General features: G+C 44.3%; 7 protein-coding genes across 12 annotated transcripts; 3 read left to right on the top strand and 4 right to left on the bottom strand.

The window, feature by feature from the left end:
• Nucleotides 1-17180: 17180 nt before the first annotated feature.
• On the bottom strand, nucleotides 17181-19139 carry avpr2b.1 (arginine vasopressin receptor 2b, tandem duplicate, 1). The gene is made up of 2 exons (XM_037448464.2): nucleotides 18247-19139; nucleotides 17181-17865 (listed from the first exon to the last, which is right to left on the bottom strand). Exons 1-2 carry the CDS (start codon nucleotides 19109-19111, stop codon nucleotides 17648-17650), a joined length of 1083 nt encoding a protein of 360 aa, XP_037304361.2. The 5' UTR covers nucleotides 19112-19139; the 3' UTR covers nucleotides 17181-17647.
• Nucleotides 19140-19276: 137 nt separating this feature from the next.
• On the bottom strand, nucleotides 19277-23624 carry trnt1 (tRNA nucleotidyl transferase, CCA-adding, 1). Its single transcript, XM_037448462.2, has 8 exons — nucleotides 23498-23624; nucleotides 23197-23326; nucleotides 22488-22681; nucleotides 22121-22259; nucleotides 21918-22044; nucleotides 21610-21803; nucleotides 20607-20860; nucleotides 19277-19969 (listed from the first exon to the last, which is right to left on the bottom strand). Exons 2-8 carry the CDS (start codon nucleotides 23324-23326, stop codon nucleotides 19724-19726), a joined length of 1284 nt encoding a protein of 427 aa, XP_037304359.2. The 5' UTR covers nucleotides 23498-23624; the 3' UTR covers nucleotides 19277-19723.
• A 94-nt stretch (nucleotides 23625-23718) lies between these two features.
• On the top strand, nucleotides 23719-27716 carry arl6ip5a (ADP-ribosylation factor-like 6 interacting protein 5a). The gene is made up of 3 exons (XM_037448465.2): nucleotides 23719-23920; nucleotides 25045-25262; nucleotides 25603-27716. The coding sequence occupies exons 1-3, from the start codon at nucleotides 23742-23744 to the stop codon at nucleotides 25776-25778; spliced, it is 573 nt and encodes a 190-aa protein (XP_037304362.2). The 5' UTR covers nucleotides 23719-23741; the 3' UTR covers nucleotides 25779-27716.
• Nucleotides 27717-30432: 2716 nt separating this feature from the next.
• frmd4ba (FERM domain containing 4Ba) lies at nucleotides 30433-68756 on the bottom strand. 6 transcript variants are annotated; one of them, XM_037448457.2, is made up of 24 exons: nucleotides 54135-54337; nucleotides 51459-51524; nucleotides 51199-51293; nucleotides 50898-50990; nucleotides 50510-50594; nucleotides 49207-49263; nucleotides 48811-48833; nucleotides 44661-44744; nucleotides 43394-43459; nucleotides 42839-42896; nucleotides 42261-42347; nucleotides 38058-38134; nucleotides 37467-37605; nucleotides 36177-36318; nucleotides 35961-36094; nucleotides 35749-35865; nucleotides 35155-35383; nucleotides 34914-34970; nucleotides 34679-34814; nucleotides 33989-34153; nucleotides 33091-33836; nucleotides 32862-33000; nucleotides 31876-32023; nucleotides 30433-31395 (listed from the first exon to the last, which is right to left on the bottom strand). In XM_037448457.2, the coding sequence occupies exons 1-24, from the start codon at nucleotides 54294-54296 to the stop codon at nucleotides 31339-31341; spliced, it is 3162 nt and encodes a 1053-aa protein (XP_037304354.2). In that variant the 5' UTR covers nucleotides 54297-54337; the 3' UTR covers nucleotides 30433-31338. The 6 variants fall into 6 exon arrangements, with proteins under 6 accessions (XP_037304354.2, XP_037304357.2, XP_037304353.2 ...); XM_037448458.2 differs by lacking the exon at nucleotides 31876-32023 and adding an exon at nucleotides 32334-32547 and having other exon boundaries at nucleotides 31261-31395; nucleotides 54135-54339; XM_062564126.1 differs by lacking the exon at nucleotides 30433-31395 and adding an exon at nucleotides 32334-32547 and having other exon boundaries at nucleotides 31890-32023; nucleotides 54135-54339.
• Nucleotides 68757-88968: 20212 nt separating this feature from the next.
• On the top strand, nucleotides 88969-92999 carry mitfa (melanocyte inducing transcription factor a). The gene is made up of 9 exons (XM_037448441.2): nucleotides 88969-89074; nucleotides 89487-89699; nucleotides 89782-89877; nucleotides 89969-90077; nucleotides 90420-90503; nucleotides 90734-90790; nucleotides 91021-91096; nucleotides 91267-91414; nucleotides 91845-92999. Exons 1-9 carry the CDS (start codon nucleotides 89042-89044, stop codon nucleotides 92235-92237), a joined length of 1209 nt encoding a protein of 402 aa, XP_037304338.2. The 5' UTR covers nucleotides 88969-89041; the 3' UTR covers nucleotides 92238-92999.
• Nucleotides 93000-93753: 754 nt separating this feature from the next.
• Nucleotides 93754-98716, bottom strand: eevs (2-epi-5-epi-valiolone synthase). Its single transcript, XM_037448440.2, has 5 exons — nucleotides 98512-98716; nucleotides 96387-97020; nucleotides 95619-95858; nucleotides 95184-95436; nucleotides 93754-94995 (listed from the first exon to the last, which is right to left on the bottom strand). The coding sequence occupies exons 1-5, from the start codon at nucleotides 98652-98654 to the stop codon at nucleotides 94907-94909; spliced, it is 1359 nt and encodes a 452-aa protein (XP_037304337.2). The 5' UTR covers nucleotides 98655-98716; the 3' UTR covers nucleotides 93754-94906.
• A 7385-nt stretch (nucleotides 98717-106101) lies between these two features.
• zgc:113054 (uncharacterized protein LOC541322 homolog) lies at nucleotides 106102-115007 on the top strand. Its single transcript, XM_037489693.2, has 11 exons — nucleotides 106102-106240; nucleotides 106642-106831; nucleotides 106916-107007; nucleotides 107107-107339; nucleotides 107588-107824; nucleotides 107898-107972; nucleotides 108155-108371; nucleotides 109565-109773; nucleotides 110725-110797; nucleotides 112812-112929; nucleotides 114310-115007. Exons 1-11 carry the CDS (start codon nucleotides 106228-106230, stop codon nucleotides 114503-114505), a joined length of 1653 nt encoding a protein of 550 aa, XP_037345590.2. The 5' UTR covers nucleotides 106102-106227; the 3' UTR covers nucleotides 114506-115007.
• The last annotated feature ends 6889 nt before the right edge of the window (nucleotides 115008-121896 follow it).

Below are 121896 nucleotides of genomic sequence, written 5' to 3'. Positions count from 1 at the left end.
GAAAAGACGCAAATAGAAAATCAAAAAGCTGCCAGACTAAAGTGTGTCTAGAGTTTTGAAATGTATAGAACCGTGGCTAATTTAGTGCTGGCATTTTGAATATACAGGACTGCCTTCCACCTATTGAGCAGTTGTTGATAGAAATGAGTGCAAAGGGAAAATACCCCATTCTAGCTTTTTGACATATCTCTCTCATAAGGGTCTATCTAGTAGTTGCCTTATTGTACTTGCATTTGTGCACCGAAAGGAAAAAGAGTCCTCAGTCATGTAGCAGGAGTCACGTGGTGCTGATGTTGTACTTAAATGCTAAGGTGTACTTAGCCTTGTTACAATACCATTCCACACACAGTACAGCTACTCATGATGGGAATGCGATTAGTTTTGCTCGCATTTAGTTACAAACAAGACAAAATATATTTGATAACCTGTACAACGTCGTCTTTGTTCTCCAATCATTCTTCACATGGACACGGGGTCTAGGAATGCAAGAGAAAACTCAACATCCATGCTGAAATGACATTTGATATATCGTTGCGCTTTGGTGTGGGTTCAATGAGTGATTCAATCTAAAATAGATGCTTTTTTCAGTTCACATTACTGTTTTTATGTTAATCTCCAAAGCTCAACGCCAACCTCTGACATCATGGAGTATCAAATAATCCTATCACATCATCGTCCTAACAAAATCCTAATAGACCTCATATCTAATCAGACACATTATGTATGTTACGAACATACATAATGTTTTCAAACCAATACATGGTTTAATTAGTTGCAGAATTAAAAACAAAGCTGTGATTTACTTATTCTTAATCTTAGTTTGGTTTAAAAAGCTGTCAGTGTCAGTCATCAAGTCTTAATATTAATGTTTCAACACAAAGTCATTGAAGTCATCTGCTAATTCATGCAAAGCAGAGGCAATAAAAGTCAGTGAGCCTGAACATATCGATACATATGCAAAACAAGTGGAGTCAGTGAACTGCTAATGGCTTCACTTCATCAGCTGTATTCAGACTACTACATGCCAGGGAGCTGCCAGGAATCGTCATGTATGCCATTAGAGAATCTCTTTTCTGATTCTCAGCTTCTGTCTTGGCTTTACAGCGAGATGATTCATCTTTGGAAGATACTGATGAGAGCAGAGACAGCACGTATCTGAAAATCTCCTTCCTAGTGGCTGGAAGGCTTCTCAAGCAGAGCAGGTGCTTGAATATCCCTTTTTGAATACACTGGGGCACTTTCAGAAAGCCAATAACATCAAGGGAAGAAAACTCTGTGGCTTTATGGATCTCAAATGAGTAACAATTTGACGGAGCACAATTCATGCTCACGAGCAATCAACATGTCCAGACGAGTCCTTTCTCACGTCAGTCGAGCTGTGTGAGGAAAAGGGAGGATGAAGATCTTTGAAAAAGGGAGCTAACAGATTTCTACCAAACAATCCACTGCCTCGAAACACGCCGCAATCCATACGCGCCTTTCAAGGGCCGCGGGTGACTATCGACAGGTTGAATCAAAGACTGTCATTTGTTATGTCAGATTTTAGCACAACATTTCAAACATCTCAGCACTGCTGCATGCATCAGCCGCATGCTCCTTTGCCGGAATGATTAAATAAAAGTGCAAATAATACTTTATGTTTAATTTTATCAAATTAATTCAGCAATTCAATTCAATTCATTTTATCTTCTACAGCATAAAAAATCACAAAATAAAAATTTGCCACAGAGGGCTTTAAAATATGTACACATGCAACATCTTCTTTGCAGTAACCCTCACATTTCATTTCAAAAATTGAAAAAACCCTTCAACGGGGAGAAAAACAGAATGAACAACGTGAAAGACGTACAATACGATCAATGCAAGTGACAGAAATGATCCAAGAAACCCATGAAGACACGCAGGTTTAACCTGGCGACTGTCACTCTGCTTTCTGCCCCCCTTGACCACAGAAAAGCAAAGGCACTGAGGATTTGGAAATGGGTGAAGCAATGAGTAATAGTCATCAGCATGTTGGTGCTGATGAGTTTGTATTGGCAGGTTGGGGCCTGCAGCAGATGTTCAGAGTCGCAAACAGGCCGTTGTTTCTCTTCGTTAGAGAGAGAGAGAGAGAGCAGCCGGAAAATGGACATGTTGTTTTCCAATTGTTTCATGCTCAATATATTCCAAAGTGAATCCAGACCTCTGAATGAACGCAGCCCTTCATCCAGTCGTCTGTGTGTGACCTCGGTCTAGAGACATGGGGAGCTAGGGAAAAACTGATGGTCCTATTGGTGGTAAAGCAGCTCCGCTGAGGGGCTTATGCCTCAGTGTGAGACCCTGAGAGGTGGGTACAGACACCTCAGCATGGGCAGGCATCAGCAAAGACTGAGACGTTTTGTGTGATGCTTCTTCTTATAGCTTTCATACGGTTTTATCACTGAAAGAATCTTTAGAATCCACAAAAAGTATCTACTCCAGGGACTGACTGGACATGAAAATACATTCCAGCCCTTCAGAGGTATTTTATGTCCTTCATAAACCAGACAACAAACGATTAAATCATTTTACACGCTCAGCAAGTCTCCAGAGTGATTAAGTGAAAGTTGCATTTGTGAATCCTAAAGTGTTAATATATGAACGGAGAGCCAACAAATTATCCATGGTGTCACTGCTGAATCATCAGCATCGCTCTTTGTAGAGAGTCTTTGGGTATCTAATACTAAGGTATCCGTATTGTTTCAGTGAAGAAGAACAAAAACAGCAGACCTGTAAGCATTTGTACAATAAGAGCTGATTTCCCTGCAGACATAGCAGCATATGTCACACATTAAACTCCATATATTCAAACAGTACTGGGCTGTAAACCTTTACCCCCAGCGTTCAGCTGTCATTCGTCAACACTTATGCTGCTTGACTTACAACACAACTATTACAAGTATTAGTCCAGGCTCAAGAACTTGGCTTAGTTACAAAAGACGTTTGATCAATGGATTTATGGCACATTGAGCATTGCATAGAAACATTCATTAAAACGACTTTTCAGTCTTTTTGTGAATGATCCTCTTTTCTTGCTTGGATGGGAATTTTCACCTTACATCCCTCTCACAATACATGAAAGTCGACAGTGAAACGATATCATTATTGTCTGCACTGCTTGGAAAATGTGTCAACGTAATAAATATCACAATGAGTGGGTGAATGGTGTGTCGCATATGATTTCCACACCCCATGCCTCATAACGTAGTTGACCCACCCATGTCGTTGTTGTGGCTGCAGTGATGTCACTGCCCATTCAGCTGGTGGCATGTAGGCTAAATGTAGTTTGAAAGGCAACAATGCTCGAAGCCAGAAGCATTTGATCTGTTACTCACCCTGCTGCCTCGTACATTATTGACGGTAGGCTGGAACATTCATCGGGACTTTCTTTTCCACGTTTGTCCGAGGAAATCCTGCAGCTATTGCAGCATTTTTTTGACCCTCAGATTTGCCATGGTGATTTTGGGGTCTGGAGGGACGGGTGGGGGGGAGGGGTTGTGTGCAAATTAGCTTCAAGTAACACACATTTTGTAAAGCTAATTTGTTTTCCGCCCCCACATTGATTGCCATTTGCTCCAAATCCAGCGCAAGGGCCCGTCTATCATCTGCATCATCAATATGCATGTCCCTCCCTCTTACCTTGAGAGGGCAAACAGACGAGACGAGAAGACAACAACTTCATGAGCGCATTTTAAGTTTGTTTCCTCGGGTTTAGGGTGACAGCTCTTCCCTTTGCGCGCACCAGCTGAACTCATTCACCAACTGCGTGGGGTTGCATCACCAGGGATGCTCAGCTAATGCGATTTAAGGCCGTGAGTTTAAGGAATTTCTAATGAGAGCGGCGTCTTCAGAGCTGCAGGCACATCAAAAAGGCCGCCAGAGTTGATGCAAACTGATAAATATTCTTTGTGGCTCTGACAAAGTCTAAAAAAGGACCGTTTCAAGTAAGTTGCGCCCGCAACGCGTCAACTTCAGAGCCGAGCATTTTCTTTATTTATAACCAAAGACGACAGGCGTTTGGGCCCGCTGCAACAGCTACTCACATCTTTTTGAGAAGCTTGTGGGAGATGTGCTCAGTTATTATTTGTTAATCATGTAATTTCTTAAGATTGCAACTTTGATCTGTCATTTCTCGGTTCTTTTAGTTTTCTTTATCCCTGTGTCTGCGTGGTAACAACATCAACCCATGTCATCTGACATTTAGTCCAGCGCAAGTAGTGTAGAATTTGGCTAGCTTTGCCCTCTGTTCTCAGTCTTTAGGCTAAGCTAAGCTATAGGCGTACCCACGCATCACGGGGTCGTGTCCCCCCCCCCAATATTGAGAAAATACCAATCTGTCCCCCCCAATATACAGCAGAAAATATGCAAAAAAATATGTTCTCCTGTTATGAACCCTGTCAGTAGATTGGTCTCTCGGCTCGTTGGTTCTCGCACACCGCTGTCGGCCATCTTTCTCTCCAACGTGTCACTGAGCAACAAACTGGACCAACTTCAGCTGCTGGTGAGGACAGACAGAGACTTTTCTACATCCTCCGTGTTGTGCCTCACGGAGACCTGGTTCTGTGGATCGATACTGGACTCCGCGCTAGCTGCTCAGACCGGACCGCGACACGGAGCTCTCCAGCAAGATGAAGGGCGGAGGAATCTGCTTCTACTTCAACAGCAGCTGGTGGAACATGTAACAGTGATCCTGCAACACTGTTCTCCTGATCTGGAATCCTTCATCATTAACTGTAAACCCTTCTACTCCCCCGTAAGTTCGCTTCATTCATCCTGGTCGGTGCACGCGCCACAGCAGACACTCGACCGGATACGGCGTGTGGAGCGGATCAACCCGGACTCCTTGGTTATTGTCCTTGGGGGCTTTAACAAAGGAAACCTCAGCCATGAACTTCCTAAGTTGAAACATTTTATTAAATGACCAACCAGAGAGGAGAACACAAATAAGATTACTGTTACACCACACCTGCCCACACCAGCCCAATAACTGCTGAAAAAAAAATGATGCGGAAGGGTATTCATTTGGACCCCCCCCAATGTCTGAACCATGGTTACACCCTTGAGCTAGGCTAACCACTCCTGCTACATATATGCTGTACCAATGTTGAAAGTGGTATCGAGCTCTCATGTACCTCTGTGTTCATAACCCCAAATGTGTTGTAAGCCCATCAACAAATTGTATATCTGAAAAAAGCACTGTCATGCCAAATTGTGCTTGAGCACACCTTCCCATTGCAGTGGTGCGATTTCGCTCCACTGCTGCAGAGTTTTATGTCGGCTTGCGAAGGTTTCGAGGTGAAGGTGTCTCCCTGGGGCCCGTGGACTCGATGAGCCGTCTCTCCCTGAGGGGAGGGGCGGGGCTACCTGCTCTCCATGTGACCGCGAGCATTGAACGGGTCAATGTGAACAGCAACTGTACATTATTGCTGAATAATGACTCACTCTCAACCAGTGAGAATGCTGGTTCAGTTAAACTGAAGACTTAAGAAACCATTAAAAGCTTTATAATAACAAAACCACTTCTCTTCGTTTTTAGTTGTAATATATGGTTAACTGTAGGACATCTGATGCTTCATGGCACAGCTCAGTGATCAAAAAAACATTTAGTCTTTGCGAAATAAAGTTAAAATCTTCTGTCAGCCAATCAGAGAGTGGCTGTGAAGTGAAGGACACAAATAAAGAGACCTCAGTATCTCAAAACCATTGCATTGCCTTTTTGTTTTGTCCCTTTTTTAAGTTTTTACTGGTATAAGCAACATCATTGTTTTCTTTTGGGAATCTGTAACTCCAACAAATGATCAGAATAAATAAAGTGGATAATAAGATCCAAAGCAGGATATGTGGTTCTGTGAGATGCACTAAGATGGTAGTTGGGCCGAGCTCTGGTTGCCTTCTACCATGGTCTCTGTCAGGTAAAGGTGGGAGTGTGAGCGCGCCTTGATGGTTAGCAGTATGCTTCTGTTATTGCAGCCAGCCCAAATGACATCCCACGGTGCAGGGGGACGGTAATCCGATAAGCTGTGGTCTTGAGGAGACATACATAACATGTTGTGCTCTGTCCCAAGACTTACCCTTTAGCCATCATCTTCATCAGGTGCCATTGCCCCTTATCTCCTTCCCTCCTTCCCTCTGCTCTGAAGAAGCCAAACCAATTTAACCACAGCCAACAATCCAATCGCTTGCTTGATGAATCGGTGTCAGCGCCAGAGACCGGGGAACCTTTTATCCAGTGATCTTTAAAGATCAATGATTCCCTCTGAGAAAACCAATTGAATAATATATATATGGTCAAACACCGGTGAAATGATCCCTCCATCACCTCCTTGGAACTAGAAATGAAGATTTAGTGTAAAGGCCCTTGAGGGGAACAGTTGTAGAGATTGCTATGATAGCTGCCTGAGGAACGCTGTAATAACAACCTTAAACCACAGGCCAGGAAGCACATTAATAATTGACACAATGGCCACATGTAATTGGGCTTGTCTGCTCAACGACCCGACACAAAGACTCATCCGAGGGGAACCCCACCTTCCTACGGACTACGGGCAGGATGAAGGGAGAAAAGCATCACTCTGCATGCAACACACATGCATTTCATTGGTGTGTTAAATGTTAGAGCATCAAGTAGCAGTAAATACAAATGAAAAATAAAATAGAAAGTTAAATGTCTTTAAATGTAACAGCTCATGCATACATACAGTGGATGCTTTGTCATGCTGCTCAGTACCAACAGGCGGTAGACACACTTAGAGAACAAAGTATTTAGCTGGAGATATTTTCCTCAGGAGGAGACAAAAAACCTAAAGAGAGCAAACATTCATCGAGGGGAGGAACATGGATCATTGATGCTGATCCTCTTTGCATTCTGTTGAAAACCCAGACTAGTCTGATCAGCTCAATGCAGCAATCCCTCGCCCCCCTCCAACCACGGCACATTACGTTCTGGAGTCGGTGGACCTCCTGGTGTCTCTTTGTGCGTCACTGAGACTTTGTGTTCCTCCCAGTCCTCGCTCACACCACTCTACCTATCCACGCTGTGACCTCACTCCGGTGCCTCCTGGCAAAAAGCCATCATGCGTGTTTTAGGTGGAGGTGCATCTCCACAAGGAGCCTTCATGTGGACTGACTCATGTATCATACGTATCAGCTGCTCTTCCAGGAACATAAAAAAGCCGTTTAATGGCCACAAAGAGCCGAACGAGTGTTGTTCTTTCAACTGCTCAAGTTGTCAGATCTTTTTCAAGTCGTTGTGCTGCTCGGAAACTGGTTGTGCTGCTGGTTCTGACTGTGTAATCTTGGTGTTCATCAATAGAGGAGCGACCCGCGCTGTGCCCAAGAGAAAAGATAATATCAATTATGAAAAGTGTCAATGGTTGTGTTTTTGATACCTTGGAAATGTTTGCACTGGTCGTCACTGGTGTTCATGTTACATCATCAGCGTCACGCAACTCAAGGTGAGTCGCAACAAAAGTAATACAAAAAAAGATTAGTTATTAAAGCTGCTGTCATATCTTTTTCATATCTCATTGTCTGTGCTCTGAGCAAATGGGACTCAATGAAGACAGAGTGTGATGCTGAACTCTTACTCCAAAATCATGGTACAGTTGTGAAGGATATTATTGAGGGAAGAACAATGGTTTAGTTTTCTTTTGACCTTTAATTATTGAAAGCTGCATCAAAGTTTCGTTTTTTAACCTGCTGACCAACTCGATTAGCAAACAGCGTCTATTCACACTGAGGCTCCTCCACCAGATGCTGCTGGTTCGACCTCTTCATCCGTACCCATTAAAGCCTCCCAATGTCCACAAAGTCCAGTAGTCTATGAAAATGACAGCTTATAAAAAGGTTGGTTTATCTTTTTTGCTGAAAGTAGCTGCGCTCTAAAAAAGGTTTGATGAGAGTCAATGTAAACAAACTTTTATCTAAATGGACCAAATATCATGTATTTATAAATCATATTCATATTTATATACTCAAAAAAGACTAACAAATCTGCACGTCGAATCAAACATCCCCGTGTCCAATAATTATGATCATTAAAAATCAATTCAGTCATAAATCAAATCAGGTTATCAGCTCATCATGTAATTGGCTGTCACATCAATAATCACAAATGACAGCCAGAGCCAATCTACCACGAAGCTAATATTGTCTCTATAACTAAAGGAGGGGGAAAAAGTTTATGCATTCACCACTTTGATCCTGGAGATGCTTGACATCTTCACCGGAGGAGAGCACATTTTCGTTATTTTGTATTTATTTTTAATCTGATCAGCTTTGTTGTGATAAATTCCCCAGTTATTGATGGCAGAGACGTGTTCTCTGTGGCAAATCCGTTTAGAAGGAGATGACGGATGGAGACGGAGGTTGCCGGGGAAAAGCAGCTCATCAGTCTTCCCTCTGCCGGGGTGATGGGGGCATGAAGCTGTCATTTTCATTCGCTCTGCCACTTGCTCTTCCCGTCTCTTTGCAACGTGCCTGCCTGCTCTGCTCCACTGCAATGCTGGATTTGCCTCCTGATCCGCTTTTTATAAATTCCCATGTATGGGACATCTGCACTGCAAACGTGTCTATGGACAGTTGCATGTGCCTATATGTCTGTATCATATTTATTTATGCTGTGAGACCGTTGCCATGGTTTTATGGTAAATGTGAACTTTCAGCCAGTTAGCAGTATACGTTTCCTATTTTGTCGATTCACAGAACCCCTCATTTCACAGTTAACGCTAACTACAGAGCTTTGCAACTAAATGTGTAGTGTTTGAGTCTCGTTAAGTGCTCAAGCCAATAACAAATATTTGTATTTAATTAACGTCTGCCCAACCTCCATCCTTACACCCTGGTGCTAACCCATCAGCGCCCCCCCCCCCCCCCCCCCGCACTCTCATTTGCCTTCCAGTGCTTTACAAGCTGCGTGCTGCTGGGGAAAAGTAAAGCTTAATGTGTTGATATTAAGCCGTTTGCCTTGATAAGTGCTTAATGCTTCTGGACCCATTTTTGGTTTGATGAGAGTCTCAGAAATGAGAGTTGCTGCAAACCTGCGTTGTCTGCATATGCTCTAGTTGTGCTATACGTGCCAGTTGGTGGACAGACATTTGTCTCAAGGATATAGGTGGAGGTGGTAAATAGAAGTTATAAGAACAGCTGGGAAACACCAAATCACCCAGATCATGAGGTGCATCTGCAGTCTGTTTGAATCGTACGTCCTCCACAAAGACATAAAGACGCAGAGACGTTGGATTTTAGATAATTAGCTACACGTTTGTGGCCCATTTGAGATCTCCAGAAAGGATTCCTGACAGACTGCCTGGGCTGGATAGTAAGCTTTTGTAAGCTTCTCTGGCTCTTAGTTTCCTTTCTCGTGTCTGTGGCTGACTGAATGCAGCCCTGTGAATAATCTGGATAAATAATGTAGTGCATTAAGTGGCTGCAGCAGAGCCTCCTTGGAGTATTCTGGACCTCGGTATCTTGGTACGCAGGTACGACGGGCATCTGAATATGCACCGATGGATAGAGACGTACTTCCCCTCAACAGAGCGCTGAATCATGTGTAGTGTTGACGATCTGGGCTCTGACCTTGGAAAGTGTCTACGGCTGCCTGATCGATGGCAGCGAGATGCCAAGCACAACAAAGACGGAGTGATCGATTTATCCGGGACTCACCGAGCATTGATCCCGGCCACAATGAACATTAGCACATCTTGCTGCACTGCTTTATTTGTGTGTTTTTACTTCACGATCCTGTGTTTTATTCTACTTTACTGGTAGTGATCACAGTTTGAACACTACGGGTTACAAATGACAAAGTAAAGCCTAACAGAAGGTTTTGAACTGAAGTTACTCAGTTGAGAACATGACAGATCGCTTTAGTCACCCCTTCAAATGAGCGTCGCTCCTCAGCGGCACTAAATGTCTGACAGCACTGACACCTCCTGGATGAAGACCAAACCTGCAGGAGCCAGCATCCAATGCCTGCTTAGCGAGTTATATATTTCATATCTGTACGCTTTCATGCAATCCGGATTAACAGGGTGATGAAAACTCTGTTCAGAATGTGACCCCTCCTTTAGCACTGAGTCTCTGATGAAACACACCAGTGAGCAGTTCATTTCACCTGGAGGGCACTCTATCTCCTCCTTAGCAGATGTCTCATTGTATTTAGCATTGGACACTTTAACAAGTGGCACCAAACTGGCCTCATTGATGGCTGCAGCTGAACCTGATGTAGAACTACATTTTACAGTGCAGTTATCTTTTGCTTGTTAAGGACCATGTTTTGTTGCATGCTTTGAAGATACGATGCTTTAGTCTAAGCTAAGATAGATGTTTTATAGATAGTTATAGAGTTCATCATGTTATCATAATTGAAAAGCAATTTATGTTTCATATAAAATGTCATAAATATGGAACCATCTAGAGAGTGTAATTTGTGTTAAGTGTCAAGAAGAAGCTTTTAGGTCATCATATACAGGTCCTTCTAAAAAAATTAGCATATTCTGATAAAAGTTCATTATTTTCCATAATGTAATGATAAAAATTAAACTTTCATATATTTTAGATTCATTGCACACTTGAAATTAGCATTTCATGAAAAGATTCTCTAAACAAGCTATTAACCTAATCATCTGAATCAACTAATTAACTCTAAACACCTGCAAAAGATTCCTGAGGCTTTTAAAAACTCCCAGCCTGGTTCATTACTCAAAACCGCAATCATAGGTTAGACTGCCGACCTGACTGATGGCCAGAAGTCCATCATTGACACCCTCAAGCGAGAGGGACACAGAAAGGAATTTCTGAACATCAAGGGCTTGACTGTTAGCTTGTAGCATTAGCATGTTAGCTTGTAGCATACAGCAGTATGAACCATTAGTTAACCATTTCTGTATTTTTGGTGACTAGATCAACTTCAATTCAATTCATTTTATTTTGTATAGCCAAAATCGCAAATTACAAATTTGCCTCAGAGGGCTTTACAGTCTGTACACATGCAACATCCTCTGTCCCGAAACCCTCACATCGGCACAGGAAAAACTCCCCAAAATATGAAAAAACCCTTCAATGGGGAAAAAAGGGCAGAAACCTTAGGGAGAAGGTCAGAGGAGGGATCCCTCTCCCGGGATGGACAGACTGCGATGGATGTCATGTGTACAGATAATGTAGTTGGCTGTAGTTTAATGATACACATTAAAGGTTTTAAGCAATTGTTTTTTAATAAACAGCAACAATAAATTATACAAATTAGGGCTTTTATAAAGAATATGTTACAAAAAAGAGAGCTCTTTTTTTTGTAATAAAAGTAAGTGTTATCTAAAACAAAGTACTTGACTGAAGAAAAATGTATGATGTGCAGTTTTTAAATTCAATTCATTCAGGTGTGATGGGATGTCAATCAAAGAGGTTCTAATCATATGACACATGTTTTAAACCTCAGGTTCAAAAGTCGGTCCATCTTGACAACTTTTCTAGACATGTTAATCTTTTGGGATTTTTGGATAACTGTTTGATAAACTATGCTGTGACTTTGTATGGTGCTAATAGTGGACCATCATTTAGAGAACCACTTCAGTCACCTAGGTAGGGAATGTGAATCACTTCTTTTGTTGCTAATTACAATTTCTGCTAATTAAAGCTGAAGCTTTTTTTTGTGAAAATGCTATTTTGAAGGGCTAAACAAATACAGATTTTACCAGTCTATGGTGGACCTTTGGACCCTGTCAGCAGCATAAGTTCGTAGCTCAGTGAAAGTGGGGTCTGATTCTCTGGGTGCTATGGCCCTGTGGTGGCGGGCGTGGTTTTGGCTCGGCTGCAGGGGGGGAAGAGAGGGGAAGAGATGGGGAGTGGCTCTGGGAACAGGGCCAGGTGGAGGCAATGAGCCTCAGCTGGGGGAAATAACGACTATTTGTGTCCCCATATATGAACCAGTGAGGCGGCGAGCGAGTGCTGGACGAGCGAGCGGGACGCCACACAAGTGTGAACCTGAAAATAATATATATATATATAATATAATATAATATATTCAACCCGCACTGAGTCACCTTTGCTGCCTTCTTCCGGAGCCCCTTACATTCACAGTGTGACAGGCCCCTTTTACTTATTTCATTGACCTCGTGCAGCTTAGGAAAAGCACATTCAAACTTGTTTTTACTTTTTTAATACGGATTGCAAAGAAAGAATCCCCATCTTATTCACTATTTAATGTTTCTCTACACCTGAATTATATTCATTCCAATGCATTATACGTGTGCATATATGGGTTCCAGGCCTGACACAGATTTGTAAAGTCGGCGTTGGACCTACATGCCCAAACTGCAGCCGTATAACGCGGAAGCTTTTTCCTCATTCAGAGCATAATGGGACTTTCTAAGGAGATTTTCTGGGACATCTTCCTTGAAGAAAGCCCTCTGAGAGCAGCTGCTTGATTTGAGCGGATGACTGTTTATAATGGGTGTTCTTGTTCTATCCATTCAAGGCAAAAAATATTCGCAATGATTTCCGTCCAGTGACTAAGTATGAGCTGTATTCACACGGCAATTTTGTGGTTGCAAATAAAACATATGTACACCAGAGAGGAGGTCTCGGAAGGCTCTCGTCTGCCCTCTTGAAACGAAAAGAACGTTTCAGTGACACAGCAGCAGCTGTGAAAACATTTTGGCAGTGGATAACTGCATTTTGGGAGGGGGTTTATCCTCAAAGGGGGCCCTGAAAGGTGGGTTAGAGAAACTGAATCAATGAAGCGTACAACCTAAAGCACCACAATGAATCTCCCAAAACAACACAATCAGGAGAGACCTCTGCCCCCAAAACAAATGCCATCAGGTCCACACAGAGAGTAAGAATAAGAGCCTGGGAGGGTAGGAAAGTGTTGGAGCCATTCTGAATACTGCAATGGGATGGCGCTGTTTTTGCCACCAGCCTATTTAACACCAGGGCTAATTAGTGCAGGTGTGGCGCACAGCGAGGCAGATAACTTTTGACCGTGAGGCACGGCGGATTGTGAACCGAATTGTTTGTTTTTCTTTTCGTTATATAAATAAATGGATTGACATATCCGACGTTAAGTTAAGAAGTTTGAAAGTAAGTTATTTTTAGTTTAAGACACAAACAGCACGCCGGAAACCACGAGTGCAAAACAACTTAAATGTGCGCCAACAGAAAGATTTGAATTGATTTTTGATTGGATGGAACATGTTCCTCGTGTAAACACAGACTGTTTTTGTCAGCACAAACTCAAGCTGTCAAAGTAGTGAGCGCCGACGACAGCAGCAGCAGAGGGTTAGGGTTAGACGACAGCAGCTTAGGTTTAGGTGACAGCAACAGAGGGTTAGACGACAGAAGCTTAGGGTTAGGGATAGGCGACAGCAGCTTGGGGTTAGGCGACAGCACCAGAGAGTTAGACGACAGCGGGTTAGGGTTAGGCGACAGCAGTTTAAGGTTAGGCGACAGCAGCAGAGGGTTAGACGACAGCGGGTTAGGGTTAGGCGACAGCAGCTTAGGGTTAGGCGACAGCAGCAGAGGGTTAGACGACAGCAGCTTAGGGTTAGGCGACAGCAGCAGAGGGTAAGGCGACACCAGCAGAGGGTAAGGCGACACCAGCTTAGGGTCAGGTGACAGCAGCAGAGAGACGACAGCAGCAGAGGGTTAGGCGACAGCAGCAGAGGGTTAGGGTTAGGCGACAACAGCAGAGGGTTAGACGACAGCAGCAGAGGAGCTGTACTGGGGCGCAAAAAAATAGATGCATGGACCAGACACAGGCCTTGGTAGAAAGAAGAAAAAAACACACGCTCCCACCTGCCTGGTCTCACTTTGTGTGCATCTCTGTGTGCAGGTGATTCGTGAGGACGCCTGGAATCTGACAATTGTGGCATCGAGAGAGTTTTCCACCTCTGCTTTCCATTTAAGGCCGAGATGGAGAGTCCCGGGCTGGCGGCCGGGAGGAGTGGTTTGGTACCGTGTGATGTTATGGCGCGTTTCCACCGAGCAGTACGGTGCGGTACGGGTCGGGTCGGTACGGGTCGGTACGGGTCGGGTCTGTTAACCATGATTTGGCGAGCGTTTCCACCGCCAACAGTACCCTTACTTGATAGGCGTGGTATTGGACGGAAAGTAGATTGACGTCATGCGATCGCGCAAAAACTGAAAGCTAACCGCAAACAACAATGGCGGACATACAGCCGATCCTGTTCTTGCATTTCGATATGTGGCTGTTAAAGTAAATGCTGCGCGGCGACATTGTTGCGACGATGTTCCTCCGTGTGTTGTCTTTCCCCTTGCGGCACGCGCAAATGACGACACTCTTTCAACCAATCATCGCTCTGCAGTGAGTCTAGCTCCACCCTTTAGTACCAAACAACTGTGCCAGGTACCCCAACGGAAGGGTACCCAAAAAGTGATACGGTACGGTGCGGATCTTTGGTACTTTTCTCAGTGGAGACACAAATAAAAGGGTACCGACCCGACCCGTACCGTACCGTACCGCTCGGTGGAAACGCACCATTAGAGGTAATGGCAAAAATAAATCATGTTTACGAAATGAGAAAACTGCATTATCTCTATAAATATCTGAACTATAGAATTGACACAAAGATGGACTTAGAGACTCTTCCTCCGCAAGGCTCTGGAAGAAGAGTTTTCATCAAAACATTGCCCTATCAAGTAATAAATCCTGATCACATGCCTACTGATGAAACCCAGACTGAAGGATAAATGAAAACAGGTCAATTTAAGTTAATAACGACGAATGTCCAACCCTGACATGAACAGGAACAGACATCAATATGAAAGCTCAGTGTTTGTAGCTTGTCTCTTTGATACACAAACCATTGGTGATGAATCAGAAAAGGGCCTTAAGCACGAGGGGCCGTTACGTCCAGGGGCAACATGGGTGGTCCAATCATTCAAAAAGTCTAAAGATCTCTCTTATTGGGTGTTAAGTCAAAATCAAGATCTTAGTATATATTCTGTTCGAGACACAGGCCCCGGCACTAAAGCTTAACAACTGTTTTTTCTTTGTCAAATTATATGTAGCTACAACAAATAAATTCTAAGTAAAACTAGCTAAAAGTCATTCACGAAGAGAAATTCAATGTTTTCACAAATTAAATCCACATCAACAGGTTTGGGCAAGTGAGGGGGCAGCCACACAAAAGCCAGTACACAAAAAGTAACACGAAAGTATTAATTTACAAAAAGCAACACAGGGATCAACAAGCACGGTCAGTGGCACCAAAGAAAAGAACATAAATAAATCCCCCAATTGACCGGTGCTTAGCACCCAAAACACAGTGGGTGGTGCTCACTCTAACCTAGGGTATTAACAACAGGTAAATCTACCTGTATGGAATATGTAAACCCCGGAGTATCTTACCTGTCCTCATTGACCCTGGGCGCACAACAAAAAGAAGTAACAAAGACAACACAAAAGTAGGCTGCTAACAAATGTGGTTATAACTCCCCACAAATCCATAACAAGCTGTCACTTGTTGTTTTCAAATAATGAAGAAACACCAGACGGGCGGGAGACATCTTGCAATGAACAGTTAAAATCAAAAGTATTTAATAAAGGAAAAGGTGTTGTGCTAAAAAGAACGTCCCTAGACCATGCCTTTGTCCTCAACCAGCGAACTCGAGAACAATGGCTGCCTACAAGTATTTATACCAATCAGTAAAGGTGTGAAAGTCGGTGGCCACGCCCCCTGGGAGTGGTCTCCTGGTGATTTCAATGTAGCTCGGCTGTTGAAGGCCTCAGTCTATATCAGTAGTGGCGTTATCAAGTATTACATGAATGCATTTCGGTAGATTACATTACATTGAATACAATCATAACTGTACATTGGTATTATTCTATTCGAGTACGGTTTCAAAATTACAGTAGTTTAACAACATTCCCCTAACTTTATTGAATACATTTTATTTATTTTTTTTGATCTATTTTACATGCACATCTAAACATGTGATCGCATGCAGAGGTGTTGTGAAAACACGGCCACACTTTCTGGTTCCTTTTGCTCTGAGTTCTTCTTCATTTAAATGCCAAGTGCCACCAGAAGATCTCTGCAAGAAGTATTCAGCATTCACTTTACTAACTTTACTTTATGCCAATATCATTTTCTTCGTATCAACACTTGAAATTGTTTAGAATTTGTTTGTAGGTTTGACACCTTCATCTGCATTAATGCACTTTTCCCCCAATGTTTAGGGGTAATAATAACAGCATTTGATATGCATATGAAGCCTCTGTAAATCTCAGTGATCCACTCACGATTCGGAATCATTTGGAATTAAACACGGATCATCTTGAAGCCTCAACGGCTTTGTGATCACACGTAAGCGCCTTCACATGATTAAACAGTGTGCATTATATTTTCCTCTGGTCATGATTGCAGATATGTATTTAATAAGAATTACTTATGTAAACAAAAGGTAACTTTATTGAAAACCCCTCCATGGGGAAAAAGGGGAAGAAACCTCAGTGAGAAACAGAGGACTCCTCCATCAGGGCGTCATGTGTCCACAATGAACAATGGTCCTGAACCATGATCGATGGATCCTGTGAGGCACCGATGATCGGGTCGGTGAGTTTCCACTTGTCTTGTCCGTGGACAGCAGCACTTGAAAAGCACAGGGACAGATGTGCCTTGTTATATTTTCCTACATTGACCTTTTTTGTGAAGTTGTGGTTCGCAACTGTTGCATCTGATTTTCAATTACTTGTATCATTTCTGTTAGAGGAATTGAATGTATTGTACATCTTTTACATTGTTCATTCTGTACAGATGACATCCATTGCAGACCTGAGGTTTCTTCCCTTTTACCCCATCAAAGGGTTTTTCATTTTTCGTGTGCCGATGTGAGGGTTTCGGGACAGAGGATGTTGCATGTCTACAGACTGTAAAGCCCTCTGAGGCAAATTTCTAAATTGCGATTTTGGGCTATAAAAAATAAAATGAATTGAATTGAAATTTGTTTGTTTGCAATTGAATTTCTTCGACTCAGATTTAAAGACTGAATAATCACAATCGAAGCACAAACATTTGAACTATAACATGGGAAACCACAATTACACTTTAAGTTACACGAACTAAAAAAAAAAAATACACAAAATTCCAACGCACACACGAGAGAATTGAGAACATTTGATTTGATTTAATGAAACAGCTTAATGACTTAATAGAATCATGAAATGGGTAGAACTTTAATAGAAGGCAAAGATACCCTGATTCACATTGTTGTGTGTTGAAAGCCGCTCTGGCAGCTCTGCAAAACCGGTGCTTTAAAACGAGTGCTAATAGTTAATTCAACATGCTATACAAGGTAACTTTTACGCTAATTACCTGTGTCTGTGCTAGCGTGCTAACATTGGCCAACTAGAGCTGAACCTGATCATGCTCTTGGGGTGTGGGGGTTAGAGGATAAACATTATCCTCTGGGGGAAAAGAAAGCGCGAGACATATTCCATGTAATCACATCCAATTGTCTACTTTTCCACAAACTTGTGGCAGTAGGATTCATCCTCCAATGAATGTTGTACATTTTATACCAAACCGTTGCACTGCATTGGACAGAGCGTCTGAGTAATAGAATATGCGTGCATATGATCATGCAGATGTTTCTGGAGAGATTGGGGTCGTCAAAGGAGTCCTTCGCTACAGTCAGACAGGCTCTTGGGGCTGATGTAAATGGAGCTGACCGTGGTGGCCTCCTCCTGGACGGACCTCCGATCGAGCTGACGCGCACACATCAGGGCCACCAGCAGCTGGGTCAGCCTGCCGCTGAACAGCAGGTAAATGCAGGGGTTTGCACAGCTGTTCAGACTGGCCAGCAGCATCAAGATGGTAAAGGTAGCAGCTGGAAACAGAAGATCGGTTAGGAAAATAACCTTTAACACTCATTTTGAGGGTTGCTATAGGACTTTTTACATCGATTTTCATGAGGAGGAACATTTAACTAATGCACTGTATATTATTTTTGAGTTCATGACACTTCCCTGCATGTTCTGCTAGCATCTTGTAGAAAAAGATTTATGTATCTAGTCATCAACTCCCAAAAATGTATCTACAATTACTATGTTTAATGAAAGAAATGCATTCATTTGATCAATACAGCTGATGTGCAGCTTTGTCATACCGTGCATTATAACCTCAGAATACGTTTGCGTTAAATAAAATAGTCCAAATAAGAATGGGTTCGTCTTTAAAGTGAGCTTCCGCATGGGGAACATGTTCTCACTCTGAGTGGGCGCCTCGGTGTCCCAGACGGACCACATCTGCACGGTGAAGAAAGGCGTCCAGCAGACCACGTAGGCGAGCACGATGACCACTGTCATCTTCACCGTCTTCACCCTCGCCTTGGACACCCCGGCCACGCTGCTGGCCCAGGAGGACGGCGGCTGACCCGCCGCCTCCTCCGAGCGCCGCATTTTCACGTGGAAGTTAGTGCGCACGGTGCGGCAGATGCGCACCTGGCACACGATCACCACCACGACGGGCACCACGAATATCACCAGAGTCGTCCACGTCACGTAGGCTCTCGGTCCCCACGGCTTAATGAACTGGGCCCAGCAGTCGTACACGCCGGGAGAGACCTCCACCCGAGAGAAGATGAAGATCTGCGGCAGGCTGCCGAGGAACGAGACGCACCAGGCGGCGCACAGCGGACCGTTCCAGCGCGCCCTGCGCCTCTGGAACGCCACCATGGGGCGGCAGACGGCTTGCTGTCGGTCTATAGTCATCGCTACGACCATGTAACTGGAGGCAAACATCCCGACCACCTGCAGGTACTTGACCACGCGACACAAGACGTCCGGACCCACGAAACGGTCGGTTATGTCCCACATGAGCTGAGGACAGATTTGGAAAAGTGTGACCACCAAATCGGCGACGCACAGGTGGAACACGAAGACGCGCATCCGGGAGAGTCGCTGCCTCCGCTTCCACAGCACCAACAAGAGCCCGACGTTCAGGATTCCTGCCGCGATGAAGATGATGGACAGAAGCGCGATTTCCACTCGAGCCAAGCGCTCGTCGCGCGCGTCACCCGCAGAACGCGCACTCCCCAAAGTGGTGTTACTGACGTTTACGAGGGATCCAGCCATGCTTTTCTAACCAATACAAAGAAGAGCTCAACACCGTTATGGTCTGTAGGTCATCCAGCTCAACTGAGAGATTTCAATTTAATATATATGCCTGGAATCACACATCTTCATCCAAAGCCAATTCTCAGGAGACAAGTGTCCAGTGAGCAGAGTCCAGGCAGAAAGAGCAGGGCAGCAGAGGCTTTATATCTCATCTCAGGAAGGAGGAGCAACCTCACCACAGAAAATATTTCTCACGCAGTCAAACATAGAACATATAAACATAGGGCTTTGTATTCTGCACAAGTCTGTTCACTAAAAGGAACATTTTTCTTTACAGAAAACACAGCATTATACACAACTGCAGTCAAACTGAGGAGGAAACCAAAATCAAAAGCAAAACTTCTTCTTTTTTCGACATGGGTTAAACATCTATGTGTTAGTGACAGAACAGCTGCTGAGCCAAAGCACCGGCCAGGCGCTCTGTAGTGGAATCAGCCGTCGTGACACACATCCGGTGGTGGCTGTGTGGATGAGAAGTGCCACCGGGCCTTCTTTAGAACTAAATGGATCCATCGGCTGCTGTGCGTGGGTCCCACTGTCTTCTCTCAACAATCTGTAGCGAGGAACAATTTAAGACTTGATGTGACCAAGAAGTTCATCTTTGTCCATCTGGTAACGGCTCTTCTTCCAGACGTCACGGAGCTCCTGTAAGGTGGCGCCTATGTCTTTGCCCGACGTGATGCCCAGCCTCCTCAGATCGTGACCGCTGACGGGGAAGCGGGGGACGGACCACCTGCTGAGCTCTGCCAGCAGCTTCTCCTCACCTTGGTACTTGAGCAGCTCACACACTTTGCTTTGGGTGTCCAGCTCCCGGCTCTGAAAGAAGGAAACACAGCAATTAAAGCCCCAGAAAACCTGAGACAATGATGAATCAATTGTTAAATGAAGGCATTGAGGATTTAGATTTAAAAAGCGCCATCGACACCGTGCGTCTGATCAGAACCGATTGACACACTGGAAAAATACCGATAACTTACCGGTTATCTGAATGCATTCAGTAAATGATTGGTGCTGATAAAAGCATTTGTTAAAGGGCGGATCCTTTGTGATTGGGCCACGTGAACCCTGGTTCGTGATGGCAAACATACTGAACCTCCTACTGGGCCATGCTAGTGAGGGAGCGGACATGTTGCAATCAGATGTGGAAGGTGAATGAGAAGAGACGAAGGCGCCGGTCCTGCACTTAAGGTCTTTGTTGACCAGAAGTGACACCTTCATATTGCTTATTTTGTTTGTTTTTTTATCATGAAAGAAAAGAAGCAAACATCCACGTGTGAGCTGCATCAGTATCATTTCTGTATCTTTCCTTGAAAGAATTGATTGGGGGTTAATCTTTGGTTTCAACTCTAGTTCAAATCCTGTTTTATTTAATCTGTAATTCCCTTTTTAAAAAAACAACAACAACAAAGACACAAATAAAAACCTCCGACCACATAACGAGGCAGAAACTCACGTCAAAGATGAAGTCAGTGAAGGGTTTCAGGCTGTCCGGCTCGTCTTGGCTCCTGCAGAGCTCCCGCCGGTACCTGACCAGGAACAGAGCCAGAGTCTTCTCCTCCCTGGACACCTTCAGCCGGAGGTCCATCTTGTCCACCTCCTCCGGGCAGCGGAAGAGAGCCGCCAGGACCGTCATGGGCTTAGGAGAGCGGTCTTTGGCGGTGTTCCACACTCGCTTCATCTCCTCAATGTTGCCATCTGGAGGTAGACCTGAGGAGGAGCCGGGACCGGTGGGATGAGAGGAGCGGACTCCAAATTGCAGGAACTGAGTGTGACAAAGAACCACTACTACACCGTACTATTGAAGACATGTGGGATGTAGAAGAGGCAAGAGAGACGGACCGCTCTCCGCTACAGATCATGGTGATCAGCGTGTGCTTTTATTGGTGAAACACCACAAAGCAAAGAGTTAGTAACGCTTGATTTGTTATATACCATCTTTAATCCTTGTCATTGTGTGCCCTCACAGATTTAGCGGCAATTTCCTGGAGAAGTCTGAGTCTGGACTTTGAGATCGGAACCAATGCCACAACGGCACGGTGTGTGTGTGTGTGTGTGTGTGTCAAGCAACCATTGATTGCAAAGCATTTTCGCAAAGTGGTGTTTTTGTCATGTCCACAAATGGACAGCTGGAAGTCGACACTTACAACCAAATACTGAGTGTGTGATTTCAAAATCATTGAGTTACACAATCAGGCAACATTTAGAAGGAAAAACAAATGTTTTCACCGTTGTATTGTCACAAGAAAATGAACACAATAACCAAAAGTTCTCCCTCTTGTTGTCTTCATGCTGAGGTGGGCCAAGTGTCTCAAAGTTCATTTTTGGAATATTCATATTTGGGAGACTGACCACATAAAGCAAATGTCCCCAGCTGAAATCTGCCTGAGGAGCATTTTTTTTCTTATCCCATGTTGCCCGTCCCCTTTCCTTAAACCTTTTCATGAACCGCCTCTCACCTATGTACTGGGCCAGGTCCAGCCGGTACAACAGCTCCAGCAGATGAGCGGCATGGTTACCGACAACCATCTTCTTCAGTTCCACCCAAATTCGTTCGCCTGATATGGCTGCAAGTCCCCGGCCGTTCTCCCGGATCGCAGCCAGCGTCTCGGGCTTGTGAGCGCCGGGCTCCAGGGCCACTCTGCCGTAGAACCTTGGAGGCAATTCAGAGGGTTCAGGTCAGAGCGCTTTTAGGTCAGACAAAAATAAACAGCGATTTTCTCCTTATGTTTTCATTTCAACAAAGTTTGAAGTGAGATAAGCCCACCTAAAATAGCGCAGTATCCTTAAGTAGTCCTCTTGGATTCTTTGTTCAGCGCTGCCGACAAACCGAACTTCGCGGTTCTGCAGATCCTCGTATCCTTTGAAATAGTCATATAATGTGCCATCGAGACCTATATTAAAAAGGGAGGACGTCAACAGGGCATGTGACATAAATGTAAGAAACATAATAAAACGAGTTAGTGGCACCTAAAAACATGGAATTGATGGTGAGGTCTCTTCGCTCGGCGTCTTTCTGCCAGTCAGTGGTGAACTCCACCTCTGCATGACGTCCATCGGTCTGAACGTCCACGCGCAACGTGGTCACCTCAAAGTTCTCATTGTGCAGCTACAAATAAATGGGGAAAAAACAACAACCAGTAAACCAAACACAGCATAAACTCCCATAATGCCTTTAGCGACGTGAACGTAGCCCCTCATTGTGAAGCTTCCTGTTGCTGGGCTGCTTATCTGTGGCGTGTTCTCCCATTATCCTCATTGCTGCCTTTTATTCCAACCAAAGACAAAAGGTAAACATGGGATACAGCTAGATTCGGCCTGCTGAGGCAGTCCTTACTCTTGCTGTGATGGTGCCATGTTTCTCTCCTTTGTTGTTGATCATCCTTATGCCAGCTTTTTGGAACATGCGCTTCATCTCCTCTGGAGTGGCCGTGGTCGCAAAGTCCACATCTTCAGGCCGCTTCCCGGAGAGCAGGTCCCGGACAGCACCGCCGGCTATCCTCAGCTCATGCTTGTGCTTCTCAAAAATCTCTGGAGAACAAACACACGTTGACACCAGCTGGATAACTTTACAGTCCGGAAACACGAACATCTCACTGGAAAAATCAAAGGAGACACTTTGCAAGGTAATCAACCACAAATTAATACAAAAACATACTAATCATTCTTTTTATGATTCTATAGACACTGGGGTGATAGACAAGATATTTCAAAAGTCTGTTCAATACACGTCAACCAATATTCAACAACAACAACAACACAGAACATGCCCTCAAGTATCTGATCAGAATCGTTCACATTAGTTCCCTAAAATCCCTCTGATCAAGATTTGAGTCGAATGGGACATTTTAAAGCAGAACATAGTGAAACAAGTCAGTGCTGTCTGGAGGACAAACTGTCACAGTGACAACGGTTCCTCCGTCACACCGCTGTGCTGTAAAACACACAACCTTCACTGCCAGGTCTGCAAGGAACGCGACCGGTTTACAAGAGCACAGCTGTAAGGGACAACGACTGTGAGGGGTCCAGTCATTGCTGCCTCTCACCTGCTAGTTCATTCAGTCCATCGGAGGACAGAGACTGGAACTCACTGGTCTTCAGCCTCATAGTGAAGAGACTCCTCCAATAGAAAGATGTTCTGCCTATCACACGAGGACGCAATATTCTGCTCCACATCTACAGACAAAATGCAAAACAACTACCCTGTAACACCAAAGTAGCTTGAGCATCGAGTTATAGCTAACGTGGTGTCATTGGTCCGCGTGCACGCGTCACAGTGTTTTGTCAGCTCACGTGCTACATCCACATATCAAAGTAAAAGCAACAAACATCAAAGACAGAACTAACCTGTTGCTTCAAAGTGAAATGTTATAACTTGACAACAGTATTGTCACTTCATAGTAACCTCTCCTCCTCTCCTGCTCCACCGAAGCTTACAGGAAGTGTTCTACATCACGTGCCGTCACTGACCAACAGCTTGGGGTTTCGTCAGGCAGTAGGCGGGGCTTATAACGAGATGGCAGTAGCTTCTCGCGAGACTTGTCGAAGGCTGCGGCTTTCCGGCTCTCAGGACCTGACTGACAGAAGGCCAATGGCTAAAGTGGAGCTGACGCCGCTTCGACCGTGGGACGACTTCTACCCCGGCTCGGAAAGGTTCGCCAAGCCGGACGGCAAAGATTTGGCGAAATGGAACAACAGAGTTGTCAACAACCTGCTTTATTATCAGACTAATTATCTGGCTCTGGGCATCGCCGTGTTCCTGGTTGTGGGGTAAGTTTACTCAACGTAACGCCGGATATCAGCACATCAGAAGTCCGGCTCTTGTCGGGTTGTTCTCGCCTAAATGTGTTGTTGTTTACGTTTTGGTGGATTTGGGTTGTTACCATTGCCCTGCTTATCAACTTGGATGTAGCTGCTTTAAAGGAATCAAAGATGAGGAAGACTGTGCTTGTGTGAACGGAGTCCCATTTGAATTCATAGAAATGAATTGCTGCGGCTATAATGTGATGATGACCTGTTACTGATCTGCACTGACTGAGAATGCTCATTGATCATTGATACAAAAGTGTGAAGTGGTGAATACAATGACGCGGGGCTCCTATGATGTACCTATATGGAAGCACATTAAAATGAACCCATGTTTTGCCCTGACTCATTTGGGAAAAGAATCAAAATGAAGATTGCCACAGGCCTGACGTACAAGTTTTGACCCCAGACCGAACCAGTCTATTATCTGGTAAAAGACACCAGGTAGACGTCATCAGGTCGGGAAACACACGGTTAAATCTTGGCTATAGTTGGCGCTTTGTTCCAACTTAATCCCACTTCACTAAAAATAGCGGTGCCCTGTTATGGTGTGTTTCCTGACCGCTCATGATGACATATTGTTGCTGTGGTTACCAAGGCCTGTGTGACATCCCCCGGTGTAATGGATCATTTCTCAAACTGTCAATAGGGCACTAGGCCAAAGGGAATGAACTTTGACACTTTAGTTTAGTTTGTTTTGACTGTTTCTGCTGTGTTGGCACATGATAAGCAGAGGAACAGAATAATGAGTAAGAAGAATCCCCACGTGGGCCACAGTGGGTCACGAGAACGGAGGCCGAGGTGGTTGTTGTGTTTTGAAATATGGTTAAAAAAGAACCCGGTTACAAGAGCATCTTTGATGATGTGAGGTCTCCATCAGAGAAAATGTAAATATACATTAGATATTACAATTGCATGGTAATATTATATTGGAGATGATTACAGTCTTTGACAGAGCGGGTGTTTCCAAAGAGAGCAACAACTTGCTGTTGGTGTCCAAACTACGGCTGACCACTAGAGGGAGCCGGTGACCACACGCACGCACACACACACACACACACTACCCCTCTGCTTCCGTGTGTGTGCAGGTTCCTGAACCCTGTGGGGATGCTCACAGCCGTAGTCGTGGTGTCGGCCGTCTTCGTGGCGTCGGTGTGGGCCGCAGAGAACAGATCTGTGATCAGCCACTTCAAGAGGAACAATCCCACGGTCTTCGTGGTCGCCGTCATGGTTACCAGCTACATGTTGATCTCCGTGCTGGGCAGCGTCATGGTGTTCATGTCGGCCATCACTTTACCTTTGGCTTGTGAGTTCACGTGACACTGCGGAAGGTCATTTTAAGCATTATTAATATAATATATACTTGCTGCCGCAATTGAAAAGAAAAAGAGTGAACAGACAAATCTGAAACTAATCAGCTCAATGAATATCTTTGAATGCAAAATAGGTATCTAGTTATGTTAGCGTTGTGAAATGAGGCGTAGGCTGCACAGTTCTTTCTAAATCAATAAAACATGTTTTGGACTGAAATCTTTCAGATCTTCAAAGACTTGAACTCACTTTGACTTTTGAACTAAAGTTTTATAGTTTTGTTTTTGCCAAGATTTTAAAACACTAACAGTGTCTTTCTGCGTCTGCTTTTTCAGTGATATTTGCACACGCTTCCTTTCGCCTCCGCAACATGAAGAATAAACTGGAGAACAAGATGGAGGGAGCCGGACTGAAGAGGTCCCCCATGGGCATTTTGCTGGAGGCCCTGGGTCAGCAGGAGGAGAACTTTCTAAAGATCCAGAGCGTCCTGGAGGGAAAACTGAAGGACTGAATGGACTTTGTTCTCTCGTGTGGTCTTCTTTTGGCCAAACAGCTCAACATCCAAAGTCTTCTCAAAGTTTCTATCATATACACTGTGTGTGTGTGTGTGTGTGTGTGTGTGTGTGTGTGTGTGTGTGTGTGTGTGTGTGTGTGTGTGTGTGTGTGTGTGTGTGTGTGTGTGTTTGAAAAGCAAGCATCTTCTCCCTCAGGGTGTCTGTCTTCCACTGAGAACCTGCCTGAGCACTTTGACAGACGTCTCAGCTACGCAGTGTGTGCGAGTGTTCATGTGGAACACAGCTGGATACACCAGCCCCCCACCCCCCCCCACCCCCCTCACCCGCCCAAGTGTTGCTTTGAAAGAAAGAATAAAAAAGCACACAGCTTCTGGACTGTGAAGGTTTTTAAACTAATAATATGGATTCTCTTCAATTCCTTCGGTGAGCATTGGGAATAAAAGAGAAGGCAGTGCTTTTGACACGAACATGTGACTCGGAGCGCTGATCCCCGTGTCTGTATTTAAATGAAGGTTCAAAGGAGTTCGAGGTCTTAACCCTTGGCCATCGGTATTCCTCCTGTCCCTCTGGACTGTTTAATCTTGACAGTGATGGATTGTCTAACTTTGCTTTGCTCTCCACTTGCCTTCAATGCTAATCAATGGGCCGCAGTAGATAATAGAGAGCTGCACAGTGACGGAGGGGATTCATCTGAACCCCAGATAGCTGCTGCGTCAGCGTCTTCCAGCTGCTTTTCTTATTGGATTCCATTTGAAATTAACTGCAGATAACGAGAATCCACGTGGAACACAAAGCCCTGTAATTTGCTGATGTGGCAGTGTGCAGATTGGGAGACCACATGATGAAAACGATTGGCAATAAAAAGAGTAATCACTGTTTTTTGCTTTCAAAAAGACACCTCAGGGCATCTCCATCCATATTGTGCAACTTGGAAGAAGCAATAAACTCAAGTCAAGTCTTGTCTCCAAGGACACAGTGGAGACCCTTGTTCAGATGCAGCTGCTGCCCCCCCCCCCCCCCCGCCCTCCCGACAGGTGCCCGATCTCTCCTGGACAGACTTGAATTGACTTGAATTCCAGGAGACGACGGCACAAACAAACACACAAAACACCACCGGAGTCGACACAACTTTGCCTCGTTGTCATTGTTTGCAAAGGTATCCAAGCAACCTGTCACCCAAAAAGCAGCCTGTGTACAGTCCTTCTGACTGATGCTATCTGTTCACTTTCCACCACAACGAGGCGTGGTGCAAGCAGTCATTGCGTCTAACGGTGCTCACGGCTCGCCGCCTCGGGGCCTGACCTCTTTTCGGGTCATGCTTCACCTTCAGTTTGCCTCTTCTGCAGCTGATCATGTGACACGTTGAGGTGTTGACTGACCTCCAATGCGGAGGGGGCCTTAAGACTTGCATTCTTTCTACTAACCAGCAGGGGGCAACTCCTTGTTGCAAAAGTGAGTCTGAAATAAATATAAATCTTTGAGAAAAGGACCCCCTTTTCTAGCTTGATTTATACGATTTATATTAAGTAAATATTTGAAATAGAGTTCATGGATCTAGTTTCAAGTCTTCCTCAATACGGCATGGTGTTAAGTTCTGCTCGGCGCCATATCCAGCGTCTCGGCATGGCGACGGTCTATCCGTGGTGCAGCCTCGTCCTCAAGTTCATTTAATATTTCCAGAGCAAGGACAACGACTCTGGATTGAGTTCATCTAGAATCTAATAAATCATACAGGGGCCGTTCATGTGTTCACACGGAGTCATTCACAACGTAAGTGTGTGCATCACGTGACGGACCTGGACACGAGCACCACACCTTCTGACCGCTGGCTCCATCTGGCTGCTCGTTGGCCCACGTGATCCGATAATCCCTCTGTGACCCGTCGGAGCTGCTCCTCCCTGGATGGAGGTGGGCGTGATGATCCTGGAGGAGGCACTTTCTTCCGGACCTGTTGTCCTATGAGCGGGGGGGGACGTGAGCCTGTGTGCTTTATGGGGGGAGTTTAACATACCTACAAATGTTAATTATGTTAAGACCTTACTTAATAAAACAGCGTAACAAAAACTTAAAAAAGGACCGGTGTGTCCGTTCTGCTGGAAGGTACCGGTAACATTTCAGAGGTACAGGGGCCCTCTGCAGTGCTGCAGTTTGGTTTGTCCCTCCAGGGCTGTGGCTCTGCCCCTTGAACCATCTGAATGCTGCAATCAGTTCCTTTAGGGAAGAACAAGCAGCTGTACAGTTAGAATTTGTTTTGTTAAATAGAAAGTTGATTTGACTGTGAAAGCAGCATTTAGTGTCGTTCTTTGTTCTGTTAGATGAGTAGAGAGGGGCCCATTGTCCATGTGCTCGAGTGTCAGCTGGAGCAGCCTCGCCTGATGTCTCACTGCAGCTGGTGTGAAGCAGCAGAGACAGCTGGAAACAAAGCGCGCGCACACACACACACACACACACACACACACACACACACACACACACACACACACACACACACACACACACACACACACACACACACACACAGGGTAAAGCCAAGGAGCTGGAAGTGGAAGACCTCCCGTGAGCGTCGCTCGAGAAGCAGAAACAGAGAGCAAGTCTAAGGCTGCTGATGGTGGCCTTCACAGAGGCAGGACACCATTAGGAAATGTGTGAGGTGAAGGGTTAATCTACAAGGTGTGTGTGTGTGGGGTGTGGGGGGGGGTTGGGGAATGGATGTGTACGGCAGGTTTTACAAGCCGATGCCTTCGGGGAGGGTTGGGTGTTCTGAGCACGAGCTTGTCCCTCTCAGGGAGCACAGAAGAACAGGTTTCCGCCCTCGATGGGTGCGACAGCTTTTTAAAGACTGGTTGGGTGGGTTTTTTCGGCTCAAGGACACGCGGGGGGGAGGGGGGGTCTCTTTATTCAGAATTAGCTCCTCACGACTGATCACCGTACAAGCACAAAAAAGTGAGACGGATCTGCCTCCTTGAATGTTCACATGTTCGTTTATCAAACCACCACAAGACACGTTCAATTCCCTATTTTAATGGATTTGGAGTTTAATCCTGTTTAAACTCCGATGGACCAGATTTAAAAGTTTCAAATTATATATATATATATATATATATACATATATATATATATATACATACATATATACACATATATATATACATACATATATATATACATATACATATATATATATATACACTCACCGGCCACTTTATTAGGTACACCTGTCCAACTGCTCGTTAACACTTAATTTCTAAGCAGCCAATCACATGGCGGCAACTCAGTGCATTTAGGCATGTAGACATTGTCAAAACAATCTCCTGCAGTTCAAACCGAGCATCAGTATGGGGAAGAAAGGTGATTTGAGTGACTTTGAACGTGGCATGATTGTTGGTGCCAGAAGGGCTGGTCTGAGTATTTCAGAAACTGCTAATCTACTGGGATTTTCACGCACAACCATCTCTAGGGTTTACAGAGAATGGTCCGAAAAAGAAAAAACATCCAGTGAGCGGCAGTTCTGTGGGCGGAAATGCCTTGTTGATGCCAGAGGTCAGAGGAGAATGGCCAGACTGGTTCGAGCTGATAGAAGGGCAACAGTGACTCAAATAACCACCCGTTACAACCAAGGTGGGCATAAGAGCATCACTGAACGCACAGTACGTCGAACTTTGAGGCAGATGGGCTACAGCAGCAGAAGACCACACCGGGTGCCACTCCTTTCAGCTAAGAACAGGAAACTGAGGCTACAATTTGCACAAGCTCATCGAAATTGGACAATAGAAGATTGGAAAAACGTTGCCTGGTCTGATGAGTCTCGATTTCTGCTGCGACATTCGGATGGTAGGGTCAGAATTTGGCGTCTACAACATGGACAGCATGGATCCATCCTGCCTTGTATCAACGGTTCAGGCTGGTGGTGGTGGTGTCATGGTGTGGGGAATATTTTCTTGGCACTCTTTGGGCCCCTTGGTACCAATTGAGCATCGTTGCAACGCCACAGCCTACCTGAGTATTGTTGCTGACCATGTCCATCCCTTTATGACCACAATGTACCCAACTTCTGATGGCTACTTTCAGCAGGATAATGCGCCATGTCATAAAGCTGGAATCATCTCAGACTGGTTTCTTGAACATGACAATGAGTTCGCTGTACTCAAATGGCCTCCACAATCACCAGATCTCAATCCAATAGAGCATCTTTGGGATGTGGTGGAACGGGAGATTCGCATCATGGATGTGCAGCCGACAAATCTGCGGCAACTGTGTGATGCCATCATGTCAATATGGACCAAACTCCCTGAGGAATGCTTCCAGCACCTTGTTGAATCTATGCCACGAAGAATTGAGGCAGTTCTGAAGGCAAAAGGGGGTCCAACCCGTTACTAGCATGGGGTACCTAATAAAGTGGCCGGTGAGTGTATATACATATATATATATACATACATATATATATATACATACATATATACACATATATATATACATACATATATATATACATACATATATATATACATATATATATATATACATACATACATACATACATACATACATACATACATACATACATACATACATACATACATACATACATATATATATATATATACACACACACACTGTTCTCATGAATAGTTATGAACCACAAACTGAAGATATGATTCAAAAGCTGATTTATTTTTTTATTCAAACAAATCTAAATTGTACAATTACTAAGACCCAGCTTAACATCAGTTGCTTACTATATATATTACATGCTTTTCAAATACATAAAATCGCTTTAAAAAAGACAGAACTAGTGTATTTACAATACCAACATTTACAAACTGAAACTGAGCACCACTCCATGATTTCCAGCATGGACAAAATAACCATGTTACAATAAAATATTCTTCCTGCAGTGACCGATCAGACGTGGCAGTGACATCAAAGTTTGTGACTTTAGGTAACACTCAAGCTTCTGGCTCAATTGTATTGAATTAAGTACTGAATACTTTGTAAAAGCCGAGTACTAGAGTACACTGATGTAGTTACTAGCTCTGCCATGATAAAACTGCATCGGCGGGACGTTCCAGGAAGTAGCCGTCATCCGGACTTTAATTCTTCATTGTTTGATAATGTCCTTACCAAAGCTTGCCCAATCCTTCATGGTTACAGTGTTCATACAAGCGTGTGGCTCACGATGCCTGGTTTGTGAAACCCTGAAGACCTTCGGTCCAAAGCCCCCTCAGCCTTATGCCACGCGCTCCACAGCAGGTCCTGGTCTAGTTCCAGTGGGCCATCACCACAAACACTGGGCAACGAGGACGCTCCCACGCTGCGTCCTGTTAGGGTCACACGGTGGAGGGTCACACGGTGGAGGGTCACACGGTGGAGGGTCGGTTTGCATTCAAGGGAATCTAAAACGAGAGGCCTGAAGGTCCTTCTTTCTGTGGATCCTCTTGTGTAAGTGCAGTAGAAGGCACAACGGTGAAGAACAAATACAGCCTGTTAACAGGCAGCTACACTATTGTTCCTGGTTTTGAGTCCTCGTGCCAGCAGATCTGCTCCTCGGGCTCCAGGTCAGTGTGCATTTGGTGGCTGATGTGCGAGTCCATGTGGCCAACGTCTATGTAGGATCTGTAAAAAGCACACCAGATAAAATCAGGTGAGACCAGAGGGAAGGCCGCGTGTGACTGGTTAACCGGGGGTTTAGCATGAATTAACTATGTCACATCAGCTTAGTAGTGCCGAGCTCAGGAAACCAAACGAAAGCAGACAGACAGGTGCTTAGTTACCTCATGTGTTTCAGGCACCTTAATATCAGTCTCAGTTTCACAATAAGGTACATCAAGGGTCACACATTCTCATCCAATGACAAAGCAGATGCACACTGACATCACAACAAACGTATAGCCTTCAAATGTGAAGATAGCCGGGGGTCACATTTTTTCCTCTCCCACCACCGCAAGACACCCAGAGTAATGAAGCACGGATCAGCCGGATCAATGGGAGCTGATTTGGAGCTTTCTGTTAGTCCCTGACACACATGTTTGTTTTTTTAAGACACACCATCACCATGTTAACCGTGTGGTAGAGTTTTACATTCTCATCTCTCACCCTTTCTTCTGCGCTGCGACTGTTAATTGGGGGGAGCGGGGTTAATTTTTCCTGGTCAGTAGCATAGGCAACAGCCCCACACCTCTCTAAAGGCTGCGCGGGGCGCGCCATCTTATCACGGCTCCGCCACTCAAACTCTGTGGGACATCTGTGCATGAGAGGAGGGCAAAGGTCATGGGTGAGTGGCAGCACACGGACAGCGAGCCGCAGCACGCGGGCACACAGCAGAGGCAGAGGAATGGCACCACTGGATGACATGACGCCGGTTGGAAGACGAAGTAGGGCAGGCGTGTTGATTTTTTTTTTTTATAGCCATGCAGTTACTACATTATACATGACAATGAAAGAAAGAGGAGCCAAACAGTTCACTTCAAAACATCAGCAAGCAGCCTGCGGAGTCACGTGGCAGACAGACTGACAGAAGCAAAGGCACAGGCTCCGGCTCGCTGTTTACTTACGATGAACTACCTTTAAGCAAAGGACACCTTATTGAGCCTGAGCCCTCTGGAGGATTGAGGCTGCGCGGGGCTGGAGGCCACCTGCCTCACCCGACAGCCGGGGGAGTAGGTGGGGGGGGGAGCTGAGGGGGGAGAACTAGCAGGGAAAATGGCACAGCGCCTCCGGCCGTCGGGGCTGTGCCAGGGGCTTGTAAAGGTCTCGGAGGCGCCATATCTATGAGAAAGCAGGGTCCATTGCACAGTTAAGGAGGAGAAGAACCAGTCTTAAACTGAACCTGCAGCTGAGCCACGCCGCCATGTTTAGCAGACTGATGTCTTCCTCATTTCGTGACTTACGGTTGAACGAAATGAGGGGGCCCACCGTATGGCCGTGTGTAAAGGGAATAACAAAACCTAATGGCAGCTTGCATTTTGTGTAGCCATCCATTCTAGGTAATTAAACAGTAGTGCTTAGGTTGGGATAAGTAGGATCAGGGAGGGGCTTAATGAATAAGTAGATGAGTTGAGGCACTGGCTTTGTTTTCTCACCTGTTGTGGGCGGAGTGGGTGTAGGGGGTTGTGCTGTAGGCGAAGGACTGCGGCGCGTGCACAGGCATGTTGTATTCCGACATACCGCCACCAACACTCATGGTGCCTCGCCAGTTCACACTGGACGTACCGGAGGACACTGGAGTAGAAGGAAAACGCGTCAGCAACTGAAACCAGGGCAAAGCACAAAAGGCACTGGAGCCTGTAGTACAGGGTGCAGTGGCCTCACCCGAGTAGGAGATGTTCCGGCTGTGCGGTGCGGCCATGGTCTGATAGCCCAGGCTCTGCTGGGAGCCCCTGTCGTAGTCGTAGGTGTACGCGGGCTGCTTGTGAGCGGCGTTGCGATGGTACCAGCCTCTCAAGTGCTCGGCCACCGCAGCCTTCTGGTTCTTGGCGACCTGCTCGTTGGCCTGGGGCGGCGGGCGGCTCCTGGGTGGCCTCAGCGTGGCGTACAGGTTGTGGGACATGCCGTCCAACTCGTCGGCGCCGTAGTGGCCGTGCACGTCGTGGCCGCGGTACGTAGTCGGCGCGTGCTGGTACGAGGGATGGACGCTGTAGTGTCCTTCCCTGTCATTGTGGTACATGTAGACTCGGTCGGAGTACGGCTCCGGCTCCGTGTAAGTGGGGTATCCCGTCACGTAGTAGGCCGTCGTGGTGGGTCTGGCCTGCGGCTGGTGGGCGTGGCAACGAGTGTCCGGCTGAGCCAGGTTGGGCATGCTGCCCGTGTTGGCGTACAGGTCTTTCCTGTGGCGTCCGCGAGCCATGCGGCGGAGCGCGTGGTTGCCGGCGACGCTGTGCTCGATGCTGGACTGGCTTGTGTGGGAGGAGCAGTCGTCGAGGACCTCGGTGCAGTTGCTGCGTCGGGCCGGGGCCACGGTGAACGTTGGCACGGGGGGCTCGGTCTCTATGGGGAGCTGAGACTGGGACTCCAGACTGCTGCTGAGCTGGCGGTAATGTTGCGGAGCATCCTCTAATCTATGGTGGAAAAAAACATTCATCCATCAAAACATAAACATGGAAAGATTTGATCACTCGGTTGACTTTATTAATTTAGCTATTAGCAGACGGATCTTGTTTAGATGTATCAAAACAGGCTCCAAGGTGTGTTGATATTTGAGAATAAAAACCTGAGGTGGTTGCTGCTGTAGGCGTTGCGGGTGAGGAGGGGCGTGGGGGGCATGCTGCGGGCGTCACGTGGCTGTCTGGAAGCCGGTTTGAGCGGGCTGCTGTGGCTCGATGGGGCATTGCAGAGACCGTAGTGGAGTGGTTCCTGAAGTTGGCCGTAATTTAACCTGAAACAAAGATTAGGAACAATGTTCTTTCGGTCAGAGCTTGTTATTCAGATGAACACCAGCAGTGCCTCTGTTTGCTTTGCTTGTATGCATCACTTTACTCATCACTTACACCTGAATGGCTATTACATAGTCCATTGGTCTTTTGTTTCATGCAACAGCAAGCTTTATGGCTGTTTAAAGTGAAATGAAATAACCTACATCATTTTGTACAGCCATGAAGGAGCTACATTACCAGGGCTACCTTCCTCATTTGCCCATTTCTTCTCGGCTCTCTGCTTGGAATGGTCTTCACAGGCAGTGAATCTATTCTAAATCTATTTTTAAAGGTGGTGTTGTGGGCTGATAAGAGAGGCAGGATAAGAAGGGAGGAGACTGGCAGGAATGTAGCTCTGGATTGACCCTACAGGTCTGTACTAGCTCTGTGCTTAGCGTGTCTGCAAAAACAACTGTCACACACACACACACACACGCTGAAAACTCATTTATAAACACATTTCACGGGTGTCAGTGTTGGCTGTGTACCTGCGGTCTGTATGCTGGTCGTTGGCAGAGCCCTGCCGGTCGTTGTTGTAGTGGATGTCCAGAGTATCAGCATGGTGAGGCCGCGGGGAATACTGAACCGATCTGGACCGCTGCCTCTGGGAAATGAGCTCATCATCTGAGAGATAAAATGGATTGTTTGGTTTAAATCGCATCTAAAATGCAGCCAATGGGGGAGCAAGCACATGCACACTGAGCTCGGTAATTGGGCTCTTACCATCATCCAGATTGAGGCTGTCGGATAGAGAGCTGAGGTCTGAAGGGTTCACATCGTCTGGGAACAGAAGAGAGGAAACCCTCAGAGACACATCGGATATTCCACTTTCATAGAAAGTGACAGACATTTTAATCCACTACCACTGATAAATAAAGCTCACTTCCTAAAGAGGAATAGCAAGCTTTAATCTGCAAGCAGAGCCTTTGCAGAGGTTTTGACTGCTGTTGTGGATGACATGTACCTGCTAAGATCAGTGAGGCTCTCTGGGTGGGTCCCTTTCCTTTCTTGATCCTGTAGGCGTTGATCTCATTCTCAATACTCTCTAGCTTCCTCATCGCATCCAGACAGTTGTTTCTCCTCTTTTTCTTCACCGTCTTACAGAGGTCGTCCTCGTTGGATAACTTTAAGGCCGCTTCCACGATCTTCTGCTGCAAGGCGAACATGCCCTCCAGATTCCTCAGATGTGGGTCCTGCAGGTGAACAACACGCGGTTAGCAGGGAATTGCCCGAAAACCGAGACAAATCCTGTCAGCTGCAACATTATGGCGCAGACTTCAAATAATTTATTCAACTCATTTTCAGTGCGCTGACAGATTCATATTTACATTTATAATTGTGATTCAAGTTCATTTTCCCAATCCATTCTATCCAACATGTTTCATGCAGAACATTATGCAACGTCAACCTCAAACTACATTCTAAGCCTCTTATTTCTCATTTCAAAAAGCCACATGATCCAGATGGTCTCCAGGTAAACAAATATAGTGTTGGAAGATCAGTGTTTTCCCAGAGTGCAACCTCCATGATTACATAACAGAGATTCAGCTATACTGACCTCGTCATAGGGGAAAAGGTCATCCAGCCTGAAGGCTGTCCCGACACGCCGTCGTACGTGAGGTGCCTTCTCCCCTGTGGCCAACGGATAGTCATCCGGCAACCTGCCCGTGAGCTCCTGCAAATGAGAACCACATAGGACAGTCAGCCTGGAAAAGTGGACATTTTTTTAAAACGCTGTCGCTAAGGAGCAGAACAAGAGGAATAACTCACGGCTTCTCTCATGCAGATCTTCTTCAGCTCTTCAATTTTCTGCGCCAGTGTGTCTTGAAGGTGTTTCCCTTTCTTTTTCAACTCTGCAACCTTCTCCTTCTTCTGCTCGTCGCTGACTTCAGAGTCAGCCGAACCTGCAATATGCACACATCTGATTAACCAAGAATTATAGCAATCAATCATCCCTCGTGATTCCGATGTGGACTCTCTGCTTACCGGCTGAGATGAGGCTGCCGTTGCTGGCCATGATGAGCCTGTCTCTGCTCTCAATAGTGGAAAGCTTGATGATCCGCGGGGCGCTGATCTCTGTGAGGTCCATGGCGATGTCTCCTGAACTCCTGGTTGTGGACACGTTTGACTGTAAAGAGAGAGGGGGGGGAGGGGGGGGGGGCAGGGATTGTGAGTGACCAGTTTCATGTTAGTAAATATTTTTGCAGAGCGGTCTTAAAGGTGCGGCGGATAAACGCCACAAAATATATTGTGTCGGTTGGAGGACTGGACGCACGGCAAGAGAAACACTTGGCTGGTGTTGGTAATTGTGTCAAGACGGACAACCGCATGTAATTGGCAGAGAATCTAGTCATTTTTCAAAATAAAATCTTTCACTACCGCCAAGTGGTCCGCGGACCGGTGTTTGGGAGCCCGGATTCAAATTATAGCAGCGGCTTCATTTGCACGCTCCGTACTGCGAGCGCGCCCTGCTCTCTCATCAATCAGTGCGCGCTCTATTCCTGGATGAACACTGACACACCATCTGCCTTTGAGGGAGACAGTGGCGAAATAACCTCATTTGACTGCAGCCACACGCTCATCCATCTCCACCACAAAGCGCACATCACACAACACTGTATAATAGCCCTGATGCTCAGCAAAAAGCACCATAAACACAGCAAGGGATATTCTGATGACTTTCTACACCGGGACAAGGACATGACATGGACATACCATTGTGCCTTTTCCTAATGACTATCAACAATGGGATGGGAAATTACACATCAATAACTCATTTAACTAATTTGATATGGCAATTTGCATTTTGCTCTGACCATGGTTATTCTTAAACCACAATGCAGAACTAGCCTACTATGAATGGGCAGAATGATGAAAATACTTTACTACAAGCTCTTGTGCGTTCTCAATTGAAGCCACGTAACCGGCTTCAACGGACAACACGAGGCACAAGACCTACTTAGATCACACCTGGTGGCATGTCACATCCCTTTATTTACACAAGTCACGGGCATGGATCAGGCAGTGCATCACATGATAAATTGTCACCATTACACCATGCTGTGACACTTGCACAATAGCCTTTTACACAGAAAGTCTGTCCATATTGGAACTGGAAGAGAAGAGAGTCCTTCTAAAGGCTCGTTCTGCAGCCTGCTGAAAACAGTTCAACGCTATGGCTCGGACTGAAGTCGGTTACATGAGCGCTGGAGAGTATGAAGCAGAGTTGGCATAGTGTGAAGGAAGTAGAGTGAATCTGTGAAGCGCGACACTCACTTTGCTTGTCTTCCTATCGAGGTAGAACTGGTGCTGACTGATAGCCATCACCCAGATGGTTTTAATCAGAGAGTGGCTGGCATACCATGTGTGAATAACCAGACCGGTCTGTCCGAATGTTCGCCTGGTCACAGTTCTCCTGGAGAGGATAAGACGTTCAGTGCTTATGTTCATCCAAGAAGCAACTCTGTTTGACAGCTGCATATACACACTAAACAGTTGCAGGTGGATTAAATTAAGATTAACAAAACAATACATTTCAAGATTTAAAAAGACAACAAACTCCATCTCCTTTTAGAAACAGAGAGAGTAAGATTTAACAGCAGCTTTGGGGTTCTTAAAGGGCCCCATTAAAGCTTGTGTGAGTGGCAGAGGTCTGATTGACACTATACAGTAAACACTCAGTTGACAGAAAAGCTACAGCTATTAACATGGTGTCCTAAGTGGCCCAATGGCTGCAGATCCCTTCAAACTGTGCATGGTGGAGCATCAGGACATTTAAAACAAGCGCTTTACAATAATATTTACCGGCAAAGTAAAAAGATCTGTTAAGATCAGTTGAGGTAAAATAATCAGTTTGCTTTCTCTGACCTGTGCGGGTCGTTCACTTCAACAGCAAATTTCTTCTCTCGGAAATACAAATTCTCCAACTGCTTCCACTGGTACAGCTGTGGAACGAGAACGAGACGGTGAGGCAGAGAGGGGGGAGGAGAGGAGTAGAAAAGCATGACACATCAGTGATTGCACAAGCAGACATTATCGATCAAAATGTGGATTTGCATTTCATCAAACAGAACAGATTCCATCAGATCTCTCAGAAAAAAATGTTTCTTTCTCGGAACACTAGCAGGTCGGACACAACAGCTGAAGCTGTGAGCGGGGCTCGGCGGGCCAGTAACACAGGTGCTGTCATAACGCTGCTGTGCCTGCATGGAGCAGGACTGCAGGGCAGTTTCTCATTGCATGGCGCTGTGAGGGGAGACACAGGCAGGACCTTTGTGTGTCCTACTGGGTGCACTGAGCAGATCTGGAACAATTTGCCCGTGAACAACTTTTCTCTGCGCTTGCTTCGAAGAGAAAAAAAAAAAGAAAAAAAGAAAGCTTTTGCTTGACTTAATGCAGGAGAAAATGTATAACCGTTGTCTTTCCTGGTACATTTCTATGAGGACACAACCTGACGAACGGATCAGGAACCCAGAAACAAACCATACCAACAGTGAGATGGCACACTGAACAGATCTCCACACCCACTTAGGACAAACATATTTATGGGGCAGATACTGTAATAAGCGAACCAACTCTAACACACAGCTTCCTTTACAACAGTGGGGCTCACACAGTGACAGAGCGCCCGTGTATCTACATCCCACAGAGCAGGTACAACATTAAGGAGCCAAAGTAAACATTAAACCCTATTGCCTATTTTAAACAGCTGAACAGGTAACAGTTGGACGCAATGAAAAGGCTTACCGTGAGGAGAATTTTAGTGCTTCTCAAATCCCTGATGAATTTCTCTCAGGTTTGTATTGAATCTCTTTGACTTTGACTTTCCCAAAGGACCAGAGCTTCCCCCGAACAAAACTGTCTGTTCCCAGGGAGCCAGATAGGTGTTGCAAGAGTTTCAGCTGAGCTGATCACGCCCCTTTCACCAGCCCCGCCTCCACCGACGGCACAGATATCTCATGCTGCCTTCGAGGCTCTGCGCTCTCCCCCCCTGCCTCCTACACAGCTCCCTTCCTTTTCAGTCGGACCAGATGAGCAGGTTGTCCACAAGTATTTGCAGGGCTAGGTTTTTGCCTCCTTTCATCTCTGCCCCACTTCCCGTCACTCGCAGATATGTCATCACTCACACACAGACGCGGAAAACTCCAATTCCATCTGGGGACATTGCGTGCTTTTCATATTGTAAACGCCACACAAAGCACTGCTGTGAGGCTGGATCTACTATGACAATCTCCCCCGCCAGGGCGATCTGTTACTGTCGTCTAATCATTAATAGCCGGGGTCTCGCTTTTCTTTCATGTGGCAAAGGGCAAGAAGAAAATAGTGTGCACTATGACAACAAGCAGGAGCCCTAATTGTTTAATCTTTCTATTCATTAAGGAAGCTTCCATTTGAGAAAGTGTAAATGTCAATTTTTCTTTTGCCCTGAAGATATCCCGCTATTATCCACGACAGAGACAAATGACTAGTATTAGTAGTAGTGAAGTTGGAATAACAACGTATATTCGATAAATGCGGGCATCACATGGTCAGGCCACAAGTAAAAAGCAAAACATGATACTGGATGAACAATGGGAACCATTCGGCCAGCAGGACCCTTTGGAGAAGCTCAGCCCTCTGCAGGCGGGACCACATGCCAGTTCACACACTCTAGTCCACTAGCATCATTTACATGGTAACAACAGATGTGCAACAAAGGCCTACTGGGACAGTAAACACTCTTTCACAGGACCTTGTGAGTGAAACTCCACACTGTGTGCCAGCACTTACATGGAACTGCGACAGGACTCGACTGTGACTTCTGGCCAAAATATGTCAAGGACGTGACACACCTCAGAGTCCACAATCTCAAGAAGTCTTATCAAAGAGCAGCTTCAATTCCTTCTGGGTTTTTTAAAGTTCCTGATCTCTTCAGCTGTGTTGAATGTACATTTACAACTTTGAGATTCATACTCATTATTGTTAAACCGGACCGAATGTTGGTTGTACAACATTCCGCACGTGTTACTATAGTATAGAGATGTATTTCTTCACTTTGGTTGTCAACCTGCAAGTGCAAACACTCAAGTAATCATTGTGCACACAAGCAAGTTGACTTACTGTGCAGCTATGTGTTGACTCATCAGTTTGACTCTTAAGCAGAGAAAACAAAAGCAGCCATTTTCTAAAAGCAGCCAACACAACAACCTAATACTGCACTCAAACTTTAGTATTTCGTATTTGATCTTCCTTGTTTTTGCCCAACATGTTGTTACGGGTGGTAGGAAGTTTGGTCTCAGATCACACCCACAACCAAAAAGCCCAGCGGGGCTGCAATATCTCGCATGAATGAAAATGTGTCAGGCGGCTCTGAGTTACTCCGCCACACCCTTTGATAACACGTCACCTCCATCCAGCAGAATGGTACGTTTCCTCAGCGTGACGCATTACCCACAGGCAGTTTTATTTTGCTTCAGCTGTCTCATCATACGTGCAGACCTGCATGAGGTCTCAGAGAGTAGGAGAGTGACACAGAAAAGGAGGGACACGAGAGTGTGCTGGTTCGATTCAGGAATAATTAAGTCTCAACCAGCAATCTGCTTCAGTTCCATCATACGTACCTGTTCCTCAAAATTAAATAGTTTTACTTATCCTCTCCATACAGAAAACTTCCACCTTTAATTCTTTTTCCTCTGCAGATCTTTGGAATACTTTGCCTATGCAGTTTGTCTACTTGCATACAGTGCATAATAAAATGTAATGGAAATAACAGAGTATTCATATTACTAGATTACTTTGACTACTTTTCTTTAACCCGGCAGACAGAGTGGGCTTTTGAGTGCCGGTCTATACTTTGAAGAGTGATAAAACTGGCATGAAAAGAAATTAAGAAAAGTTAAGCTAATGTAGTTACTGTCTAGAATTTTTCATTAATTAAAAATTACCCAACATTACATTTTCACAACTGATGACTTCCCGCTAGCTTCACCTCTACACCCGGCCCCCTACACAGAAAATGGTTTTGCATTGTTGCATCAATTGTGTCCCTTCAAGACACAGGGACACATGGATTAGCATAGTGAAGGCAGCATGCTGTGAAGGGATGGGGTGAATACAAGGGGCTGAGAGCTGAGGCAGGGAGGACAATACCCTCCACATACAGAGGACACCCTAAGAGGCAGACGGAAAGTAGCCGCACATTTCCAATTATCAGTGTGTAAGTATACAGTATAAGGAAACATGTTCTCCCTGTAACTCCACCAAACCCTGGTAGGTGTCCCCCAGCTCGCCCACCCACCTGGCTGGCACCGTACCAACGCCTAGTCCCAGAGGTCTGCTGCTTCCCACAGAGAACCATAATTACACGTTCCTCGGGTTGTGCCCATTAATGCCACGGTGTAACAGCACACCCTGCTTAGTCAAAAGGTCCGTAAAGTACAGTTTGGACAGTGGCGGGACATAATAGAAGTTTTTTAGTAACAAATCACTGCAGTATACAAAAGTACCTGCAATGACTGGTATTTTACGTTACTTTCATAGTGCACTACCCAACATTCGGTGGTGTCCACTTGTTTTGTAACGCGATAACCTTGCAATGTACTTTATTTGCTCCTTTACCTACAGCCTTGACAGCAAGTAGCATATACTGATACTCCAACACATTTTCCCATCCGTCTCCCTTGTTGTCCTGACTGACATGGGAACCAGGGTCCTCCTTACAACTATTTACAGTGTGGATGGATCATTAACCAGCTAACGAGAGACATGGCAAAGAAAGCTGTGCTCTCAATTAGCCAGTATATTTACAGTACGCAATCTGAAATACCCTCACAAGAAGTTAAAAGCCAATAGCTCTGAAAAAAAGCATTTTCATTTTAGTAAAAGATGTGATTGTAGGAAAAAAAAAAGTTGTTCTTTAGGTCCAAATCCCAAGTTAGTTCCAGAGGGCTTTGCCATTTGTACAATAAAGACAATCCTGTATCTTTAGAGTCTCGACATGCATGAGAAAAGACATTTTAAAAATAAAACAAAATACCTGTCAAGTGGGGAAGTTAAGCTTTTTAGAGCAGCTGTCAGAAGAAGTCAGCCTACCTTTCTTGGCTTCAGTTTATCCTGCAAATCGTACTGACCGATGCCCTTGTAGCTGACTCCCAGCCACCATGGCAGTCCTTGCTTATCCTGCAAGAAAGCACACAAATCAGACCACCACTCATTAGAGGCGGCTTTATGGTTGAGAGTTGAAAAAAGAAGGAGAAAAGGGGTGTGTTACCAAAGCAATTATCCCGTTAGGGTCAAAACAATAGCAACAAAAGAAGAGATTAAATACATTGAAGGTCTTTGGATCTCTGTGAGTCATTTTAACACCACAGTTTGATCTCCTCAGACACCTTGATTTAATAAGGCTTGGTTGAGAAAGTCAGAAGAAACAAGTAAAGGTGAGGTTTGGAGCAATCACTTATAACGTGCTAACTAAAAGGTGCTGCAGTGGTTTACTGGAATTTTTTTAATTGAAGGGAGAGGTGTCATATAAGCTTAACGAGTGTTAAACATGTCGCTGCATAACATTCAGATTGCTGGGCAAGATTTGATGCAAAATGAAATGAAGACGACATTGTTGACAGAAACTTGCTGAGGTTAAGCTACTTCATGACTGGGGGCACCGGTGTTACCTTCACTGGGTAATAATGGACTCCGTACGTCGGCAGGGACTCCACGAGGGCCAAATACCTTTAGAGAAGAAGGGAACAGGTTAACAAGATCTCCATTTACACTTCATCACTGTCAACCGGTGGCTGTTTAACAGCAGATGGAGTGGCCTTTAAGCGGCAGTCATTGAGCAGCCAAAGTCGTTTGCAGATCGATTTGTTGCGGGTCCCTGACAGAAGGATGGAGAGTTCATTGATCGGTTCAAGGGCACAAATCAACCCCACGGTAAATGACCCTTGCTTGCTCTGAGTTACAATACAAAGAAAAAACATGGGAGGACCGACACTCTCCCAAGGCTGGGCTTGATGCCGAGTCTAAGAGCACCTCCTCTAATTAATGACACATTCTGGCGTGCTGACAGCCACCTTACAACAACAGACTCCCCGGTGCAGACGCATGAGGATGAACAGGAAGGTCTCTGGTAGGCGCTGGAGAACCGGTTTATCAGAAGCAGCAGTGCATAACTTTTGGGCGACACAGGTAATCCTAAAAGAAATTAGTAGTGGCTTTGAACTTACTGCACAATGGCTTGTCCTCTGGTCAGTCCCTTCAACTTTGTGTAGTGTTCAATCACTTTGTCCTCACTGCAAATGGATACATAAAAAAATGTAATGAATAATCCATCAAGTGTTTTACATTCCAGCCAAAGAGGGATTGTGAGAGGGCTCTTTCTTTGCCACACACTCTGACTGCTCATGCAGAAAATTCAGTCTGGCCCACTGGCCCGCGGATGCAAATGCATCCCATTTCCTTGCCACTGTAATCATCCCCTTTAATAGCATAGCAAGACAGCAAACCAACTGTGGCTTAACAGACAAAAAAGACAGAAAGATGGATGGGGTCACATGTGCCAAAGAAAATGTGATTTCAATTTGGATATTAAACTGAAGGTAGCGGCTTCCGAAAGCCTCGGATGACCATTTAGCCACATGAAGGGGGGGACAAGCAGAGGAGAAGAAAAAAGAAAAAGCAGTCAGTGTGGATTCAAGAGACGGAGAGCAATCCTTTAGATAGCCAGCGGCTGTCAGCGCCTCCACGTGTGCTTACAGGGTCTAATGATCAGACGTAATTAACACAACCCAGGCATTAATTAATCGCCCAATCAGAGGCAAAACATCTGCTAAGTACCGGACCGTTCTCTTGACACTTCCACTCAAGACTGCTGTGCTGGGGAATTTGTTGCTTTGTGCAACCAAGTGGCACTGACTACAGAGGCTATGTGATATCTCCGTTCTCTTCATTGGTTACCAGTGGCTGCCCGCATCCAGTTCAAAACATTGGTACTGACGTACCAGGCTGTGAATGGATCGGGACCAGTCTACATCCAGGACATGGTGAAACCCTACATCCCAACCCACACACTCCGATCTGCATCTGCCAAGCTACTTGTTCCTCCCTCACTGAGAGAAAAGCACTCGACGAGATCACGACTCTTTGCTGTCCTGGCCCCCAGATGGTGGAATGAGCTCTCCGATGACATCAGGACGGCAGAGAGCCTCTACATCTTCCACCGAAAACTTAAGACACACCTCGACTAAAACACTAGCAAACCGTAGCACTTAAATTGTACTTATAATGGCACTTTTCTATAACATGTTTTGAAACTGCTTATTTGATGAAAATTGTACTTTCTTGTTACTTGTTCTTCTGAGTTTGTATCTCTATGTGGAAATGCACTTATTGTAAGTCGCTTTGGATAAAAGCGTCAGCTAAATGACATGTAATGTAATGTAATGTAATATCTGAATTGTGAGGCGTATCTCGTGGAGGAAGGCATCAACTTACCAGAAATTGAGAGACGGGTGCTCCCTCAAGACTTTGGTGGGCAGAAGTGGGAGCTGCTTGAGGTCTGATCTGGCCTTGTCCGCACTGCCAACATAAATAAACACACGTTAAGAAACAGCAAATGCATTCCTTCAATAACAAAAAAGTCCTTTTTAGTTACGAATCCATCAGTCATCATGGTGTTGAGAACTACTAACTGCCCTATACAATGACAATGTCTACATTTAGACATCTATAATAACCTGTTATACGCTGAAATTAGTGTTTTAAACCAGTATGCTGAAGGAAAGTGAAGCTAGCTATTTAAAGAAGAATCATAACTCAAAGTCTAAAAATGTGTAGAGGACATTTCCCCCTGTTCTTATTTTCACAGGGTGGTTTACTCTTCTACCTTCAGGTAGGACAAGGATAATTCACGTTTGCAAACCTTTAGAAAAGGAGCAGTGTCAGGATATGGTTTTCATCTTTCTTATCTATAAATAGTAGTACTACTTGCCAAGACTAAACTTGCGCTTCACTCATGTCTTGCCAGACATCACTTATAAAAACACATGCAGGGCCTTTAAATCACAGGAAGCCTTTCAAAGAGGCCTAGCACGATATCTGAAAAATCAAAGCCAAGTCATGCAGGTTCTCAGCAGTGCTAAACTCCCCCCATTGACTCTATACACTCGTAGGTAAACTACCGTATTTCTTTGCAATATAGGGCACACCGAAGGCGTTCATTTTCTCAAAAAGCCACAGTGCGCTTTATAAATCAAAGTGCCTTATATATGGATTCATTTTGGTTTGTCTTACTGACGGCGCTAAGGCGCTAAGTCAAAATGTTTTAGTATGACTTTGGTAAACAGCATTACGGCTACCGTAGCCAGGAGCGTCGCAGAGTGTTACATACTGTGCTTCACCATAATATTACTGTGTGTAGCGGTATCAGACTGTGTTTTTTACTGAACAAGGTTGCTAGTTATTGTGAATACGCTCGTTAACGTTTGACTGACTAACTTATTTTTTGGCTTAATGCGCCTTCTAGCCCGGTACGCTTTATATATGAAAAAAGATCGAAAATAGACCATTCATTGATAGTGCGCCTAATAATCTAGTGTGCCCTATAGTGCAAAAAATGCAGTACTTTATATTGATTCACACCATGACGGATGCAACTGGTCCCCATTGCTTTCACTCGCAACTCTGCCAAAATCCGTAAGCAGTAAACATAGAAACTGGCCGTCCCATCTGTTCTGACAAATTGTGCCGTTTGTCACCGCCAAACCACGGTTCACTATCGAATACCTTGGCGGTGACAAACGGCCGGCTCATGTAAGAGGGAGTACAGGATCTACAGTTTCAGCTGGACAAAAAGGACTCTGGCTTGGCCAGCCAGCCCACGAGGTAACAAAAGCCAATCACAGCCTCTCCCTGTGTTGAAAAGCATTGTGGGAGCCCCATCGTGGTTGCAAGACAGCAAGGAGCCTCTGAGACGGAACTTAAATGTGTAGGTTAGACTGTACATGATCTACGCAACGATATTAACGGCTGGATTGAGGCAGATGGCTATTTGACCTTGAACCTCAACTGAAGTACGTTTCTTTAAACATTAATGCAATTTAACAGCCGCTGACATGGTAGTACAGGACCACAATGATTCAGTTAAGTTAGGCAGCTTACTAAACAAAAACAAGGCTGAGCCGCTTAGAGGCACTTGAATCACTCTTCCCTGTAGCTACCCCTCCTGGGTTCTGACTGGGTTCTGCTGCCGCGGCACTTTGCGGCGTGTTTGATGCCGTGCGTTTTATGGCCGGGGCCTGGCGTTGTCTGGGTGATCTACTCCACAGTCACGTTGCCCCGTCAGCAATCTGGAATACATTACCACGTCGCTTATCTCCCTGCAGCGCGGGGTCCATTCCAGCAGTCGTCCCAGCCCGGCCTTCCCAGCGTGGGGAGTGATTACACTCACGTGTCAGCTATTCTGCGCGGCTGGGATGTGGTGACTATGGAGGTAGCACAATGAGAGAGCCTGTTGCTGTGAATGAGCCACTAACTACAGGCTACACCTGCAAATAGATCGGAGGAGAAAACTGTCCGAGTGTGACGTTGGTCAATGTGGGTAACATTTCAACACAGCCGCCATTGTGTTACCACAGATTTAAGACAACAGGAGTCAGCTCATAGTGGCAGATGTCTCCAACTCACTTTTGAAGTCTATTACAAGAATAGAAATCCATGGTCAGTTATTCTTAATACTGACAAGAAGACAACAATTCGTTTAGGATTTCCTACACTCTTTCATTAACTTTCAGCGAGGAGTTTTATTTTATGGCAATCGGCTGTGGATTCCACCTGCAGATTGGTGTGATTCAGTACTGCAAGATGTTATCCATCACTGAGGTAGGGGATTTCTGATACGAGCACAATGTGAAACCTGATGGCACTTTTATTCAATGCACAGCAGGGGGGTTGGCCCACACCACCACAATAACAGCGAGTCCTTCTGACGCCAAGTTGTCTACCATTGGACAGTGGGTTTTGGCTCATCCCTCTTAAGGCAGTCAACTGTAGGAGGAGGAGGGCTCCATAACTCCTTGCAGATAATCTCACTGCTCCAGGGCCCTTTGCTGATACGGTGTAAAGGAGACACATTTATATTATTTGCTTTATGGGGGGATTTACTGGGCCTTTTCTCTCAAAGAAGTAGTTCAGAGGACATTGGAGACAGAGAATGAGAAAAGGCTTCCACAGGGCAGTGGGGGATTCATTTCTACAATAACAGTGTTACATTTTGGGGCCCTTGGTAGACTCAAGTAAATACAGTTTGAGAAAAACAACTTCATTGAGAGTAATGTTGTAAGTTGAAATCTACTGTCATCTTCCAATGAGGGAAGTATATATAATCTGTACAAATACAGAAGAAAACAGCTAGATTTGGACACACTCCCATCCACACTGATTCGTTGGCAGGTTGTCTTTTATTGTGCTGAACAATGTACAGCCTATCCCTACACCCACATGAGTTCAAAGATCAGACCTCGGACTGCACTTCACCAGAGTAGCTTCAAATCAAAACACCCAGGAAATAAACTACAAAAGCGGCAATGAATAACAATCAATGTGCATCGGATCCATCGGGACTCTAAATAATTGGGTGGGTCAATGAGCAGGAGCAAATGAAGCAATGAGCAATTGTATGTTTTGGGTAATTTTGCGAGAGAACAAAAAGCAGTAGTTTGACAAGAGGTTGAACTGCATTTTCCGCCCAGCACGAACGGCCATTCAAACCCTTCTAGTGCCATTCCTTACAGAGCACCAATCTTTGTGTGTCCACATAATGGACTGACAGGCTTTTGGAGGCAGAGCAGTGGGACAACACACAGGTTGTGCTGCTTTAACCTGATCAGTCACCAACTCAGACAGTGTTTACTAATCACAGCCAATGCCCTTCACCCCTGTGGCCGGCAAAAGAAAGAGAGCCATACCTTATCAGCAGGGCAAGCCCCGCACACAATGACTACATTATCTCCACTGGTGCACGGATTATCCAGGTTTTGTACACATTTTCCCACCAGTCTCGCCCGCTACCAAATGTCCGAATATGCTTTTTAAATGCCACACATTACTAGTGACATGTCGAAGAACTGCCTTTGCTAAAGGTGTAAGCGCGATGCCTTTGGACCATGTGGATGGCAGCAAGCCAGCTGGGGTTCAGTTCAATGTCACAGCAAAAGGGAATTATTGACTCTGCGAAGTAACAGCGTGACAATATAATCCGGCAGTCAAGTTGGACATTAACTGGATATACAGTGGTCGTTTGTGGACTGAGCACTGGCCAAACAACGTGTAAACCAGACCCTGCTTCCTTGTCACAGTACAACAACAAACCCCCCAAATTGTGCAGCTTGCGTTCAAATGCGCGAGTTCACGAAAAGGCGAATGGGTGACTTTACGTTGTATCGAAAATATGTAGAAATGGTACAACATGTGACTTTACCTTTTCAAAAGAGAGACAGAGCACATCATGTTGTACCTGACATGTATTTCTTCCCAGCTCATTTATCCTGAACTGCTTCCTCTAAACACGTTCGAAATGACAAGACCGCTCGGTGTTGAGCCAAAAACCCGTTAGTTAACATGCGGTTTAAAATTGATAACTTCTTACCTGGTATATTCTCCTTTGGCCTCCTTAAAAGAGAAACAGTGCAGTTAATAAGAGCTCTAAGAGAAAATAAGAAACTTCAAAACCTCCCAATAAGTTAACGGTTATGCTAATGTTAGCTAACGTTAACCCGGGGCACGATCTGCAACACGTATCTGTAACGTAGCACGATAACACAATTTAAATAGACATTTTAATTTCTCTAATAACTCTAGTTAACACGGCGTCGAAACACAATAACGTACTAACACATACTAATATAAAATACATTTAACAATAGTCCCGACGTAAGCAGGAGACAACAGTTTTCAAATGTTGTGCGCCCCAACCGTCCTCATTCACGTTTGGGGTGAGTGACAAAATATCGGTGTAGGAAGCATGCGACAAACTCTTCCTTACCTGCAATGCGAATGCGGCTAACTTGAAAACATTTTCACTTTCCACTTCGATGGTCTCCTGTCGGAATACAAAAATAGTTCAAATGAACGGGGTCTGTCCAAACTACACGCTCGTAGAAAACGTAGTCCGACCGAAACACTTGACTCGAGAGCTCTTCCCGTCCCGTACCTCTCGGTCCCACCGTTACCGACCGAACCAACGCCGCAGAGCCAATGCGGAGTGTTAAACTGTCCGGGAAGTGTGTTCACTGCAGTTGTTCGGCACCTGGGTTAGCATCACGCTTGTAATAACCGACAAAATACACGGCGGTGCATAGAGAGGCACGTTGAAGATCCTGCCCGAAGCTACAGCCCCCCTCAGTGAAGTGGTACGGTCCGAAAGCAGGTTCAACAGTCTCCGTCTCCCGTGGCGACCAGTCCGCTCTCCCCCGCGAAACGGCACTGAGAGGTCTGACCACGTGCTGCGTTCACGTGCTTCTCGTGCAGTTCAAAAAATCTCAGATGCAACCGTAACAACTGCCTGCACCTAGGACTTAGTTTAGAGGAAACTCTCGTAGTCAGTCGTCCTGCTATAATTCACAAGATTGTGAATGATTGAATTTAACTTTTGCACTCTACTGGGACACAATCGATTCGTAACAAATTACTATCGAACATCAAAACATCCAATGATTATCCAAATCATAACCTTATATTGTACCTCTTCGCTACCCTATGTCCCCAGTGTAGGGTATTTTAAATAATATTCCCAAATACTGCATTGAATTAACATATTTTTCATATGACGGTGAAACTTTAGGCAAAACATTACAATCTCCAACAGTATTGAAAGCAACATACAGGAGAACCGTTGGATTTGTGCAGATCTTCAGTTTTTGACAATGTAAATGATTAGAGGTTAAAAAAGACTTGTACTTCCTCAAAAGATAGCCTGCCATGAAGCAAATACTGGATGCTAAACATTAATAGTCAGTTATAGAGAAAAACATAGGCTAGTTTAGGCCATGATGTTTGAAAAAAAGAAAACACTGTTTGTAAATGAACAATAAAAATTTAGTTGTAATATAGATGTATATATTGAAAAAATATGAGCAATATACCGATCATCTGATCTAGAACCTCGAGGAGAATAAAGTCTTATTAGTGTTTGGTAAATCAAGAATGATGGCAGATCGATAGTTGGACCTTCTGATGGCAAACTATTGTGTTAAATGATCTGGACCTCAAGGTCCGGTCGAATTTGGTTAACGAAAGTAGATAGCCCATGAGAGTTTATCAGAAAAGAAATGCTTAAAAAGACTTACATTGAACACTAACGATTTAGCGTTCAGGAAGAACAGCTCCACTGTTGTGTTTTCTTTCAAGAAGGTGATTCTTTCAATATAAAACCTGTAAAGAGTTTTTTCGGGAGGTCAGCAAAACTCACTTCAGGTACAGTATCACTGCTGCAGGCTGATGCCCCAGTCCCAAACTTCATGGTGTCAAATATAGTTCAGAAATCACATAGCAAACCTGTGCAAACTGCATTCTATTACTGCCACCTGCTGGCCAGGACAAGTCCTTCAGGCCATTTGGCTCTCAGTACCAACTAGCCTCATATTAGGACTAATATATAAAATATCAATCATCAGTATAGGCCTAGGTTTTTAATAAAGCAGTAGTTTACATTTGACAAGCAGTGAGAGCACTCACCTCACCAGGAACTTGAGTTCCGCAGGCCCTGAAGGCTTGGAGAAGTCATGATCTAGGACTTTACGATCCAGCTGGAGCCAGTTACTCTGGCCACTGGTCAGGGGGAGAAGAACAAATCATGTGTCGGAATACTGCTTTTGTAGTTTTCTTTTTTTGTCCTCTCTTAAGGCGTCAGATCGGTTCCAAATCAACCTGCCCCTTTGATTAAAAGAAGATGTAATAATAGCAAGGGGTGTGCACCCCACTTGGATGTTGCACTTTTTGCTCCTAAAATGCCAATAATAATGTTAAATGCACTTACGTGTCATCTATGAAGCTCAAACCAAAGTATTCTTTCTCCTTCAGGTTAAAATGTGAGGCCACCAGATCTAACAGCTCGCGGGACAACAGCTTCGGCTGGAAAGTTAGTATTAAAACACAGGAGTTCAATTTTAGATTTGAATGTTAAAATGTATCAGGCACAACATGAATTTTAAAACTATTATCCTGACACCAACTATATATATATATATATGTGTATAGGAAGTTAAGATTTAAAGCACAAATCAAGGCGTCCTTTACCTGAACCAGCAGCTCCAGCTTCCTGCCATCGAGGAGGTGAACCTGACACAGACGGCCCTCGGTCATCTAGAGGAGGAGGGACAACGTTAGACAATTCCTGCAAAGTAACACCATCACTGGCAAAGCGGACCCACTCCTCCTTCACCTCCACCTCTGCACCCGAAGCCGTGCATGCTTCATCTATTTTACAACCAGGGAATGAAATGTCTTGGCGTTGAAAGAATGAGAGGATCCGTTGAGTCCATATGGGACGCAAGCTCTACCATCAAAGGCATTGCACACAATCATCCATTTTTGAAAGAAAAAAGAGCACCGGGGGAAATTCCGCCATAAATCAGCTCTTTATAGGAGCAGCGTGAGTCCCAAACAAAGACTGCAGAGTGTCTTTGCCGTTAAGGCTGCACACGTGCTATTGTCTTTCTCTCCCACATATCCTTCCTCCGCGCTGGTCTGATGTGAAAAACTGTCAACATCCAACGTGTCCCTCAGCCGGTAAGAAACCAGACCAACAGACAATGAAGTCCTGGTGCAGGGCTGCATTGTTTAAGCTGAATGGCTTCATGATTCATTCCGTCGCAGTCAGCAGATCTGCCTCTGATTGCAGAAGAAGATAGAAATATTTCAGTGTGCAAAGGTTATTGTTTTACAATATTTTAATTGTGTTTTTAGAAATCACATGTCGTGGTGTTCGTATAATCTGTTTTCATGCTGCAGGTAAAACCTTCTTAATATTAATACAAAATGACAGAAATAATTTAGGAAATGTAGTCATTTGGATTTGTGTCTGCGTGCCTTGCTGCCCGTGGAGGTCTGCAGGAGTTGATGAGCTACTGCTCTTACCCCTCACAGTAAGGCTGTAGCAGCAAAACCTCTGGGGGGTTGATTTGAGCAACAGTAAGTTTAGTTGCTTTTGAAAACATAACAAATGCTATTTGTCTTTAAAAAGTAATAGTATGACATATTTGGTTATATTCCACATCAGTGGTAATAACCTACCAACGTCAGGTCAAATGTAAAATAATAATTCCACATAGTTAAAGCCGCATTTCGTATCCTTGTCTAATGAGCCATTAGGCATTAGACATGGCAGATCATATTTGGCTTAAAAGACAATCTTTACCAGCCTTTATAAAAAAAAAATTCATATATTCAATTAGAAAGCTTTACGAGATGCTTTAAGATAATATCGAAGAGTTAGATGTTCCTTATAGTGAATGAGAGATTAGCACAGTTTATGCTTTAAAAAATGGGGGCCGTCTTATTCCATACGTTGTTTTCATGACACTCAGTACTTTATAATACATTAGTATTATTATACTATAATACTCAGTAGTATTCTGTGTGATCTCAGGGACATCCTCCTCAGGGAGGGACCTAAACGGTCTGTTGTTGACACCCAGGAATGTGTCTTTTTGGTTTCTAAGGACGTAAAACATGTGGTTTCCAAATGCTTGGCCTCTGGGTTGGAAAGTGAGGGTCACGTTAGCGTCCAGCGTGACCGTAGTACGAGGAGACTCTGCTGGGACACGTTGTTCTTTGCACCAACACACAGCAGGATGCTTCACCTTTTGTACATCTTCTTTCGACGCCCCAAACCGCAGTGCTTTACAGATTTACGGTTCTGTCTTCAAAGTAAACTGTGACACATCGTTTCATCTGGGATTAATCACTAAAGTAGCCCTTTCTTTTCCCATCTATCAGTGCTGCATTGTTGCAGAGCACTGAAAACATGAAGGGACAAAGGCCACTAGTTATCAGTCGATCAAGCTCACAGCCAAGCCTTCAAAATCTCTGCACCTTTCTCCAAAATACAAATGTTCTCCCCTGAACGCTCAACCTGCTTCAAAGAATTCCAAAGACGTGAAATTCATTTTGGAAAAGTGAGAATTTACATACAAAAGGGAGAGGAGCTTCCCAGGTCCCAGATGATGAGAAGATAAGCTCTGTTGTTACCGACCTGCTTCACTCTGCTTTATACCTTTACTCCACCAGATTTCAGACAGACATTTTTTTATTTCGCAACTTTCATGTTCTGAATACTTCTTCCACAAATGATTAACTGTGAAGGTAGGAAAGGGAAAGCAGATTAAACTCACTCATTGAGAGAACTCATCTGTATTATGTAATTTTTGTTACATGTCTACAAGTCAACATTTACAGATTTGTCAATGTTATTTCTTTTCTTTTGAACAATGAATAAAGAAACAATGAAAAGCAGACAAAAGTGGACAGATTTTTCACGTGGCGGGGCTGGGAAAAGGCAAAGAGGAACCTGCCCACTATCAAGTGAACACGGAGCCTCAAGCAGCACAACCAGCGAGGGTTCAACTTGGAAAGTTCTCCTCATGAGCCCGACGGCGGGATCAAACGTCTAGTCACGCTGCTTTTCTAATGACTTCCACGTGTGGCGGGGAGAGACCCTCGTTAAAAACAAACAGGCATGGTGACTCACCAAGGAGCAGCCCGAGTGTCTTCACAGACAAACAAACACGTGCATACACTAATGAGCCAGATGAGAGAAAGCGCACACTCACTCACTGGACACTTGAAGGGAGGTTATAGGCAATCAAAGCCATAAAAATGCAATGGGTGATTATAGAAATCCATGTGGGGCTCAGTAATTAATCCCACATGCCATCAAACCTGCTCTATTTAAACAGAAAGTTACTGTCATACCTGGTAGCACTTTCCAATCCTGAACCAGGCTTCTAGCAAGCGTCTGCACGGCATCAGCCCAGCGCTGTACCACCTCCTCAGGGTCCGATGCGCCAGGCTCCAGACGAGCTGGCTGCTCGATGCCACCACGTCGTCCATCCCACCAACGGTGCGCACGGCCATGGCTGTCTGAGCTTTTCTACTGACGACGGCTGGACTCCACGCACACACATGGTCCACTGTGTCTGCCCAGCTGATGTGATGTCAGTGAGAGAGAGGCTGGAGCAGCCTGCTTCGGGCTTGGTCCTGGTCCAAAACACTGCCTCATAGTGACGGGAGCGCCGGGGAGGGCAGGACACAACCACAAGGGCCCTGCTGCAGAGGCTCTGTCCCCCTCATATACACAAACACACAGCAAACCCGGGCCATAAACACGCCACCAATGCTGCTTAAACTTTGAGGGACTTTTTAATTTGTCTTTGGATTTCAGCTCGCATTTGAAATTCATTGTCTGCAATGTGTGTGGGTGCCACTTTGCCCCTTTGTCTGGGATGTGAGGGCAATTTCCTGAGGAGGCCAGACATCTCCACCCGTCATTTTCTGCAGCAACACTCGTAACAATTAGTCCGGTTTGAAGCGACATGGGTAAAAACAGTGACTTTGATGTAAGAACTAGACGTCTTCCTTTGCACAGCTGCCATCAATAAATGTTCCAAACACCTGATTCCGATCAACAAGTCGGAGAATACCGAGAAAAGCGAAGACAGCGCAGCTCTCAGCGGATCAGTTTCCTGCTGGGAGTCCAAACGAACCTCCTACATCAACTCGTCTCACTGGATGAAGACTAAAGGTTCGACAGGCACGCTTGTTGCGGTCAGTAATCCCCAAAAACAAGTACAGGTGAAACTCGAAAAATTTGAGTATCGTGCAAAAGCTTCAAATTCAACTTAAAAGGTGAAACTAATATATTATATAGACTCATTACATGCAAAGTGAGATATTTCAAGCCTTTATTTGAAATCATTTTGATGATTATTGCTATATAATATTATTATAATATATATATACAGTTACAGCCAGTTGTATAACTCTCCATAATGCTCATTCACCTAACAAAAGTATACACCAGTGATTCTCAACTGGTGGGTCGCGAAATAAAATAAAAAAAATAAAAAATCCTGTGATTTTATTTTGAAGGGACTTTTTCTAATGCTGCGGAGTGTCTGACGCCGCAAAGAAAACCGCTAGCACCCCCCCCCCCATTCCCCCCGTTGACCGATCGTTTTGGGTCGCGGCTAGTCATTAAGGAGTGATGGTGGGTCCCGGAGCCAGACCAGTTGAGAACCACTGGTATACACAATGAAATAATGAACTAAAGCTATGCTGCCAGAGACCTGACCTGCGCAGAGGCACCTTCCCAGGTGGGAAGAATAGTTAAAAAAGGTGGTGCATTGGTGCACAAACGTGCTGTGCTCTCAAATAAATAGTTCTTCAATAAGTGCGCTTATTTGCTTGGTTGCCAACATCAGATGAGATTAGATAAAATAATCCGTTATTAGTCTCGGCTGGGTCACAAGATTTACAGCAACAAGTGCAAGAAAGAGACAAACGCTATGTATATTGAGTAGTAAAGATAAAACACAAGAATCCATCCATCAGTGAAATGAAATAATAAGGTACGAGAGGCAGTACTGCAGCCTCAATAATGCATCCCATGGGAAAGTGGGGATTAACTCTGAGAGCACTGTCTGATCCTGTTTCTTTGTGTCTCTTTGGCCCCTCAGTACATGTCATGCAGTGGAACATGCAGAATATCCTCACCCCGTCATAGTGAAGTTCCTTTACCCAAGTCACGTTCCAGCAGTTAGCCAGTGACTAACAGAACAACATTTAAAGCCATTGGAGCAACGGCCACAACAAACACATTTATTAAAAAAAGTGGTGGTTTGTGGCATTCATGTTTGATTGATAAGAACCTGGTGGACTTTTTCGTCAGGATAAAGGTGAACATGCATGTCATATTTCAGTTAAAAGGCCAAATTGCATGGTTGAAAACAGAAAACGTATATGGCAGAGGTCACTAACTAACGGTTGTGTCTTTACAGTAGTGGTGGCCCAAAATCGTAAATTTCAAATTTGGCAGTCTGTACACATGAGACCTCCTCTGTCTCAGAACCCTCACACCTGCACACAAAAAACTCCCCCAAAAATGAAAAACCCTTTGATTTGTACAGATATTTCCTTTTCACTATAAGAGTAGTCAGAGATATCCTGAACACACAAAATCACGTATATATAACAATATATATACAGTATATATATTGTTTTGAATTATTGATTTTGATTGATTGAATTTTTAATTATTTTTATTACAGCTCAAATACTGTGAAATGTGACATTTACTTTGGAGAAATAAAAGAACTAAATTTGAACAGTAGTCAGAGAGGTCCTTAACAAATGTACATTAGTCTTTGTCTGGAATTATTGAGAAAATATTTTTTATTCCAGTTACATGTTTAATACCGTAAATATTGCATATAGGTGCAACACTGAGACAACAACAGAGGTTGTTGTTGTTGTCTCAGCATATGAAGAAGCGGATCTGTGCAGCTACATTCCGTTCTATGCAGTTCTTTAAAAGGAACCTGGAACTCTTTCATTCCCACAATGAACGCATCAGGTTTACATTTGTTGCTGCAGCGTGTTGGTTCACACGTTTGATCCTTTATCGGCTTTACCGTTTATTTAAATAGTCGCTACGACTCTTGGGACAACTATCTACAATTATTTCAGACATTAACCTTCTGGAAGGCATGGTTACATTCTATCAGGAAAGGATTGTCTTTAACGCAGCAGGTAAGAAGGTTTCACAGAGAGTTTGGCACTGCCAACCCTGCCAAAATTTATATTTTTACTGTTTATTCTTATAATTATAGCAGCGCTTTGACCGTCATAAGCCATAGTCGTTGCAGACAAGCGAACAGCCCATCCCAGACAGCATTTACATCTGTGCCAGATCCGTTTTCGAATCAGCCGATTAGCGCAGCAGTCACACTCACTAAGCAGATCTGCACCAACATTGCGCCAGATTTGTCTGTAGCTGTTGCGCCGCGGATACCGGGCAACTACGCAGACCAGACGCTAGGGTTGCCAACTGTCCCGTATTACCCGGTATATCCCGAATTATGGGCAATTTTGATTTGTCCCGGCTGGGACAGCTACAGTCCCGATTTCCAATCACAGCCTGCTAAGTCAATTACACGTGAAGGGATTCACAGATTGAATGGCAGACCAGGGCCAGATGAGCCAATTCTGGCCCAGATCTGTCTCTGATTCGTAATTCCAACCTGTTCCGGTATTGGGCCGTTGGAAAGAATGACCCAAATGTGAATGAAAACCTGGCCCAGATCTGGCCCAAATACATTTTGTCTGGGCATGTTACATGTGCGTTAAAAAGCACAACATTGCTGTGCCTTTGAATGTAAACATTAGAGATGTGTCGTTTCTGAACGATTCGTTCATTTTGAATAAATCCATACAAGGACTCGGGAGTGACGAGTCCCCTCAAAGGGAGATTTGTTCATTTTCTTGTGGCCACAGATCGGGAATTTAGCATAGGCTCAGTCAAGGAGCCTTTTGGATCATTTTTCTAGTGACCGCAGTGGTTTAGTAGAGGACTGTCGAAGGAAAGGGAAACCAGTCCCTATACGCACCAAGGTAAAGTGAAACTAGTACCTAAACGCACCGAAGGAAAGGGGAACCAGTCCCTATACGCCTCGAAGGAAATCATTCCCTATACGCACCGAAGGAAACCATTCCCTATACGCACCGAAAAAAAGGGAAACCACTTTCTATACGCACCGAAGGAAACCTGTCCCTATACGCACCGAAGGAAAGGGAAACCAGTCCCTATACGCACCGAAGGAAAGGGAAACCAGTCCCTATACGCACCGAAAGAAAAGGAAACCAGTCTCTACACGCTCCGAAGGAAACCAGTCCCTATACGCACCGAAGGAAAGGGAAACCAGTTCCTATACGCTCCGAAGGAAAGGGAAACATGTCCCGATACGCACAGAAGGAAAGGGAAACCAGTTCGTATACCCACTGAAGGAAAAGGAAACCAGTCTCTATACGCACCGAAGGAAACCAGTCCCTATACACACCAAAGGAAAGGGAAACCAGTCTCTATACGCACGGAAGGAAAAGGAAACCAGTCTCTATACGCATCAAAGGAAACCAGTCCCTATACGCACCGTGCTCGTCCCCCCTCCCCCCTTCTTCCAGGAGACTTTGTCACCTACTTTACCAAAAAAATAGCTGACATACGCTCCTCCTTCTCAAACCCACCTCCTTCCAACCATATCCCACAGACTTCGCCTCAATCGCTCTCACTTCCCTGTTTCACACCCCTGTCTCCTAACAAAGTTCTTACCTTGGTAACCTCTGCCCGTCCCACCACCTGCCCCCTCGATCCCATTCCATCCCACATTCTACAGTCGATTGCCCCCGATCTTCTTCCTTTCCTCACCTGTCTCATTAACATTGCTCTGTTATCTGGCTCCCCAACACTCTGAAGGAGGCAAGAGTTAACCCACTCCTGAAGAAACCTACCCTCATCCCTTCTGAAGAAAACAACAGACCGGTATCTCTTCTTCCCTTCCTGTCCAAAACTATTGAACGAGCCAATTTAACCAATTCTCCTCCTATCTCCATCGTAACAACCTCTTTGACCCCCACCAGTCAGGCGGGAAACCAGTCCCTGTACGCACCGAAAGAAAAGGGAAACCAGTCTCTATACACACCGAAGGAAACCAGTCCCTATACGCACCAAAGGAAAACAGTCCCTATACACACCGAATGAAAGGAAAACCAGTCCCTATACGCACCGAGGGAAACCAGTCCCTATACGCACCAAAGGAAAGGGAAACCAGTCCATATACGCAAGAGGAAAGTGAGATTCACTCTGTGACAACAGAACTACAATCATTTGCTGCCGCAATCAGAAGCAAGTCATAATATATTCTTATCTTCCTAGCAATGCTGGGGAGGATAGAACATTTCCTATTACTTCCACGAGTCCTGTCGACTCAAATGGATTCATTTTTAACAGGACGGGTAACGCATTGCCTTCCATAACACATTCTCCTTCTTTCACGATGGCCACACAACTGATGTTAAGTTCGCTTAAACTAACTGTTGATGTCAGCTAGCGGTTTAAACTTAAGCCGCACCTGTTGCTCGTTAGGTAGCTATACAAGTAGCTAGATGCATTGTGTAAGCTCCTACAGAGACATTTGTAATACTTTTGAGTTGTCAATTTCGTATCCATTCAAACGTGTCCAACGTTTATTAATCTGGTATTGAACGTACCGTGTCGTTTTGGCGCGTGTTTGTGACGTATGCTGAAGTTCCCCGTTGTAAGATAAGCTGGTGTAGTTTAGCGCAGATCCTAAGGCGGTGGTATTATCAGTCGCGCCGAGGTAGAAAAGGGGCAGGTTCCCTTTGCAGAACGGTCTAAACTGGTCTGAGAACACCCGTTATATACTTCGGAGGGAGAGACGATCCAATGTGTCAGTTTTTAGCAAAAGAGGATCTTGCTGTCTCTCAGGCTTTTTAGAAATGTAAAATATGAAACACTGTGCATGAATAATGTCACATGAGACTAAATCTAACTGGGAAACGGCCACGGTGTACGGACGTGGAGGGTCGCTTACCCCTCGTCTACGGGAGCATCCGCGATCGTGCCCCCCGATGCCCGATGGTTTCACTGGTCTGGCCCGCGTGTGACATCAAAGTGGAGTGTAAGTGGCCCCATACCTAAAATGAGTTTGATTCCCCTGCTCTATAACAAGAGCTAATTCACACGTACTGAATTTACGTAAATATTGTAATGTTCAGTCGTCATGTCTGACATTATAACTCAACATTTAGATTTACATTTAACATTTATATATAACATTTAACATTTACATTTAAGATTTTACATTTAAATTTAGATTAAATGTTTGTATTATTTAACAACTTTGTGTTACTGCCAAACATTGTACTTGGAAAAGCTGTTGCATGTTTTTACATGATTTTGTTTCTAAATGTTTGAAAAAGTGAGATATAAATATTGTCCGGCTTTTTTTTCATATGATAATGCTAAATGTACTAAAACTGTGCAGGATTTAGTACTTGCAACATTTTACAAACGGCGCCCCATAAAGCCCCATATGTCCGTCTGTTTACCAGGTAGTGGCTCATTCTGTCAGGCTGCTGGGCTACTGTTCCACATTCAAACCCTGAAGCCAAACCAGCCAAACAACCTGTAATATTCTTTAGAATAAGAATGAGCTTTTGGGGGTTTAGAGTGCTCAAAGACAGCGCTCATTGTAACTCAGTGTACATGGCTGCTGTCTCCGTCCTCTCTCACCATGACCTCACACCGCGGTCCGTCACCCCCCCATGAAGTCACTCGGGTGTCACTCCATTTCTCACAAGACTGTGCTCACTTAAAGGCTCATTGTTTTCATCCTGTTGTGGTACTCGCCCCTCTGCAGGACCCTCTGCTTGTGGAGTGGGGGGGGCGACTGACGTGTTGCCCCCACTGCAGGGCTCCTTTACAGCCAGCAGATGGGGAGACCGAGTGTCTCACACACCCTCTGGGAATAAAAAGGGGATATTCTGGGAATTGGTTAGTAAATGATGCTGCCTGGAGGGCTTTGCTTTTATCTTTATGTCAATGTCATGCCCCACCCCCCCCCCCCTCCCCCAACAGAATGACCTGAACCCACTTGTGATCCCTGAATTGGAAGTTCCAATAGGAATAAAGCCTGTTGCAATTTGGCAGTTCATTATTAATAGGTCGGAATCTGTTACAAGGCGGGGCACCACGAGGGCATCACACCTCCCCCGTCTCTGGGCTCCCTTCAAAATGGGACACGCAATGACCACGTACAGTAAGCGCTAGATTGTCTCAAAGGGGAAGGGGAGAGCAGCTGGCGCCCGCACGCGGGCCTGCAGCTGACGAGCCACGCCGCGTTCTGAGGCTGCAGCTGACGCCCTGAACGGAGGACGCTCTGTGCACTGTGCCCAGCACACTCCCTAACACACACACACACACACCCGCAGGATTGTGGTAAACGTGCCAGCCTCACAGGACCCCGTCTGCTTGTCATACTTCCTGACTGTCATTCCTGGTTAAACCTGGTGGACCCAGCTGGCAGAAATCATGAAGGGTGATTTGTAGTCATACATCATAGATGAATAGATTACATCCATAAGACATGAAAGATGGCCACCTCAGCTCATGTGCAGTGCCCACGTTTTTTTTTCATGTGGCTTTATGTGTGAGTAAACCAAAAATACAATATTATGGCTCCTGTGTGGTTTTGCCCTGGTTAATTGTCTGCTATACCTCCTTTTATCAATATGTCTACCCTGAGGTCGTTGGCCTGTTTAACAGTGAGTGAGAGCTGCCATTATAGATCACCACAGAACTTGTCAATGCAGTCGTAAAAAAAATAATCACAAGACATCTTAATTGCAGCCAATCAACACCTTGTGATGGAGCTCCATTTGGCAAATGAATGGCCAGACAGAAAAGCTTTTTGTGTGTCTCGGCGGTACAGTCAATCCCAGCTCCGTGTGGCCAGGCGGGGGGGGGGCGGGGGCAGTGACGGAGGCCCGGCCCTGCCCTCCACCCACAGGCTCATCGGGTGTGTCCGGGGATTTGTGGTCAGCTCCTCGGGGGCTTCCTGCAGGCCACAGCCCAGGACAAACCATGTGTGCGGGTATAAACCAGATGCTATGGAGAGGGGGGGTCGGAGGCCACGAAGCCTCGCACTGTCTGCCGCAGCAAAGTGCTGCCCAGAGGGGCCGCGGGGGCTCAGATTTGTCCAGACATTTCTTAGAAGCAGCACAAAGAGCTTGTGTCATTAGATTTCAATATCATATCCTAGTGATGGAAAATCTGAATGGCCACTGTGGGCATCTCCACGGGCGTGCAAATGAAACAAAGAGAGCGAGGGAGATGGAGCAGGGCAGGGGGAGGGGAGGAGACACCAGTAGGGCCTTTAATGAGCCCTGAGGCGGTGGAGGGGGGGGGGGGGGAATTATTGCAAGGAGAGAGAAAAAAACAAGGGATGATTTAAAATGGCCTGGTCTCTGAGAAGTATTGAACGGATATTGTCTCTGACAGAAGGAATAAATAAAAAGAAGTCTGAGATTGAGGAGAGATTTAAAAAGGGACTCCCATGATTAATGACTTTAATAAAGTATGTGTCATGTGAAAAACCATAATAGTTCACCCATAGTTCACTGAATAACTGCACAAAGCTGGATTTATTCATATCGAGTCTGGTATTAGTAAATCCATTTGATTTATAACCCTTTTTAAAAACCTCAGGGATTTCAAACCATAATCCGTTTCATTTCTATCTCTAATTGTAAAAGGAGCTTCAGGGAGACTGTGTGAGGCCATCTTAAACTCAACTCTGTCACCCCGTGACAGAGTACCTGTTACGTGTCACGTCAAGTCCCCCATGCCATGTAAGTCTTTTGTTGTTTTTAAGTCCAGGTCCCTGTTTTTGTCTTTTTTGTTTTCTCCTCCTTCTCGCCCTTTTTTTATTGGTTGGAGAGATTTTGAGTTTTGCCTTTTTGACTATTAAAGTCCTTTTATTTTCATCAATACTCCGCGTCACAGTCCTCCCTTCGTGCCCAAGACCCACCCGTACAGACAAACTCCTCCCTTTGCTAAATGAGTGTGACGCCTTGCTGACTACTGTTGGTTTATTGTTTACAATGTTCCTCATTTGGGTTTAGCATGTTAACCCTACTGTATAGAACAAAGAATAAAATGATAAAAGTTTATAGCAGGAGGAAGCCTAAAGAAGACCTGAAAAAGACTAAAATATTGTTTAAATTGGTTAAAAACATAAACCACTCCATGTGTTGCCTCCCAACAAAGTCATCAACAGTGTGCTTCCTGGCTTTTGGTTGGTCACATGGTACATATTGGCTCTTTGTAAAACAGAACTGAGGAAATTGGTTGTGATGTGATTATAGAAATTGATCCCTTAACACATGTTAAGGGCTGGAAGGGTTTGAGCCCCCTTCAATTATACCAATGGGTTTCCACGCTGTGCAGACACACTGAAGTGTCTAAATCCATTTGGTTTGGCATTTGATATCTGCATGTAGATCGTGTACAGTAACAAGACCCTGTGGCTTATCACTGTCAATCCAATCTACTGACTTGAAAACCAGGTCAGAAACATGGCCTTATCTGACATCTGTACAGTAACAAGACCCTGTGGCTTATCACTGTCAATCCAATCTACTGACTTGAAAACCAGGTCAGAAACATGGCCTTATCTGACATCTGGTCTGTGTAGTTTCATGTCAGTATTATTAAACCACTAATATGGACTTTAGGAGGTGCCATGACCCAAAGGTTTGCTGGGATTCATAAATATGTAGATCTGTTCGTAGAAGGGAAAACAGAGCATCTGTTCCTGCTTCACTGCTGCTGGTCTGTCTAATTCAGTACTTTTACTGTGACTACACCATCACATATTCTGGAACAGCTGCTGCACTGCAGATGGAAAATACTGCTTCAATATTTTATCGCTTGGAAAAGTAGGTGAAAATCCAACAAAAGAGGTAGAAAACAACAGGTTATGTAACTCAAACCTGACTAATCTAACTCATATTTGCTAATATCACTTCTGAAGTGTTTGTGTTGTTGATGATATATGCATATTGTTGTTACCACACACTCTGTAGACGTATTACATGGGGACGGTTAAATCAATGAGCCACACAAGGTCAAGCCAAACAGCTCCTGTTTCAAATGAAAGTTTCAAACTAGATGTTGGCATAACCACTGAAACACAAGTATGTCATATAAACCCTTAATTCCTGTAAACCGGTTAATGGTTTGGAGGAACTGCTTTACTAAAACCTATAGCACTCACGTAATGAAAGACAAAGGAAGGAAAAAGGACAATTATTCTTTTCATACAGACTTAACAATGACATGAAGAGGGGCTCCACCTCCAGCGCTGTCTGCACGTCTAGTCCTTCTTTTTTGACCTGATCTGCCCCCCCCCCCCCCCCCCAGCTCAACCAACGACTGCCCTCCCCGTGGGGATGCAGTATCATCTTTCCTCCCGCTGTGCATGACACGTGTTACATCTGAGGCCTGCAAACAGTCTCCCAAAAACACCGGGACGACCAAGCAACCGCGCTGCTGTTACTTTCTTTAGAATCCGTCCTTGAAAAGGCCTCATGAACAAGGCCTTTCCTCTGACATGTCTCCTGTCCACCATGTCCCCGGCTGACATGCAGTCTCTGTCCGTCCATGATGAGCACAAATTGAGTGGGTGGAAAAAGGGTGGAAAAGGAGAAGAATCCAGCACACCCACTCAACAGGAGGTAACGTTTTGGGGGGATTGAGAGCATCGCATATCCACGGAAGTGTTCCTCCTCACCGCGCCTCCATCCCCTCCGGCTCTGGACCCGTGAAGAGCTCCATCGATCACTGTGGATCCGAGGCTGGGGGGGACGTCTGCTCGATTTCTTTTTTCCAGGCTTGACACCATGTACCTTTTCCATTTGTGCCGGAGAGGCTAATAATACCTCTCCTTCTTTACATGACACACACACACACACACTCATCATCACTACAAAGCTCTCCTGTTGTGTGTGATCTGTGTTGTCCATGCTTAAGAGGAAAATGGATTAAAAAAAAATATGGAGGGCAATCAAGAGAAGCTGGATGGATAAGCAGCATAATTATAGTGAATCCCCCTCCCACCCCCCCTCAGTCCACACCCCACACACCCACTTCACCCTCTTTTCAAACCCTTGCGGGGGCGGAGGGGGCGGAGGGGGGCGACAGCAGCATAGACGGAGAAAAAGGTGGTGGATGGTTTGCTTTGTTGGGATTTTCATTTTCTCTGCCTTAAAGCAATTACATCCCAGAGACACACAAGGAGGAGGAGGAGGAGGGAAACCCAAACAAACAGAAAGAGGGCTCCTGTGCACGGATGCGTTGGGGTGAAGGCAGGCTCTACTGCCCCGGGTTGTGGATGAACCCACCAGGAGGCCGGGGCCCCCCCTGCCTGTGCAGCAGGGCACCCTGTGCACATGTTTACGTGGTGAAAAGCTCAGGAGGGAAACTGTATAAACCTTGTGGTATAAAAATAATAAAATTAAGCTCCTCATGTCTCTGGTTTTAGTATTTCTTGCTGATTCCTTTAAGGGCTACGGGTTGAGAAGAAAGGGTTTCCATCCTTTGCAAAGCGTGTCCTGCCAATATACTAGCTAATTTCAAAGATGTTCTACAACAACAGAATGTTTCTGACTGACAATATTCCCAACTACAAGTTTCCTTTCATATGCTTTTGTAAAAAAGCCTCAGAGTTTGAAATGTTTTCCTCCCCTGACAATTATTGTAACTTTGAAGGTGCTTCGGCGTAAAGGTGAGCTAAAAGCATTTGGATCGACCCTGAAAGGCCACACGGTCGTGTGAAGAATGAAAAATGAGACCTGAGAACAATTCTTTTAAATTCCTCCAGACCCGGACGCAGAGCCGGTCCTCGTGTCGGAGGTGACGGGTCCAATCCCAGCAGATTCCATCCAGCGCTGGTCAGAACAAGCTCACATTCAGGCTCCTCAAGGAACTCACTCTGCTGCAGAATTCTATATTGAGGTGGCTACAGGACCCTTCATGAATCATCATGTCTCCATCTTCAGTTTGAAATGTCATTCAAAAACAAGGCGTATTCAGCTGTACTTGAATTTTCACATTTTGTCTTTGATGAATTGATGAGAATGTATTGAATTAAATGTAATGAGTCTTATTTTGTTGCCATTTAAACAAATTATGATGTTTAACCAACCTAGTGCTGTATCGGCATAAAGCAGGCGCTGTTGGAATTGTGATTGATGTCATTCCCGCGGGTCAAAAGCCGCTGATACACATGGGTGACCAATAAATGCATCCTTGTGTCCATTCTTTAAAAAATTCACGAGGAAGCAGGCCGGGCCGTTTGAGGGGAATGCGTCTGTCCTTAAGGAGATTGGAGCTTGTTTTAATGCAGTCGCGTTCATCTAAATGATGAGGAAACAGCTCCCAGAGGACCAGCTGAGAGCTGCTGTTTGTTGAATTCTGACGCAGAATTAACACTGAACAAAATTCTCACTACAAGAACGCATTAAAGCATCGTACACAAGACCTCGTTTTCATAAAACACTTTTCATGTGGTATCTCAACTCAGCGAGAATCGTACATTTTGCAAAGGCCAGTGTGAAAGCGGCGTGTTTGGTAATGTGTGTGTTTTTAATGAGAAACTGAAGGCCAGACCCTTTGTTTAACTCAGGATGTCCTGTCTGACAGGACAAAGCAGACATGAACCAAGGAAAAGAGATGTAGTGCCTGCACTCTGAGCCGATTCCTGTTGACACAACACTCGGCGTGATCATGTTACAGAAGGACATGCACAGCTCACTTTATGGACTCGTCGTTTCTATAAAGCCTCTTGACTTGGATTGATTTCCACTGCTCGGGCTATTGATTACTGATGACCCACAAACACTAGAATCTAGAGAGCTGACCTTGAATACGACCTGCAGCTTGTTTACATAAATGAAAGTGACATTACGCAACCTTCGGCCATGCGCTCTGCTACAGTCAACAGCTACGCACGGGAATAAACGGCCGTTCTTCTCGTCACCTGCCGATCAAAGAGCGACGCGATACATTTAGGAGAAGTTACAGCGTCTGTGTGACTTCAGAGGGAAGAATGAACAGATCCTTCCTCTTTCAAAATCAACAATACAAGCTACAATAGCTTAGCCTTTTAGCTGCTGTTCAGCCAAGGGGAAACGAGCAGTACCCTTTACTCTCTCTCTCTCACCCTGGTGTCATCAGTAATAAGCTGTACAGTTTAACTCATGCAGAGGCCACGAGTCAAGGTCCTGCACCCTCCTGCTTCAATTTACATTGCTCTTTGTTTCTATTTGTCCCTTCAGAGTCCACCGAATTGATGTAAGTGCAATGGTATATACATGTTTTTACATTTTGTATCATCGTGTTTTTGTACATACTATATTTACGTGTGAGGATCCCCTCTCACCCCGATGCCGTAGATATCATCTGTTCCTCTATTATCTGCTGTCAGAACCAGTCCTTCAGGAACTTGTTCCCGAGCTGAAGCCTTGATTCGTGTGATCCCACCCGGCGACGGTATCGCATGGCCTGACGGGCAACTGCCCGTATTCACACCCCTGCTGTGAGAGCCATAATAAAGACGTGTGGGAAAGAAGCAGAAAAAAAGCTGACAAACCACTGTGAGCACGGGACGGGGTCTCGGAGGAGGGTTGGGAACCAGCTCGGGTCGCCCTGGGGCCGTTTCACGTGCTTCGCCCTCACAAAAGGCCAGCCTCGCGTGGACCGAGGTCGTTAATGGACCCCGATTGGCAGATTGCTCGTATCTGTGCCGGGGCGTTGGAATATTCTGTGGCGGTTTATAGCTTTATTGAATTGGAAGCGCTGACCCCATTAAAAGCAGCTGAACATCCCAGAACCACAGTGGACACAAAGCAGCGCTGCCGTTGCATTTTCTCCCTCTCTGTTGGCCAGACAGAGACACGGCACATGTTGCTCTCATTAGGCACAAATTGGATATCTGCTAAACCACAGCTGTGCCTTTGTTCGGTGTCACTGTTACTTTTTCATATGTAAGATATGTATGTATGCATGCTCGGTATCAAAGTATTCATGCAGCTGACCCTGTAGCAAACACAGAGGCTATCCCACGCCTGCCTGCATGGCTCCCCATTGTTCCCCCTGTCCAGGAAACAGGATGTTCACACAGAGCCGAGCGGAGCAGCTGACCACCCAAACAGAAAGAGGATTTAGTTTAACAGAAAAGCATCTCTATCCCCTCACCCTTTCAGTCCAGGGCACATCACCACAACTCAAATACAGGTTTGGCAGCTGGAAAAACACCAACAGACCAACAGTTCAACACACAGCTGAAGTCAAATAAAAAAGACGTCTCTGATTCCTTTCTACTCAAACAGAGCAAACTGAGGGGTGAGGAACCATCACAAGATCCACGACTCTCCAGGTCCTGCATGAAGTGTGATGCTGTGTGTGTGTGTGTGTGTGTGTGTGTGTGTGTGTGTGTGTGTGTGTGTGTGTGTGTGTGTGTGTGTGTGTGTGTGTGCGTGTGTGCGTGTGTGCGTATGTGCGTGTTCTGCTTCGTACTTTTAGGAGCTCATCCGTCTACCACGTTTGTATCCTCTTTGCTTTCAAAAAGGGGTTATCAAAACCAAATGTTATTATTATTAGAATTACAATAGAGCATTTAAATGCCACATGTAACACAAAGGTTATTTTAGAAGCATCAAATAAGAGCGATACGTGTTGAAGTTATGGAAGATGAATGAGAATGAAACGTCTCCCACCTTGTGTCTTTTGTTGTGGTCTCTCACTTTTTGTCCTGGTCCTGGGCCGGCTCCGGGTCAGGGAAACACATCCGCCCCCGTGTCCCCCCGCACAGGACGAGTGAGACACGGAATGATGATGAGAACGAAAAGCAAAATGACGAAGAGTCGGCTGTGCGCGCTTCATCCGCAAAGTGCAGGAAGCGGCGCCGCTGCCATAACAGCGCTCAGTGCACACAGACTCATACACTCCTCCCCCCTCTGCTCCCTCTCCTCCCCCCTCTCCTCCCCCCGCAGCCCTCCACGGATCCCGGCCGGGACAGATGACAGCGTCCCCCCGCCGATCGGTGCATGGCGGGCGGCCAACAAACGAGGCGCGCTCCATGCTGTTGGTGCAACGTCTCACCAGCTCATCTGATCTGATGTGGTATTCTTCTCTTTGTACACGAGATGTTCATTTATTGGCTTGGGGGTATTTGGTATTAGGATTGAGATGGAGAAAAGGTACCAACAAACCTTTCTGCAAATGCACATGATTCACAATAAGTATTAGAAATAAATGAATGAACTATTAATGAAATGCATTTAGTGTTCACCAGAATACAGCCATGATTCTGGAGATATGTAATCAATAAATGTTGAGAATATTGTAGAACCACTGTAATTTTGAAAATGTAATCAATAGAAGAATACCAATGTAACCAACTGAGATGCGTTCATGTAATACTTGAGCACCACAACTGATATTGACTGACAGATACTACGAAATCCGAGGTACATTGAACTCACCAGGAGACCATTCCCAGGGGGCGTGGCCACTGACACCTTTACTGATGTGTATAAATACCTGCAGGCAGCCATTGTTCTGGAGCATAACAGAGCACAACAGAACCCTTCTGTCCTTCAGCAAACAAGAAGTAAAACAACGATTTGCCTCATGATGATGTGCTGATGATGATTGGCTTGTTTTCTCTCGTTCGGAAGTGTCACCCGACTTTAAAACTCTACCAAGCGTCTATAAGCATTATTCATTTGATCCGTTTCCCCGTCATGGTTCTCCTTCAGTGCTTCGGTGTTCGGACTGAGATTAGCTTGTGATTTAGGAAACACGTCCCATGTTCCCTCAGGAGTCCATGTTGGATTCAATTCATATCATCAGTTGACCTGAAACACGGCTCAAAGTGTGTAAGTAGGCCAATGTTTGCTAATGCGTACGCTAGCTCAACTTCATCAAATGGTAAAACGTCAGTGTTGTTGTTTATGGTCCATCAAACACCAAACCGGGTTGTTATAGGGTTATAAACCCCTAATGGTCTTTGCATGTGTTGTTCCCCTTGCCCCGACTCACTTAACAGTCTTCTGTCAGTCAAATGCTCTTTTAATATTCATCGGCGACAATCCTGGATCCCTCTGGATCCCAGTGAGCAGTTTACATTTTAAGATTTTACTACTTTTGGTCCCTATTTGAAGCAATTTCATCAGTTGTTGGCGTTTCATAATGTCATGGAGTATATACTCTTTGGGAGCTGCAGGAACATTTCATGTAAAAATTGGACACATAGCTGATTTCCCAGTGACTCCACAGTAGGGGAAGGAAAGGAGTGCCACAGCGGCGTGGCTTGCTGACAGGCTGAACAATGGAAACGCTCAGTCACCCACAGTGCCAGCGAAGCGAGGAAAAGGGAGGAATGAACCTGTCCCATCGTACAACCAAAAGCAACAGCATCAAAAACAGATGAACCTTCAATTCAAGGCACTAAATGCTTTCCTTGAAGTCTAAATGAGTCACTCCTGGCACAGACCCCATCCCCCTCCCCTTTGAGAGGATTTCTGCGAGCCTGTGATTAGGCTCACCCTCACACCCCCCATTCACCCCCCCCACACAGTCTCCTCCTGGCCTCAGCTCCTGGTGAGATAAGCCCACCAGCGCATGACACTTCATATAAGCTTTCCTCCTATTATGATAAATCAGACACAGCAACATTACAGGAAAATGATCCAAATGATCTCACTTTTACTGAGATTTACCCTCGAGGAGCCAGTAGTTTGGTTATTTTCAGAAGAGGTGAAGAAACGTCATTGAATTAACGAAACACGATACCGGACCAAAGATGTGTAACTCAAGTTGAGGAGAATGGTTTCCAAACAGGGGGATTGAGGGGAGCTTTGTTACCATGAATGTTAAGTACAAGGGGATTATCTTGTGCTTTGGAGCAGATGTTAACATGGAGAGGTCCACCCTCCTGAGACAGTCATTGGCCCATTGTCAACCTGCATCCTGTCCAGTGACGCCCCCCCCCCCGACCACCATCCGTTCTGACCTTGATGGACTGGTAATATCATCTTCATTCCTCATAAAGCAGACTTTGTGCTTTCATGGATGGATTTTCACAAACAAAGGCTGCAAGACAATAAGCCACATAAACAATGAGCGAGCACTGACCCATCCATCCCTCCTCATCCTCCATCGGACCTCCAAGCAGGTCAGCTGTTGTGCTGTCCTCTTACCACCAGTCTCCATTCCACTCCATGCTTTGGCCATTTCAGGGCCTCTTTAGAATTTTCCAGGTCATGGTGAGTGAATGAAGTGGTTCTCTTCACCATGTGGTACCCCTCCCCCTGACGTCTGGTAAAAATGACTACCGTTTTCATGAAAAACAGGGGGTAGGGTTATAACTGATAATGTAACAATATATGATCCTAGGACGTGCAAAACCATGTAAAAAATAATATGCTATGGATATACATGTACATCTATGGTTGTAATTACAAAAGAAAATCACAATCAAATGCCAAGACAGAGCCTTCAGCTACTTCATCTCAATGCAAAATATTGAACAATCAACTCAAAAGATCTTCAGAGAAACGATCCACAGATTTAATGCATTCCTGTGAGAGCTTATCGTTAAAACAATTAACTTTGCTACAAGATTGGGCTCAGTCAAAAAAGCACAAGGCATGTGAATAAAAAGCTCAACAAACATCCTATAATACTTGAAGCGTCTAAAAGTCTAAATAATCCTGTAATCTGAGTTTGTGGATAACGCTCTAATCCCGTGGTGTTTTCCACATTCATGCAACATTCTGTCTTTGTGCTAGTCCTTTGAGCGACTTTTCCTTGTGTAGCTGCTGAGAGGACGTTGAATCTGTGTCATTAGGTCAACAGCACATGGTGTGAGGTTTCTACAGAATCGACCCTCCAAACCTAATGTGTGAGAGAATGGAAACTTGAAGATTGGGACACAGCTGGAAAGACATTTTACATCATCAGGAAGCCGAGGAAGGAACAGTGAAACCAACCAGAAGACACCAAATATCGGACAAGATAACGCGCTCTGCTCACCTTTCACTGCCTTTCATTTTTAAAGACTGGCAGACTTATATTTCTAAAGAAGCATCTCACTAAATATTTTTATATTAGATTTCTTCTGATGTAACTATATGTCTATACACATAAATGCCCTGAATTCTACCCTACATAAGAAGGCATTGAGGGAACTACAGCAGTATGATGAGTTACAAGCTGTCCATTATTGTACTGTCTGCCGTCATGCACCAACAGCCAAGTCAAATTCCCTGTGTCCCCATGTCTGACATATGATGGCAATAAACCATTCCTGATCCTGATCACCGTGCGGAAAAGATGTGTAATTCTGGAGTTTTACCCTTTACACACTTGAGTAACTGCTCACAAGAAATAATGGTTTCAATTTTTTTAGTAAAAGTTAAACATTTTGACAAAAAATGAACATGCACTTTTCATTATTGAAGGATGAATATGAGGTTGCGATGTCTTCCTCCTCTTCTTTGTATTTGACGCCCTCTGGTGGACGTTGTGAGTGACGGCAATGAGCAGCTAAAGAAGCACCATTGGAAACGCACGGCGTCCGTCTTGACTCTCTGGGTTTTGTTACATTTTTCTTTCATATTATTAGGATTAAGGCTTTATTTTCCTATTTTCTGACCTTTGCTGTTCATCACGGTAGAAACCTTCTTGCTCTGTGAGATGAACTGCTCTGACGTTCAGAGAGCGGGTGGATGCATGTGACTGGCCCTCAGACAATAACACACACTGTGTCGAAATGTAACTCACATCTATTGTATGATTTCTTTATGCTCATTCAGAGAACAGAGAAGATTAAAACAGAAAATAACTGTTTCATTGACGTCATACATGCGGATGTTGATCCAATCTGACAGTGTGTAGCTTCTCAGTCTCAAGGCACTTTATGAAATAGTCACGAAATGTAAATCTTGTGATTCGTGTACGTGGATAGCTTTTGTTTTTTAAAGTTGTTTGAGGTTCTTTTTTCATGGTAGACACTCAAATGTAAATTAAACTAAAGAGAATGCAACCGTCAGACTTTTTTGTAATTCATCACAACATTAAAAATATTATGTATAATAATACTTATTCTCATTTTTGACTCCTCTCTTGTGTTCCAGGAGCTTCCCTCCCAAGATAAAAGGTCATTTCAAATAATCTGTTGACTGATTTATGTCCAAATCGCCTGAATGAGAAAATGTAATGTTTGATGAATCAATCAGTGTAATATGATCTTTTGATTGCATGGGTTTGTCATCCACATGTTCTATAGTTAACCCTTCAAAGTAATAATCCTTTACGCTCACAACGTCCCAATGTTGTGAATTGTGCGTGATTCCTTGGGGTAAAGTCTGACGTGTTCATAGAGGGTCTGACGGGTCAGCTGGAAACCCTCAAACATGATGTGGGTTTGGGGACGGCCTTTTTCCCCCCCCATCGAACACAGGATGTTTCAAGGCCAGTTTTTGAGGCTGCGTCTCCTGTAGTGATGTTGTGAGGTGAAGCATTTGTGACAATCTTTTCTAAACCTTTTGTTCACCAACTCAGAATCAAAAAGGATGGTGCAGGCTAAAAAGACGCTTGCTGACGCAATACATTAAGTTTTAACATAGAGCCGAGCTACTAAAAAATCACAAATCACTGGGTACAGATGGATTTGTTTGCACTGCAAGTAGAATGACTGGTAATATAAAATTAAACTTTAGGTTAAAGAATCATGGCTTAACCTTTGTAGTACCTACACCATTTATATTGCCTTTTGGGACTCTAACACTTGGCACACAAAATGATCCCTCTGGGTTCCCAATGCTGTTGCTTCTCTGGTGAAGGCTCTTCATGTTAAAGCGTTCGCTGCATAATCTGGGCTGTTGAAAAGTGATGGAGTTAAACTAGATTCCTGGGTTGTAATCAAAGTCTCCAAAGGGAGGTGTTCCATGAGAGTGGATCAGGTTTGGTGGTTCTGTCCTGTCTGAACCCAAAAGGCAATGTTGACTCTGTTCAAATGACGTCTTTTTCCAACCTAACAAAGTAGTTTGAGGCAAATCAAAGGCAGACTTAACCTACATGTCACCCACCACCTACGGCTCCCACTGTGGGTGTAACATACAAAGAGCTGGTGTGAGTGTAACTTACAAGAGAAGTCACAGGTTTTTGGGTAAAAAACAGAAACATAAAGAAGGACGTCGAGCAGAAGACAGTGAGGCATCTGTTGAAAGAGTACAAAGAAAACATTCTATTCTTTTTGCTTTCTATTCCTAGTGATGACTTCTTTCTGGTTAGGACAAAGGCCATCTGTGTCACTAATGAATTATAACACATATGTATATACACATACAGCATCAAAGCAGAGCAAATGGCTTTTTTTATGGTCCAGACTTTATACCTTTAAAATGTCAGTCAATCTCACAAATTGCAACAAAAACAAATCAACGGATTTTCTGTCCTCAATAGGTTCTGAAAGAGCAAAAAAATTCAAGAAATGAATAAATAGAAATAAACAAGATCCTGATTTGCTCTCGTTTTGCCCGATCTTGTCCTATTCATTAGCACCGTTTGTATGCCATAGACAGTGTTGTGCCTGAACGCGTTCATTGAACGATAGTTCATGAACTCGTTCATAGTTTGGATTGGGTGATTTTTCCGCTACTTATTAAGGCGCGTTTACGGTGTGTTTTCTATAGAAATCTGTCACCCCATTGAACGATGTTAACCTGAAAGAACGCGCCGTTCACAGACACCAGAATGAACGAGTTCACAGTGACGTTCATCGGGCATTAATACAGTACGTTCAGTTCACGTTTGCCCCAAAATATGAACGAGTTCATGAACTATCGTTCAATGAACGCGTTCAGGCACAACACTGGCAGGAAGTGAAGCTAACCCAGGGACACAAGAGACACGGAACTACAAAATAAAACAGGAAGCAGAACCAAACCGTGACAACACCAAGAAAAGCACAGACCACAAGTCACATCTTCTCTGCACCACATTCTCCTCATTTGACATGTCAAATGGTGTTTTTATACTTTATGTATCTAAAACAACTAAATTATCTCTCGCTTTTGCTTGAGTTTTATGTTGCTCATCAGCATACAAGACCTACAGAAACGTAAATAAATGAAGGATCAGGTGGAAATCCTGCTGTTTTGGACAACTACTCCTTTGTGGTTATTCGGTCGCTCAACGCGACACGGAGGATGCTGATGAAACAGTTTAGGAAAGAAAGCTAATTTTAGAGCAAAGTTTCAGAATGGAAACGGCTGAATCACGACATGTGCTTCCTGTTTTGGGCTGCTGTGCTACATTTGGAAAATTCAAGCCCCTCATGCATTGCTTCATCAGGATGATATTGCCAGCGCAGTCGAGGATCTTTCACAATAATAAGTAATAATCCAGTACACATATTGTTGAGATTTGCTGGAATTAAATCTGTGAGGAACACAACCACCTTTTTGCAGGAAATGTGTTAAAGCCTGTAAACTATGATTCCCAGACAGGGCTCACAGGCGGATCTCACTGCAAGGAAACAAGACAAGCTTCTGCTTTGAGGACTTTGTGGAGTAAATAAAATCCGAGCTGCATCACCGCTGTGGAACAACATGTGGAAACATGTGAAAGCTCAGCACACACAGGAGCACATCAGATGATTACATTTCATTTTTAGTGCACTTACTCCGGAAAATATTTCGTTTTTCACCACAATGTTATTTCGGCACAATAATGTTCTAAAATCATTTTAGTAAGTCGTTTTTTAGTGAATTGTATGTTGTTGTTATATTGTTATATTATATGTATTGTCTTCCCATTGGCTTTGTGTCCGTGCTTTTGAGTCCATGTAAACAAATGGGTGGATTTTAATTACGTGACAAATTCACGATCTGCCACGAGGAAACCATAAGAAACCTTGAACCGGGACAGCTATAAAATGACCAGAGTCATGTGACCTATGGGTTCATTACAAAGGGAGCTGAAGGTCTCTGCTTGATGACCTACGCATTGTTTTGTTGTTTAAACATATTGTTAGCACACTTATTTTGTTCCTTCAAACCTCTTGTGGACAGACAGCCTTCTTGTCTTTTTTTTATTTTTCATACATGATCTCCACAGTGGATGAAAGGATTTTCACCATTGAAATTGCATTTGAAACGTCCCTTTAGTTGTTTGCGTCATTTGAAATGCAAATATAGCTCACTTCTTTGCAATGTTTGCTGGTAGTAAAACCATCGTTGGACACTGGGAACAGCTGACAGATGACCCCGATACGTTTCAAATCAAATATTTTGTTTTCAGACTCTTTCCTTCCAGCTCTAATATTTCCTCAAAGGCTCCTTTAGCTGCAGTGAATGGAGGTAGTGTGCAAGATAACGGCTATTGAACTCCTCGCCCTCCTTCCTTAAACCCACATGTTCGATTAAAGCACAAACACACGAGACATCTGGGACTCGCCATTGTGTCAATTTGCAAGTGAGACATTATTGTGTCACACCAGGAAGTCCTGATTTCCCAGAGTGCTTTAAAAGGACCTTATTGAGTGAGGCGGGTGACTTTGGACCACTGATCTAAATGAAAAGGAAAAGGTAAGAAACCTGCTTTTAATTATCCATTCCCCATCTTTATATTTTGTTTTGAGGAGTCGTGCCTCTTTACTTTTTTATCAATAAAGTGTGTTGTGCTGCACTTTTAACATTTCCACATCCTAACAATTGGCAACGCATCAGCAGTGTGTCTGAGCTGCTCATGCACGCTAATCATTTTCTATGCTGACTGAGGAGAATTGGCTTAGAATAGATGCTTGGAGAGAGTTTCCAAGCAGAAGTCAGTGGCACTGACCTTTCTGGAGACACAATGTCTTTGTATATTAAAGTTTGAACATGCGACGCCATGATTGACACCATTAGTGTTGCTGTTACATCAGGAAATGGGAAACACTGGCAAATCAGTGTTCTACTTGTTCAACAATGTGAACAGTCAACAGAACAGGTTACTGGGGCATGCTCTGTGCATCTATGCTCTGTGCATCTATGCGTATGTGCATCTTTGCTATGTGCATCTATGCTATGTGCATCTATGATTACACTGGGAGCGGGCAATACATTTTTTTCTAAGGTCATGCTGACTTATGTAAGTAAACAGAGAGCCACACATTGGACAATATCATGGTTTTAAAAAGTTTACTGTCATTGATTGTGTATTTACCACTGTATGTGTACTCTAAGTATACGATGGAAAAGATGTTCACACTTGAACGCAGCTTCAGCTTCTCAATCGGCATCTTACCTAATTGTCGGGTACCGCTGCAAACATCACCAATGCAACACATGTTATGTTATTAACATGGACACAAGGCAAACTGCTTTACAATCACGCAACAAAAAAAATCATTTTTCATTCATTTTACAAACTGCTGTAAATGTGTGACATTTTATTTCACACAGACCGTTCTACCATTGAATGAGTAAATGATGAAAAGATTTAGTTACTAATAAACAATGACTTTTTCTGGATAAACACAAGAATTCCACTTCCCCCAATTCCTGTTGTGTAACTGTGAAACAAACCTGTGAGAATGAATTATCACCGTGCGATATTTCTAAATGACACCATTTGTCACGGAGAGCTTGGCCTCCCCGGGTAATGCAGCCTGACGGGGAACAATAGCGGCGCTCAAACCCTCTCTGCTACGCCGTCAAACTCTGGCGTCACGTCTGATGTTGAAATACGCAGCACAGACGATCTGTGGCGTGACCCGCTGCCCTTCATCACAGCGGCGCTGCACCCCAGGCTCGCTGTTCCAATGTCGCCGTGTGTGGTTTAGATGTTGTTAATACTTAGTTTTAAATTTGAAGTGACTAATCATTTTCCTCCAGAAGTGTGGAACGGGGTTGAATCACTTATGAGCAGATCATGACTCAGCTTATTTGTCTCTACTTCTTCTTTTTGAGGCCAGTTGTGCAGAGACTTGGGGCTCCACACATACATTCAGTCTTGAATGAATATTATTATTGAAGAAGAAAACTTGCATTTACTTTCTTAATGAGAGTTGGATGGCAAGATTGATACTTTTATCATCTGAGTTCCTTAAATATAAGGCTTAAGCCAGCATGGACCTGTGGAAAGATTTTTAAAAAACTGCTCCACTAAAGCTCTCCAATAGATTTTTTACTGGCAATTAATCAATAGTAAGTGCGTGAAAGTGAATTGCCAGAACATCCTGTCAAACACGCACTACAACAGAAAACCAAAAATGAATACGTCTTTAGTCGGAGCTATCATAGGATTCAAGTGGCGTGAGTCACGCACAAGAATCTTTTCAAGAAAACAGGTGCAGATTTCTGTGAACTAATCAAGATATTAGGTAAAAGAAAAAGACAAAAAGACCATTAGGTTGCCATGGGTGACGGTGAAGCGATCCACAGGGCTGGATTTGACATGCCAGCCTAATTAGTGCGATTATCGCACGGCTGCAAAGGCTCAAAGGATTGGAAGTGGTTTTATCAAAAGGATCATTTTCTCAGGGAATGCCTCATCCCGACAGCGTGTGCTGCGCCAGGGATGAGCAGGTGCTGTCCGCTCCAATATGCTGCAAAATTGAAAGGATTGAAAGGATGAACCCAGTGTATTACTGCACATGAGTAAAGTGCAAAGTTGTGCATTGTGTTTGCAGAGAGGCACACAGGTACCACCTCATGCATACAACAGAGCACTTGTTGTATGTCTGGTCGCACATAAGAAACCAAACAAAACCAGGTCTGATGTTACCAAACAGATCTGGCCCCTGAAGGTAGCCTAATTAACAGCATTAACTATTGGTGTAATGACTGAGTCCAGCTGGGGATTTACCTTTCTTTTCAAACAAAATAGAGCTTAACACAGAAGCAACATTGTGACTGAACTAATATATACAGCAATGGATCAAATGATTCTTGCTCTGTGAAAGATGCAGTGAATCTGAATCTGTACAAAACTTTGACCGGAAGCATTGTCGGACAAATATCACATTTTCACCATAAAAAGAAGACGGCAGTGAAAATGCTGCGTTCTGCACTAAATGTGAGAAAACGATTCAGGTTGCACACGGTGGGGCGTGAATGCGTAGATATACAGTTGCCCGCCTATGCTGTGCATACATGTGCACAGGGATTAAAGTGTGGCTCACTTTAAGAGCCCCAGTTTGGGGCTTTAACAACACGGTCACCTGACATGCAAAATAATTACAGGTCTGATTTTCCACTCATTCACCATATTCACCAGATCATATGATAAATGTACTAGACAATGCGTGCGTGAGAGTCAGCACCCATCTTATTGTAAACCCTAACCCTAACCTTAAAGCATGAATGCATCTCATACCCTCATTCAAAGAACAATCCCACCTTGCCTTGCACAGTTTACACACCGGCACATTATTTTCCGGGTCTATTGAACCCCTCCCTTTCTCTCTCTTTGCCCCTGGGTGGGCCGGGGTCCACAGGCCTTTACAAGAGCCCCCAGACTTCCCACCCATTACCGGCCGTGACGTCACTGGTTCATGTTCAAAACCAGCCCACGTTTGCCCATCGCCAGGGTCGAGCGCGCAGGGAGGAGCGGGAGAGGAGGACCAGGAACCTTTTGTACCACCGTGCCCATCACACCTCTAGCGTCCATGTTGAGCGCCCCCCCGGCTGGCTTATGGAGGTCCTGAAGGTAAGCCCACCATCACACGGGTAAATCCAGGAGGAGAAGGGAATATTCGGCATGGGACATGGTGGTGGACGCTCTCCCGTGGAACCTCGATCCCACATATTGCATTTTTCATATCCTTCAACCCCAAATTCAGCACGATGAAGGACTTTGGCTTCTGCTTTAGCTCCTGAGACACAAATACATTTCTGTGAGAGTGGACTAAATCCATATGCGGGATTATCTCTTGACAGAATTCCTGTTTTCAGACATTTGGCATTAAACCCATTTAATCCTATTTGCTCCACTGCGCTGACATGTTTTCATTCATTTCATTCCTGGTACGACCGAAGAGACCCTGAAAACAGGAAATACAAAGAGAAAATGCGTTTTGGAGGCATAACGCTGCCCTTCTTATAGAAATGAACCATTAGATAATCAAGATGGTTTTAACCCCTCAGGAATTTCAAACTGTTTATGTTTGTCAAGTGTCAGATTTATTAGTGGTCTGCATTGGACTTACAGATTTTCAGTGTTTTTACGAGGACAAAGCTTGTGATATTTCAGCTAATTATCACAGATATGCACATGATTCCCTTTAGTCCGATACGTTTTGTAGGATAAGCGGGATGTTTATGCGTTTGAGTGACGGTGCGGTGCTTTTTAGGTCACCAGTTGTTGATTCCTCAACAGAAGCATTTTTAGCTTTTATGCAACATGTTTTTTATTGTTTGCGCAGTAACATAATCCCGTAAAACGGAACTTGATCTAGTTAGTTCAGCGTGGAAATCACATCCTTCTTCATGTAGATTCATGTGTATGTGCTAGACCTGGTAGTTGGTGTGGCTGATATTTGATCTAAGTTGTTCTTCTTTTGTTAAACAAAAGCTATATCTTGTAAAAATCCTTTCATTCAATCCAGACAGCAATTCCAGTTTCTTGGGTAAATACTTTTCAACCTGTTTTTGGATGATCAAAGCCCCCCCCCTCCCTTTCCCCAGCTGTGCAGCCAAGACACAATTAGCTAAGAGGAACCAGGCAGAGTCACTGGACCATGAAAGTGAAAACACAACGCTCACATGGGGCGGTCCACAAGGGGAGAGGGACCTTTAATTAGCCAAGTTACCTCTGACCCCTGTGAGAATGAACTGAGGCTTCATCACACACTCAACGCACAAATCAGAATCTAATGACCATTTGGTTCCTGCCCTCATTTAAGAATGTGAAGTTGTGAAATCTCATCCAAATTGATCCAACATCAGCCTCAATAGTACGAAATGTTAGCAATAATGGCCAAACTGTCAGAACCCGTTCTGCTTCATTTTTACAGAATAACATTTGAATGTTGATCAAAACATAACTCTAAATGAATGTTGATGAAAACAAATATTTTCTATGTTTTAAAAGGATGTAACAAAGCATGTATCCTTACTGAAGACCCTTCAGAATAATGTAACTTAATTACAAACTGGACAGCACAGTTAGCCAAAGTTGTGCTGTTGCACAAGAAGATGTGTTTTATAGAATATGTGTTGTATTTCTGATGTTAGATATTAGGACCCTAGAGAAGTTTGACGAGTGTGTCAATCACTTTAGAGTCCTGTCATCTTGCTTAAGAGAGCCCCATATTTCAAACACTGACTTTTAACTGCTAACCCTTCTCACCAGACAGAAACATATACTCTACAAACAGTTAAATAAGGAAACAAGATCTTAAAGATGTCCTATTGACTCAAGTCTGCACAGAAATGTAACTTAAACAAAGTGGGCTTTCTAAGTTTGGGAGCTAATCTGAGCCACGACTACCCTCTGACATCCATTTCCCTTCCCTCATGCACTGGGATCGTCTTTGTGCTTCAAGAGTACCACACGGCTCAGAACGTTTTCATGCCTACGGGCTGAAAATGTTCTCTGAGTTGTGCCTACATTCGTGCCTTCTTGATTTCCCCCCGGGCCGGTAGGAGCGTAGGGCTTCACTAGCGTCTTCAGCACCGAATGAGCTAAAAACACAACCTCTGATCAACACGCAAAAGCTGTTGTTCAATACATGAACTGTAATTCCAAGGTTATTCTTCCCTGTCCTTGGGGGCAATTTTGTAACACTGGCAGTAGTACTATACAGTTGGGGGATTGCGTCCACATGGATCTGAAAAGGTCTAAGGCGCCAACGGCAACAGATCCATCAGTGTTCGAACCTGTTGTACCTTCGTTCATACGACAGAGCCATCAGTGATTGAACCTCTTGTACCTTCGTTCATACAACAGAGCCATCAGTGTTTGAACCTGTTGTACCTTCGTTCATACGACAGAGCCATCAGTGTTTGAACCTGTTGTACCTTTGTTCATACGACAGAGCCATCAGTGTTTGAACCTGTTGTACCTTCGTTCATACGACAGAGCCATCAGTGTTTGAACCTGTTGTACCTTCGTTCATACGACAGAGCCATCAGTGTTTGAACCTGTTGTACCTTCGTTCATACGACAGAGCCATCAGTGTTTGAATCTGTTGTACCTTCGTTCATACGACAGAGCCATCAGTGTTTGAATCTGTTGTACCTTCGTTCATACGACAGAGCCATTAGTGTTTGAACCTGTTGTACCTTCGTTCATACGACAGAGCCATCAGTGTTTGAACCTGTTGTACCTTCGTTCATACGACAGAGCCATCAGTGTTTGAACCTGTTGTACCTTCGTTCATACGACAGAGCCATCAGTGTTTGAACCTGTTGTACCTTCGTTCATACGACAGAGCCATCAGTGTTTGAACCTGTTGTACCTTCGTTCATACAACAGAGCCATCAGTGTTTGAATCTGTTGTACCTTCGTTCATACGACAGATGACATCAAGTTCGTCCACATGCAATCTCCCGTTATGATTAGGGAGCGAGTGTCTTGTTTCTGTACTTCTGAGTTCTGTGTGCACCCGGTATCAGACATCTACCTCCCAAAAGCAGAGAATGGATCCATCTGCCAAATTTGTATTAAATGGCACTGGATCAGAGGGTCCAAATAGTTCATGGCCCAAAACAGCCCTGCCTTTAAAACGAAATCCTCAGATTCATCTCCACGTGCAGTCGTTTGTGGCTTGCACTGACCTTCTCCTCAAACTCCAGGCACATTGAGCGGAATAATGCCACATCTTTGTGCTCTTTCATTTTCATTACTAGACTCTGAGGTCTTGAAGTGAGCTTTTTGTTTCATAGGCTCATCAGATTATACCTAGAGCTCTGTTCCTAGTGTCTAGAAGGCAGTAGATTCTTCAAGATAAGGTTCAGAAAGTTTTCATAAAACACCTCAGGAATCTTTAAGCAGTTTGTCTCTTAATAGAACAATTGTATTCTATTTTGTAACCGTGGTAACAAGCATGTTATCCCTGGAACATGGTGTTGCCACTGTGTAGGTATCTTGACTGCATCTACCTTGGGAAACAACATTGGCACTAGTTTCACAGTGTTAGTCCATTGCATTGCCCCTCACCAGGCACCACTACGAGGTTCTGAGTGTTTATATTGCTGCCAAATGAAGCTCTGTTGTTTGTCACGTATGTGTTCCTAATCCCACAGAGACTGGACATTGTGCCTCATTCTGGGAATCGGATGTTAAACATACTGTGGCCGCGGGGTGAGAGGCAGAGAAGACCTCTCTTGTTCCAGCCTCCTCTTGTTGATTGGGTAGCTGCCCTTTCCTCCAGAGGAGTGTCACCAAGGGCATCAGGCAAGAGAGTGGAATCTACAGCCCGTAACGGATCTCAGCCAGTAAATATCGCTCACATCTTCGCAGGCTCAGAGTAAACCAGCAGCTCGTGGATGAGTCTCTCAATTCCTTCACTTCTGCCTGTTTCACCCCTTTTGGGATGCAACTACAAAATGCTGTGATCAAATTCACCCCCGGTCACTGTTATGCCCTCTGCCTCCATCCTGACCATGCACAGTTCAGAGCTTTTTACACAAGGCCTCTGTCCCGCCCTGCTGGATAAAATGATAAGGCCGGCATGTAAACATACTGTATATAAGCGCTTTATCTTTGAAAACTCACTGGCGCAGACACTGGACCGTGAGATGGACCGTGTTACCACATTTGAGTCAGAGCCTTCGGGAAACCCCCTGAGCGCAAACAAAGTCATTCTTTCCACTTTCAAAATAAAAGTGGGATAGTGCTGTTTTTTAAAGGCCAGATGGGGATAAAAGAAAAAGGTATTTGGGTGTTTTTTTTCTGAAGAAATGTAAAAGCTCTAAATTATCCTACTTTTGCTGAGGACGAGTGGTTAAAATTAGGTTTTATAGAAAGACTTTGGACTTAGGCATGTAAAAAAAGTGGGTGAAAGGTCCTATTGCTAATGAATTATTAATAATTGATCAAATACTGTCCCCAAGTGCATCAAGGACCTCTAAGAAATATTAAGTGTGTGAAATCAAGTTTGATTTTATACGGCTTTTGCTTTCAGATTAAAAGCACATTGATAATTGTTTAAAATAGCTAAAATAATAAGAATTCTCCCTTATTTAATGGAGGTGGATTTCTAAAATACATTTTTGAGATGAATGATGTTCCTGCTTTTTTAATTACTGCTTGAAAACTCTTCAGCTTTCTAAGCATACAAAACACATTTTAACCTGTTTTGCCCATTTTCCTACTTTCTTCCTGAAGTTCATTCCCTGAGTCAGAATGTTCAGGTCATGGATAGTATGACCCGTGTGATTACAAAAGCCAGACCAGCCCATCTGTTTTAAAAAGTGGATTGAAAGCAGTTAAAACCACATTGAATGAAACTGCGTTGTGATCAAGTGCCTTTATTTGTATTTTGACTGAGAGCACAGCTTTACAAAAGCAGAGCAGTCACCATTTTCATTTCCACAGTGAGGGTGAAAATGTCAAGACGATGGATGAAATCAACCACAAAAGTGAAAAATTGTTATAGAGAAACTTGTTTGAACTATTATAGGAAACACAGTCATGAAAGAAGCTGATTGTCACTTCTGAGCTTATTGTTGACCTCATCCGATACGGTTGGATGTTTTGTGAGATTAAAAAACCAGCCCTTACAAGGAACATTTTTCACACTTGTTTCCAACAGAGGAAGTGGAGTCAGTCTTTTTTTTCCACCAATGTCTTAATCTTGAGTTTTTATAGTAGATAAATTGAATTTGCTCTGCTGCTAATCTATTAAATCCATATCTTGCTGTAAATATAATAGACATGAAGTATAAATTAAATACATGCTGGTAACCAGTTTAAATTCATCAATTCATTCATTAAATTCATTCAGCTTTGTTGCTTGGTTTCCTTGTAGAGATTTTAAATGTTTAAATCAGTTTATTTCTTGTTTTATTCCATTAATCAATTAGAGCAAAAGCACTACTCCCCTTATATGAAAAGTGCTGTGTGGGTAAAGTTATCATTACTACAGTGTCAATAAACGTAAGATTTAAGGGGGTCTGAGATTGTACATTACAGTCATGAATTAAGGAATCACTTCCGTAGGACAAGCTGTATATTTTACTATTTTACTATCAGGCGGTTTATCGTTATCCTTCTTTGATCTAATTCAAAAGAAGAGACTCCACTTTTTAACAAGCGGCTTTCATAAAAATGCCTCCAAGTGTGGCTTGTTACCAAGGACGTAAGGAACAGCCGGGTGGGAGGTATGAATGGATCTGTTTCTTCAGTGGTCAAAGAGGAACGACTATCTCTCCAAAGGTTACTGGTCCTCAAGGCGTCTGAAACATGGACCCATGTGCTCCTCTTGAGAAGGTAATAAACCTCTGACTAACGATGGATAACGTGAGAGCTCGGCTGCCTCAAGGGTCAAATGGAATACATCCCTTGTTGCTACTTCATTCTCAACCCAAAGGTTTGTCTGAAGGAAGAGGCCACGCCGCGGAGGGGGGGGGGGGGGACAAAGAAAAGCTCTACTATGTGTTTACAAAGAAGGCTTTCTCTGCGTTCTATCGTACAGGGCTCTGTCCAGCCAGAGGGCACTTCCCATGTGTTGGTGTTCACCTCTCCTGTTCCTGGACCCCTGTGCCCGAGCAGCCGAACACGGGATGCAGAGGCAGGCCTTTGCCTCAATTAGCACCGAGCTGATGAGGCAGCTTAGTTCCTTGGAGGAGCCTTTCATTCTGGGAACTCAGAACTATTCAACATCATCAGATCAGATAAGCCCTCGTCAGTGAATAAACTTGTTTGCTTTGCTTGTAATAGCAGATTCTCATCTTTGGTGACAAAATGTGAATCGAAGTGAAGCCAATTTTATTCATATAGCTGGATACCACAAGTTTGCCTCAGGGGGCTGCGTGAATAAGTGATGCTCCCCTCGGAGCAAAACAATTGAAGTGCTGTAGCTGAGTATATTATTAATACACAGCCCCGTGGCACCCAACAGTAAAACAGGAATTTGGCGTGACGTCAAAGTTATTCCTCTATGGAGCCTAAAAAGCTACAAATACTGTTTTGGATCAACGAACGATACACACGTTTAGTCCAATGTTTCACAACAAACTGCTTTGAGAAAATTAGTTTTAGTTTATTCTACATGTCATCATGTCATGTTTCAAAACCTTTGAATTCTCCTTCAGAGGACAGACGACACCACCAGGAACCCATGTGCTGTTAAAGTGACTTTACTCTATGGGCAGTGTTTGTTATTAATGTTTATTACAGTAATAACACAATGACCCACATATCTGGATACCCAAAAGGAACTAAATAATTGGTTCCTTTTTTGTTGACACCATTTCTACTCCCCTGACTTTTTGTTTTACATTTCATGAGATGAATAGAAACATTTAACATTTTTGGAAAACCGGACACGGTTGCACATGCGTGTTTTATTTTTACATTGTTCAACTTTGGTTCACTTTTAAAGTGAAAATCGCAGCCTCGGCCAATAAAAGGTGAACACGGTGCCCAGACAAGTGTTTACCTTTAATGGTACTTTACAAATGACCATAATAATACCTACGTCCACCTGAGATTAGATTAGTATTATGAATACACAGTGAACTTTAAATGAACTCAACGATTAAAACATTCAAAGACGACGCAGACCGTGGAGGCTCGCAGTAATTGTTGGAGGAGAAAAGGAAGAACAACATGGTTGTTTGGGATTTGGCTCTGGAGATAAAAGTTTACTGTTACATGATTCCCTCAAGATGGTTTTAGTCCGTTCTTTGTGCATTTCACACAGCTGTTGAAGGGAATCGTATCATTGGATTGTTCCTGGCCTGTTTGCCTCTGTGGCTGCAACTTTTATCACAAGTCAATCACCACAGCACTTCCACGGCGTGATCAACTGATTCACAAAAACAAAATGCTATAATGGGCATTAGGAGGAGAAAAAACGGTCTTTCTGTGACTGTCTTTGTTCCAAGTTTTTTACTTGACATTAACAATCACTATTTTTGCAAAACTTTCATTGGAAAACGAGACAATGAGACGGTGTATCCTCAAGACTATTGCACCACCACCACATGCATTCAGGATGGTGTTGTGTTGATAACGTCAAATTCTGACCCTATCAGGACACGTTGTGCAACACTCTACACCAGCGGGGCCCAACCTTTGAAAAGGCCTTTTCCCCTTCTTACAAAGAAGCTCTCCAAAGATGTTTGTCTTTTTGCCCATTTTTGCTAGCTTCCGTTTTTTTATTGAAAAAATGATACAAGTTACTTATTGTTTCTGTGCGGCCCGGTGCTGAATGCCCTGCTGGCTGGTACAACGGCCCAACCCTAACTAACTGCCATTCCATGTCAATCCTGGAGGTGGTTGAGATCCCAGTAGATCAGCAGGTTCTCTACTGCCATCCCACTATCAAAGTCATTGACATTTAAATGACAATTACCTTATATTGGCAGGAAGAAAAATTGCATTAACAGCTGAGTAGTGCATTTTGCAAATGCATTTTGGAATCACTGGTTTTAACAGACAACATCATCCTAATCCCAGGTCCCTGTTGTGTTTAAAAGATAATATATAAATAAAGTTATAATTAGCATCAATACTAAACACCTTTAAGATGTGTGCCATAAATCCTCACCCTACCTATTAACCCACTTTAATATGGGGAGCAGTTTCTAAAATGTTCTTCAATCATGCGCAGTTTTGGTACATTTAGCATTGTCATATGAAAAAAAGGACGACAATATAACAATTAGAAAGAAATTCAAGTAAATACACCCAATAACTTTTCAAAGGATAATGTTTTGCAGTAACACAAAGTTGTTAAATAATAGAAATGTTTTATCTAAATGTCAAGGTTAAATGTTAAATGTTATATATAAACGTTATATATAAATGTGAATGTTAAATATGAATGTAAATGTTAAATGTAAATATTAAAAGTTAAAAGTAAATGTTAAATGTAAATGTTAAATGTTCAGTCAGATATAACGACTGAACATTACAATGTTTACGGTAATTCATGCAGCAAGCCAAGATGGCATTAATTTTTATATTTAACATTTACATTTAACATTTACATTTAGATGAAATATTTATTTTATTTAACAACTTTGTGTTACTGCCAAACATTACCTTTGGAAAAGTTGTTGCATGTATTTACATATGTTCTCTCTAAATGTCATATGAATATTATGTATTATATATTATATATTTTTCATATGATAATGCTAAATCTATCAAAACTTCGCAGGATTTTAGAACGTGGGACACTTTACCAACGGCGAGCCAAACTTTAATAGTTTACTGTTGAGAAACGATAATGTACACATCATCTCTTCTCGGAGCTGCCAGCTCTGAACAGCTCTGGTCATGTGACCATTTATACTTAAACATGTGACAGTGCATATATTGGTTTGTAGATTTTGTAGATTATCTAAAAATTATCCTTGACAAACAGTGACAGATTAATTAAGTAACATATTTAGGAGGCATTTCTCCGAAAGCAGCGTTGATATGCGATGTCCTCCGGAACCGTGAAAGCAGACATATGCTGGACAAACGCTGATCTAAATACTTTAATCCAAACATTTCACCGTTGTTACCCTGCTAGTGGGACTGTATAGCAACTGAGACGGCCAAATGAAATTAACCCCGAATCCCAAAAATTCATAATAAATTCATGATTTAGTACGGCTAGTTTTTAGAGATACAATGGGGTCAGTTGTGTTCCCGTTGCTCAGAACAAATAATGTTTCATACCAGATGAGCAGAACTAATGATTAAACGTTAGTTAGCCTTGAGCAAGCGTCGAGTTGCAGGCCACTGGACAATCAGTAAAAAGACTTCTTTGTGAGCAGTAGGCTGTGACGTCAAATGGGCTCTATGAAGAACAAAATCATAGTTAAACTGGAAAAACACAGGGGGAGGATGAGTCTCAGTGTCCTCCTCCATTCCTTAACTTGCATAACTAATGAGCCGTTGACCCTGGATAAATTCAAGAAGGACTAGTGACTGCTCTCAGATTTGCTAGTTTGCTGGTCAGAGCCAACAAGATAAAGGGATTATTTTCATTTCCAATATTTGTATCAACTGGTAATCGAACACGATGTTGGAAATGCTTGAATACAGCCACTATCAGGTGAGGGGTCATTTTGTTTTTGCTCTTGTCGTGAGAAAGGAAAATGGATAAAATATCTATCTATCAACTGTATTTGGTTGTTGTCGTAATCCTGCTCCACGCTTCCTGAAATGTACCAGCACAACAGAAAAGCTAATGAATGCCTAATTGTCTCGATATTGCTGTGTGAATTGTTCAGGTGCTGCATAGACTTCACCTAATTGGACGGAAGTGCAGCTCAACTCTAATATTTGGATTCAAAACAGTAACATTAAACCTTAAATCATCAAACAAAGCAGTTCTTTGAATGCACTCAGCAATATCACGACCTATTTAGAAAACTCACTGTTCATTTTCAACTGGTTGCTTTCTAAAGTGCGATGGCTAGAACATAGAAATCCCAGGTTGTAATGATTGCGTCATGCTGTCGTAGGTGCAGTCCCACCTGGAGAACCCCAGCAAGTACCACATGCAGCAGGCTCCGCGGCAGCAGGTGAGGCAGTATCTGCCCACCAGCCTGGGGGGCAAAGCCGGCAGCCAGTTCCCCAGCCAGCCCCCCGAGCACGGCATGCCGCCCGGGCACGGCAGCAGCGCCCCCAACAGCCCCATGGCGCTGCTCACCCTCAGCTCCAACTGTGAGAAAGAGGTATGCCCGCTGCTCGCTTCCACCAGGCTCAGGTGCCCCCACGCGCACTTTCTATTACGCACCTTGTTTGTGTTCCACACAGATGGATGATGTCATTGATGATATTATAAGCTTGGAGTCGAGTTACAATGATGATGTTCTCGGCCTTATGGACCCAGGACTCCAAATGAACAACCCGGTAAATCTTCATGATAGATTTTTTTTAATTGAATACAATGCAGACAGTGCTGTTTTAAAAAGTGAAGTCATGTATTTAATCATGTATGTAGCTCCCTGTGTCTGGGAACCTCCTCGATGTGTACGGCAGCCAAGGGCTTCCCCTCCCGGGCCTCGCTATCAGCAACTCCTGCCCCAACAGCATTAAGAGAGAATACTCAGGTAAATCACTAACAAATCTCTCACATACATCTTCAGTATTTGTTCTTTTCACTGCATTCACTGTCCTCAATTTAATCTGCTTTCATCCAGCTGCAAACAATACGATGAGTGCTGCACATTCAAACTGTGGAATTATTTCTAGTATCTAGGTCTAGTATACATCTTATTTAAGTGCACACCATGACAAGTTAGTTAGTTTTACTAATCCGATATGTGATACTGAATCATAATGTAAAGGGTTTTTTTCATAGGAATGTATAAGACAGTATATATAGCATGACCATAGGCCAATAGCTATATAATGATATAATGACATAATATAGTGATTACGGGGTTCCACAGCTCCTGGCATGAAGCAAGTACTGGACAAGTCTGATTCCTGTGGCATGTATGAAAACTATCAAAGACAAGAGGGCTTTCCTGTAGGTAAGCACAGAAAAACAGAGGAAGCGAAAACATGACAGTGTTTCCCCGACATCTATATCAGGAGATACGTCTATATGTCCGTGTATGCGCGCAGTACGTGGAATTATCTTGCTAATTACCATTATTTTAACTTAAATTACGTCAAAACAACAAAAAAATAGTTCCTATTAGGATTCTATTCAGTATTTTCCTATTGAAGTTAAACAGCAACGTTTTCTCTTGCTTCACAGAGGCTGAAGTCCGGGCTCTCGCTAAAGAGAGGCAGAAAAAAGACAACCACAACTTAAGTGAGTCAATCTACACACAATCATCAGAAGGATGATGTCAAGTTAAATGTTTTTTTATTCATTTATTTATTCAAATATTAGTTTACATTTCCAATAATATTGGAGAAAATTAAGAAATAGTTGAATAAATGAGAAATGAAGTCGATTCATTTGTAAAATGAGCCTCAGATTGATTACACTTTAAAAGGTGATTGACGAGGCTGCCGTTTGTTGTACATGACGAATTTCAGTTGAACGGAGACGGAGATTCAACATCAACGATCGCATCAAAGAACTGGGAACCTTGATACCCAAGTCAAACGATCCGTAAGTGTGTTCTCCACGATCCCGTCCATTTGTCTATTCATGACTTTTATTTTAACAGTCTCCTCTGTTCGTAAAGTTTAACGGCTTCAGTGGCTCCCAGCGGCTGTGCTGATTTGGTCAGCTGGTCAGCTGACTCTAACTGTAGACCTCTTGTCTCCTGTTTACCCCAGAGACATGCGCTGGAATAAGGGCACCATTCTCAAAGCCTCCGTGGACTACATCAGGAAGCTGCAGCGGGAGCAGCAGAGAGCCAAGGAGCTTGAGTGCAGACAGAGGAAGGTGGAGCATGCAAACCGCCACCTGCTGCTTCGTATACAGGTGGCCCACTTGTCTTTGGTCCTAGTTATACCAACTCATCGCACTTAGTCTGTGGCGCTTTGACTCCATAGCCAAGGGTAGGGATGCTGAGGTCAGGTGAGGCCTAATGCCCCTGGAGTCCATCCTCTGATGAATGAGGCAGAGGACTTTGACCCTGGCTGGAGGTGACCAGGTGGAGGAGGGTCCCTTTCAATCTGAGCACAAATGACAATTAAATCATTTAAAACGTCTGACTGGTTAATTTAAAGTGAACGCCCACAGTCTGCTAGTCTTACTGGCTGAGCATCCGCCTCAGCTTCTTATGGGAAACATGGAGAACTCCGTGAGCACGTTAGCACGTTAGCATGCTGACGTTCCCATTCAGCTCAAAGGACTAGTGCAAAAGCATGTTTTCTATAATCATATTTTCTATATTTCCTTCAACCTCCAGGAGTTGGAGATCCAGGCCCGTGCCCACGGCCTAACGCTGGCGTCCTCGTCACCCGTCTGCACATCGGATTTGATAGGCCGAGCCATTAAACAGGAGCCCGCCATTGGCGACTGCCCCGTGGAGCTGTACCAACACGGCTCGGCCCCAGACATGTCCCCCCCCACCACGCTGGACCTCAACAACGGCACCATCTCCTTCGATCACGTTCCTGCAGACGACACTGGTCCCTATGAAGACTCCAGGACATGTCATTTGAAGGATTTGTTAAGGGACACCCTGTCGCCGATGTCCCCCAGTGATCCCCTGCTGTCCTCCATGTCCCCAGAAGGCTCCAGCGCCAGCAGCCTCCACAGTTCCAGCTCGAGTATGGATGAGAAGGAGCATGGCTGTTAGCATACGGACACGTTCCACTCACCTTAAAGGGACCTGCAGTGGACCAATTATTTAATAAACTCTTTATTCATCTTAAATACATATTTTTCTTACGTTCTTTTGCTAAGAAAAGCTAATTGCTGATCCACAACGTTCAATGTAATTGTACAGCTTTACTATTTTTTCAATGTTGGATGCAGGCTGCAAGGTCTGCTCTTATAGAAAGGTCCAATGGACGACTAGGGTATATCATTTGTATTGAGCTCTCCATGGAGGTAACATATGCATGAATATGTTGTTAGTTAAGCACAATACGTTTATTATGTTATAAAAGAAATTGAGTACTTTCAGAGTAAGTCCTAATAATGAATGAGGAATAACATTTAGAAATGTACAGTTTATAGCAGCTTTTGGACAAAACTGTATAAACTATTCATGGATTCATAGATCAGAGGATGTATGTTTTCTCTTAGTTTGGACTGAAATTGTTGATACCATTTTACATTATTTTGCTAATGTTTTGTTGATGATATGTTGTATATAGCGCAGTAATGTCTTATTTATGTGCAGAATGCAGTGTACAAGAGGGTCAAACTGTCAAATAACTTTTTATTGTATTTTTTGGTCTGTTCATTGTTGTCTTGTAACTTGCTGTTATGTATTTATCCTTCACGTTGTAAATAATATGTATTCTTGAAATATGTACCACACAGAACACGCTGTCTTTGCAGGAAAGAAACCACCGGATGTACAGAATATTAAAGGGTTCACACATAGACATTAGTTTATTGCAGCAACAAGTCATCATGGCTTCTTAAATGTGCCTCTTCCTCTTTTTGTTATCATATTATTTTCTTTAAAATATTTGACCTTTATAATCATATTTGGAATTAACGGCTATATTAAGTTTATTTGTAGTTTGAAGTAAAAAACGTAGCAATATTGTTACTCATATCAAAGACTGAGAGTCCAAACAGTTTTTTGCAAGTGATCAGAACGGATTAATGTGTGCAAACCATATACATATATCAGGATTTTGTTTTTAAAGGTTCAACTATAAAATCAAATAGGGATTGAAGTTAGTTGTTATGGTGACCACACAGAGTCACGGGGAGGTAGGCGGACAGCCCGCTGTTTGACCCGTTCTGCTCTTCAGCTGTAGCCAGTGTCTGAAGGGTTCCCGGCTGCCCCCCCACGCTGGACCTGGACACCCCTTCAGAGTCAGGAAAAGCAGACCCTTCACATTGTGGACACATGCGGTTCCGTCTTGTCCCCTCCAGGAGGTGCTACCGAGCAGCGACAGCCTGCTGCTTTATGAACAATTAATCAGTCACAATTTCATTCTGATTTGATTTAATGCATGTTTAAATTCAGAATATATAATATATATTTTAAAGGAAATGTTGAAGCTCTTAATTTGTTTTAACGTTTTTAGATTGCGAGAAGTCCACAAAATTCCCAGCCGAGGAAGCGTCTTGTGGTGGAAGATTTTGCACAGACATTCGTAAAGTAAGAAACAAAGGGTCCGAGGCAAATATGTCTTTCTCCGTTTATTTCCTTGCAAGGGAAGAAAGGTCACAACAGCTACATGCTCTGCAGACTGTCATGAACCAACTTGCCCCCTAACAGAACGAGGTAGTTCTTATACACAAGTTCAGTTATCGGTGGCGTCAACAGAAACCTTGACCATTTTGTTGAGTCTCTACAGCCAGGATACTCAGGACAGCTAGTCCATGTAAGACACATCAGTTCTTTGACCATGGCCTCGCCCTCCTAACACTTGAAAACAAATACATACGACCTACTTTGTTTAGTCTCTAGAGCTAGGACGCTGAGGACATTTATCAGTGTGGAACACTTCAGCTCTCATACCATGGCCTTTCCATCTCAGCACTTGCAATTAATAAGCTGGTTATACAAATGAAGCATTTAGAAGAGTTACATATATTTTTGCCATTACAGTCTAAGCAGCAGACAGTGAAGCCGCATGATGTTATCTGAAGGCCGGGCTGCGATCCAAATCCAAGTATTAAACAAGCCGTGGTTTAAAATGACTGCAGAATGGAAGTCTTGACATTACTGTTGTTATCCAACAGCACACACACTCATTCTAAAACAAACACACGACAGATGGATAGCGGCTACAGTTGTTGCTGTACGTGCTGCAGGCCACTAGATGCCCTTCATCCCCGACACCAGGCCTTTGTTGCACTGGACATTCAAGTTGAATGACTTGACTTGAGTTACGTCAGGCTCTCATTTGGGAGCACTAAACATGGCAATTGCCATGTTGGTTAAAATCCAAAACAATTTGCATTGAAAGAAAGTACATGAAGGTAGGGAGAATGTCAAGGAAAATTGACTAAAACACAAGTACATGGTTTGATAACTGATACATCTTTAATGAGGAGGCTTTCAAATAGACGTTCGAAAGTGCATCTTTTACTGTATTTTGATTGGGCTGCTTTACAACACTGCCACATTGCCAACGTTGGAAGCATCTGCTATTGTGACAATTTGGTGATGAAAACAGTACGAATACATGCTGGAGAGCGGCCTGCAGCAAATGTATTCTTACAATTAGAAGATGAGCTAGAATACAAAACAAGAAAAGAATTTTATACCTACATACAAAATGTAAAAATGTTCTCTACAAAGGAGATGGAGCTGTGGTATTCCCAGGTTAGGAGTCAGTCGCTTTCAGAGGGGCCGCTCAGCTCATCACACCATTTCACAAAAGCTTCGTGCAGGATCTCACTAGGTGTGTCATTAGAAATTACTGCAACGATAGAAGGGAGAGCAAAATAAAATGCTTTAAAAACACCATTAATAAATCATAACTGTGTTATACTATTGCTTCCTTGAATTCAAAGCCAGTCCTGTGCCTCTTTCACAAGGTGAAAGCACACCAGCAATGCTTCTTTTGCGTAGTAGTAACCAGCCCTGAACAGTCAAAGGGATCCTTACCCGCTTCCCCAAGACCAACAGGCAGAGGCATCCTGACCAGGCCCCCCGAATGCTTCAGCCTGTCCTGCAGAGACTTCCGTATGAGCTCCATGGTAAACGCGGCGTGCCAGACAGGAAGCTCCAGGCCCACCATGCAGCTTATGATCCGCTGCTTCTCGTCTTCTGTCAAAAGACCACGCTCTCTGGACACGTAGACCATGTACGACATATCGATGTTCACCGCCTCACCATGCAGCAGAGATGGGAGCACGTTCTGTATTCAAAAGAGAGAGACAAGGTAGTGTGAGCAGGTGGATATTTGCCCCCATAATGGGATAACCACTTTGTTCCAGATCTCCAGAGTGTTACGGACTCACATAGAATCAAATACATGCAATATGCCTCGTATACAGTAGAATGAATTCGATTCAAGGTTTGCCGTGAGGCACCAATGACCATTTCTAATGCTGGGCTGATGAGATGGCCAAAGTCAACCAGTCTGTCCAGGTCATCCTCCCACAGGTTGGGGGCGAGCTCCTCCAGCATGGTTACAATGGCTATGCGGGTGGCCTGCGACGCCGCCTGTAAGCATTGGTTCCCGTACACGCTGTTGTCGGCTTGGAATTTAGTGTCTAACAGCATGCGGCCGTGCGTCTCCAGAAGCTCAAAGAGGCCTCTGTGTTTCATCAGTGCCATCTGCAGGAGCACAAAGAACAGAGTCACTAACAAATAGGGCTTCACAATTTAACACTTTGGATTTTGTCAATGGAGTTTGATGACACTAGGTGACATTGGATTAGTTGCTTGATCACTGCCACCACATTCTCCCCCCCCCCCCAACCTGTTCAACACCAGTTCCTGGAATGTGGCCCTATTTGCTTCCAGGTAAAATACCTGTAGCACCGGTTTTGTACTCGTTGCATAAATACATTTTCTACAAAATAATTGTCCATTTTCACAGCAAATGTTGGTTTGCTTTTTACATGCACAAAGTCTCATTTTAATCATGGTTTAATAGTAAAAGTTTGATATATTTTTAGCTTTCCTTGAACAACAGAACTACTTTATTAATAACAACGTGTGTTGAGTAACTTTCCCGCATCCCAAGAGCAGTGCTCTCCTGGGTCAGAGCCACCGGTAATTATAGTATTTATGTCGTTGTGAAACATCAGCTTCATGTAGGATCAAATTTTCGGGACTCCACATTTGGGGACCTCAACGTACCTTCAACATTTCTGCCAGCCCGTTGGAGATGTGTCGTCGGGGAACGGTTTGCATGAAGGACAGGTCGAGGAAGGCTGCGGCCGGTGGAATGTAGGCGCCCAGCTTGTTCTTGCAATTTGCAAAGTTGACCCCCGTCTTCGCTCCCACGCTGGCATCGATGTAGGAGAGCAGCGTGGTCGGCACCCTGATGTAAGGAGTGCGTCTCCTGTAGAGCGAGGCGGCCAGGCCCACTGTGTCCAGGCACACTCCGCCGCCAATGGCGATAATGGGCTCCGTGCGGCGGTCGAGGGAGAAGTTGTTGATCTCCTCCAGGATCTTCAGGGCCATTTTCATGGATTTGTTCTCCTCGGTGGTGGGTAAAGACAGGATCTTGTACAGAACATTGTTAGCCTCTAGATATTCGGTGAGCTTTGTACCGTAGATTTTGAAGACTTCTTGGTCCACGACCAGGAAGCGCTTGATTGGCTTGTTGGATTTTTGAATGTCGTCCAGCTGCTGCGGGTCGGTGATGTGGCCCAGCAGGAGGGTGTCGTTGCTCGGGTCCAGCAAGTGCCGGGTCTCAGTGACTTTGTAGGTAAACACAATGGGGCTGACCACTGTCCAACTGGCGCCCTGTTCTGTGATGCTCTCATAGCTGCAACACAAAACACATGCACCAAAGAATCATTATTATGGCATGGGTAACTTTTTATGGTTTCTGTTGATGCAGTACACCTCATTATCACAAACAGAGCTAAACACACTGATGACACTGTGAATAAATAGACCAACGACCCTCTATGGGCCTGTTTTGGTTGGCAGCAGAATAAACAAGTCATTATCAGAGCCCTCTCATCAGGGTACAAACATGGAAGAATACTTCAGCACCACTCACAGAATATGGAGATCAACAGTGTGTGTTATTATTTTATTTTGTAACCTTATGGTCAGTGGCATGTTCATTTCAAAGGAGAAGGCTTTTTCTCTTACATTGTAGTATTTCCACGCAATCCCATCTCGTACCTTTGTAGTTTCCTTAGGTCATATACAACACTCATGGCAAAAACTAGTCCTAACCCAACACCTAGACGTGTGAACTGATCTTAAGCCAAATACACCGGGCCCACATCTTTGTGTTAGTTTGATTGACAGCTAAATTAGTTTTCCCTGGAGAGCTTTTCATTCCTGTCCAAGTGAAACAACAGCTACCTGTGACAGCGTGAAGACGTTCAGCTCAAATGCCAAACTCATTGATATACGAGCAGACACACTGAGCAGAAAGGTGTCAGTTGGGTGCACCAGAGGAGCAGGGCTTGCACAACTTGTCCAACCACATGATGATTGATGATTTGAATGGTTCCAATCAGCAACATAGCCACAGAGGTGCCATGGGAACAAATTATATAATATAGAAAGGTGATACATTTCTACCAGCTAGCACAGTGGTTAACACAACGCAATCTGGTGCAAATAAGGACAATAGAATTAGAATGTTTTTTGACAGAGAAGATTCGTAAAAGTGATGTAAAATGACCTCTAAAGATCAGGGGTCAAGGAGGTTTAGCAATACACAGAATGGGACTTTGAACCTGGAGACCCCAGTTCAAAGGCTATCTACTAGCAGGTTAATTAGTTGCCACAAGGCAACTTTCCTTAACTACAACCACAACCTCCCCCCAACATTTACTAAGTGGTTTAGTGGCAAAAGGATTCTGTCACTGCTTCTCTGACTTTGGACCCCACCCTACAACCTCAAAGAGCTCAAACCAGAGGCATGTTACGTATGTGACAAATACAAACGTACAATATAAGGAAGCTACTGAACCTATACCTTTTAATCTCTACATCTGTTTGCCTGAATGGACTAATGCAGTAAACAGGTTTACCTCAATAAACAGGTTTTATTTCCTCAATAAACAGGTTTTATATAATGTTCCGCTGTATAGAAACCACTTTGCACTGTGCTTTTAACTACTGTATATCAATCCAGATTTCAAGACACTAGTGTATTGCTGTCTAATTTTATACAGATACTTGCCATAATTAACTATGTGGTCGTGTGCCAGGCAGTACTATCAGGCCAAAAGTACTAAAAAGAGGTACTGATTTTGAATCAGAAAATGCTAAAGATTACTGTAATACTCACATTTTTGCAGCCGAAACACAGTCAGCTGTGTCCTTATTGACCTTATGTCCCAGTTTACACTTCCACGTACCCATGACACGCACTAAGCTAAACTCGGTGCTCTTTTCTTTGGAATCTTTCCCTTTAAGATGGCCTTTTCCCATTGTCGTGCTGCTAAGTGTACCTTACAGCGCTCAGGAGAACAAGCCACAGCCTTGACGTGAATCGCAACCATTAAGTAGTGTGAAACGTTTAGCAAAGGGAGGAGCATCCTCATTCAGGCTGCCTCCCACGTGTCCTTCCTTATACAACTTTTGTGTAACTGTGAGGTAACACCTGTTCTCCTGACTGACAACTCAAGCTGTGAGTATCGTGTTGAATAACTTGTCATCCATAAAATGAAGATAAATCTATTCATGCACAAGAAGATGACATGCCACATACACACACAGAAAGATTTGACATTATATTTAACAGTTTGAATGCTATAAATGTGGTCATCTTGTGTGATTTAGACATTAGTTTTTATAGTTGTTCATTTCCTTCATTCCTGCCCTTTTGGTCTCATCCTCTCTCTTTAGTGCATTTCTTTTCACAGTTGGTGAACGGCAGCTTTGACGTCTTTTCAGCACGCAGGTTTTCATTTTTTTTCTTGTCTGACATTCCCTCCCAACCCAGTCTCCAAAAAAAGCGTTAAATGGCTACGTTGGTCCACCGTGATAAACGTAGTCATGTTACGTTTTCCCCCAAAATAACGTTACTATGTTACGTTTCTTTTGGCCCATTCATTTACATTGCTTTGCAAATAGGTCACGTGACTATCAAGTTTCCCGGTAGCGAAAAGAAAAACATGGCGGACGGTCAGCATAATCTCCGTGAAAAACACAATATTTTAAGAAAGCATCAGCATTTGTATGCATTTCGATGGCATTTCTAGCGAGAAGTATGCGTTATTCTTTCATAATCTTCTATCAGAGACTGTAGAAGACCTTCCGTTTATTCGTTTCTGCGAAGATTTGAGTGTCCCTTTGGCAAAGCGTGGCTACGCAACGCCTTTAACGGCGCATTATTAAAAAAACACTTCCAGTGGGGGCGTTACCGTAAAGAGGCGTTCAGCCTTAAAGCCACTAATCGCCAAACAAAACAAACTCAAAGCACTCGAATCACATTATGACTTTTTAAACATAAATTCCGTTATTTTTATGAGTTTTCAATGAAAGAATGCATCATTTCCGGGGGTAGGCATGCCCGGGACATCCCGAATTATGGGCAATTTTGATTTGTCCAGCTTTTTGACAGCTCCAGTCCCGACTTCCAATCACAGCCTCCTAAATCAATGACGCGCCTAAAACTCTCGGATCGAACATTACGTCTTGTTTACATGGGAAAGGGGGGCGGGGCTTCGCCCTCAGAGCGGAGCGTCATTTCTCGCTCCACACGTCTCCTCTTTTTACTGGCCAGGAAAACGGGCGATCTATCCCACGTGGGTCTGGCTCCATTCCATTGGCTCTGACGAATCCATAGAGAGGCGGGACTTATAATTTGCCCGGCAAACGGAGAGATTTGAGCTGCATTGCTTCCACTGTGCGTGAAGTGGCCGTGAGGCCTCCACTAAAGTCTCTCTCTATTTGTTCTGCTTTACTCAATAAAAGTAAAACCTTTACAGATATACTGTCCACACACTAGGCTAACATAATGGAGACTTCCAGGCTTCGTCCTTTATGTTTTATGGGGATAAAGCCCCTGTAAGTAGTTTTTTCCCAAGCAAATCTGAGTTTCTTCTTTTTTTGTGTGTCCCATACAAATATCAAAATATATATACTGATTTTCACATCCAAACACACTCACTTATGTTCCCTTTTATCATGACAACAAGAAATTTCAAGATATACCTTTTGCTTTCATAAATCATACAGTGTGTAAATGCCCAGCAGTGTACGGTCCGGGGGCCCCTATCGGGCCACTTGTTAGATGGTTCGATTAGTCTATCACTACTATACTTTGATCTGACGACTAATTTGCACATCATGCTCGTACCGGCATGGCTTCGCCCTTCCCAGGCATAGTTCATCATCTTCCGGGGTCCTATAGCCAGTGTTGGGAAAGTTTACTTTCTACATTAACTAGTTCAAAGTTTAGTTTACAAATTTTAAAAAGGAACTAGTTCAGTTCATAATTCAAAATATTTGAACTAAGTTCACGGTTCCAAAAAATGAACTAGTTCAGTTCTTTTTTTCCATACGTTGCTGCGAGCTATTTTTTTTTTAAATTATTGCCACAGCCCAGAACCACAGACAGCAATTATTTTATCAGTTTTAACACTGAAGCTATGCATCAGATTTAATCTTCTTATCCAATTTGAATCCTTATCCAACCAGGGTTTACATTAGCATTGAGGGGACAGCATTTCCCTAATGATTCTTTGATGCTATGTTGCTGTCTATTCACTCCACACTAGCAGCAGTTGCAGAGTTTACCCCTACACTACATTCTCAAACACATGCTGCTTAAATGGTCTTTTTTAAATAAGGAATTATTAAAAGAAAAACAGGACAGTAATCATTAAGGTGCAAATGTTTGCAAAGAAAGGTCAGATTCCTCCCATCCTCACCGACCTTGTCAGTAACTTCATAAACTCTTTAAAATTATTATACGCCGCCTCTTTGCTACACTTATTAATGCGCGTTTATGGTGTGTTTTCTATAGAAATCTGGTACCCCATTGAACATTAAGCTGAACGAACGCGCCGTTCATAGACACCAGAATGAACGAGAACAGTGACGTTCATCGGGCATTAATACAGTACGTTGAGTTCACGTTCGCCCAAAATATCAACAAGTTTATGAACGCGTTCAGGCACAACACTGTCCCAAAAGGGCCGGGATCGCACCTCACCCAGCATGCCTCGGCCTTCACTTTTTTCACTACAGAGTTTTGTTGCACCCTGTGACTCCGGCGTTAGACTCCTTCGACTGAGTTTTAAGATGGGTTGGATGGGTTACTGACTAAAATATATGCCCCCACCCCCTAACTTGATTTAGGTCTGTTGCCTCAGGGTAACTTGTAAATATAATAAGTCAAACAAGCAATGTAAGCATTAAGAAAGTAGTGCATTTTGAGCACATTAACCACAAATGGATTCAAACATAAATTCAAAAATATTAAACAAAGAAATGAAATGACCAACACTGTATGTACAAAATCCACATACAAAACATGTAAACTTAAAGGGCTTGTTTGTGTCAAATTTTATGGCATACACATTCAACTGGCCTACAATAACCTGAAGAATGTCTTAAAATACTGAAGGGGGGGACATGATATCATTAGAAATGTTATGCCAGAGGGAGCACAGAATGTATTGTGGGGTGTTCAACAAGGAGGATTTTCAACCTCTACTATGTCTCCATCCTCATCTTGATCGACAGACTCACTGTCACTATCATCAGACATGCGTTATCCTAGTTTTAGTGTGTAAATGCAATTTCCAGCATGAGACCTAAAAAACGCCTACAGGAATAAAAGGGTTAAACCAGATACAACTTGCTTGTTTGACTTATTTGACTTATTATATTTACAAGTTTCCCTGAGGCAGTTAGGGGGTGGGGGCATAAATTTTAGTCAGTAACCCATCCAACCCATCTTAAAACTCAGTCGAAGGAGTCTAACGCCGGAGTCACAGGGTGCAACAAAACTCTGTAGTGAAAAAAGTGAAGGCCGAGGCATGCTGGGTGAGGTGCGATCCCGGCCCTTTTGGGACAGTGTTGTGCCTGAACGCGTTCATAAACTTGTTGATATTTTGGGCGAACGTGAACTCAACGTACTGTATTAATGCCCGATGAACGTCACTGTTCTCGTTCATTCTGGTGTCTATGAACGGCGCGTTCGTTCAGCTTAATGTTCAATGGGGTACCAGATTTCTATAGAAAACACACCATAAACGCGCATTAATAAGTGTAGCAAAGAGGCGGCGTATAATAATTTTAAAGAGTTTATGAAGTTACTGACAAGGTCGGTGAGGATGGGAGGAATCTGACCTTTCTTTGCAAACATTTGCACCTTAATGATTACTGTCCTGTTTTTCTTTTAATAATTCCTTATTTAAAAAAGACCATTTAAGCAGCATGTGTTTGAGAATGTAGTGTAGGGGTAAACTCTGCAACTGCTGCTAGTGTGGAGTGAATAGACAGCAACATAGCATCAAAGAATCATTAGGGAAATGCTGTCCCCTCAATGCTAATGTAAACCCTGGTTGGATAAGGATTCAAATTGGATAAGAAGATTAAATCTGATGCATAGCTTCAGTGTTAAAACTGATAAAATAATTGCTGTCTGTGGTTCTGGGCTGTGGCAATAATTTAAAAAAAAAATAGCTCGCAGCAACGTATGGAAAAAAAGAACTGAACTAGTTCATTTTTTGGAACCGTGAACTTAGTTCAAATATTTTGAATTATGAACTGAACTAGTTCCTTTTTAAAATTTGTAAACTAAACTTTGAACTAGTTAATGTAGAAAGTAAACTTTCCCAACACTGGCTATAGGACCCCGGAAGATGATGAACTATGCCTGGGAAGGGCGAAGCCATGCCGGTACGAGCATGATGTGCAAATTAGTCGTCAGATCAAAGTATAGTAGTGATAGACTAATCGAACCATCTAACAAGTGGCCCGATAGGGGCCCCCGGACCGTACACTGCTGGGCATTTACACACTGTATGATTTATGAAAGCAAAAGGTATATCTTGAAATTTCTTGTTGTCATGATAAAAGGGAACATAAGTGAGTGTGTTTGGATGTGAAAATCAGTATATATATTTTGATATTTGTATGGGACACACAAAAAAAGAAGAAACTCAGATTTGCTTGGGAAAAAACTACTTACAGGGGCTTTATCCCCATAAAACATAAAGGACGAAGCCTGGAAGTCTCCATTATGTTAGCCTAGTGTGTGGACAGTATATCTGTAAAGGTTTTACTTTTATTGAGTAAAGCAGAACAAATAGAGAGAGACTTTAGTGGAGGCCTCACGGCCACTTCACGCACAGTGGAAGCAATGCAGCTCAAATCTCTCCGTTTGCCGGGCAAATTATAAGTCCCGCCTCTCTATGGATTCGTCAGAGCCAATGGAATGGAGCCAGACCCACGTGGGATAGATCGCCCGTTTTCCTGGCCAGTAAAAAGAGGAGACGTGTGGAGCGAGAAATGACGCTCCGCTCTGAGGGCGAAGCCCCGCCCCCCTTTCCCATGTAAACAAGACGTAATGTTCGATCCGAGAGTTTTAGGCGCGTCATTGATTTAGGAGGCTGTGATTGGAAGTCGGGACTGGAGCTGTCAAAAAGCTGGACAAATCAAAATTGCCCATAATTCGGGATGTCCCGGGCATGCCTACCCCCGGAAATGATGCATTCTTTCATTGAAAACTCATAAAAATAACGGAATTTATGTTTAAAAAGTCATAATGTGATTCGAGTGCTTTGAGTTTGTTTTGTTTGGCGATTAGTGGCTTTAAGGCTGAACGCCTCTTTACGGTAACGCCCCCACTGGAAGTGTTTTTTTAATAATGCGCCGTTAAAGGCGTTGCGTAGCCACGCTTTGCCAAAGGGACACTCAAATCTTCGCAGAAACGAATAAACGGAAGGTCTTCTACAGTCTCTGATAGAAGATTATGAAAGAATAACGCATACTTCTCGCTAGAAATGCCATCGAAATGCATACAAATGCTGATGCTTTCTTAAAATATTGTGTTTTTCACGGAGATTATGCTGACCGTCCGCCATGTTTTTCTTTTCGCTACCGGGAAACTTGATAGTCACGTGACCTATTTGCAAAGCAATGTAAATGAATGGGCCAAAAGAAACGTAACATAGTAACGTTATTTTGGGGGAAAACGTAACATGACTACGTTTATCACGGTGGACCAACGTAGCCATTTCACGCTTTTTTTGGAGACTGGGTTGTCCCTCCCACAGCCTACAATTGACTGATTGTTGTGCTGCATGTCCCACATTGAAGAGAGCCTCACAGTGCTGTGGAAATACCAACGACCCCGGCCTCAAAGCAGTCATAGCGCTGAACTTTGCAACACTTATTCATAGACTTAAAGCTATTTGCTACCAAACTTAGCTGTTTTAGCTAAGCTTCTTCTCTGTCTGCTCGAAGCCAATCCTGTCTCCCTCTCAAACACACCTATTATTTGCATGAACACCCTGCAGGTGTTGGACTGAAACATTTACAGGAAAACTGGGCCCTTCTTTGATGCATTTTTACCAACGAAAGGTTATTGAGTGCATACAAGTCATCTCCAGGACATGCCTCACCTTGCAGGTTGTGAGGGGCAGCAGATACATGATGGCCCGAGGCGAATTCTTGCACCCCTTTGAAATGATTTAGTTAAAGAAGAAGAATAATCATTCAGTGCCATGCAACGTTTCTGCAAATCACCTGTGAACGAGAGGAAAGGTACGTTGAGATGATTCACACTGTGAGCAATGTGAGTTTGAAAAGGTTTTTAACACCTTTCAAAAAGAGATCATTGTTTGGCTCTGTGAGGCACTGTGTACTCTAAGCTACAATAAGCTTTAAAAAGATTTGAACAGCATTTTACTCGTGTTCCAAGTGAAAGTATTGAGTCCAAAAAATATAGTCACATTTCACAACCTCGGTGTGTAAAGATCTATACAGTCTATGTGAGATGATAAAACATGTTGTTCCAAATACAAATATACAATTACAAATGAAAAGATACATATATTACAAAGACTTCAGGATTTTGCTGGCAGCATATTGTTCTGGTTTGAACATTAATGAGTGAGTTTTCTGAAAAATACAACTCTTCTCTCTTTGCATTTACTATTATGCCATAATAAATATGTGGTAAATTCCACATATCTCTTTTCATCTCTTAATTTAAATCAACAAAATGAATGAATGAATTCTCCCTCTGTGTGTTACGCATGTTCATGCATGTGTCCACTTGTTAGCCGAGTGGCTCCTCCCTGCACTGCTGCTCCCCCTCAGCTAAACCCAATAGAAATGCGCCCAATGTGACATCTTTAAACTACACACTTCACGCAGCTGCTGCCGTCCTACAGGAAGACCTTGAGTTTAATAATGTCATCAAATAAAGATGATAACAAAAGGCAGAGGTTGAAGAGATATGAAAGGGGATCATGGTCACTTATTCACTACCCCCCACCGTACCGCTGTCTCTTCATGTCTCCCTTTGAGACATGTTTTAGAATACTGTGTCCCCATTGGTCATAAGGAGTGTTTTAGTCTACATTGGATCATTTGCTGTTCATCCTACTTGTAGGAGACACATTTACACTTTGGAGGAGACCGACATGGAGACGAAGGAATACTGGTCTCTCGTGTTTACAGGAGAATCAAATGACATGGGTTTCATCATTTTATGACAAAATACATTTCAAAGTAATGGTACAGGAAACATTGTGACTCCCATGTCATGCGAGGCCACCCCCATGAAGGTAATAGTTTGAATGACACTGTCGCACCTGGAGAATGTGTCGGTGTCGTAACCTCTCACTGTGCTGTTAGACCGGTGGTCGTGCACCGTGTATTTTTTAACCTGTTGTGCAAGCCACAAGCCACGCCCCCTTTACGCAACGTTTTGCACAGGCGTGGTGATATAACAGAAAGGGTTAGCCGCCACGCCACCACGTTGCAGGCTGCAAGAGAACGACCGCTGAGCCCGTCACGCCCATAGCCACGCGCCACGATGTCCGAAAAAGGTACGTAATGTTGCTTAATTACGTCTCGCGAGGGCTCGTGAGAGCTCGGCGCGTGTCGTGACTCCCCGTGGTGTCCGAGGCTTTCACACACGTGTCTAGTTCGTGACCTCCAGGCCACGAAGTAAAAGATGAATGAAAGTACAGAACGTCTTTGCGCGCGCGCGCGCGTGTCTGTGTGTGTGTGTGTGTGTGTGCGCGTGTGCTCGCGTGTGTGAATATTCATTCCACACTCAAGGATCAGATGCATATGTTGTGGCATGATTTGTTTTTTGTGAATTCTATATTTTATTAAAAAAAATCAGCGATTAAGAAAACAATTTATGTTTGTCGTATGTCTCCTCACCCCTACATCGCTCAAACAAGTAGTTGTCCTAAACTTCTTTATCTACCCCTCCCCCCAGTTCCCGACACCCCTGTGGAAGTCCTTGTGGCTCTCCTGACCAGAGCGAAGGAGGTGGCCGAGGCGAGCGGCGAGGTGCCCGAGGAGGTGACCCGTAAGCTGCAGAAGGCTCTGGACATCGCCAGCGGCCTGGATGACTACCTGCAGAGAATGAGCACTCAGGAAAGTGAACCTCTGGCAGAGCTCTACAAGTACGTGCTGGCTTCCTACAACTGTAGCTGCATCTGTATACTGCTGTGCAAGATGTTAACACTGTCCTTTACACCCGATTGTAGGAAAACGATCTCCCATGACTGGGATCAGGTGCACAAGGAGGGCAAAACTCTATTCCGCCTTCCTAAGGAGTGCATCACTGGACATGTGGAAGGTTTGCCCTTTACATGCATGACTCCACGCTGTCATTGTCTTTGTTTACCGCATTGCCATCATTGCCGTGTGATGTGTGTGTCTTCGTTGTTTTTGCCAGGCCAGACCTTGAAGATGCTGGTCCACATGAGTCAAGCGAAGCGGGTTCTGGAGATCGGGATGTTCACCGGCTACGGCGCGCTGTCGATGGCTGAAGGTCTCCCCGAGGACGGACGCTTAGTCGCCTGCGAGCTGGAGCCGTACCTCAAAGACTTTGCTCAGCCCATCTTTGACAAGTCTCCACACGGCAGGAAGATCACAGTCAGGACTGGGTCCGCCATAGACACCCTGAAGGTGAGACCAACTGTCCATCATTTTCAAAATTTTGCAGAAATGAATTTGTGTATTGATTTAGTACTTTTACAAATTGCAATGGTAGAGACCATGTGTTATTCAGGGTGCTTTGCATAGTGACAGAATGCAAGGGTTAACACTGACTTTTCTTTGCGTGCATGCGTGCGTGTGTGCGTGCGTGCGTGCTAATAAGTGAACCCGCTGTGGGGCACACAGATAATGTTTTAATGACTCTTCATCTCTTCCAGGAACTGGCTGCTGCAGGTGAGCAGTTCGACATGGTCTTCATTGATGCTGACAAGGATAATTACATCAATTACTACAACTTCATCCTGGACAACAGTCTGCTGAAATTGCGCGGCGTGATATGTGTCGATAACTCGCTGTTCAAAGCCAAGGTTTATCTGAGAGACACAACGGACAGCAATGGACTGGCGCTCCGAAAATTCAACCAGTTTGTCTGTGACGACCCGCGTGTTGAGCAGGTACATTTCAGACTGGTGTTTGTGCCTGTAGATTTTTTGGGGGTTTTGTAACAATGTCCTTCTTGTTTCAAAGGTCATTATCCCTCTGAGAGACGGCATCAGCGTTATCCGCCGGGTCTCTGCGGCCTCCGAGTGTGCAAGGACACAGGTACTGTTTAGATAACCCCGGTGACCCCGGAACCCCACGGGATCAAACACGTGTCATTGCCCCATCGCTGAGGATCTGCCGTGTCCTTCTCACCGTGTCTCACTGGACGTGTCTCACTGGACATGTCTCAAAGGACGTGTCTCACTGAACGTGTCTCCCATATCGCCTTTCTTTGTCTCCAGAGTGAAGTAACCGACGACGAGGTTTTCCGCGGAGTCAAGGGTCTCCCCATTCTCGATCGGCTGCGTCTCGATGGGAAGGTGGCCTACGTGACGGGCGCTGGGCAGGGCATAGGCCGCGCCTTCGCCCACGCCCTGGGGGAGGCCGGCGCCAAGGTGGCCGTGGTCGACCGGGACCAAGATAAAGCCGAGGTGGTGGCTAAAGAGCTCTTCCTCAAAGGTAAGGGAGGCAGCATGTAAGCTTAAAGGGGCCATCGTGTACCATTTAGGGGGCTCTTTTTTACGGCTATAGGCACCTGGCTCTAGAGAGGCCATTCACTTCTACGCCAGCTGAAGGTCGTTAGTGGTACGCACAGTGGAGTTCATCTGCAAACCGTAACACTGTTTGATGTCATCGTGACATGTAAAACATGAGAAAATAAGGATCATTGCTTCCTTCACACAATGTCCAAAACTCAAAGATATTCAGTTCACATTCATTCTCAGATAAGAATAATGATTCTCACATTAGAAATGCTTGAAACTAACATTCCCTTCTCATTACCTAAACAATGTATCTATTAAAATAGATCGATTAGTGGACTTCCAGTTCTTGCATTTTGTCTCTCCCAAAATAATATACTACCTAGTTAGTTCGGTGTGACTTTGATTTCTCTTTTTCTGGCATTAAATATAAGAAAAATGCATTAATATTAAGCTCCAGCTCCCTTTGTAAAGCATAATATAATAATAGTGTTTTTCTAAACATAGTTCTCGCAATTCCCCTTTTAAAGTTATGTAATTTTAACAAAACTTTGAGAAGCTAAGTTCATATGTGATTTATGGCAGATGGACCCAGCGTTCTGCATGTACAGTACATTTAATTGACACTACACCAAAATCAGGGATGGCATCTGTCATTATGATCATTTATCTATTAGTTAAGATGTGGTTGTGTATGATGCAACTGCAAAAACCTATAATAATAAGTGGTGATAATGGACACGTCTCACACGTAACAAACCGCAAATGCATAGCAACTGTCGGTCTCATGACTCCCGAGGCAACGGTCTCTATTGGTTAAAGCAGTGAGAGCGGTGGTCCAGCGGTGGTCTTCTACAGCAGCACATCCTCAAATTCCGATGTGAACACATCACTTGAAAGAGTTATCACACGTCTGTGTGTAGGACTCACCAGCAGGTGGCAGCATCCTAAAGCATAAAATGCAGCGTTCCTCTGAACCCGTGTGTGTCGTTTTCCGCAAATATCTTCTCCAAGAAGGACACGTTGTACAAAACAATCAAAGCCAAACGTTTTGAATAGTATGTATTATAACTTATTTTTTCTCATTTATCAAATGAACCTCTGAAATGTCGAAGGACAGAAGCCGCTTGTGTCATGTTTACAAGATGTCCACCGTGTCTTTGAATGCAGGCACCAACGCCATCTCGATCACCGCTGACATCAGCAGGTCGGAAGACGTTCAGAGGATGATTGACAGCATTGTCTCTAAATGGGGGTCAATCGACGTCGCCTGCAACAACGCCGGCATCAACATGAACTCTGCCAGTGAAGACACCAGCCTGGAGGAGTGGGACCAAACCTTCAACGTCAACCTGAGGGGGACGTTCATGTGCTGTCAGGTGCGTCACGCACCACTTCATTCCATAATGTGTGGATTCAGCACGCCATCACCAGACTGACAACAAACTAAAACCTTCGTTCATGTTAATGGGTTAAAATAGAGTGGCAAGACCTTCCCTCAAGTCACATGCTGCTGTGAAATTCGATTCGAAGACATAAGGGCGAGATGATAAAATGATGGTAAAATGTAGCTTTTGAATGTGCAGGCTTAATATGTTTTGGTTTGTAGCTGCAATTATTTTAACAAACAACATCTAATGAAGCAATGTAGAAAAGTGGGATTTCTGTTATTTGTTTGTCAATATCTGATTCCAGTTAATTTAATTTAATTAACTTAAAGTAAATTTAGACAAAAAACAGGTATGTCTCTTTAGTGCAATACAGCTTTTCAAATGGTATTTGTAACTTTGAAAGCACAAAGGAACAATTAATCCTGCGCTCCATCCAAAACAATTTCAAAAATGAATCTTGGAGATGCACGTTTTATATTGGATGTCATCTTTGAAGCAAACTCACTGTTCAGCAAGCAAAAATAATGCAAAGCCACAGAGCTCCATGTTTTTTCATATTTACATAATTACATTTAGTTATGTATGAATAATGGAGCGAGTTAGATGGAATTACTAATCATAGATATTATTATATTAAAAAAAGAATTCTGCCAGAGAAACTATGCATAAAGAACCACGTTTGTTTCTGTCAGAACTTGTTAAGCTGCAACCTATTTACCTGTGGGCCGGTAAGATATAGCTGCTGTCGTGACTAAAATGTATTCTAAACTAAGTGTGTGTGTGTGTGTGTGTGTGTGTGTGTGTGTGTGTGTGTTAAACCACTTTTCTGTCTCCAAGGATAAACTACATGTTGTTGTGTTGATCCGTGCTCATGGCAGCATATCGGTGGCGTAATGCTCTGTTTAATGTGCTTCTTCCCGCCCTGAATCCTCGCCTTAGGCAGCAGGTCGAGTGATGTTGAAGCAAGGATACGGCAAGATTATCAACACAGCCTCTATGGCCAGTCTAATAGGTGAGTGATGATTCTATTCCCCCACCTTCTCTCTGGAGCCGCTCCATGTCGGCTTTTAATCTCTCCGTTTTGCGTGGAGGGTTTGGTTGAGAGGAGGAGGAGGAAGAGGAGGAGGAAGAAGAAGGGAGAGTGAAATACATTTGTGCTTGGCAGCGGTGTGCAAAACTACACGTCAAATTAAATCGTTTTTATCCACGACTCGTCGCCATTATATTGGTGTGTGTGTGTTTGTATGATGCATATGTATAATAACTTTTACCCCAGTGACCTGTGGTGCATCCGGCCCTGCTCACGGTGAGCACAGCAGGGAAGGGATTGCGTCCTGCACAGGCGCGTTTGCATCATGACAAACATCCTCTGCGGAGCCGTCTGCAGGATGTGGGACGCCACCTGGGGTCCAACTTGGGAGGCTCGGGTTCCTGTGCCCGCAGCCTTGTTTGAACAGCGGAAGACTCTTTCAGCGTGTAGAGAGGGGCCCGGTAAGGGCCCGGTACGCTGTCCCCTCTCACAGCCAACAGGTTCCCTCCAGAGGAACATCAACACGTCATCAGCAGCAGAGTCAAATCGCCAGTAAACCGCCGCGCCATATGGGCCGCCGTCCCCGACTGCAGGGGCACGCTGGGAAAGAGCGGGCTGAACAAAATGATCAATTACTCGCATTACGCAGAGTCCTTCAGGAATTTGCTTTATTGGTCCGGACATCTGTTATAATATTGTCATAATGTGTAATCAGACGGGACCTGTAGAAGCCCAAAACAAAGCAGCCCTAAATGCCCAATTAAATGGCCCAATGACACCTTTTTGTCCGTCTGCCGAGCAGAAGTGTGTGTGTGTGCGTGCCTACTCGCCCTCCCTACACACACACACACACACACAACCCCTACCATCAAACACCGTTTTTTTTTTTTCTCTGAACAAGAGCCGGCGGTACGAAGATCCCCTGAAAGGAAGAATCCACATCGGATCCCAATGGGCTGCGTGATGACCCTACAAGGGGATTGTGTGACTCTCACCTGCGGGCAGCAACGCGCGTTACAACAGACGCACCATTCTGGGAACGAGTGCATCATTTGAACTCTGGAGGAATTCAAATGGAGAGGCGTGCCTGATGGAGAGAATGTTTTCTCCCCCTTGAAACTGGCAATAAGCAGCAGGGTGAATGTTAAAGAGGGCTTTGGAGATTGCTCTCCCTCTGCCTCCCTTTTCCCTTCTCTGGGGATTACTGCTCTTTAAGACGTGCGAAAAACATCAATGCAGGTTTATTTAAAGGATGAAGGCATTTTCTGAATGGTATTTTGGGGCCGTATCATCAGGTCTTGAGCGAGGATTAGTGCTGTTAGGCATTTTGAGCTGTGTTTCCTGTCCTGATAAGTCGGATTTCACCTTCAATCTGCGTGTAAGCCCTGGGCTCCGCTCCTCCGAGGTCCTGGCCTCCCCTTATCCAGCCCGGCCCAACCTTCCAATCCTCCGCTATCACAAACCTGCTCCCCGCTACGGTGCAGTCGCTCCACACTTTTTAAACATCTTATTTCTCCCCTTCATTCCTCCAAACAATGTGGGACGCTGCAGCCTTTTCCCCATCCTCCCCAGGACGGGTTCCTGCCTCTCCGCAGCTGGCCGATATTCATCATCCCGGCCTCACACTGGAGCCGTTTGGCAGTCAGGCCGGCGGGTGACGGGGTTAACTGCTAAAGTTGTATGTAACTCGGAGCGCTCCTCGCGACGATTAATCAAGCAGCAGAGAAGGAGCCCCTGTCCCGTCCTCCCATGCAGTGTGCAGCATCTGTGATGGTCAAGGCAAACAAATGCCCCCCCCCCACCTTCTGGTTGCTGAGGACGGAGCCGCACTGGACGTTACCAGCCACTCATTTCACTTTTTATGGGGTAGCCACAAGAAACCACAGTGTTTATTACTCCTAAAAATGTCTTCAATGAGCACCTGAGAATTGTGACCGTGCACTCCATTGTTGTCAAATGCCATCTTTAAAAAGCCCCCCCCCCCTCTGCCCCGCAGTGCCCCATCCACAGAAGCAGCTTTCCTACAACACGTCCAAGGCGGGGGTGGTCAAACTGACTCAGACTCTGGGCGCTGAATGGATCGACAGAGGAGTGCGTGTCAACTGCATCTCACCGTAAGTGGCGTCTTCCTTTCTGCCCCCCCAAAAAAACCCAGCCGAGAGGAAAGTGGTGATTAGAGCGCTTGCTTTCACGTGAAGAGCCCCCATCTGAGGACGCTGCACCAACTTAAGTCCTCAAACAATACGCGCAACGCTTAATTAGATGACGTCTTGAGGGATGAATCAACCAAACACTTGCTCTAATTGTTCCATTCAATTAGGGAATCAAATTTGCAACCTCCGAGTGTGGGCGCAACAATGGTGCCGTGTTTGTATCCATTTGTCTATGAAGCTGAGCAGGGAGGAGGAGAGGGTGTGTGTGTGGGGGTGTGTGTGTTTGTGTGTGTGTGTGTGTCCCTTAGCCCCCGCCATCCCGGAGTAAATCCGTACGGTGGCACCAAGCGAGCGAGCCAGCCCCGTCACAGCCGGAGAACAAAGCCCCCGCACACCCGCGGCCCCCCCTTTATTTATCAGCAGCTTGTTTGCTAATTTTAATTTGCACTGAAGCAATCCCCCTCTCCCCCCCCCCCCCCCCCTCGACTCTCGCTAACCGGTCGTCTCAATGGACCGCTGATTCCTTTTGAAGTGACAGTCGGTAAATATGCAAAAAAAAGGGGAGGGGGGGGGGGGGGGGGACACAATTAGTGCTCACAAGGTTGACTAGAGCCCGATTCCATTGGCAACTTTAGCCGCAGCGGTGATAAGCTGCATTATCTGTAGAATTGGCTGAGGGAAAACAGTACCTGTGATTGCCAGCAAAAGGTTCCAGATAACAGGGCAGCTGAAGAGAAATATAATTGAGGTGGAATACGTTAACCAAGGTGTCACACGCTTCTTGGGAGTGCTAATTTAGTGAAATGTTGGAATTCCATTTCAAGGCGGCAGGATGCGACGAACAACGACTTGGGCCTTGCGGCTTGCAGTCGCTGTCACAGCCGTGTGGGGCGTCAGGAGCCGTAATGGGCTGCCGTGTTGACATATGTTTTTTCGCTGTGAGCTTTGATACCTCTTTATTGTAGAAATGCATTTCCCGCTTTTATGTATTTGACGCCAGCGGAGCCACAAAACACCTGTTTTTCGTCTGAACCCCATCGAATACTGTATCGACCTCGGAGTTGCTGAGGCACGTGTCAATCACGAGTTGCGTGTAGTGAGTGCTTACTTAAAGGCTGTAACACCCTGCGATGTGGCAGCAGTCACAGTAAGCACCGTCGGAGATGCCACGCCTTTTTCTTCAAAGGATAATTGGGTTAGTTTTTGCCACCGAGTGGTGGCTGTGAAATAACGCTGTCACTCCTGGCTCTGAGCTGTGATGCCTTCTGATTTCACTGTGTGTGTGTTTTTTCTCTCCCCCTCTCCCCCATCCTCTCTCTTTCTCCGTCCTTCTTTTTTTAGGGGGATTGTTGACACCCCTCTCATCCACTCGGAGAGTCTGAGGCCTCTGGTGCAGCGCTGGCTGTCAGATATCCCTGCTGGTAGACTGGCTCAAGTGACAGACCTGCAAGCCGCAGTGGTCTACTTGGCATCTGAAGCCTCCGACTACATGACGGGGCATAACTTAGTCATAGAGGGTGGGCAAAGTCTGTGGTAGACGGGGGGAAAATAGAGAGATGAGAACTTTTCTTCTTTTTCTATTCTTCTTTCCACTGTCTCCCTTTTGAAAGGTTCTCATCAGTCTGAGCTGCTTTGTAACTGCTGCTGTGTACAGGAGCAAAGCCCCTTCTGTTAATCGCGTTTGAATTGTGCCATGATTCTGATGTATGACGGGTTTTTCCAAGTCATAAACATCATACATTTGTCGTAGCATCATTTAGATTCATTTAGTTTTGTGTGTAACCAATAAGTAAATCTGTCTCATCTCAGCGCACTGTTATTTGTGACAAAAATGCAGAAGGGATCAAATAATGATTTGTCCTCCAAAACCATGTCCCATGTTGATCCAACGCAGCGCAGGTATCTTCACCTCTATTGGTGCATTTTTCTGTCACGGGTGTCATGGCCTGAACATTTGATTGTATGGAAAAAGATGCATGAATCATCTAAGGATAAGTAGAAAAAAAGAGGTCACCCAATAAAAATCACTGGTGTCCTTATTTTTGTCATATAACATTATTTTGTATTTCAAATGCTGTAAAAATCAAAACGATTTTGGTAAATATTAATTTTGTGTTAAACATCAATGAATTACATGCCTGCCATGTCTGTTATTTTTTTTTCTATAGCACGGTCTCACACAAAAATGCAGTTCTAATGCAGTGCTTTTGAAGATGTTGCAGTTTTCTGTCGTGATGAACAGAAACGCACCTTCTTTGGTGTGTGTGGAACGTATAAAGTGGAACATACAAGCTGCAGTACTTGTTGTACAGTATAGGTTTTCAACCTGCTGATAGAATGCACGGAGCGCTCCAGCAGGACGGGCTCGCCGATGAGCAGGATGCCGGTGAGTTGTATCGTGCACCTTGTGTACCGCGTGCAGGATGCACAGCGTCCCAGGCCGCCTCTCTTCGTCTCTTTCTTGTCAAATGGTCCCAGGAAAGTGGTGCTTGAGAGCGCCATCTTAATTGCTCCATTAACAGTTTTTGCGCTGAAAAACAATACTTGAAGGAGAGGTCAGCCGAGGGCGGGACCACAGACACTGTAATTATACGAAAAGTAGCGGCCAATTAGGCCCTCTGCAATGTGACACTGTTGCTGTTTATGTGAGCAACTTCAACTTCTCCCTGTTAGTGACCGTTTTGTGATTTACATAATTGAGGGATTGGTCATTAATGGGAATGGCGTGTGAGAGGATCCCATTAAGATATGGAGTGAGATCTGATCATCTCTTCTGCTCTGTGCTATTCATCTCCTGCTGCATTGGCACATTAGAAATTATTGGGATTCTTATCCTCTTACTTGATGACAAAAAGTCAAAGTTTGCCGCAGTGTGTGCATGGAAGGTCTCCTGCAATGTTTTCCCACAAAGGCAAATAGTCTCTTTTGTTTCTAGGCCATTTGCCTGTGTTGCCACTGAGGGGCAGTATAAAGACAGGCAGCGCGGACAAAGGGTCACATGGTACAATAAGAGGTTAGCACATTATTTATATCATCTAAGGGTAATAACTCTTACGTCTTACGTGCATGATATGAAATATCTTCACCTCTCCAATTCTAGTGTGCAAACAGTGTGAAACAAATCAAAGGGAAGGTGAATACAAATATTTTCAATTAAAAGTGGTCTGATAGTGGACAGTTGCATTTCAAATGTGTGTAAAATGTGAGTTTTACCAGAGGACATAGGAGGAGTCTGTATCACTGATGAATTCCAAAATATATTTGCATCTATGGACCAGTTAACATCCTTGTATTTTTCATTTATTTTAATAGTAGCTGCAAATGGTGTCTACTAGAAGGGATGAAAAACACAGCTGTGACGAAAGCAGCTTTTAACTGCAGTCCTTTACACCTTTTCACTTCCATCGTTTTCCCCCCTTATGTTTAGCACCTTTTCTTAAGGTCTTTCACGGCCCACATGGAGGCCTTGTTTTCCTTTAAGAAAAGGATCCTTAGTCTCTGCAGCAGAATGTGAAATCCCCTCAAAGGCCGTACAGTGGGCTGCTTCACGAAGTGTAAGTAATCTTGGATCTATCATTTATGACCTCCTCTTGCTACCATTACACTGCCGACTGGGACCGTGTTGCACAACGCGCTGTTGTTCTTAACAGTCCTCCGACTGAAAAATAAAGGGCACTTGCGACCTCACGCTTGAAATCTACTTTGATAAACGGCATGAAACATCTTACAGCAGCAGGCGTTTAGGGGGAGAACCGCACAGCGTGTGTGTTCCTGTGAGAAGACGACGGGTTGATGGAGGACATACTCACATTTGACCATATCAATGCACTAGATGGATCAGGGCGTCCTGTTACATTCCCTCTCAGTGAGCTGTTTGAGGATGAAATGTTACCCCTTATGAACTGAGTTGAGGCCACTGATGCTATTGTCTAAAGTAGCAAAGTGCGTCAACATTTATCTTCTAAGGGCTGCTGTGCGAACTTCTCACTTAATGATTTAATTAAACTAATTACAATTGCAAGTCAAAATTCCGAAAATATCATTCAGAAAAATTAGCGTCATGCTGTATTAAAGAACACTTGAACACTAGCAATTGAGTAGATAAACTCATTTTATTCCCACGCAATCTGCCTTTTATTTTTTTCAAAAAAAGTCGCCCCCTGATGGCCAGAAGAGAGAATGCAGGTTGAAGTTACTTCTGCAATCATTTCACTTGCTCCTATATCCTTCTATATCCCAGTCTGTGTGGTTTTCTGGGGGATAAAATCGCGGGACACGTCTTGCCATAATTTGCTGTTTTTGGTGAAAAATTGTGAAATATCTTGATATCTGGATCTATGTCATTCGTATGTTCGTAAAGAATCGTGTTTGATCTGCGTCTCTGTCGTTAGAACAAATCCAAACAGATGGTTGAATTGAAATCAAGAGATTTTAAATTCTACAACGCAACCCAGTGCAGTCACAGCCTGAATCACAAACCATCTACGTGTCATTTCATCGCCACTGCATCCAGCCCAGGGATTGGCTGAGACCGCCGCAAACCACACCCCCTTCCATATTTCTTGTGTCCTGCCCTTCACTGTTTTAAATAAACATCTTTTGGCTTTGATTGAACTGTATGTTGCGACTTGTTTTGTTGGCATGAGGCCTCACTCAGAGGAAGGCAAAATGTAACACAACTGTGAATGTTCGTCCCAGAAGGAAACCTTAATCAAGCCAAATGGATTCAAAGTCTCTATATTTAAGTTAATTCTCCTTGTAAAAGCACCACCTTCTGACTGCTGTTTCCTTGTGATCATGGGAGGTTGCATTAGGTCAGATTAGCCTGTCGTGTGTACGTGTGTGCACGTGTTGCACCAAAGGCACAGGATCATTGTGTACCCGTGTTTGTTACCTCATGTGTTATTCATTGAAAACGCTGTTTGGCTGCTCATGCTACGCGCTGCCTTCACATGGGGTCACGTAGCTGGACGCGCTGTGTACTCGGATGGATTGCCAATAAACACAAGTGTAGTGACTTTGTCAAGCTGCATTATAAGGCAAAATGTTTTTTTTACCCAAACCATGTTTCACTACTTTAGTTATGTTTCCTTTTAGTTTTTTGGCTTTAAAACGCGGTATTTTTCATAATTGAATCAAAACATACCTGATGTGTTTTCCTTTAATTATTTGCCGTGACTGCAATAACACAGATGTGCATTGTCTTCATTTCACTGTTTGTATGAGATATGATACTCATGCTTTTATCAAACATGATTAGGATTGGTTTTATTTTTCAAAGATGCTTCCTATGACATCTCAAGAGGTGTCCAAAAAAGAATCCAAATGTCCACATCCGGTATCCACGTCGTAAATGCATCAGGCTTTTATTCACCGTTAATACGAAGCCGGGGAAACATTGCACTCCGAGTTCTCTAATTACAATTCAGCTAATGTGTTATTTCCCCCCCTTGTGGGATTACTTTCATCTTTCCCATTAAGATGCACATTTTGTTTGGATACTCAAATTACAATCCTCATATTAAATCGGACTGTGCAAAAGGCATTGATCACAGCCGCGATAGCTGCACTCCAACTTTGATTTAATTTGCACTTCCATTAATATCTATGAGACGTCCGATTGTCGTCTTGGGCATATTGATGGTATTGTGAGCCCTGCGTTCATATAATGTTCCCCAGCGGCAATGAGGAAATGTTACAGAGAATTAGGCCGAGGAGCCGGCTCAGTGGAACTGGCACTGCAGTCTGAAATTCATTACTCTAATAAATAGAGAGGGGCATAGAAAGCAAGAATCTTAAGAGCAATTTCTCTCTCCCTCTCAACACAAAAAAGGCCTCACTTTGAGGACATGACTGTTACTCACCTGCTTCTTCTCATTGCTGCACCCAACGGCCTTCTGTTGTCTTCCAAATGTGCCTCATGACCATTGAATAGGAAAGCAGTCCGTCCATCATGGAGCTGTGTGTCTCCACACTGAGCTATTAGGACACATGTGTCTGCATCTCTTCTGATCATCATAACAATGAGAATTCACCCCGAAATCTCATTAAAACCTTCAGAATGAACATCATTTGAAGAAACCACAATACAGTCGTAGCGGCGTTGTGAAGCTCCGATAAGTGTCAAGCCGCGCTGATTCCGCACGTTGATTAATGAAGTGCCAAGCGAGTATATGTACTGATGCGCTCCTTTGTTGGAGCCCTGACGCGCTGCTCTCTGCGGGGAAAACACCGCTGGAGCCGGGAGACGGGAGTTACGCGGTAATTAATGCAATCATGAAGATGAAAATAGCTGTTGTTGCAAACTCTAAAAGCTACCGTGGCGAGCGCATGAACCCGGGGGGGGAGGAGGAGGGTGTCGCAGACCGAGGCCCCCTCCGAGGCCCCCCGCCGAGTCTCACTGGGGCTCCAGACACCTGCGAGCTTGGCTCAACTCGGAGAGAAAAAGAGGCGGCTTCTCTTACGGTTAATTCGCGGGTCATTAAAGAACTCGTCTTTGAAAGCGCTGGGCTGCTCAGGTGGCGCAGCCTGTGCGGGGGGGGGGGGGGGGGGGGGCACGTCGTAAATAAAGGGCCGCTGCATTTCCAATGCCATAAATAGGGGGACACCTCCAGGACCTTGCATGATTGCAGACATCTAATCATTTAATTTATGCCTTTCTAAAGGAGCCCTCATTAACATTCAAGTAGCACTGGTGTGTCTGACGGGATCACTCCCAAGGCTGCTCTCAGATGGAACCCCCCCCCCCCACCCACTGTCACAAGAGAGACACAGCATGACCCAGTGTGGGATTTGTGATCCGGTGATTGTATTGCTGTTAAGCAGGGGAGGGGGGGGGGGGGGGGCAGTGGTATTCTGCAGGTCTAAAGGTGCACGTGGGATTACATTTGCAGACGGGTCATCTTCAGCCCTGCTGATGAGGACAATTGGAGCTTGTGATGTTTATTCTGGAAGCCTGTCTGAAGTCTGTGTTAGCGCTGCGATGCTGTAGCACACCTCAGCGTCTGCACGGCAGATGCGTGCACGACAGAAACTCAATAATAATTGGCGTGGATTGCTTCTGACACGTGCTGGTTGCTGACAGCTGCTTTGTTCTATGGTCAGATTTCATATTTAACACATCAAAGAGTTGAGATACTTCACACTCGGCTTAGGACTGATAGCGAGTCTGACACTTGTGTTTGAAGAGGAGAGAGTTGCTCTTTCTCAGGCAGAGAATAAAGTAAAGTTGAGTTATTTTTTTGGGGGGGGGGTTTCCTGCCAGATAAATTGAGTTATAGCCGCGGCACTCTTTTACTCTTTCACAAGGAGCGCGCTACACATCATAGTGGAATTTATATGTTTACTGTGACTATGAAAGAATTATTGGCAGGAAATTCCTGCAGCATGAAAGCATTCTTTAAAAACAGTCCCTACACGAGCGCTCTGCACTGAATGCATGTGGATTTCATGGCTGTGGGGAGCATAGTCTGAGGTTGACACGCTGGAGGTGTAGATGGAGTAAAAATGGTGATATGTTTAACTCCTTCGTGCTTAACCCTGATCGTATCACCTTTTGTCCAAATAGTCCAAACAAATCCCCTCAGGCCTGAGGCCAAGGTGACATAGAGCCCGGAACCCCCCGTGGAAGTCAAAGAAGAAGAAGGTTTACCAGGTTTACCAGTTGCAACATGACCATCATTCATCATCATGACCCGCTACCCGGCTTGATTACTATTTAAGTATTTTAGCACATTAAGTATACCCCCAGAACACCAAGAAATCCCCCCTCACCAAGCCCAAGTACAGTTTCCAGCTCTGTCCTGTGCACCCTTTATTAGATTTGGGGATGTTAACACTCCAACAGCCACAGCCAACCTTACCGCCAGTAACGTTAACACCAGCTTCTACTGTTGTATCATTGTTGCGAGAGTAAACCATGAAGATCAAAGGGTCAGCAGACTCTACACTACACTCATCAGCTAGCTCGCTGTCAATCAACTCTGACAGTTATCATCGCCACTAAAAAGGTTTCCAGCTGTAAAATAATAAGCTCTCGGTTTTCCTCTGTTTTGTGAATTAATAACACGTTGTTTCAGAAATTCAATTCAATCCTCCAACATTATCACCGCGGCCGCAGTGAGCGAATGGAAAGCGTCACAGGTTTAGTCCACCTGGACCCGGAGTCTCATTAGGGGGGAGCGCAGGGGCCCCGTGTCCTCATCAGTAGGCCTCAAACACCCCCAATTTATAGGGTGAGGAAAAGCCAGGCGGGGGCCCATAAATGGCTTGGTCAACACCTTTAGAGATGCACAAGGAGTGAGGGGGGGCAATGTCTCCTCTACAGGCAGCATTCGGCATCGTTTGAATGTCTCTAACAAGAACACAATAAATTGTTCCTCATTATTCAGTAATTAACTCCAAGTCCCCATCCCCCTGCATCGCGCTCTAAATCACCCCCCCCCCCCCCCTCCTGCTACACGGCTCTTTAATTTCCTCTATGTTGTGGGGAGCGGGGGTGAAAAAAGCTGGAAGGGGGTCACACGCAGCTTGATGCACTCCATCATCCCCTTGCCACCCTGTTGTCACCCCCTTCCAAACCCCCCCCCCCCCTTCCCCTCAATGTGTGCTCTCGCTGCAGGACGCCACTTGGTCAAAGGAGGGAGAAAAGTCACCTGAGGGACGACGACGTCCGGTCGCGTTCCACCCAGCAAGATGCCGATGTCCTATCGAGGCATCAAAAGTCGCCCAACCCCCCCCTCGCTGTCTTTTTGCAGGGCTTCCCCCTTCCTCCGCTGCGCCTAATTGTTAAAATGAGGTCATTAATTGGAGGCTGAGTCAAATCACCTGTCATTTCTGCCGGGAATCATCCGCTGATTGAAAGGTATCATGAAAAGCCGCCCAGGGGCCTGTTTTCCTTCTGTCTTCTGGGTCCCTTTGTGCGTTGCC

Source organism: Pungitius pungitius, chromosome 8 (assembly GCF_949316345.1).
Source record: "Pungitius pungitius chromosome 8, fPunPun2.1, whole genome shotgun sequence".
Lineage (NCBI taxonomy): Eukaryota > Metazoa > Chordata > Actinopteri > Perciformes > Gasterosteidae > Pungitius > Pungitius pungitius.
Note: the sequence above shows the minus strand (reverse complement) of the source record. Positions and strands in the feature narration are given on the sequence as shown.

Excerpts from the sequence above, each read along its gene's own strand:
- avpr2b.1 (XM_037448464.2), bottom strand. The coding sequence starts at position 19,111 with ATGGCTGGATCCCTCGTAAACGTCAGTAACACCACTTTGGGGAGTGCG. Across the intron at positions 17,866-18,246 it reads CACCGAGGCGCCCACTCAGA|CTGCTACCTTTACCATCTTG; the intron begins GTGAGAACATGT and ends TTCTGTTTCCAG.
- zgc:113054 (XM_037489693.2), top strand. Across the intron at positions 109,774-110,724 it reads GGACGTTCATGTGCTGTCAG|GCAGCAGGTCGAGTGATGTT; the intron begins GTGCGTCACGCA and ends TCCTCGCCTTAG. Across the intron at positions 110,798-112,811 it reads CTCTATGGCCAGTCTAATAG|TGCCCCATCCACAGAAGCAG; the intron begins GTGAGTGATGAT and ends TCTGCCCCGCAG.
- arl6ip5a (XM_037448465.2), top strand. The coding sequence starts at position 23,742 with ATGGCTAAAGTGGAGCTGACGCCGCTTCGACCGTGGGACGACTTCTAC. Across the intron at positions 23,921-25,044 it reads GCCGTGTTCCTGGTTGTGGG|GTTCCTGAACCCTGTGGGGA; the intron begins GTAAGTTTACTC and ends GTGTGTGTGCAG. Across the intron at positions 25,263-25,602 it reads CATCACTTTACCTTTGGCTT|TGATATTTGCACACGCTTCC; the intron begins GTGAGTTCACGT and ends CTGCTTTTTCAG.
- trnt1 (XM_037448462.2), bottom strand. The coding sequence starts at position 23,326 with ATGTGGAGCAGAATATTGCGTCCTCGTGTGATAGGCAGAACATCTTTC. Across the intron at positions 22,260-22,487 it reads ATGGCACCATCACAGCAAGA|CTGCACAATGAGAACTTTGA; the intron begins GTAAGGACTGCC and ends ATTTATTTGTAG. Across the intron at positions 22,045-22,120 it reads CATCAATTCCATGTTTTTAG|GTCTCGATGGCACATTATAT; the intron begins GTGCCACTAACT and ends TTTTTAATATAG.
- mitfa (XM_037448441.2), top strand. The coding sequence starts at position 89,042 with ATGTTGGAAATGCTTGAATACAGCCACTATCAG. Across the intron at positions 89,075-89,486 it reads TTGAATACAGCCACTATCAG|GTGCAGTCCCACCTGGAGAA; the intron begins GTGAGGGGTCAT and ends ATGCTGTCGTAG. Across the intron at positions 90,791-91,020 it reads AAAAGACAACCACAACTTAA|TTGAACGGAGACGGAGATTC; the intron begins GTGAGTCAATCT and ends GACGAATTTCAG.
- frmd4ba (XM_037448456.2), bottom strand. The coding sequence starts at position 54,296 with ATGGCCGTGCGCACCGTTGGTGGGATGGACGACGTGGTGGCATCGAGC. Across the intron at positions 43,460-44,660 it reads CACCCGTCTCTCAATTTCTG|TGAGGACAAAGTGATTGAAC; the intron begins GTAAGTTGATGC and ends ATCCATTTGCAG. Across the intron at positions 35,866-35,960 it reads AGATCTGCATGAGAGAAGCC|GAGCTCACGGGCAGGTTGCC; the intron begins GTGAGTTATTCC and ends TCTCATTTGCAG.
- eevs (XM_037448440.2), bottom strand. The coding sequence starts at position 98,654 with ATGGGAAAAGGCCATCTTAAAGGGAAAGATTCCAAAGAAAAGAGCACC. Across the intron at positions 97,021-98,511 it reads TGTGTTTCGGCTGCAAAAAT|CTATGAGAGCATCACAGAAC; the intron begins GTGAGTATTACA and ends TTTGTGTTGCAG. Across the intron at positions 94,996-95,183 it reads TGTTGGTCTTGGGGAAGCGG|TAATTTCTAATGACACACCT; the intron begins GTAAGGATCCCT and ends CTATCGTTGCAG.